The sequence below is a fragment of the Lynx canadensis genome, chromosome C2, assembly GCF_007474595.2.
Source record: "Lynx canadensis isolate LIC74 chromosome C2, mLynCan4.pri.v2, whole genome shotgun sequence".
Lineage (NCBI taxonomy): Eukaryota > Metazoa > Chordata > Mammalia > Carnivora > Felidae > Lynx > Lynx canadensis.
Window position 1 is genome coordinate 93,202,521 of NC_044311.2, and position 141,360 is coordinate 93,343,880.

General features: G+C 39.0%; 3 protein-coding genes and 1 non-coding gene across 8 annotated transcripts in view; 2 read left to right on the forward strand and 2 right to left on the reverse strand.

Annotated features, from left to right (window-relative positions):
* Nucleotides 1–20,003: 20,003 nt before the first annotated feature.
* CFAP91 (cilia and flagella associated protein 91) lies at nucleotides 20,004–96,959 on the reverse strand. 4 transcript variants are annotated; one of them, XM_030330197.1, is made up of 18 exons: nucleotides 96,771–96,959; nucleotides 91,516–91,592; nucleotides 90,773–90,930; nucleotides 88,594–88,677; nucleotides 86,993–87,049; nucleotides 73,585–73,766; nucleotides 59,144–59,321; nucleotides 54,472–54,629; nucleotides 51,801–51,983; nucleotides 50,775–50,917; nucleotides 43,276–43,392; nucleotides 41,868–41,939; nucleotides 39,933–40,079; nucleotides 38,229–38,450; nucleotides 34,167–34,315; nucleotides 33,496–33,587; nucleotides 21,294–21,455; nucleotides 20,004–20,124 (listed from the first exon to the last, which is right to left on the reverse strand). In XM_030330197.1, the coding sequence occupies exons 1-17, from the start codon at nucleotides 96,892–96,894 to the stop codon at nucleotides 21,295–21,297; spliced, it is 2,304 nt and encodes a 767-aa protein (XP_030186057.1). In that variant the 5' UTR covers nucleotides 96,895–96,959; the 3' UTR covers nucleotides 20,004–20,124; nucleotide 21,294. The 4 variants fall into 4 exon arrangements, with proteins under 4 accessions (XP_030186057.1, XP_030186061.1, XP_030186060.1 ...); XM_030330201.1 differs by lacking the exon at nucleotides 91,516–91,592 and having other exon boundaries at nucleotides 96,771–96,862; XM_030330200.1 differs by lacking the exons at nucleotides 20,004–20,124; nucleotides 21,294–21,455 and adding an exon at nucleotides 30,827–31,537.
* On the reverse strand, nucleotides 29,376–29,505 carry LOC115524362. The gene has a single exon (XR_003972064.1). It is a non-coding gene; the product is annotated as a small nucleolar RNA SNORA70 (small nucleolar RNA).
* Nucleotides 96,960–109,617: 12,658 nt separating the features above from the next.
* On the forward strand, nucleotides 109,618–117,312 carry LOC115523671 (cytochrome c oxidase copper chaperone). Its single transcript, XM_030329861.1, has 3 exons — nucleotides 109,618–109,813; nucleotides 111,987–112,075; nucleotides 117,084–117,312. The coding sequence occupies exons 1-2, from the start codon at nucleotides 109,707–109,709 to the stop codon at nucleotides 112,069–112,071; spliced, it is 192 nt and encodes a 63-aa protein (XP_030185721.1). The 5' UTR covers nucleotides 109,618–109,706; the 3' UTR covers nucleotides 112,072–112,075; nucleotides 117,084–117,312.
* A 7,627-nt stretch (nucleotides 117,313–124,939) lies between these two features.
* The window catches only part of POPDC2 (popeye domain containing 2), a 19,325-nt gene continuing 2,904 nt past the window's right edge, over nucleotides 124,940–141,360 (forward strand). The window contains exons 1-3 of one of the 2 annotated variants that reach the window (XM_030330504.1): nucleotides 124,940–125,852; nucleotides 130,368–130,476; nucleotides 136,723–137,113. In XM_030330504.1, coding sequence (XP_030186364.1) covers nucleotides 125,362–125,852; nucleotides 130,368–130,476; nucleotides 136,723–137,113 — 991 coding nt within the window. In that variant the 5' untranslated portion in view covers nucleotides 124,940–125,361. Of the gene's footprint in view, nucleotides 125,853–130,367; nucleotides 130,477–136,722; nucleotides 137,255–141,360 lie in introns of both variants that reach the window. The other variant, XM_030330503.1, reaches the window with a different exon arrangement.

A 141,360-nucleotide genomic window follows, 5' to 3' on the forward strand; every position in this document is an offset into this window, starting at 1 on the left:
TGTTTTCTTTTTTAAACTAGTTTTGCTAGAAATTAGTTTTATTAATCTTTTTAAAGAACTAAACTTTGGCTTTGTTATCTCTACTGTTTGTAAGTTTTGTTTCATTGATTTGTTCTTACCTTAAAGTATCTACCTTACTACTACTTACTTTGGGTTTATTTTTTCTTTTTGTATCTTTCCTATGTGGGAACTTAATTGGTTTTAAACCTCTTTTCTAATAGGAGTATATAAAATTATATATTTCTCTCTAACCTCTGCTTTAGTTGTATCCCATAAATTTCAAAGTTCTATTTTTTCAATCTAAATAACCTTTGATTCAAAGGTTATTTTTCTAACTTTTCTTTTCTTTTCTTTTTCTTTCTTTTTTTTTTTGTTTTTGCTCTGATTTCCAATGTAATTATTTCTGTGGCTAGAGAATATATTTCATAAGATATCAATTCTTTGAAATTTTTTGAGACTTTTTTTATGGCACAGGATATGGCCTATCTCAGCAAATATTCTATGTACACTTGAAAATAATATATATATCCTGTAGCAGTTGGGTGTAGTGTTCTAATTAGCATTAGGTCACGGCTGTGAGTAGTGTTCAAATCATCTAAAACTGTACTGAGTTCTTGTTTAATTGTTCTATCAACTACTGAGAAGAATGTGCTACCTTTACCATGTAACATCACAAGATTTCTCCCCTTTTCCCCACCCTAAATCAAGGCTTTCTCTGGCTGATAGGTTGGAAGACTGCCATTCATGCTGACTGAGCTGGGTGGGAGTTGCTGTTCTTATCAGAATCTTCAGCAGGTTTTAAATTTGTTGACCATCTCTGATGGATATCTAGTGCCCTAAAATGGGCGTTTTTGACAATTTTGTCTAGGTATAGCTATCTATCTATCTATCTATCTATCTATCATCATCTATCATCAGTACAGGATATTGTGGAGAATTGCTAACCTCTTCTATCATAATTAGAAGCTGACTTTATGGTTATGTTTTAATAGGTCTTTAACTTTTATTAAAAATAGTGAGAACATTTCTGCATCTCCTCTAAAATCTGTTGGAGGTTTCTTAAGTTGTTGAATGTTGTTTGTGCAGATAAACTCCCTTCAGGATGTAGTATAGAAGGCCCCTGCTCCCTTTATGACTTACTTGGTTCGGTCTATGGCCAAAGCACCCTGACTGCCTGATCTGGTCTGATCTCAGAAGCTAAGCAGGGCCAGGCCTGCCTAGTTGGTCTCTTCCTAACATTCACCAGTTGAATCACAAAAAGTTAAAACTTTGTTTGCTGGAAATGAATATTACAAATTAAAATTTTGTTTTTGCAAACTGATTTATTTCATACCATAAAATACCAAGACATCACATCATAAAGTATTTGCTTTTACAAACATTAAGTATGTAGAATTTCATTCAGTAAATACTTAGAGATTACCATGTGCCAGAGACGGCCAGGTACCAGGAATAAAACAAATGTATTCAGGAGGCACTGCTTCTGCCCTCCCTCCCCTCAGAGCTAACCGGCCAGTTGTTAAGAGAGATGATTATGCAGGCAATTACAATCAAGTGTGATATCTACTACTGCAGAGGAAGTACAAGTGTTATGGTTGTGCCCAGTGCCTGAGTTTCCTCCCACAATTGTTTCCCCTGTTTTTGGAATTGTTGAGAGGAGTTAGAAATAAAGTATCATTAAAACTAAAGACCTGCCTCCCATGGTAAATTTCTGAATGGTAAATACTTGGGGAGGGACGGTTTCCTTGGGAAAGATTTCTCCTATTCTAAATCTTGAATGTACATTAGATCACTTGGGAAGTTTAAAAAAAAAAAAAAAAAAAAAAAAACAAACACTTGCCTGGCTCCACTTCTAAAGATTCTATCTTAAATGGTCTGGAGAGGTCTAAGAACCAATGGTTTTAAAGTACTCAATGACTTTAGCATGCAGCCATGGTTGAGGACTATTATAGCCTGTTTCCAGTTTCCTCAACATTTGACACCTATAACAAAAGAAGCCTCCTTCAATGGTTTTAGTTAAGTTTTCTGGGAAATTCTTCTTCACAATACTTATGGCTTCCCTCTACTGCTCTGATGTCTGGTAGAGAGTGAGCCCTTATTGTCAATATTCCAGGACTCTAAAGAACATGGGGGCACTCATTCCTCTCACTCTTCCCCAAGTGAGATGGAGAAATTCATCTATTTGGCTAGTGCTTGATATCCCCTGAGCCACTTTCTGCATAGCAGATGTAGTTACTTTGCTATACCCATTTCTCTTTTGCTTCTATCCTATAGTAATAACAAAAATAGCTAAATGGTACTTATTGAGTGCTTACCATATGCCAGCTGCTGTCCTAAGCCTTTTACATGAATGAATTCATCACATCCTCATACCAACCCCATGATGTACATTCTATGGTTATGCAATTTTAGCTATGAGGAAGCCAAAGCTTAATGAGATCAAGTAACTTGTCTGAGGACACGCTGTCATTGGACTGGGATTTCAATCCAGAACGCTGGGCTCTTAATCTCTATGCTACTTTACTGCTAAGAGGCTAGCCTAGCCTTTGTTCCACAACAAAGCCATTTGCTTTCAGATACTCTTGCCACTCAGCATTCTCCATTCTATTGGTGACTGGGTCTGTAAGCCTCTGCAGCTTGCTGCATAAAAGTATTTACAAGTTGTCTTAGTAGGTGCAACTCTCCTCACAAGTGGGCACCACGGTCCACAATTGAGAAGAGAGATGGGTGTTCCCTTGAACCAACATATACTCTAATTTGTCTGGGAGCTCTGTACTTAAGGATTGGGAATCTCCAACAATTTTGTGCTTAACAGTTTCTCATCCCAAGGAGATCCTTTATTCACACTACACACTTCTTCCTTGGATTTTACCTTGTCTATTCTTAAAAATGTTGAAAAGAGGCAATGCCTTTGGTAAGTGGCACAAGGATTCACTATCTGATTATGCATCCATGAGAAAAGTTTTTTACCTTAGAATTCAGTTTATGGTGATGTATATTGCTATTGATTGTAGTAATCTGGCCCCAAACCACTACATGGCTCAGTTGTTATGATCACATAGCTTTAAACATCACTCAAGGTGTTTTATTCTCAAGAGCAAAAGTTATTAAAATTCAGGTTGTTTAACTAAAGCTATTATAAGTAGAACATCGCTACTAACAGAAAAAAGTTTTCCCCTCCTGGTAAACTTCAGCTAGCTAATGAGAATTCTGTAATACCTTGTATTTTCCTTTTTGTCTAAATACAAATCTTAGTTTTAGAAGACTGCATAAAGATTGTTTTAGAAAATATTCTAAGTTGGGGCGCCTGGGTGGCTCAGTCAGTTGAGCGTCTGACTCTTGATTTTGGATCAGGTCGTGATCCCAGGGTCATGGGATCAAGCCCTGCATCAGGCTCTGTGCTGAGTGTGAAGTCTGCTTAAGATTCTCTCTCTACCTGCCTGGCTCATGCTCACAGTAAGATAAAATTAAAAAAAAAATTCTGAGTTTTATTATATCTTCTTTATTAGAAGCCACTTTAAACCCTTTTTCAAAGTACGTATTTATTTTAACTTTAGTTCTTTGCTATATAGTAGGAATGGGGAAACTATAGCTCATGGGCCAAATCTGGCTGCTGCCAGTTTTTATAAAGTTTTATTGGAACACAGGCATGTTCCCTCATTTATGTGTTATCCAATGCTGCTTTCATCTTATAATGGCAGAGTTGAGTAATTACAACAGGCACTGGCCCACAAAACCTAAAATAGTTACTATATGGCTCTTTACAGAATAAGTTTGCTATTGTCTATTGTATAGCAACCCTCCTCTTCTATTCCATCATGCCTAATGTGCTTCTTCTCATTTTGTCTTGTGTTCCTGATTTTTTTTAAAAATTTTACAGGTGAATAACTTTTACCTCATTCAGGTTAGCATTTTTAAGGAACAAAACTCAACTGCCTCCTCACTTGTGCAGTACTTTTCTGTTTGTCAGTGATCCTCAGGGAAAAAAAAACATTACCCTGATCCTGGTTTTCCCCATACAAGTAAACCTTAGCCAGTTTGTATGATCAAGTATTTTTTCAGCTCAGAAAATATTTTATTACAACTTTATTTTTATTTTGTTTTCTTTCTTCTTCAAGAATTCCTACTGCTTGTAGGACTGGTCATCCCAAGCTAACCTCTTTGTCATTTTCATCTCTTTACCCTATACTTCCCAAATCATACTGGATAACTTGACAAATTTGTCAGCAACATCACCTCTTTTATTCTCTGCTGTGTTATTTCTGTTCTTTTAACTGCATCCGAATTGTGTTTCATTGAGTTTTAATCTTTTTGTATTTTTGTTTTCATTTTAGCCAGCTTTTTCTTCTCAGCTTGCATCTGTTGGTGTCGGCTCTTATTATTCCCTGCTTCGGCTTCCTAACAGTCATTTCTTTTTGCTTCCTTAAAATCACCAAGTGGATAGTTTCTGAAGCTCTTTTTGTTTCCTATAAGTAAGATATTTTCTAAGATAGGCTTTTATTCTGTTTTCAGAGTAACATGCATATGAGGCCCATGTAGATTTTTTGTTGATGCTTTTAATTTTTTCCTATTTATCAATCTTTAAATGAGGAGGGATCCTGATGTTTGTCAACACACAGGATGGGCAGATTGCTTTTCAACAGCACTCTCTCTATGGGTGTTGCATGAATATTCTTCTTAGCTCTAAAGCTCAATGGTAAGTTGATGTGCTATTGTATGGATATACCACAGCTTATTTTTCTATGCCAATGTCGATAGATGTTTGGGTTTCCAGTTTAGGGGCTATAATGAAAAGTACTGCTATGCACATTCTTGTCATGCCTGTTGGTGTACATACTCATATATTTCTATTGAGTATATATTTCTATTGAGTATATATCTAGGAGATGAAATGTCAGGTCTTGGGGTATGCATGCTTTCCAACTTAGTAGGTAGGGCAATGCACTATGAATAGCAAGCCAAAACTATGTAAGAAATATTCAGTAACATTTCTTTGATTCGGCAAGCTAGAATATCCTCCTAGTTAACAAATGTTGAAATGACACATGAGAAAATTTTCTCTTGAAGTAGAGCATCCGGGAAACACCAAAGAGAAGAAACCTCCTTCATTTGATTATTATTACTGAAAATCATTTAAAATTATTCAAAGTTTATGGAAAATAATTATCTTTTCTCATGAATTAATTACACATTGATAAATCTGTAAGATATGCACATCTTGGGAGAAGTACAGACTATTGGAATTCTTTATGATGATTTGTACGGCTTGTTTTTTAAAAGATCATAATCTGTAAAAACAACCAAACACAAATGTTTATGATTATGCCATCTTTTTTTTTTTTAATTTTTTTTTTTTAGCGTTTGTTTATTTTTGAGACAGAGAGAGACAAAGCATGAGTGGGGGAGGGGCAGAGAGAGAGGGAGACACAGAATCTGAAACAGGCTCCAGGCTCTGAGCTGTCAGCACAGAGCCCGACGTGGGGCTCGAACTCACGGACCGCGAGATCATGACCTGGACCGAAGTCAGCCGCTTAACTGACTGAGCCACCCAGGCGCCCCGATTATGTCACCTTTTAAGAAACAATCATTATCAGACCAATATATCCAAAAAATTACTGTGATGCAATTACACAGAGCCTTGGCTCAGAAGCTAGACATCCCAAGCATATCCTAGCTCTGCCACATATGAGTTTCATGATCCAAATGTTTCTTAACTCACAGGGTCTCAGTTTTCAAATTACAGCTTAAAAACTTTACATTAATGGAGTTATAATTGAAAACTTAATATGTGTACACTGTAAAAAAAAATTCACCCTACAAAAGGATATTAATAGCAGGAAAGTATGTCTATTTCCCCCCAGTTCCCATGCCTACCAACAAATACTTACCAATTGCTTATTGATCTTTCCAGAAATATTTTGTGTATATTGAAGGCATCATGCATGTATATATATGTTTGTATATATGCAGACATATCTAGCTTTTAATTACAGAATATGATGCATATAGGAAAATAAAGAAAACCAATGTGCAGCTTAGTGAATGTCATGTTAAATACTAATCTGTGTAAATACCATACCGGTCAAAAAATCGTATATGTTCCCGCTTACTCCTTCCCAATCACAACCCTCTCCCTAAAAGTTGTCACTATTCTGAATTTTATTTGATTTTTATAGTATTCACTTCCTTGCTTTTCTTTATATCTTTGCATCCTAATTATGCATTCTTACATGCCACAGTTTAGTGCTAATTTTGAAATTTACATAAATGGACTCAGTGTAGATTTATTTTTTGTATTTGGCTTCTTTCAATTCTTATTCTATTTGTGAGATTCATCCATGTTGTATTCAGTCTGTTTGATTCATTTTAACTGCTGCATAGTAGGAATTGACAAATTTTTTCTGCAAAGGGCCTGATAATAAATATTTTAGGTTTTGTGGGCCAATAAAATCAAGGATATTATGTCAGTACTCAATGAAACAAAACAAATGTTCACAAATCTCTTACTGATAAAATTCAAAGGACAGTAATAATTGACTATAGGTTTTTTTTAATAATTTATTTTGAGAGAGAGAGTGTGCGCATGTGCACAAACAGGGGATGGGCAGAGAGCTAGGGGAGAGAGAATCCCAAGCAAGTTTTACATGGTCAGCACAGAGCCCGATGTGGGGCTTGATCTCACCAATTGTGAGATCATGATCTGAGCCAAAATCAAGTCAAATGCTAAACTGAGCCACCCAGGCGCCCCATGTAGGTTTCTTTTCTTTCTTTCTTTTTTTTTTTTTTAATACAGGTCTACTAATGAAAAAAAAATGGAAGTCTCATTTAGGGGATAACATTTTGCCTGAGATTCAGATCATCAAAACTGATTACATATCACCATTAGCAGATAAACATTTGCAATGAGGCCCTCCCGCCCCCATCTCAGCTTTGAAAATGTCTGTCACACAGATAGATGCTGGCAATACTGATATCAATCCATGAGCATAGGCTTTTATTGTGCATATTTATTGCTTGGAAGGCATTTACAGAACTCAAATAGATTCTTCTCTTGATATTTCCCTCTAAGCATGTCATTACAATGCATTTTAATCACTTTCAGTTGAAGGTTAGGTAGACATCCCTCCATTGCACAGGTAAAGAGACTGTGAAATGGGAAAATTTCCTTTGCACTTGTTTCAAAGTCCAAAAAAAATGCTCCTAGAAGTGTATATAAGTAGTACATATAAGTCAGAAATCCATAAATGGATTAAACTGTCCACAGGCACTTGCATTATCTAGGAGGAAGATAAAAGTGTTTAACATTATCTTTGATAACTCAGTGATTTAAACTCAAAACACATTCGCTGCAAATATGTGTGGGAATTACCTTCTTGTTTTAACTTTTGATAGCACAGGAAGCATATAAAGCAGCTTGCCATTACTTTGTGAGTCAATGTTAGTTGTCACTGAAAAGACTTTACCATAGTGTTAAGTTCTACATATAAACTCTGTTATGCTTTATGATTTTAGGTTGGACTCATTAAAAAATACTACCAAGTCTACAGCAAAAGCTAATTTCCAAAGCCATTCAGGATTCCATAATAGTGGATAAGGGTAGTTTTCTTAGAAAAATCTCAATCTGAGCTCAAAAACTCACACTGAAACTCACCATTGCTAAGCCATCGAGTATTAGTAGGTAGGGCAAGTCAAGACATGCAGCTATTTATGACTAAAAAAATTTTTCATGTTGCAATAATTAGCAATGGTTAAATCCATGTGACTGAGTGAGGATCACCATTGAGACAGCTGGTTAAATAACACATGATAGATTCAAACATGTTTTCATCAGTAAAAGTTTTATCCACCAAAAACCTAATGCTGATGTTCTGAGGGGAAATTTGGCCTTACATTTGGTGTTCCTCTCAATTGCAATCCATCATGATAGCCCATATGGATTTTAAGAACCTTCCTGGTTTCTGTTTCCCCTAGTAAATTAAGACCCTTCTGTCTTTGGCAAGCCTGAGCCCCAGCTTATGCCCAAACTTGGCTAATGCCCCAAGGCAAGAAAATGGCCAGTTATCTCAGATCACCTAAGAAGGACTTTTCTCTGTCCTTTTAGTTCTAGTCCCTTCAATTTCCACAGCTCTCCAATGTCTTTAAAAATGATTTTTACAATGTCTTATTTTCTCTAATTGTTGCAGCTACCTACTACATCCTACCTAGAATCAGTAAACATGTCTATTTTCTGTTTTATTAAATTCTGTTATTTTAGTGTATTCTTTCTTTCCTTTTGCTTTTTTGTATCTACTTAGCTGTTATTTTTCTAATTTCTTGAAAAGAATGCTTAGTCTTTATTTTCATCTTTTCAGATAAATGCCTTTAAGACTACAAATTTCTATGTAAGCACCACATTAACTGTGTTCCAGAAGTTTGATACGTACATTTTTGTCATTTTTCAAAATATTTTCTAGTTGTTATGACACTTTCTTTGATGAACAGATTTATATCTGTAATTTTCAAACATTAGAATTATCTTGTCATTGCATTTTTATCAAAGAATACACTTTGTATGATTTCGACTCTTTGAAAGGGTTGACACTTGGTTTATGACAGTATACAGTTTTTGTAAATGTTGTGTGTGTTCTTGAAAATAATATGCATTCTGTAGTTGTTAGATGTAATATTCTATAAATGTGCGTTAGGTCAAATTTCTTAATTATGTATTTCAAATCTTCCGTTTTTTACTTTTTTCCCCTTTATTTGCTCCATCAGTTCCCAAGAGAGATTAAAGTTTCCTAGCATTACTTTGGATTTGTCTGTTTCTCCTTGCAGTTCTATTAAAATTTCTTTACATAGGTTGAGGCCATGTTATTAGATACATTCATATTTGTGACTCATACTCTCCCAATGAATTAAAACCTTTATCTTTATGAAGTGACCCTCATTTTATCTAACAGAGCTTTATGCCTTAAAGTCTTCTTTGGAGGGAGACAGGAAGATGGCGGCGTAGGAGGACGCTGGGCTTACCGCGCGTCCTGCTGATCACTTAGATTCCACCTACACCTGCCTAAATAACCCAGAAAACCGCCAGAGGATTAGCAGAACGGAGTCACCGGACCCAAGTGCAGACGAGAGGCCCACGGAAGAGGGTAGGAAGGGCGGCGAGGCGGTGCGCGCTCCACGGACTGGCGGGAGGGAGCCGGGGCGGAGGGGCGGCTCGCCGGCCAAGCAGAGCCCCCGAGTCCGGCTTGCAAAAGCGGAGGGGCCTGACGGACTGTGTTCCGACAGCAAGCGCGACTTAGCGTCTGGGAGGTCATAGGTTAACAGCTCTGCTCGGAAAGCGGGAAGGCTGGAGGACAAAGGGAGGGTGAGCTGCGGAGCCCCCGGACGACAGAGCTCAGTTTGGCGGGGAACAAAGGCGCTCGCCAGCGCCATCTCCCCCGCCCATCCCCCAGCCAAAATCCCAAAGGGAACCGGTTCCGGCCAGGGAAATTGCTCGCTCCGCGCAAACACCCAACTCTGTGCTTCTGCGGAGCCAAACCTCCGGCAGCGGATCTGACTCCCTCCGGCTGCCACAGGGCCCCTCCTGAAGTGGATCACCTAAGGAGAAGCGAGCTAAGCCTGCCCCCCCTGCCGCCGTGCACCTTGCCTACCCACCCCAGCTAATACGCCAGATCCCCAGCACCACAAGCCTGGCAGTGTGCAAGTAGCCCAGACGGGCCACGCCACCCCACAGTGAATCCCACCCCTAGGAGAGGGGAAGAGAAGGCACACACCAGTCTGACTGTGGCCCCAGCGGTGGGCTGGGGGCAGACATCAGGACTGACTGCGGCCCCGCCCACCAACTCCAGTTATACACCACAGCACAGGGGAAGTGCCCTGCAGGTCCTCACCACACCAGGGACTATCCAAAATGACCAAGTGGAAGAATTCCCCTCAGAAGAATCTCCAGGAAATAACAACAGCTAATGAGCTGATCAAAAAGGATTTAAATAATATAACAGAAAGTGAATTTAGAATAATAGTCATAAAATTAATCACTGGGCTGGAAAACAGTATACAGGACAGCAGAGAATCTCTTGCTACAGAGATCAAGGGACTAAGGAACAGTCACCAGGAGCTGAAAAACGCTTTAAAGGAAATGCAAAACAAAATGCAAACCACCACGGCTCGGATGGAAGAGGCAGAGGAGAGAATAGGTGAACTAGAAGATAAAGTTATGGAAAAAGAGGAAGCTGAGAAAAAGATAAAAAAATCCAGGAGTGGGGCGCCTGGGTGGCGCAGTCGGTTAAGCGTCCAACTTCAGCCAGGTCACGATCTCGCGGTCCAGGAGTTTGAGCCCCGCGTCAGGCTCTGGGCTGATGGCTCAGAGCCTGGAGCCTGTTTCCGATTCTGTGTCTCCCTCTCTCTCTGCCCCTCCCCCATTCATGCTCTGTCTCTCTCTGTCCCAAAAATAAATAAACGTTGAAAAAAAAAAATTAAAAAAAAAAATCCAGGAGTATGAGGGGAAAATTAGAGAACTAAGTGATACACTAAAAAGAAATAATATACGCATAATTGGTATCCCAGAGGAGGAAGAGAGAGGGAAAGGTGCTGAAGGGGTACTTGAAGAAATAATAGCTGAGAACTTCCCTGAACTGGGGAAGGAAAAAGGCATTGAAATCCAAGAGGCACAGAGAACTCCCTTCAGACGTAACTTGAATCGATCTTCTGCACGACATATCATAGTGAAACTGGCAAAATACAAGGATAAAGAGAAAATTCTGAAAGCAGCAAGGGGTAAACGTGCCCTCACATATAAAGGGAGACCTATAAGACTCGTGACTGATCTCTCTTTTGAAACTTGGCAGGCCAGAAAGAATTGGCACGAGATTTTCAGTGTGCTAGACAGAAAAAATATGCAGCCGAGAATCCTTTATCCAGCAAGTCTGTCATTTAGAATAGAAGGAGAGATAAAGGTCTTCCCAAACAAACAAAAACTGAAGGAATTTGTCACCACTAAACCAGCCCTACAAGAGATCCTAAGGGGGACCCTGTGAGACAAAGTACCAGAGACATCACTACAAGCATAAAACATACAGACATCACAATGACTCTAAACCCGTATCTTTCTATAATAACACTGAATGTAAATGGATTAAATGCGCCAACCAAAAGACATAGGGTATCAGAATGGATAAAAAAACAAGACCCATCTATTTGCTGTCTACAAGAGACTCATTTTAGACCTGAGGACACCTTTAGATTCAGAGTGAGGGGATGGAGAACTATTTATCATGCTACTGGAAGCCAAAAGAAAGCTGGAGTAGCCATACTTATATCAGACAAACTAGACTTTAAATTAAAGGCTGTAACAAGAGATGAAGAAGGACATTATATAATAGTTACAGGGTCTATCCATCAGGAAGAGCTAACAATTATAAATGTCTATGCGCCGAATACCGGAGCCCCCAAATATATAAACAATTACTCATAAACAGAAGCAACCTTATTGATAAGAATGTGGTAATTGCTGGGGACTTTAACACCCCACTTACAGAAATGGATAGATCATCTAGACACACGGTCAATAAAGAAACAAGGGCCCTGAATGAGACATTGGATCAGATGGACTTGACAGATATATTTAGAACTCTGCATCCCAAAGCAACAGAATATACTTTCTTCTCGAGTGCACATGGAACATTCTCCAAGATAGATCATATACTGGGTCACAAAACAGCCCTTCATAAGTTTACAAGAATTGAAATTATACCATGCATACTTTCAGACCACAATGCTGTGAAGCTTGAAATCAACCACAGGAAAAAGTCTGGAAAGCCTCCAAAAGCGTGGAGGTTAAAGAACACCCTACTAACGAATGAGTGGGTCAACCAGGCAATTAGAGAAGAAATCAAAAAATATATGGAAACAAACGAAAATGAAAATACAACAATCCAAACACTTTGGGACGCAGCGAAGGCAGTCCTGAGAGGAAAATACATTGCAATCCAGGCCTATCTCAAGAAACAAGAAAAATCCCAAATACAAAATCTAACAGCACACCTAAAGGAAATAGAAGCAGAACAGCAAAGACACCCCAAACCCAGCAGAAGAAGAGAAATAATAAAGATCAGAGCAGAAATAAACAATATAGAATCTAAAAAAACTGTAGAGCAGATCAACGAAACCAAGAGTTGGTTTTTTGAAAAAATAAACAAAATTGACAAACCTCTAGCCAGGCTTCTCCAAAAGAAAAGGGAGATGACCCAAATAGATAAAATCATGAATGAAAATGGAATGATTACAACCAATCCCTCAGAGATACAAACAATTATCAGGGAATACTATGAAAAATTATATGCCAACAAATTGGACAACCTGGAAGAAATGGACAAATTCCTGAACACCCACACTCTTCCAAACTCAATCAGGAGGAAATAGAAAGCTTGAACAGACCCATAACCAGCGAAGAAATTGAATCGGTTATCAAAAATCTCCCAACAAATAAGAGTCCAGGACCAGATGGCTTCCCAGGGGAGTTCTACCAGACGTTTAAAGCAGAGATAATACCTATCCTTCTCAAGCTATTCCAAGAAATAGAAAGGGGAGGAAAACTTCCAGACTCATTCTATGAAGCCAGTATTACTTTGATTCCTAAACCAGACAGAGACCCAGTAAAAAAAGAGAACTACAGGCCAATATCCCTGATGAATATGGATGCAAAAATTCTCAATAAGATACTAGCAAATCGAATTCAACAGCATATAAAAAGAATTATTCACCATGATCAAGTGGGATTCATTCCTGGGATGCAGGGCTGGTTCAACATTCGCAAATCAATCAACGTGATACATCACATTAACAAAAAAAAAAGAGAAGAACCATATGATCCTGTCAATCGATGCAGAAAAGGCCTTTGACAAAATCCAGCACCCTTTCTTAATAAAAACCCTTGAGAAAGTCGGGATAGAAGGAACATACTTAAAGATCATAAAAGCCATTTATGAAAAGCCCACAGCTAACATCATCCTCAACGGGGAAAAACTGAGAGCTTTTTCCCTGAGATCAGGAACACGACAGGGATGCCCACTCTCACCGCTGTTGTTTAACATAGTGCTGGAAGTTCTAGCATCAGCAATCAGACAACAAAAGGAAATCAAAGGCATCAAAATTGGCAAAGATGAAGTCAAGCTTTCGCTTTTTGCAGATGACATGATATTATACATGGAAAATCCGATAGACTCCACCAAAAGTCTGCTAGAACTGATACATGAATTCAGCAAAGTTGCAGGATACAAAATCAATGTACAGAAATCAGTTGCATTCTTATACACTAACAATGAAGCAACAGAAAGACAAATAAAGAAAATGATCCCATTCACAATTGCACCAAGAAGCATAAAATACCTAGGAATAAATCTAACCAAAGATGTAAAGGATCTGTATGCTGAAAACTATAGAAAGCTTATGAAGGTAATTGAAGAAGATTTAAAGAAATGGAAAGACATTCCCTGCTCATGGATTGGAAAAATAAATATTGTCAAAATGTCAATACTACCCAAAGCTATCTACACATTCAATGCAATCCCAATCAAAATTGCACCAGCATTCTTCTCGAAACTAGAACAAGCAATCCTAAAATTCATATGGAACCACAAAAGGCCCCGAATAGCCAAAGGAATTTTGAAGAAGAAGACAAAGCAGGAGGCATCACAATCCCAGACTTTAGCCTCTACTACAAAGCTGTCATCATCAAGACAGCATGGTATTGGCACAAAAACAGACACACAGACCAATGGAATAGAATAGAAACCCCGGAACTAGACCCACAAACGTATGGCCAACTCATCTTTGACAAAGCAGGAAAGAACATCCAATGGAAAAAAGACAGCCTCTTTAACAAATGGTGCTGGGAGAACTGGACAGCAACATGCAGAAGGTTGAAACTAGACCACTTTCTCACACCATTTACAAAAATAAACTCAAAATGGATAAAGGACCTAAATGTGAGACAGGAAACCATCAGAACCTTAGAGGAGAAAGCAGGAAAAGACCTCTCTGACCTCAGCCGTAGCAATCTCTTACTAGACACATCCCCAAAGGCAAGGGAATTAAAAGCAAAAGTGAATTACTGGTACCTTATGAAGATAAAAAGCTTCTGCACAGCAAAGGAAACAACCAACAAAACTAAAAGGCAACCAACGGAATGGGAAAAGATATTTGCAAATGACATATCGGACAAAGGGCTAGTATCTAAAATCTATAAAGAGCTCACCAAACTCCACAGCCGAAAAACAAATAACCCAGTGAAGAAATGGGCAGAAAACTTGAGTAGACACTTCTCTAAAGAAGACATCCAGATGGCCAACAGGCACATGAAAAGATGTTCAGCGTCGCTCCTTATCAGGGAAATACAAATTAAAACCACACTCAGGTATCACCTCATGCCAGTCAGAGTGGCCAAAATGAACAAATCAGGAGACTATAGATGCTGGAGAGGATGTGGAGAAACGGGAACCCTCTTGCACTGTTGGTGGGAATGCAAATTGGTGCAGCCGCTCTGGAAAGCAGTGTGGAGGTTCCTCAGAAAATTAAAAATAGACCTACCCTATGACCCAGCAATAGCACTGCTAGGAATTTACCCAAGGGATACAGGAGTACTGATGCATAGGGGCACTTGTACCCCAATGTTCATAGCAGCACTCTCAACAATAGCCAAATTATGGAAAGAGCCTAAATGTCCATCAACTGATGAATGGATAAAGAAATTGTGGTATATATACACAATGGAATACTACGTGGCAATGAGAAAAAATGAAATATGGCCTTTGTAGCAACGTGGATGGAACTGGAGAGTGTGATGCTAAGTGAAATAAGCCATACAGAGAAAGACAGATACCATATGGTTTCACTCTTATGTGGATCCTGAGAAACTTAACAGGAACCCATGGGGGAGGGGAAGGAAAAAAAAAAAAAGAGGTTAGAGTGGGAGAGAGCCAAAGCATAAGAGACTGTTAAAAACTGAGAACAAACTGAGGGTTGATGGGGGGTGGGAGGGAGGGGAGGGTGGGTGATGGGTATTGAGGAGGGCACCTTTTGGGATGAGCACTGGGTGTTGTATGGAAACCAATTTGTCAATAAATTTCATATATATATAAAAAAAAACACATCACATTATCAAAAAAATAAAAATTAAAAAAAAATAAAGTCTTCTTTGCCTGATATTAATATAGTTGTATCACCTTTCCTGTGGCTGATGTTTTCATGGTATTTTTTTCTCTCCTTGTAAGGATTCTGTATTTTTATATATGCCTCTTACAAACAGCCTTTTTATTCAGTCTGAAAAATTCTGACTTTGAGCATTTATTTACATTTAATATAAATTCGTGATGAATCAGTGATAAATACCTACCATTTTATTTGGTGCTTTCTACTGGTTTTGTTTCCTTTCTCTCTCCTATCTTCCTTTTGTATTGAGTGGTGGTGGGGGGGGGTGGTTAATTCAATTTTCTCCTATTAGTTTCAATGTCCTACATCTTTTTACTATCCTTTAGGATTCACCTTAGAGGTTACAGAATGTTTCCTTGAGTTATCAAAGATAATATTAAGTAACACTTTTATCTTCCTCCTAGATAATGCAAGTGCCCTAGGACAGTTTAATCCATTTATGGATTTCTGACTTATACACTACTTATGTTGTATAACTGTATTGCTATTTTTTATTGTTTTATACAGTCAATAAATATTTATCTACATGTTCTTCATTTACCTCCAACTTTCCAAGTGGGATAAATTTTCTTCTGTTTGAAAAACACCCTTGTGTTTTTCCTGTGGCAATTTCTTCTAGTGACAAATTTTGTTTCATTTATCTGAAAATATCTTTCATTGTCATTCTCAAAGGATATATTTGCAAGGTATAGAATCCTATTTTATTGCACTATTTCAGCATTTTGACAATATCATTCCATTATTTTCTAGTTTTGCTTCTGATGAAAAGTCAACTATCAGCTTAATTATTGCTCTTCTGAAGGTAATTCAACTTTTCTTCTAAAAACTTTTAAGATATTTTTTCTTTTGTTTTCAGCAGTCATATTAAAATATATCTAGGTATAGATTTTTAATTCTTTTCTGTTTGGGGTTAAGAAGGGTTCCTAAATATTGAGTCTTTCACTGGTTTTAGAAAATTCACATTTCAGGGGCACCTGCGTGGCTAAGCTGGTTAAGCATCTGACTTCAACTCAGGTCATAATCTCATGGTTTGTGAGTTCAAACCCTGCATCAGGCTCTCTGCTGTCACTGTGGAGCCTGCTTCAGATCCTGTCCCTGTCTCTCTCTGCACCTCCTCTTCTCACTATCAAAAATAAACACTTAAAAAAAAAAAGAAAATTCACATTTCATAAGATTTCCCAACATATTTCTTCTTAGCAATCAAATATCTAAAATCAGTGGTCGATGTATGTCTACTATCTTTTTGTCTCTTCCCAAGGATTAAGTCATCCTACATCAATCCTTGCATCTCTTCTGTGGTTTCCATCTCTTTGTTCCTGTATTCTTTCCTAAGTAAGTTCTTCTCATCTATTTTCTTATTTACTGGTTTTCACTTTAGCTGTATTTATCCTGCTCTTAATTCCATGCATTGAATTTCTCATGTTGACTACAGTATTTTTAGATTCTAGAATTATTTTCTGCAAATCTGCTTTATCATTTTTATCATTTACAGTTCTCTTGAAAATTTCAATATTGATTTTTATCTCTTTACACATAATGTCTTAGTTCAGGCTGCCATAACAAAATACCATAGAATGGGTAGCTTAAACAAAGAAATTTATTTTTTTCACAGTTCTGCAGGCTAGGAGTCCAAGATGAAGATGTCAGCATGGTCGGTTTCTGGGGCCAACTTTCTTCTTGGTTTGTAGATCACTGCCTTCTTGCCATGTCCTCATATGGCACGGAAAAAAAGAAAAAAACAAAAAACAGAAAAAACAAGCTCTCTGGTGTCTCTTCTTATTAGGGCATCATTCCCATCATGGGGGACTCACCCTCATGATCTCATCTAATCATAATTATCTCCCACAGTCCTTATCTACACATGTCATCATATTGGAGGTTAGAGCTTCAACATCTGAATTTGGGAGGGACACAAGTCCATAGCACTCCACCCCAGCCCTCCCCTCCCCCAATTCATATCCTTCTCACATGCAAAATACATTCATTCCATCCCAATAGCCCCCAAAGTCTTAACTCATTAGAGCATCAACTAAATCTCATCTAAATATCCTCTAAATCACAAATCGGGTATGGGTGAGAGTCAAGGTATGATTCATCCTGAGGCAAAATCCTCTCCAGCTGTGAATAAGTCATGTACCTCTAAAATATAATGGCAGAACAAATATAGAATAGATATTCTCATTCCAAAGGGAGAAATCAGAAAGAAGAAAGAAGTAATGGGTCCCAAATAAGTCCAAAGCCTAGCTAGACAAATCCTATCAGATTCTTAAGCTTGAAATTAATCCTCTCTGCCTCAATGTCCTGCCTTCTAGGTCTGTGGGGATGGCGGCATTACTCCCATGGATCAGGAGGATGGCCCAATGCTTTGGTTCTGCTGTGTCCCATTGTCCTGGCTCTTGGTGAGGGTCCTATCATTGCACCTCTGCCTGGATCAGGTCCCACGGTGGTCCCACTCTTAGGGTTCTACATCAAGGCCATCTGACCTGTTGAAACTGTTTGAAGAATTGTGTACTTTTGCCTCATAGTAGCTCTATCGGTTCATCCTGTCAAAGCCAAGAGGTCTGACAGCCTTCCTTCATTTCATCCTGCCTCCATCTCCTTCAGTTCAAACTGGCAGTATTCCTACTCTTATAATCCTATAAGCTCTTTATCAAATAGCTGTTCAACCACACCCTTAATGTTCTTTTCAGAATACACTTTCTCATTTCTTTGAAATATGGATAGACTGAGAATTTTCCAAACCTTCAAGTTCTTATTCCTTTTTGTTTAATAATTCCTTCTTCATTTCATCTCCCTTCAATATTTTACTATATCAGCAGTCAGGAGTAACCAAGTCACTCCTTCAATACTTTGTTTAGAAGTCTTCTCAGCTAACTATCCAATTTCATAGCTCACAAGTTCTACCTCCCACAAAACACTACAACAAGGTTCAGCCAAGTTCTTTGCCACTTTATAAATGATTGTGTTCCATCTAGTTTCCAGTAACACATTCCCTATTTCTGTCTGACACCTTACCAGAATTGCCCTTAATATCCATATTTCTAGTATATACTGCACAACTCTCCTGCCTCTGGCCATTCTCTAGTTTCAAAGCTGCTTCCACATTGTTGAACTATTTGTTACAGCAGCTTTCCACTCCTGGCACCAAAATCTGTCTTAGATCAGGTTGCCATAACAACATAGACTGGGTGGCTAAAACAATAGAAATTTATTTTCTCACAATTCTGGAGGCTAGAAGTCCATAGTAGTAAGCATAGTTATTTTTAAATCTAATAATTCCAATAGTTTAGATCCCTTTAGGTTTGTTTCTATTACCTGTAATTTCTGCTACTGCTTGTTCTCATGTACCTGGATACCCTTGATCATATACTGGAAATTGTATATAAAAACCTGCTTTTGAAAAGAGGTCTAGGATGATGTCATCTTTCTACAAAGAGAATTTAAGTTTTGTTTCTGACAAGTTTTCTGAAGCAACAGGAATCAATGATCTCTTTAATTCAATTTCTGCAACTGAGATTTTTTTGGAGCATTCAGATGACTGGAAGCTAAACGGTAGTCTTTGTGAGGGACAGTTATTTCCAATTAATCCTTACTACTGGCACACAGCCTTTTAGAGTCCAACCTAAATGGAAGAGGCTTACCAGGGCCTCCAGTATGACTCCAGTTTTTGTCCCCTTAGTTTTACAAAGCTGGGGAAAGATTCACTCAGCTTTTCAGCCAAATTTTCTAGAATTTGCACATTCCCTCAGGGGAGAAAAAAAAAGTGGCTCTAAATGCCAGAACCAACTCTCTGAATTTTGCTCCTAGATATTTGCCCAGCAATTCCTCACTATTAGGTCTCCATTGTTTTCAAGCTAATTAAAAATATTTTTACTCAACAGTCCATGCCTACATCCTTAAGCATTATTAAATAATCTCACATCTGTCCTTCCCTCCTTCTGACAGAGAAGGGAGAGAGAGTAATACATACTATGGGGGCAACTAAACATCATGTTCCAAACATTGTTTTAAGTTTGTTTTTGAGAGAGAGAGAGAGGGGAAGGGAAAGAGAGAAAGAGAGACTGAGCACAAATGGAGGAGGGGCAGATAGAGAATCCCAAGTGGGCTCCTCACCGTCAGTGCCGAGCCTAATGCAGGGCTTGAAATCACGAATTGCAAGATCATGACCTGAGCCGAAATCAAGAGTCCAATACTTAACCGACTGAGCCACCACATGACCCTTTGTTCTAAACATGTAATAAAGCAGTAAAGAGATCCTTTATACTCAGAAGTAAATGCACACATATTTAATTTAAATTATGTAAATTATTAATAATATTAAATTTACATGTAAGAAAAATGACTATCCAAACATTAAGGGTAATTTTATCACAATAATAAGATAGGCAAAATGCTATGGTCCTTGAATTTATATTATATAGATGTATGGATAACATTCCATGTAAATACATGGTTTATATCTTCAGTGATTTCAGAGGTTATTTCGTTATTAATTAAAAACAAAAGGTTTTCTGCTATAATTTACAGCCATAGCTAGGTATTTAAGAGTCCTTTATCTGCTTTCTGTCTGCTTTCATTCTTTTTTTTTTTTAAATTTTTTTTTTCAACGTTTATTTATTTTGGGACAGAGAGAGACAGAGCATGAACGGGGGAGGGGCAGAGAGAGAGGGAGACACAGAATCGGAAACAGGCTCCAGGCTCTGAGCCATCAGCCCAGAGCCTGAAGCGGGGCTCGAACTCACGGACCGCGAGATCGTGACCTGGCTGAAGTCGGACGCTTAACCGACTGCGCCACCCAGGCGCCCCTGTCTGCTTTCATTCTTAACTGCCCCCTCATCTCAACATTCCTTCCATGATCCTCATTGGTTGAAACTTCAGGTCCCAATAGATTCCCCTGCAGATGGTCTGTTGGTCACGTAAGTGCAGGCAAACCTGTCGTGAAGGGAATTATTAGATAAGATTATGTTAGTGGCAGAGCTGGCCAACACTCAAACCTTCTGAACGCCAGGCTCAAATGTGCCCCTAAGCCTTGTGCCTTCCCTATCCTGACAGCATGCCCTCAGGCCAAGTAGCAGATGACATGCTTCCATCAGAGGAGGGTTGAAGAAGGTATAGGCAAAGGGTTCACTTCCTTTCTTATAAAAATTCTCATGAGAATTTTACTTTCAACTGACTCTCTAACACTTCTCCTAGTAATTCGGTAAGACAGTTTGTCTCAAATATGTTACTAAGTAACACTGCTTGACCCCTGATTGGTAACTAGCATCTAACTGGAAGGAATTATAAATGAACTATTAATACCTAATAGGAAACCACAGGTTGTGTGCTGACTTCTTTGACTAGATGAATCCATCAGGAGGACCCTAGAAACTATGCCTATGGAATCGTACAAGATATACTGGCCCCTGAGGCATGTAAAACCAGGCAGGTCCTGCACCTACCCAATGTGAATTCTTTCCTTGCACCTGAGCTTGTAAGCAGGGGACTAAAGAAAATAGCTAGTGTTCTTCTATGTGGATTTGGCAGAGCTTCCATAGGAAGAGAAATACCGGATGCTGCCCTGCTTGAAGCTGTGGTTCCTGTCTTGCATCTTTCTGGATAGATAGATACTCAAATCGTATCAAACGATTGCCTTGTGACTAGGAATGCTTAGTTGAGCCTAGACCAACTCCTGGTGGGCTAGAATGGGCAGGGCTCTGCCTAATGCTATGCTTACAACTAGCATGATAGGATAGGTAGTTTGTCTACCCATAAGGGTGTTTTTTTTTTTTGTTGTTTTTTTTTTGTTTTTTTTTTTTCACAGACACATTTACAGCTTATTTATGATGGAATACCATCATATACTATGAGGACTCAAAAAATAAAACAGAATCCTCTTTTCTGGTCACAAGAGTCCAGTTGCTATAATATCAACTCTATTCTCTAATAATTTCAATAGCAGATTCCATAACCTAGATGGAATGGGCCAATTAAAATGGGAGTGTTTCACTTTCTTAAACAGAGGACAATCTTTCCACATTACGGTTTTTAGAGTATAGCAGAGAGCTGAATGATGCTGCCTCTCCTCCTCTCTGCTTCCTTCAGATGAAAATCAAACTCACCTTAGTTGTTTTTCTCATTTTGAGTTTCTTCCTCTAGTAACTGGTCAATGTCTGAGACCTCGTCTTGCTGTTGCTCAACAAAATTCTTTTTGAGCATGGCTTCTGTGTGTCTGTGGATGATCTGATGGGCTGCAAGGATATGCTTCTGCTGTGCGTTCCTCACTGTACCAAAATGACAAAAATTTTACTCAGAAAATCTGAACACAAATCATTCCCAGAGACTTTCAAGAAGGCAGTGACAGAAATGACAATTTTGTAAACCACATATTCCCTTACTTAAGGCTGATTGGATTAAATGAAAATTAACTGCTGTTTTAGAAGTATACCTTCTATAGGTAACCTGACCCAAAGTTTATTTAAAGTTATTTATTTTGAGAGAGAGAGAGAATGAGAGAGAGAATCCCATGCAGGCTCTGCACTGACAGCACATGGAGCCTGATGCAGGGCTTGATCTCGCAAATGGCAAGATCATACATGGGCTGAAATCAAGAGTCAGAGACTCTTAACCAACTGAGCTACCCAGATGCTCCAAGATCCAAGTTTATTATTGCTGCCCCTCTGTACCCACCCTACAGTTCAGTCCTCACCATATCCCTCCCCACCAGGCTTGCCTCTATTCCCTTCCTCCTCAGCTTCGCTTATCTGGAATATCTATGCTCCAAATCCAACCCTTTCTGCAAAGCCCAACTCAGGTCCCAGCTCCTCCAGAAGTCTCCTCTGACTGCCAGCCACATTTACCATTGCCACACTTGAGTTTATACAAATCATGCAGCACTGAAGCACTTGATGTCAGTTCCATTTTGTCTTTTAACTAGATTGTAAATGACTTAGAGGTAGAGCACTTGTCTCATACTTCTCTCTGAACTTTTGTTCCTAATACGGGGGATACCCGTTGAGTGATGATGAGTTTCTAAGCCCATGGCTATATAAGGCGGTCCCAGCTCCATATCTTAGAATATTTATTAAGAATTAGTACATTAAGCATCCCATTTCCCTTAGATGCCAGGCATTGTTTTAAACAGTTGGCATATATTGATTTAAACCACCGCACAACCCTAAAAGAGAGTATTATTAATATCCCCATTTACAGATGAGGAAGCTGAGACACAGAGAGATTAGGTAATTTACCCCAAATCCTACAGCTAGTGAAGGACAGTAAGAAGTACTGTGGATTCTGTGCTATGCAGGTATCAGTGAGTTTACATAGGATAAATCACACAGCAACTTACCCTTCACAGTACTATGGTTGAAAGAATGGGTACTTTGGAGTCACACAGACCATCGTTCAAATCTGTAAGTCATATAATGTCTCTAAGCACTAATTTCTATAATTGAAAAATGAGAATACACCTACAGCTACTGTAGTGTAGAACTGAGATAAGTCACTTAAATAATTAAGCTTTTTTCCCTCAGAGCCTGGAGAAGCTAGGGGAGAGAGTCACAAACTAGTAACTATTAAACACACTATTTCCCTGCCTCTTTCAATTCCCTCAGGTAGAATTGACTTGAAGCAGGCTGACCTTTGGACCTATTAAAATAAAAAGGAGTTGCATATTTTCTTAAAAGATCTAGAAAACACATATCCCTTCTATCAGTGACACAGAAATATTACTTGTATCTGAAAATTAAATATTGTTATCATCACTATTCGACAGACGGTTGAACAGGAATATTAATTAGAACAATCTTTTTGTGGGGGGTAATTTGGTAGTATCTAGCAAAATTAAAATGCACATATCCTATTCCAGTGCGGTACGGCTAGGAATTTACTGTCAGAAGCATGACCAGGATAGTAGTGTAAAATATGTTATTATAGCACTGCTTGTATAGGAAAACACAGTGAAACAAACTAAATGTTTATCACAGAGGGTACTGGTTTAAAAATTATAGTACACTTATATAATGGGAAAATGAGATATTTTCTTGTTCTCTTCAAATGCATTAGCATTCCACCATTCCTTTATCCCAATTAGGTGGTATGAATGTTTATACCAAAACCTGTACAGAATTTTCCTACACAACACAGAAACCGTTGGAGAAGTTATTCACTTCTTTTTTTCATTTTTTTGACTGTAACATTGAGGCTTACAAAGATCATTTTACTTTTTTAAAAAAATTCCACCATAATTAATATAGTATTACATTAGTTTCACCGTGTACAATAAGTAATTCAACAATCCTATACATTACTCAGTGCTCATCACGTCATGTACTCTCAATCCCCTTCACCTATTTCACCCATTTGCTCACTAACCTCCCAACTGGTAACCATCAGTTCTCTATATTTAGAAATCCATTTACTTACTTCTTCTTTTCTTTGTTCATTTGTTCTGTTCTAATGTAACATATGGTGTTGGTCTTTCTCTGGCTGACATATATCACTTAGCATTATCCCCTCTAGACCATCCATGTTGTTGCAAAATTTCATTCTTTTTATGGCTGGGTAATATTCCATTGTGGATATACACCATATCTTCTTTATTCATCTATCGATGGACACTTGGGTTGCTTCCATAATTTGGTTATTGTAAATAAGGCTGCAATAAACATAGGGGTGCATATATCTTTTCAAATGAGTGTTTTCATATCCTTTGGGTAAATTCTCAGTAGTGGAATTACTGGATCATATGGTAATTCTATTTTTTATTTTTTTGAGGAACCTCCATACTGTCCTCTACAGTGGCTACATCAGTTTGCATTCCCATCAACAGTACAAGAGGGTTCCCTTTTCTCCACATCCTTGCAAACACTTGTTTCTTGTTTTTTGTTTTTGTTTGTTTTTTAGCCATTCTGACTGGTATGAGGGGATATTTCACCATGGTTTTAATTGCATTTCCAAGATGATTAGTGATGTGAGCATCTTCATGTGTCTATTGACCAACTGTGTATCTTCTTTGGAGAAATGTCTGTTCATGTCTTCTGCCCATTTTAAAATTGGATTGTTTTTTGGGTGTTGAGTTGTAAAAGTTCTTTAGATATTTTGGATACTAAACCTTTATCAGATATGTTATTTGCAAATATCTTCTCCCATTCAGTTGGTTGGCTTTTAGTTTTGTTGAATATTTCTTTTATGGTGCAGATTTTTTTTTTTTTGATGTAGTCCCAGTAGTTTATTTTTGCTTTTATTTTCTTTGCCTCAGGAGACATATTAGAAAAATGTTGCTTTGGAATGATGTCAGAGAAATTGCTCCCTGTGCTCTCTTCTAGATTTTTATGGGTTTAGGTCTCACATTTGGGTCCTTAATCTATTTTGAGTGTATTTTTGTATATGGTGTAAGAAAGTGATCTAGTTTCACTCTTTTGCATGTAGCTATCCAGTTTTCCCAGCACCATTTGTTGAAGAGACTTTTCTTGCCTCCTCTATAAAAATTAGTTAACCATATAATCATGGGTTTACTTCTGGCTCTCGATTCTGCTCCATTGATCTATGGGTCTGTTTTTTTGTGCCAGTACTGACAGTTTTGGGTATCCTGAAATCCGGGAATTGTGATACCTCCAGTTTTATTCTTTTCCAAGACTGCCTTGGCCATTCAGGGGTCTCTTGTGGTTCCAATACAAATTTTCAGGATTACTTGTTCTACTTATGTGAAAAATGCGATTGTATTTTGATAGGGAATTGCATCAAATATGTAGATTGGTTTTGTGTACTGTGGACATTTTAACAATATTTGTTCTCTCAACCTATGAACATGGGATGTCTTCCCATTTCTTTGTGTCTTCTTCAATTCTTTCATCAATGTTTTAAGGTGTTTAGGGTATAGGTATTTCCCTCCTTAGTTAAGTTATTGCTAGATTTTTAATTCTTTTGGGTGCAATTGTAAATGGGATTGTTTTCTTAATTTTCTTTCTGCTACTTCATTTTTAATAAATATAAAATAATATATTGGGTTTGTATCCTGCAACCTTACCAAATTCATTTATCAGATGTAGTAGGTTTTTTGTGGAGTCTTCAGGCTTTTCTTTATATATTATCATGTCACCTGCAAATAGTGAAAGTTTTTCTTTTTCTTACTAATTTGGATGCCTTTTATTTCTTTTGTTGTCTGACTGCTTGTGGCTAGGACTTCTAGTACTATGTTGAATAAAACTGGTGAAAGTGGACATCCTTGTCTTATTCCTGAATTTATGGGAAAGCTCTGTTTTTTTTTTTAATTGTTTTTTTTAACGTTTATTTATTTTTGAGACAGAGAGAGGCAGAGCATGAACGGGGGAGGGTCAGAGAGAGAGGGAGACACAGAATTGGAAGCAGGCTCCAGGCTCTGGGCCATCAGCCCAGAGCCCGACGCGGGGCTCGAACTCACGGACCGTGAGATCGTGACCTGAGCTGAAGTCGGACGCTTAACCGACTGAGCCACCCAGGCGCCCCTTAGTTTTATACCACTAAGTATGTCAGCTGTGGATTTTTCATACATGGCCTTTACTATGTTGAGGTATGTTTCTGCCCAACCTACTTAGTTGAGGGTTTTTATCATGAATGAATGCCCTACTTCATCAAATGCTTTTTCTGCATCTATTGAAATTATCATATGGCTTTTATACTTTTTCTTGTTGATGGGATGTATCACATTAATTGATTTGCAAATACCAAACCACCACCAGGAAGAAATCCCACTTGATCATGGTGAATTTTTAATGTGTCGTTGGATTTGGTTTGCTAATATTTTCTTGAGGATTTTTGCATCTATGTTCATCAGAGATATTGGCCTGTATTTCTCTTGTTTTGTAGTGTCTTTATCTGGTTTTGGTATCAGGGTACAGCTGGCCTCATAGAATACATGTGAAAACTTTCCTTCCTCTTCTATTTTTTGGAATAGTTTGAGAAAATAGGTATTAACACTTCTTTAAATGTTTGCTAGAATTCACCTGTGAAGCCATCTTGTCCTAAACTTTTGTTTGTTGTGGGCTTGTTTGTTTTTATTACTGACTCAATCTACCATGCTGGTGATTAGTCTGTTCAAATTTTTCTTCCTGATCTAGTTTGGGAAGGTTATATATTTCTCAGAATTTATCCATTTCTATGTTGTCCAGTTTGTTGCCATATAATTTTTCATAATATTCTCCTAACTCTTGGTATTTCTGTGGTTTCAGTTGTTATTTCTCTTTTCTGATTTTGAGTCCCCCTTTTTTTTAAGAGAGACAGTGTAGGGAAAGAGGAAAGAGAGAAGGGGAGACAGGAAATCTTAAGCAGACTCCATGCACAGGGCAGAGCTCAACACATGGCTAGATCTCATGACCCTGAGACCATAACCTGAACCAAAATCAAGAGTTGGATGCTTCACCAACTAAGCCATCCATGTGCACCATTCTTTCTCTCTCTCTCTCTCTTTTTTTTTTGTTGATGAGTCTGGCTAAAAGTTTATCAACTTTTTTTTTTTTTATCTTTTCAAAGAACCAGCTCCTGGTTTCCTTGATTTCTTCTTTAATCTTTATTATTTCCTTCTGTCTACTGGTTTTGAGTTTTGTTTGTTGTTATTTTTCTAGGTGTAAGGTTAGGTTGAGATTTTGTTGCTTCTTGAGGTAGGCCTGTGTTGCTATAGTCTTCCTTCTTAGAACAGCATTTCCTGAATCCCAATGATTTGGGGTCATTGTGTTTTCATTTCCATTTGTCTCCATGTAGTTTTTAATTTCTTGGCTGATCCATTCATTGTTCAGTAGCATGTTATTTAACCTCTATCTAGGTGTGTTCTTTCCAGATTTTTTCTTGTGATTGATTTCTAGTTTCATAACATTGTAGTTGGACTAGAAGTATGACTTCAAACTTTTTGAATTTTTAAAATTATTTTGTGGCTTAACATGTAATCTATTCTGGACAAGGTTCCATCTGCACTCGAACGTGTATTCCTCTGTTTTAAGATGAAAAGTTCTGAGTGTCTCTTAGATCCATTTGGCCCAATGTATCATCCAAAGCCCCCTGTTTGCTTACTGATTTTGTTTTGATGATCTATCCATTGTTGTAAGTGGGGTGTTAAAGTCCCCTACTATTATTTTATTACTATTGATTACTTCCTTTATGTGTGTTAATAGCTTCTTCACATATTTGAGTGCTCTCATGCTGGGTATAGAACTATTTACAATCGTTGTATCTTCTTCTTGGATTATCCCCTTTATGATTATGTAGTGTCTTTCTTTGTAGCTTGTTATAGTCTTTGTTTAAACATTTTTTTAACGTTTATTTTTGAGAGACACAGGGAGACAGAGCATGAGTGGGGGAAGAGCAGGGACAGAGGGAGACACAGAATCCAAAGCAGGCTCCAGGCTCTGAGCTGTCAGAACAGAGCCCAATGCAGGGCTTGAACCCATGAACTGTGAGATCATGACCTGAGCCAAAGTTGGATGCTTTGGCTGGACACCCAGGTGCCCTGGTCTTTCTTTGAAAGTGTTTTTGTCTGATACAAGTACTACTAACCTTTCTTTTTACTTCCATTTGCATGATAAATGTTTTTCCATACTTTCACTTTCAATCTGCATATATCTTTAAGTCTGAAATGAGTCTCTTGTAGGCAGCATATAGATGGGCCTTTTTTTTTTTTAAAGCTATTTGTTTATTTATGTAATCTCTATACCCAATGTGGGGCTCAATCTTGTTTCTTTATCCATTCCATCACCCTTTTGATTGGAATATTTAGTCCATTTACATTCAAAGTAATTATGGATAAGTATGTACTTATTTCCATTTGTTACTTGTTACAGTTATTTTATTCTTCTCTGTTCCTTTTTTTTTTACTCTCTTCTCTCATGGTTTGCTGATTTTCTTTAGAGATGTACTTAGATTCCTTTCTCTTTATTTTTTTGCATATTACTGTTTTTGTTATTAAAACAATTTTTTAAATGTTTATTCATTCTTGAGAGAGACAGAGCATGAATGGGGGAAGGGCAGAGAGAGAGAGAGAGAGAGACAGGATATGAAGCAGGATCCAGGCTCTGAGCCACCAGCACAGAGCCCGACATGGGGCTTAAAGTCAAAAACTGAGATCATGACCTGAGCCAAAGTCAGATGCCTAGATGACTGAGCCACCCAGGCGCCCCTCTATTACGGGTTTTGATTTGTTGTTACCATTAGGTTGATATACAACATCTATGCATATAACACTCCATATTAAATTGATGGTTGCTTAAGTTTGAACCCATTCTAAAAGCATTCTAAAAACACTCCTCCTCCCCCTACATCATAGGTATATTGTGTCATGTTTTATGTGAGTCCTTTGATTTTATAGATGTACTTAAGTACTTTTGTGCTTCCTACTTTTCTTACTCTTGCTTATGGTGTTTGCTTTCCACTCAAGGAGTCCTCTTTACAGTTTAGTGTCCAAGGAAACTCTCTCTCCTATTGTGAATAAAATCCTTGATGGATACAGTATTCTTGGTTGCAGTTTTCTTTCATTCAGCATTTTTCTTATATCATGCCTCCCTTCTGCCCTTCTTCTGCTGAAAAATTACTCATATCTCTATTTGATTCCCCTTATATGTAACTGTTTTCTTTTGCTGCTTTATCACTACTTTTTGCATTTTAATTTTTATGTGTTGACCTTCTTTGGGTTGATTTTTGGGGGGAGCTCTATGTGCCTCCTGAATTTTTGTTTCCTTCCCCAGATTCAGGAAGTTTTGAGCTATTATTTCTTCAAATAACATTTTCTTCTCCCACTCCCTTTTCTCTGACTTCTCCTTCTTGTATCTCTATAATGTGAATATTATGTTTGGTGGTATGGCTGAGTTCCCTTAACCTATATTCATTTTTATCACTCTTTTTTCTCTTTCCTGTTCGTTTGCTTGCTTTTCATTACTCTGTCCTCCAGACCACTAATCTGTTCTGCTTCCTCTAGTCCACTATTTTTCCCTTCTAGTGCACTTTTTATTTCAGTTATTGAGTTCTTCATCTCTGGTTCTTTTTTATATTTTCTCTCCTTGTTGAGGTCCTCCACTCCACTGTGTACCTTATGACCATTAATTTATTTTTGACAAGTAGTAGGATTTATTGGTGGGCATGAATAGGAGAGGGCAGTGCTGAGGTTCCTCAAGAGTGCTGAGTCTAACCATTTTCCCAGGGGCCAAAATCTGGGATGTATTTGAGGCTAAAGCCATCTGAGATGTCTTGAAGGTCCCTTAGGGCCACCCATACAATCAACAGGCTAGTAATCACACACTGCCAAGGAGGTACTCTTTGCAGCCATTGTACACTGGGCTCCCATGGGAAACGAGCACATGACCATTACTTTTTTTTTTTGAATATATGAAATATATTGTCAAATTGGTTTCCATACAACACCCAGTGCTCATGCCCAAAAGATCCCTCTTCAATGCCACTCACCTACCTTCCCCTCCCTCCCACCCCCATCAGCCCTCAGTTTGTTCTCAGTTTTTAAGAGTCTCTCATGCTTTGGCTCTCTTCCACTCTAACCTCGTTTTTTTTTTTTTTTTTTTTTTTTTTTTCCCTTCCTCTCCCCCATGGGTTTCTGTTAAGTTTCTCAGGATCCACATAAGAGGTGAAACCATATGGTATCTGTCTTTCTCTGTATGCTTATTTCACTTAACATCACCTCGCCAGTTCCGTTCCACGTGTGCTACAAAGGGCCATATTTCCCTCTTCTCATGGCCACGTGTAATACTCCATGGTGTATATAAACCCACAATTTCTTTATCCATTCATCAGTTTGGACATTAGGTCTTTTTTCCACAATTTGGCTATTGTTGAGAGTGCTGCTATGAACATTGGGGTACAAGTGCCCCTATGCATCAGTACTCCTGTATCCCTTGGGTAAATTCCTAGCAGTGCTATTGCTGGGTCATAGGGTAGGTCTATTTTTAATTTTCTGAGGAACCCCACACTGTTTTCCAGAGTGGCTGCACCAGTTTGCATTCCCACCAACAGTGCAAGAGGGTTTCCTGTTTCTCTCCACATCCTCTCCAGCATCTATAGTCTCCTGATTTGTTCATTTTGCCACTCTGACTGGTCGTGAGGTGATACCTGAGTGTGGTTTTGATTTGTATTTCCCTGATAAGGAGCGACGTTGAGCACTCTTCATGTGCCTGTTGGCCATCCAGATGTCTTTAGAGAAGTGTCCTATTCATGTTTTCTGCCCATTTTCTTCACTGGCTTATTGTGTTTTTCGGGTGTGGAGTTTGGTGAGCTCTTTATAGATTTGGATACTAGCCCTTTGTCTGATATGTCATTTGCAAATATCTTTTCCCATTCCGTTGGTTGCCTTTAGTTTTGTTGGTTGTTCCCTTTGCTGTGCAGAAGCTTTTTATCTTCATGAGGTCCCAGTAGTTCATTTTTGCTTTTAATTCCCTTGCCTTTGGGGATGTGTCGAGTAAGAAATTGCTACAGCTGAGGTCAGAGAGGTCTTTTCCTGCTTTCTCCTCTAGTGTTTTGATGGTTTCCTGTCTCACATTCAGGTCCTTTATCATTTTGAGTTTATTTTTGTGAATGGTGTGAGAAAGTGGTCTAGTTTCATTCTTCTGCATGTTGCTGTCCAGTTCTCCCAGCACCACTTGTTAAAGAGACTGTCTTTTTCCATTGGATATTCTTTCTGCTTTGTCAAAGATTAGTTGGCCATACTTTTGTGGGTCTAGTTCTGGGGTTTCTATTCTATTCCATTGGTATGACCATTACTTTTAATTGTCTATCAGTCATATTGCTTTTCACCCTTTCCTTTAGCTCACTTGCTGTGATTTGTCCTGTTCTTTCATTTGGGATATATTCCTTTTATCTCCTCATTTTGTCTAACTCTGTGTTAGGAAAGTCAGCCTGTATCTCCTGTTCTTGAAAGTAGTGGCCTTACAAAGAAGAAGCCCTATAGTGCCTGCAGTGCAAGTGTCCCATGTTCACCCAGAACCTGGTGCTTCAGGGGTATCTCCTATGTGTGTTGCATGTGCCCTACTGTTGTGCCTGAGTCATGTTTTGCCTCTAGTCCAGTCATCTTCAATGGCTCTTTTTGCTGTTGTGGGTAGGGTTTGGTCCCTCTGTTGTAATTTGGCCAGTCTGATGTTGCTTTGGGCTTGATTTGGGTCAGCTCAGATGCTTTCTGGAGCTGCAGGGTGCTCTCTCTGGGTTGACCCCTGGGGGGGTTTTGTTGGGTGGGTGAGGCCTGCAGTCAGACCACATCTGCCCATTGCTGGGTCCACAATTGAATTGGTGTGTGTGTGGTCATCTTCCCCCTCTCTGGAGTAGGAGTCAGGCGAGCAGTGCTAGCCCATTGGGGCTGCTTGTACAATGCCAGGTTTGTGGCATTACTCTCGATGGACTCCTGCTGAGTGAAACAGTTTGGAGAAGGTGAATCCACAGGAAAACACAGGGGTGGGGTATGTTGTTAGCAAGCTAAGTGAAGAGTGTGTATGCTGTCCTGGTCCTTATAGGTGTCCATTTATTGAGGAAGGGAATGATTGAGGGAGGGAAATGGCACCCGTCAGCTCTTTTGTTTTCAGATCCTAAAGATCCTTGCCCCCAGCACATGTTCTGAGATTAGTAAATAAATCTTCCCATACATTCAGACTGCTGCTTCTATGCTGTATCTCAGTGGGGCTGTATGTTATGCTGTCTCTTTAAGGGTGGAGACTATTTCCTATTGCTCTCTGGCTCTCCTAGAACTAAGCCACTGATTTTTAAAGGTGTTGAGCCCTATTGATTATAAAATGTGTGAAGTTAAGCCCCTCTGGTTTTCAAAGTCAAATGTTACAGGGATTCATTTTCCCACTGTGGGTCCCCCTTCCCTACGGCACCTGGTATGGGGTCTGCTCCTCTCCTTTCTGCACATTTGCAGTGTCTCGCCTATGGACAGTCTCATGGGTCAGTTTGGTTCCTGACCATGTCTCCACCCTTTCTACCATTTTTGATGTGGTCTCTTCTCCACATTTAGCTGTGGAGAGTCTGTTCTGTCAGTTTTCAGGTCATTTTCTGGGTTATTTACACTGATGGATGTGTTATCTAGGTGTATCTGTGGGACAGGGTGAGCTTAGGATCTTCCTACCTAGTCATCTTCCCTGTAAGTCATTTCAGATAAATACATGTCTGGTTGCACCCCTCTCTGATAAACTGGCACCAATAGTCAAAAACTCCAGAAGAGTATTCTCTTTGTAAGACAAAATTTTTTCCTCTTCCCTATTGACTACAAGCATCAATCTTCAAAACATGCCTCTTTTGACAAATAATAAGATATTTATACTTGGATACAGTCCTGGAAAAAAAGAGAAGACATCTGTAGTACAGGCAGAGCAGCAGAGTAGATTTAGGACCTTCAAGCATCCCAATTTTCCAATACCAACCTTGCGTGTGTCCCACCTGCAAATGGCTACTACAGTTTGAAAATCCCATATTGTCAGCATTTGCTTTATGTTTAAATTTATTTATTTTTTTAAATTTTTTAATGTTTTATTTTTGAGAGAGAGAGAGAGAGTATGAGCAGGGGAGGGGCAAGAGAGAAAGGGAGACGCAGGGCTCAAACTTACGGACCGTGAGATCATGACCTGAGCCAAAGTCAGACTGAGCCACCCAGGCACCCATTTTATGTTTAAATTTTATTTATTTATTTATTTATTTATTTATTTATTTATTTATTGAGAGAAAGTGCATGTAAGTTGGGGAGGGGTAGAGGGAGAGAGAGAATCTTAAGCAGGCTCCACACCCAATGTGGGGCTCGATCTCACAACCATGAGATCATGACTTGAGCTGAAATAAAGACTTGGCTGCTTAACTGACTGAGCCACCAAGGTACCCCCACATTTGCTTTATGTTTAAAAAAATAAAATCATAAAATACACCTCTTTTGGGAACTTGGGAAGTTCCTCTTAAAGGAAGGTTTGGCTTTTGATGGTCTGTCACACTAACAAGAACTGCACCCCATCTATACTAGAGATGGTTGTCTTCTGGAATCAGACAGCACGAAGAAAACTTGACAAGCTCTAAAATAAGAAAATTCAGTGATACTTATTTTAAATCTCAGGATATTGAAAATAGTTTATATCTTTAAAAAATCATAAAGTGAAGCACTTACAGTGGCTTACCTTTTTCTTAAAAAAATTTTTTAATGAGAGAGAACAAGCAGGGGAGGGGCAAGGATAGAGGGGGAGAGAGAATCCCAAGCAGGCTCCATGCTGTCAGCGCAGAGCAAGATGGGGGCTTATCTCACAAAGTGTGAGATCATGATCTGAGCCAGTATCCAGAGTTGGATGCTTAACCGACTGAGCCACCCAATCACCCCCGGCTTACCTTTTTCTTTGACAAAGTCCTTTTGGACCTCTGGGATCAGGAAACTATAAACCAACTCAGCAACAATCTCCTCTGACTGAAGCTGAGTTCGACTAAAAAATTAAAAAAAAAAAAAAAAAAGAAAAACAACAAATTATTTCCTTTGTTGCCTTACTTGAGCTACTGATTTATACTCAGTTTTTTCTTGCTTGTATAAGAAACTCCACTGTTCAAATCCCATCACTGCCTTTTCCTTGATTAAGTACTCTGAAATCTTACACTCCTGATGGGCTTGTTAACTCCATGCAAATTCAGATTTGACATTGTCCTCCATTTAGCCTGCTTGCCGGAAAGGGAATGTTAGAGATATACAAAAGCCAAAACTTTGGGGTGAAGTAATATTGCACATACTTATTCACATTGCTTTCATGCTCTGTGATATTCTGAAAGTAACTAATATGGAAGTGATCCAGGCTACAGAGGATAACTGAAAATTCTATTTCTAGCACTCCTGCCATACAAAGGTCCAGGCATGTTGACTTCTGAAGAGTTATGCAGTTAAAACAATGGACACTGAAACAGGAGTTATATACTTGTTTCTCCTTGGTGGTAAAATCATAAGCTCTTGAAGAATATGTATGAGTAACAGCAAATAGACTATCCATTCTGCCATCTGTTCTCTCGGTACAAACCGGCTCTCCATTTCGTAAGCAATGTCATTGATTTCCTCAGCCATCTTCTCAATTTCTGCCCTGGCTTGTTCTTCTGCAGTATTCTCTTCGGTATTCAGTATTATGTCTTCCAGATAGGAAGTTACAGTACTTTGGTGAACTTTAACCACCTGCAAAACCAAAAATACCCCCGTTACCGAGAACAGGAATAAGTAAATAAGATCCAAAAAATGCACGAACATTGGTTGACCTTTTTTTTTTAATTTTAGCACATCTATTTTGTTCGTTAAATCAACAGTCCCCTGGTTGATCATTCCTTTTTTTTTGTTTTGTTTTGTTTTGTTTTGTTTTTTTAACTTTCTGGTCAGTCTGTTTCTAGTCCGCCTACCTGCTCATTCTTGGCAGCCCCTATCCATCTAGCCCATTTCAGAATTATGGGTCTTACTGAGGGTGGGCAGTACAACACTGCAGAAAGATCATTGGCTTCAGTCAATAACCCCGTTTTGGATCCTGGCTTTATTCTCACCAGCAGTGTGACTTGATCAAACTGCCTGGCTGTGGCAGAGACTAAGAGGTATTTCCCAACGTCCTTTCTCTCCTTCCTCTTACATAACAGAGCCCGTGAGCCAACAAGTGTCTAGAATAAAGACTATATTTCCTAGTTCCTGTAGTTCTGGTTGAGGGAGTACATGCAGAAATAATTTGTGCACTTTCTAGGAAGGATTCTTAAAGGGAATTTGTTTTTTCTTTTCTCATTTCATGGGGATGTAATGCCGGAGAACCAGGAATCATCTTAAACTGCCATGAAGGCCATGCCTTAAGGACAGAAAAGCAGAAAGCTACAAGGATCCTGGAACTCTGATGAATTTTTGAACTATCATACCCTGGACTGCTGCTGCTTTAAGCTTTCTGAAATTGTGAAATAGAACACACATTTAGAAAAATGCACAGTGATAGATGTACGGTGTAACGAATTAAGGTAAATCCAGTACCCACGCAGCCACTGTGAGAATTCTAGGAGGCTGCTATTGGTTCTTCCTGACCACAGCCCCTTTCCACTCATGCTTTTATGGAAAACACTCCCACTTCTCTATAGTTTTGCTCCTTAAGTATGCAACTGTAAACAGTACAGTTCAGTTTTGTCTGTTTTACCGGTAGATGCACAGGAAGTATCATAAGAATCAAGTGTGCCATACTTAGTTTTATATGCATTCTGTCTCAACAGATTCTGAGCTTCTTGGGGGAAGGATCCCTTTCTATTTTGTGTCTGAATATTTCTTTGCACCTGAGATAATGCTTTGGGACTCAGTAACAACTCAGTCCCGGTTTTTCTCGAGTGGCACTGCAGCAGGACTCTGAGTATGTAATGTTCAGTGTACCTACACTTGTAAAACACCAAGTCCATAACCTTAAATCCCTAGACCTTCCCTATGGATGAGACCCAATGACCAGTTTAATACAGTATCAACCAAGCAAACAACCAACCAAAATATATTTGCTGACGGTCTTAGGTGCAGAGATCTATGCTGGTGTTGTGGAACAGGCCAAGGGATATACAGTATGCTTGCTCTCATGGAGCTCACAGTCTTCTTCAGGAAGCCAATGATACAGGTGACTCTTATAACAGTTCAGAGGTGGCAGGTTTAATGTGGCCCACCTCTAGCAGTATACGCACTTGTGTGTTTACATGTATCTTTATAAATGTGTCAGTTTCTGGACCCGTTTGTGTTTGTATGTGCTTAAATGAAAAAGGAAACATATAGGTGGCTGTATGTGCATTTACATGTGTTTCTCCATGTCTTTGTTAATACTATATACCCTGCATTGTGCTTGTCAATGTCTTTGAATATGTGTATGCAAACATGTGTCTGTGTTTCAATATGAGTCTATGACTTTCTGTATCTACATTTCTCAATATATGTTATTTTTCTGGAAATACTTAATGTATACATTTCTGGGTTTTGGTATATTTATGTGCAAGCATATTTGTCTTTAAAAGGGCCATATGAAGGGAGATTAGGAATTTAAATGATGGATGGTATTTGAATCTGAGGTCCACAAATAGATACACTGTTTACATAAATGGTCTTTAAATCAGGCTGAGAGGGTCATCTTAACCCTTCCTAGAAATGGATGACATTTCCTGGGGTCATTCCCACTTAGAACTACCTTCCTTGAAGCTCTTACCTCCTTCTTCCTTTCTGTGTTTTTGAGCATACTGGTTTCTGTACCCCTTTCCTTTTTATTCTCACCCCCAGGTTGATTCTTCTCATCCCAGCTGTTTTTTCCTTAGTGATATTAGGTAGGGGTAGTAAGTTTTGCCGATAATTTCTAAGTCTCAAAAAGCAACTCTTTTTGAAGCAAAATGTGTTAGGATGGTAGGAGGCTAGAATATGGATTATAGGCTCATACACATTATAGATGATCTGCCACTCCAGTTAAAAAGCTGCACTTGACTACATGTAACTCAAAACTTAAGTTGTATAGAAGGAGAGCAATCTGTTTGGTTTTAAAAAAAATTGAAATCCACACAGAAAATACTATTCACAAATCAATCCTAATTCTATGAGAATTGGGTAAATCCTGAAAATCTTAGATCAAATAAGATCTCAAACGGATGCATATTTTTTAACTGAGGAGCTCAAAAGTATGCACACATACAATTCAGACAGTCCTCCTGGACAAGAAATTCTTTATGTTCCAAGTTTGCTCTTTCTCTCTGTCCCATGTGTCCCACATCTAGTCCAAGGGAAACTCTCACACAGCCTTTGCCTTGACATATTCTGGGTGTGCTGGCCACCCATACAGCCTCATCTGTGTCCACCTCCAAAGCGTCTGGTTAGCCCAGCTCCCCTCCTCTCCATTCCTAGGGGGTCAGACACCCTAAATGGAAGAATACTTATAAAGCTCTCCAGTGACTACAGAAAAAGAAACCAACCTCTGGGTATATTTTGGTGTCTGTGTGTGTTGGCAGGGGGATAGCACAGCACAGTCTCTTTTAAAGAAATCTTCCTCATAAATCCCCTCCAATTTTAACACTTGAGCTTTTATATTTTTTTATGTTTTTTTTTTTTAGAGAGAGCATGAGTCGGGAGGGGCAGGGGTGGAGAGGGAGAGAGAATCTCAAATAGGCTCCATGCTCAGTGCAGAGCCCAAAGCGGGGCTCAATCCCACAACCCTGGGATCATGACCTAAGACAAAATCAATAGTGAGATGCTCAATTGACTTTATATCTTGAATTTATATCTTGCTCATTATGCACTGGTCAGAATTCTAATTTACCAACCTGGTACTCTAGTTTGTTTTTTTTTTTCTTTTAAGTTTATTTACTTTTTTTGAGAGAGAGAGAGAGAGAGAGAGAGAGAGAGAGAGAGAATGAATCCCATGCAAGCTCCCTGCTATCTGCAGGGAGACTGGCATGGGGTTCAATCTCACAAACCATGAGATTAAATCAAGAGTTGGAGGCTCAACCAATTGAGCCACCCAGATGCCCCTCTTGTTTATATCTCTAGCCAAAACCTCTTTTAAATTCCATCTCGTCTATCCACCTGCTGAAATGACACCTCCACTAGAATGTCTCGAACCTAATATAAATCAACTTCCTGTTTCCACCCCTGCCCCTAAACTAATTCCACTCGGAAATAGTACCATCATCTTCCCAGTTACTTAAGCCAGAAACTATACATCTTCCTTGACTTCCTGTTTCTCATTGGCCCAAACTACTTCAAGAGCCTCCTTCCTGATCTCCTGTTCCCACTCTGTCTTCCGTCCAAACTGTTCTCCACACAGCAAGCAGAGTAATGTTTAAAATGCGTCACTGGGCCTCATATGTTTCCTTCATGAAGCTTACTATATTTTCTAATTCTACACATAACTGCATGTTATCTAAGTATTTAAGCCCTAGAAGAAAAGGGACCATGACTGGTTTCCAACTGTGCCTAGCGTATCGCAGGAACTCAATACATATTTGTAGAATGTGATGAAAAACAAAAAACAAAAGGCATTTCATATCATGAGTTTCATTTGGTTTGACTCAGCTCCATACACACAAGCAGCTTCCAGACATCCAGCTGCCCCACTTACCTCCTTAAATATCTGGTCCTCCTCCCGCAGGCGCCTTTGCTCCACTTGGCGCCGACCACTCTCCTCAGCTTCTCGCATCCTCCGCTGCCGCTCGGCCAGCATGGCAAAAGCATGGATCCTCCTCTCTTCCTGTAGTCTCACCAGCTCTTTGGACAGGAAGTCAAACATGTCTGCCAGAACCCTTCCTTCCAGTCCAGCCAAATGGTTTTCAACCAGTGACACCTGAAAAACATTTTTAATGATACAAATTCTTCTACTCACCATGATTTGTAAGGAGGGTTGCTGGACTAGCCAGAACTCTTGGTCACTTCACTTTCAGAATGCACTCAGTGTTTATTATCACTAGGCCAGCCCCATCCCAAGTGTTCTTACTATGAAAACTTAGGATACAAACTTAGACATGAGAAAGTGGATTGCTCAGTCCGTCACTGATAGATTATAGTCCTCAAATTATGAGGAGGACTTAGCAAAACATTTCTATTAGTATCCACACAAATTGGTTTTTTTTGTCTTTCATTTTTATCCAGAAGGTAAAGTGCTTCTATCTTCCCAGACATGAAAGGAAATGTTAAGGTTTTTATTTAAAAAATTTTTTGGGAGTTCAATAAAATAGTGTCCCCTAGAAATTCACTCAGATACCTTTTAATTTTTTAATGCTCCATCCTTTGACACAAGTTTGGGGAATTTTAAGATCCTGAATAACATGAAAGTAGAAAACTGTGGTACTTTTTATTCTTTTAAATAACTTGAAAGTCATTAAGAAGAATCTTTGAAACAGAGTAGGAAAAAGCCTACGGGGCACTTTTCCTTCCAGTTCCTGGGTCTTCCAGGACATTGTGTTCCCATCTGAACAGAAGTGCATCCCAGCTCTATCATTTGCAGGGCTCTTCTTCTTTCTCTGGTCCCTCTGTTGGGTCTCACAGCCTGTGGCTTTTTTCCTCCCTCCCCCAAACTGAGACCATCCACAAGCCTGATGTCATGTAAAAGCAATAATGTACTCATTTCTAAGCTGCTTACCATTTGTGCCCGATTCCACATGGCACAAGCATTAATGTGCATTACTAAGGATGGGTCATACTAACTTCACTTTCATATAACACTATACTGTGCAAATTGATTCTTTTTCATATTGATTTATGGATTAGTGGGAGAGATAGTAAAAGTATGTCCACTCTGTAGTCAGCACCATTAAAAACTCTATATATAGACAAATGCCAGAAGAAAATAGGAAAAACATTTACAGTTGTTGGGGTAGAGCTGCAATTACCAGCTGTTGTCAGGTGACACTGATGACATCACAGAATACCATGAGATATTAACATATTTAATATGCAGTTTAACCAGCCTGAGCTATGTACAGCTCCAACACCCAAAGTGCTGATATTTTAAAATAAATCTCATGTCTTTTTTTATTGCATTTATTATTTTTTATTCTGCCAAGCTCCCACTGAAATTTGGTAGAGTCACCAAATATTTTTTAAAAGGGTTTTTTTTTCTGTTCTTTTTTTTTTTTTTTTTTGCAAATATAAGATCATGCTCAGTTCAGTGAGGGCATAGCCCATTCCATTTCTGGACTGCAGCAGCATTGTTCCAAAGTGCTGACTGTGATAGAGTGATGGGATTGGGGGGAATGTTTCTTTTTTGTCATTTCATTTACTATTATTATAATGCCACTTGTGCAATAATAAAAATCCAGGAGACAACCTTGTGCTCATGCAAGTTCCTCTGTCGCTGTAAGGCCAGGGTCACTTGCTTCTCAGCTTTCTTCAGCAGCCTGTCATCTTCTTGTAGCGCATGGCTGGTGCGCAGCTCCTGGATCAACTCCAGTCGCTTTTCCTTGCCTTCAAACATCTGTATCAAATCAAATCAAAAAGAGACTTGCAATTAACGTCCCTTGTGCAACACATCAGGACTCATCCAGGGACTGGTGAGGCACTTGTGAACAGTGGGTTCAGTCCTGCGTTCTGGGACTAAAGGGCAGGGGTGCTCCAGAGAGCTAGAGGTCAGCTCCCTTTTCTACACCTCCAGCTGCTCAGGTAGAGAAAGAGCTTAGTTATCAGTTGTTTACTCAGTTTCTTAAAATGTCTCTCGAAGACAAGGTGGTTACTACAGGAGTCATATTAAGAAACTAGAACTGGAGCGCCTAGGTGGCTCAGTTGGTTAAGTGTCCAACTCTTGATTTCGGCTCAGGTCATGATCTCACAGTTGTGAGACTGAGCCCTGAGTGAGGCCCTGCATTGGGCATGGAGTCTACTTGGTATTCTCTCTCTCTCTCTCTCTCTCTCTCTCTCTCTGACCCTCCCCAACTTGAGCATGCATTTGTGCACATGCACGCGCACACACACACACACACACACTAACATAAAAAATTAAAAAAAAAGGAAACTAGAACCTTCCCCTCATTTTCTGTGCTCCTTCCCTAAGATGCCTGAGGATGGTATTTTTCATAGCCATGTTTTCTTTTCCAAGAGATCTGCCCCTGGTTTGTAATACGGAGTCAGCTGTGACATTTTTCCGGGGAAATTTTCAAAGAGAGTAAAGAATAATGCTCAACACAAGATGCTCACCCAGCTTCCCAGACTTACTAATTATAACTGAGTCTCTTATGAGTTATAGCTGTGTGAGGAGAAAAAAATTTTTTTGCTGGTGCTTTATATTAGTCCACTTTATTTTTTTTAATTTTTTTTTCAACGTTTATTTATTTTTGGGACAGAGAGAGACAGAGCATGAATGGGGGAGGGGCAGAGAGAGAGGGAGACACAGAATCGGAAACAGGCTCCAGGCTCCGAGCCATCAGCCCAGAGCCCGACGCGGGGCTCGAACTCACGGACCGCGAGATCGTGACCTGGCTGAAGTCGGACGCTCAACCGACTGCGCCACCCAGGCGCCCCAATATATTAGTCCACTTTAAAAGTGAAGTATGTTTGTACAAATAATGTGGTGAAGGCTTTATAGTCAGGAAGACCAGAGTTGAATTTGCTAGCAGTTAACATAATCTCAGACTCAAATCACTTGCCTGTAAAATGGGGCAACTGATAGAAAAAAAGAGAGATGATATAAGTAAAGCAAAGAAAATATAATGTGAGCTTATACTATGGCTTTAAAACTGTAGTTATTATTACTTTGCTATTTATTATTCAGGTGTTGCTAGCTATATGCCAACTCAAATAATTATGACTTTGTGGAAAATTAGGGAATCCACTTGGTTTGTGATGCCTTAATAGTAAAAATTCAGGGGCACCCACTGACTTAGTTGGAAAAGCATGCAACTCTTGATCTTGGGGTCAATGAGTTCAAGCCCTATGTTGGGTGTAGAGATTAAATAAATAAACTTTTTTAAAAAGTCAAAATTTAGGTAGGAAAATGGCTGGATTTAGCAATTCTAAGGAAGATATTAATTTCACTTTGCCCTGGTTACAACTGTGACCAACAGCAAGCAGGTCCTTTCCCTCTTTGACACTGTGCCACCCACTTGGACAAACTGGAACAGAAGGGAATGGGTAGGTAACTTGAGAGTATAGAGTTCCAGAGGACAGCAGGGTGCCAGAAGGAATTCACCCCAAGGAACCAAGCACATATGCGTTCTATAAATCCATCCTCAAAGGAGAAGCACAGGACCAGTGGTTGGACCCTACACACCGTGTTCTGAACGACTCTTCCCCGGAGTAACTTTTGAAGGTAGATCACAGCCATCTCTATATCTTCTTCTTCCTAAAAGAACAAAGTGAGAACCAAGCAGCTTGAGAAGAGCAGCAGTCAGCACGAAATATTTTTTGAAGACTCAGATCAAGCAAAAGGGACTGTGCTAGATGCCAGAGACTTAAAGAGAAATAAATGAGGTCTATACTCTCATTGAACATATAGTATTTTAAATGCTACTGGATTGTTAAAATTCATTCTTTTATAATGATAAGACATCATTACAAATCATTTCAACAGCAAAAAATTCATGCTATCCCTACAATTTAAGCCATTTTCATTTTTCTATACTCCTTTCCAGCAAAATCTTTCTTGAAGCAACAAGTATTGCTTACACCATCCCTTTTGTAATAGTTTTTTCATGTTTGATCAAGAGTAGACAAGGAATAAAGCTAGTTTGTGTCAGAGTCTAGAGTAAGGTGTTTCTCACAAGAATTTAGATAAGCTGGTAAAATCAGAATGGACAAGAATAGCCATCTACAAAAATCACCTTAAATAACTGTGTCAAAAGCAGAAAGCAGAGTCTGCAAATCTAATTAAGGTGCCTCTAAATGCAAAAGAAAGCATGTCTTTCACACATGTGAAAGACAATGTGTTAACCACAGGCAGTGACTGGCATAAAGTCTAGCAAAGGGGATGTCCAGAAGCACATCCTGACAGTCCCTCCACGCAGGTGACCCATCAGAAGCCCTAATGAGATCTCCTGTCAACTCCCCTCCCTCTGACAACCTTCTCAGTACAATCTGCTTCTTGTGAGAACTGCCCTATCCTGGGAGATGATGGGTTGACCTGCTAAGAGGAATACCCCCATCTACCAGGCAGTTATCCTTCGGTCAAGCAGGACGTTTGGATTGTGGCATCTCTAGCAGTTTCTAGCTGTCTAGTCTGAGTCAGTCCTAAATCCTGACTGACTCTGGTACCTCACCCAAACAGAGTTTGGAGATCTACGAAGGTGAGGTATGACTCTGGTCAAGGTGACCTCTTTGAGCCAGTCCTACCTCAGAAGCCAACCTGTCCTCATGACATCTCTGGCACTTCACTCCTCTCTGACACCAGCTGTCATCAGCCACCTCCCCATGTGGGCAAGATGGTTATAGTAACTGATCATCATTCAATCTTCTTTTTTTATTCGACATACATGAGGATTACCTTCTGATGCCTATTTTTCTTGGAAAGATTTTGTTGTGCTTATTCGTGTGTGTTTGATGTTTGAATCATAAGAATAAATGCCATATAAGTCATATCTTGAGAAGGTAACCCTGTTAAATTAGGTTTGTTTTTAACTCAAAGTATCTAAGAACAGACAGCAATACTGAATTTAGCATTTCAAATCAAGTTTCAAACTTACATTGGAACTCATTTCCAAAGTTGGAGTTGGAAGGCGAGGTTGAGGTAGTGACTTTCTTTGAAGAAAGCGCAGAAGTTTCTTTGGTTCAAGAACTTTATTCTTCTTATCCAATATTGCCTAGAATAATAACACCAAGTAGTGTCATTCTTTACCTTTGCATTTTCTTCCACTACCAGATCTAGGCCACAGTTCTGAAGATCAATCAGAAATTATCTTCTCTATGGTTATGCTTGGACAGTTTGAGAAAGTCCAAACCCAGGTGCTTCTGTGACCCAAGGGATGTTATGATATTCCTAAAGATCAACTAACCACTGGATAAACATGGCACATATTCTAGGTTTATCCATTTTAATCAAAGATTTGGAGGACTTAAATTATTTTTTTTGAGATTTTAAAAGGTTCTCTCGTATGTATGCAAACAAAACCCCAACTCCTATTCTTTCATAAGAGCCTATTATCTGTTTAGAATAAGTGCCTGGGCAATAGAAAATTTCCCTGTGCCATAAATGATGGAAATATTTGATGTTTTGTTGTTATAGGGGAATTGAGGAGCATTCAAGGGCAACTGTCTCAAAGTGAGGAGCTTTCCTTTGGCAGTGAAGGCCTGCACATCATGATTCTTGAAAATGAACTTGTTTCCTTGTGAAACAGTGTGTGTGTTCTGATTTCAACATACGTTTTATTTGTTTTACTTTTGACCACCAAAAGTCCCCCAAATTATATGTAACATAGCATTTTGTTCACTGGTTCTATATTCAGCCACAGGAGGGGATACTTTTAACTTAAAAGTATCAAAAATTCTAATCTCCATCATTTAAAAATCATACTTTAGAATCACATTTTTCTGGGGCTCCTGGGTGGCTCAGTTGATTAAGCATCCGACTTCAGCTCAGGTCATGATCTCACAGCTTATGAGTTCAAGACCCGCGTCGGGCTCTGTGCTGACAGCTCAGAGCCTGGAGCCTGCTTCAGATTCTGTGTCTCCCTCTCGCTGCCCCTCCCCCACTCACATGCTGTCTCTGTCTCTCAAGAATAAAATAATAGAATCACATTTTCACCACATAATTTTTACATTAGTTTTCCCACAGAAAACATACAGAAGTGATAAAACAAGCACAAAGCCAAACCTTGAAATTAGTAAAAATATGCAAATTAAGTAAAATTTGAAACCATATGAAATTACTGTGGTTGTAACAGAACCTCTGAGTTTCTACAAAATAAAACTGACACAAAATATATATAACAGCTCTAATATATAACAGCTTTACAATAACCACAACTACTGAATCAATAAAAGCAACAGCAATCAAAAAAATAATAATTCTAAACACAGGCATCTCTTCAGTGATAGGCCCTAAATAGCACCACATGAAACCACTTTAAAACCAGTCATTCATAATATGTTGGTATCGATCTGGGAAAACAGGCACTCACATACACTGCAGCAATTAGTACATCATTTATGCAAGAAATTTGTCAATATACATCAAAACTATAAATGCAGGCATATTGTGGGCTAGCAATTCCATGTCTAAGAATTTTCTTCTAGATATGTTCACACATGTACCAAATTATATGCAAACAAGATTACTCAATGCAGTATTACTTTTAATACAAAAAACTTGAGACAATATAAATAACAAGAGGGGATTGGTTAAAATATGGCACATTTAAGCAATGATATATCATGCAAAAAATAATGTAACATAATTATGGGATGATCTCCAAGATATATTAAATAATAAAAGCACAGACAAAACCATGTGTATTATATACTAACATTTGTGTAAAAAAAAGTTTAAAAAGATACTTGGAACCACATAGCTGGGAGACAGGGATAGAAGGTTTACATTTAATACTCTCATAGAACTCCTGAATTTTGAACTATGTGGATATTTTTCCCAGTCAATAAATAAATTCTAAATATGAGAGAAAAGAAAGAAAAAAATCACTTGAATTTTGAAAAAAAGCATTTGGATTTTTACAATTAAAAATGTTTGGTCAAGAAGTCCAATCAAAAGTATAATAAAACTAACAAAAATATTTGAGAATTTCTTCAATCTCAGTCTTATCATTGTCTTGAAAAATAAAGTTCCCAGGGAGAGAGAAAGGAACATGAATGAATATGAGAATATCAAGGAAATGCTCTTACCAAACAATACATTTTAACCTGCTTAAAAGACAAACTGGCTAGGCAATTGAGTTTAATCCATAGTTTTCATAAATGAAAGAAAGAACTGATTGTTACACTCTTTTAACCTACTTTAAGATGTAAGTAATTTGACAAATCTTCAAAAATATATTCCAACCTAAATTACTACCAAGAATAGCCTGAAAATATTGTACTGTGGAAATTCTTTTATGCCATTCTACATATTTTTCTTCCATGATTACTGTGACATAGCCCATAAAGTATTTTTTAAACCTTATACCACCTGTACCTTCATGTTTCTATGATTCTGAATTCTCAAAATAATGTTAGCCATAAGACTAAAAGCAGATACACTGTCTGGACATAAACCTGATATTTAGTGATTCTCTTCAATTCAAACCAATATTCTAAACTAACAGACTCCATACAATGGCATCTCATCCCAAATCCAAAAGGACATATAAAAACAAGGACAATAAAATAATGTGAATCCTATGACCCCATCAGCTACAACAAACATTAAACACAGCCCAATGTCTAGCCAGATTAGAATAAATCCCACATTATGCCTATTTACTTCAGTTCCTATTGCTTGATAACAGATGTCAGGCTATCAAAAACATTAAAAGGTATTCCAAAGGAAAGGGGAAAAAAACCCCCACAAAAACACAGTCTAAAGAGAGAAAGCAATCATCAGAACCAGATTCAGATAGGACATAAATGTTGGAATTATCAGACAGAAAATTTAAGATAACAATGATCAATATTATGATAAAGGCTCTAATGGAAAAGGTAGATGACATGCAAGAATAGATGAGTAATGTAAATAGAGACAGAAACTCAAAGAATCAAAAGGAAAGGATAGAAATCAAAACACTATAACAGAAATGAAGAATGCCATCAATGGCTCATCAGTAAACTCCACATAGCTAAAAAAAAAAAAAAAAAAAAAAAAAAAAAAAAAAAAAAATCCAGGAATTTAAAGATAGGTCAATAAAAATTCCTCAACCTGAAATGCAAAGAGAAACAAACAAATAAATACAACAAAACATCCAAGAACTGTGAGACAATATCAAAAGGAGTAATGTGTGCAACTGGAATGCGAGATGGAGAAGAAAGAGAATGCAGAATAAATATTTGGAATAATAATGGCTAGAAACTTTGCTAAATTAATGACAAACACCAACCTACAGATCCAGAAAGCTTAAAAAAATGCCATGAAAGACACATACCTTAAACACACACACACACACACACACGCACACGCACACGCACACACAAACACCACAGGCATATAGTATTTAAATTAGAGAAAACCAAAGACAAAGAAAGAAATCTGAAAGAAGCCAGAGGAAAAAACACCTTGGCTACTGAAAAACTAAGATAAAAATTATAGTGGAATTCTAGTCAGAAACCATCCATGCAAGAAGAGAATGGAGTGAAATATTTGAAGTGTTGGGGGGAGGAAACCCCACCAACCTAGAATTCTATACTCAGTGAAATCATTATCCAAAAGTGAAAAGATCACAATTTTATACTTAACTGCTTCAAAGGATACTATCAAGAAAGTAAAAAGACATCCCACAGAATAGGAGGAAAATCTGCAAATCATTTATCTGATAAGGGTAGGCCTCAGAATATATACAGAACTCCTATACCTCAACAATAGACATTAAAAGTAATGTCTATAATAAACAATTAAAAGACAACCCAATTAAAAAATGAGCAAGGAATCTGAACAGACATTTCTCCAAAGAAGATATACAAATGAAAGGCACATGAAAGATGCTAAATTTCATTAATCATTAAACAAAAGCAAATTGAAACCACAGTGACATACCACCTCACACACACTAGGATGGCTATAACAAAAAGATGGGCAGTCAAGAGTGATGGCAAAGATATGGAGAAATCAGAATCCTTATACATTCCTGGTAGGGATGTAAAACAGTGCAACCACTTCTGAAACAGTCTGGCAGTTCCTCAAAAAGTAAAACATAGTTACTATGTGATCCAGTAACTCCATTCCTAGATCTAGAGCCAGGAGAACTGAAAAACTTATGTCACTCAAAAATCTGTACACAAATGTGCACAGCAGCATTGCTTAGATAAAAAGGAGAAACAACTCAAATTTCTATCAACTGATGAGCAGATAAACAAATTGTAACACATCCACACAATGGAATATCATATAGTCACAGAAAGTAATGAGGTACTGAGACCTACTACAACATGGATGAACTTTGAAAACATTATGCTAAGTTAAAGAAACCAGACACAAAAGGCCATACATTGTGTGATTTCATTTATATGAAATGTTCAGAATAGGCAAATCCATAAATTGAAAGATTAGTGGTTGCCAGGGGCTATGGGGAAGAGGGTAATTGGGAGTGACTGCTAATCGACATGGGGTTCTTTTGGGATAATAAGAATGTTCTGGAATTAGATAATGGTTATGGTTGAACAATCTTGTGAGCATACTAAAAACAATTGAATTGTGTATTTTAAAAGGGTGAATTTTGGGGCGCCTGGGTGGCGCAGTCGGTTAAGCGTCCGACTTCAGCCAGGTCACGATCTCGCGGTCCGTGAGTTCGAGCCCCGCGTCGGGCTCTGGGCTGATGGCTCAGAGCCTGGAGCCTGTTTCCGATTCTGTGTCTCCCTCTCTCTCTGCCCCTCCCCCGTTCATGCTCTGTCTCTCTCTGTCCCAAAAATAAATAAACGTTGAAAAAAAAAATTTAAAAGGGTGAATTTTATGGTATTGAATTATATCTAAAAAAAAAAAAAATCATAAAAGAGAAACGAAGACTTCTTGAGACAGACAAAAAACTGAAGGAGTTCATTGCCAGGAGACCTGTCCTGTAATAAATGGTAAAACAAGTTCTCCAGGCAGGAGAAAAATGACATTGGTTAGAAACTTGCATTTCTATAAAGAAAGGAACAGTGGCACAGAAAGAATAAATGAAGGTAAATTGAACTATTTTTTCTTATTTTTAATTGATCCAAAATATAACTGTTAAAGCAATGACAGTAAAAATGTATTGGGTGATTATAGCCTATGGATCAGTGAAATGAACGACAGCAATGCCACAGGGACTGTAGGGAGGAACTGGGAATAATCTGCTATAAGGGAAATGCTCTACATGGAAAGTGATAATATTACTTGAAGGTGGACTTAGATTATTTTATATGTAAACTCATATACTAGTTCACAAGACAAGCCTCACTAAATTTCAAAGAATAGGGATTCCTGACCATAGAGCAAATGAGTTAGAATTTACTTCAAAAACGAGTTAAAATTCCTGCATATTTGGAAATTTAAAAACTTAAATACTCACAGGAGCAAAAACCATAACAGATGTTTTTAAAAAGTTAGATACTAAATAAACACTTCATATCAAAAGTAATGAAATATACCAAAATCAGTGTTTTGAAGGAAATGTTTAGCCTTAAATACTTTATAAAACTGATGAGTGCCTGAAAATTAATGAGCTACATGCCTACTTTAAGTTAGGAAAAGAACTACAAAGCAAAAAGAAACAAGAGAGAAAGACATAATATGAATAGGAGTTAATACAATTGATAAAATATCTATAGTAAAGAAAATCAACAAATTTGGAGGTTCATTCCTTGGAAGAACAATACCAAGAAAATTAATAAGCCTCCAGTAAAGCTGAATAAGAAAAAAGAGTTAAAGCACAAATAAATAATATTATGACTGAAAAAGTAGGCACGGTTATAGATAAAACAAACGCTAAGAAGATTATAAAATAATACTATCAACATATGCCAAAAAATTTGAAAAGTTAGGTGAAATGGACCTTGTAAAGAATGTAATTTACCAAAACAATGCAGAAAGATCTGTAAGTAGTACGGAAATGAAGGAGTGGTGAAAGCTTTCCCATGAAGGTAACATCTCAGATAATAATTCTACCAAACTGAAGAAACAGATCATCTTAAGCTTAAACTCTTTTCAAAAGTAGAGAAGAAGGAATACTCTGCAGTCATTTAAGAAGACCTGTATAACTCTGACACCAATACTGTACAGAATCAAAATGAGAAAGAAAAGTAAGGCCATTTCACTCACAGATATAGAATCAAAATTCTGAAAAATAAACTAGTAAATCAAATCCAACAATGTATTAAAAGTAAGATAAAACACCTTGACCAGGTTAGTCTCATACCCAGTATGTAAGGATAGATTAATGTTTGTTTAAAAAAAAAAGCAACTATAAATGTTCCTTATTATAATAATAATTTTAAAAAGAAAAATATATAATTATCTCAATAGATACAGCTGAAACATGTGATAAAATACAACATGAACACATGATTAAAAGCTTCAGTAAATTAGGAACAGAAGAGAACTTCCACACCCTAACAAAAAGTATCTACTAACACATCTTACAGAAAGTGAGAGAATAATGAATGCAGAGTTCAAATGGGTAAATGGAGACAGGGGGATGAGGTGGGAAGAACCACATAAATACACATGAATTACTGTTAAGGTCCTAATTTTTATAGTGAGTATGGGCTCCCATGGATTCTTATTCCACTACCAAAACCAACTGAACAAACAAACATACATGGACCAGTGGGGAGATTATGTCATGGACCAGAGAGTCTCAGTGTAGTTCCTACAGATCAGCATTACCTGGAAACTTGTAACAAATGCAAATACTCCAGCCCCACTTCTGACCTACTCAATCAGAAACTTTGGGGTTGGGCCCAGCAACACGTGTTTTAACAAGCCCTCTGGGTGATTCTGATGCCTGGTAAAGACTGAGCAGCACTATCATAAACCACGAATTCTAGAGTCTATACACCTACAGTCCAATTAACAAATGGGAAGCACAGCTGGTGGCTCCTCTGTACTTGTTTCATGGGGACAACCATTGCACTTTCTCATTTAGTTGAGCTTTAAACTAGATCAGAGAGGCCTTGAATGTGACTCCCTGTTACCCTGGTAACAAATCTAAAAGGGAGAAAATGAGGCCTAGTACACTATTAAAACCAGCAGTAATTCCTAACACTAGAAACTTGCTACGCCTCAACGTAGTCTCAGATATTATGGAGATCCAAAGTCAGAACCACTTTTAGGAAGTAACATGACTTCCGCCAAGAAATTGGAGAACAACCTCCAAGAGATTTTCCTACAGTTTGAAATGAGGAAAAGAAGCATATTCATTCAGCATAGCAAAGGCAACTTCCAGAAGGGAAAAATCTAGGGAGGAGAAAAAATGTAGAGTTATCCGTTGAGAACTACTGGACATTGCAATTTTGGAGGTATAGTATTTCACTGCAAAAGTCCCACTAGAAGCATCTTGTCTATGAGTAAGGATTATTATACCTTATGAACCTCTGCCAACTCATGTTCCATTCTTGCTGCCCTCTTGAGAAAACCAGCTTTCGTGTTAGTGACTTTTGGCTTTGGAGGTCTGATTCGGGGTTGTGTCACAAAATCTGGGAGACATGACTCAAGTTCAACTAATCCTACAGGAAAGAAGTACATGTTTTTTAGTATTTGGTGATTAAATTTACCATTTTGAAAGCGTATTGTTAGTTTTAGGAGCTATTTGCCAAGTGGTTTCATTTAGAATTATTGATGAGGTAGAGCCCACATAATTGGAGTGGACCCAAAACGTAAAGCAAATTTCTGCATAATTAACTCATGTTCTCAGTGACTTAAGATTGTAAAATGAGAATCCATTCTAATACAATATTTCCCTACAAAAATGTAGTAAATTCTATGATAATAATCAAGAGAAAATTAATGGTCATATGATACATGGGATCATCATTCTAAAGTAGATGTACACAAATTTATCTTATTCTGCTCTGGAGATGATCAGCCAGAGACACAAGTTCAAGAGTGTGACCATCAACTCATGATCTTGGCCATATACATGATGCTTCAACTTGTCAACTAAAATTTAAATAATCTAAATAAGCTTCTCTTGGACTTTGTAAGAGGTACAGCTCTATGAATTTATCCCCTGGTTATCCATTTCCTTGCCCACTAGTTTTCTAGCACTTCTTAAAGGGCTAATTTCATGATATATTTCTTGTTTGCTTTGAAAATCTGATATAAAAGCTTTTTCAGTTTCATTTTTGTATAACTTTATTAGTGACACTGAACAAGTTTAAATGTTTAGTAGTTAAGCATTGATACACTGTTATATAGCATATCCATTTATTTGAGTCTTAGCAGTTTTTATTGGTTTGTATGAACTCATATTAATAATATTGAATGTGTTCATTGCTATTTCTTGAAAATATTTTTACTTGTTGTTTAGCCTTTAATCCAATACTTCTTTCTCTTCTAGTACTTTAATACTCCTCTTATACTGGACTTGTTATCATGTAAACATCTTACCTTCATAGGTGTTGAGATAGTGGTTTTTTACTACAAAGTCCTCTGAGTTGTTATCAGGGAAACGACCAAGGCGAGACAAAGGCCCATAGACCTGGGATGCATAGTCAGAATAATCCTTGATGATATTTCTTCTCTCCAACTTCCCTTCTATATTCTTTCCCTTTCCCACAAGTTTCCTGATTGCTAGAATAAAACATACCTCTGTGACTATCTCCAAAATATAGTTCTAAACAAATGCATAATAATAGGCCAGTTTTGTTTTTGTTCACAGAGAAATTACTGAACTGTGCAGTCATGAAGACCACTCACTGCAGACAGAATATAACACTGAAAACAGAGGTTAGTCCTCTGTGTGGTCCAGATCCTCATGAGACAAGCGGGAGTGACAGAAGTTGAGGCAATTAGTGTCCTCAATGGGTACTCGTCAAAAATCTTTTATAACTGGGGCACCTCGGTGGCTCAGTTGGTTGAGTGTCCGACTTTGGCTCAGGTCATGATCTCCTGGTTCGTGGGTTTGAGCCCTGCATTGGGCTCTGTTCTGATAGCTCAGAGCCTAGAACCTGCTTCGGATTCTGTGTCTTCCTCTCTCTGCCCCTTGCTCACTTGCTCTTTATCTCTCTCAAAGATAAATAAGCATTAAAAAACTTAAAAAAAATTGAATAACTGCATTCCAAGCTCTGAGGTAAGAAGGTGTATTCAGCAAAAGTCTTCCAGGCTTACAAACGAAACTCAAAGTAACTGAAAAATATATGTTCAGGGGAGATTTGGAGAATTATTTTCTCCTAGGAGAATAATTGCAAGGGAGGGAGACTACAGGTTCTTCAGTAATCTGACCATCTTGGTTAACAATAGAATAAAGCACAATATATCCCAGCTTAGAGCTCTAGAAGTGTTTGGCAGTCAGAGGGAAAAGGCTGAGCCGTGCACATTCAGAGTTCATTCATCTAAGGAGTCATGCTTGCTACCTCCACCGGCTCCTTCTCTTTCAGTCCTATCACAGAGCCAGCCGGTTTGAAGGCTCTATGCTGTGTGCTGTCAATGCATGCAAAGTCATACTGTGGGACTGCAAAGTCTTGTTGCAAGAGGCAGCTGCATGCACCACTGCTGACTTGTGGGTGTTTATGTTTGATCCTCAGTGCTTCTGTGTATAACTTGGGGTTTTAGAATTAAATAAAAATAGTTAACATTTTATTATTTACCTACAAAAGTTAGTCAACTCATCATTAGTTATACCAAGTACTGAAAAGAAAAAATGTTGACAATGTCTAACTACATACCTCGAAGCTAGTTAAAAGTTATTTTCACACACACACACACACACACACACACACACACACACACACACGGCAAGTTCAGGGGCATATAAGTGAGAGCAGATAATAGGTGCCTCACTTATGATGGGAGGGAGTGGGGTCCTTGAAGGTCTCCCTGAGGAAGTGACATTTGAGTTCTGTCTTAGCCAGGGTTCCCCCAAAGGCAGAGCATGAGACAAAAGCAGTTGTGCAAGCAGTTTATTTGGGAGGTGATCCCAAAGGGCAGGAAGAGAGGGACAGGGGGAGTAAAAAAAAAAAGCTACTCAACCCATTGTTAGTATTGTGAAGTGCTGAAAAAAAAAAAACAAAACAACTGTTGAACATGTATACCTAGCATCTAGTTAAAAGTTAAAGTTCACTAAAAATAATTTTATGGAATTAATTTTTTTTTTTTTAATATCCTTTCTTTTCAACGTTTATTTATTTTTGGGACAGAGAGAGACAGAGCATGAACGGGGGAGGGGCAGAGAGAGAGGGAGACACAGAATCGGAAACAGGCTCCAGGCTCTGAGCCATCAGCCCAGAGCCTGATGCGGGGCTCGAACTCACGGACTGCGAGATCGTGACCTGGCTGAAGTCGGACGCTTAACCAACTGCGCCACCCAGGCGCCCCTGGAATTAATTTTTATAACTGTTTTACTTTTGCTAGAAAAATAACAAATTTGATTTTTTAAGTTGTAATTACATTCTGTTATTATACATTAAATTGATAATTTGCATATATAATTGATACATTACAATTTTATAAGTAAATTATATTAAAAGTTACTAAGTAAATAAAGCTATAAAGCTAAATCCTAATAAGTTAAATTTTTTTTAATTTTAATTTAGTTTTTATATAGTCCTTAAAAATTTTTTATATAGTCATTCTTAATCATCCACTGACTACTCCTTTTATATGTACAGATATAATACATAAACAGATATACAGTATATCCATGGTCTTAAAATTTCATGGGAGGGGGCAAGCAGGAGAAAATATGTCTACATGTCTCATTTAAGGGAAATAATTTAAAAAAAGGTTGAGAAATTGGGCTCTCTGGGAACTCAACCCATGAATATGAGAAGCCCATCCCCTACTCTCCCTCTCTCTCCCTCTCTCTCTGTCTCTCACACACACACACACACGCGCGCGTGCGCGTGCCAATAATGTCAGTAACTTGACTACCTGTTAGAACATTACTACTTGGTTTTCTTAGAAATTTTCCTCCAGTCTTCTACTTTTGAAAGTAACTCTTTTCCTTTATTCATTTAATAACACTAGGACTCATAAGAATTCTATCTAAATCAGGTTTGGTCAAAGATTCAAAGCAAAGCCAACTTTCCCATTCTCTTCATTGTTCATATTGCACCTTTACCTGATACATGTCTGTGCTGAATCTGTGCCAGTTTTGCCTCCTTTGCTTCCTGCAGTTTAGACCACTGGGCATTCAAATGCTTCATGTTCACTTCATTTTGATTCTCATCACGCTTCTTCAGCAGCTCTTTTAGGACTTCCAGGCGAATCTCCTGCAGTCTTTAAATTACCAAACATAAAGAAGTATGTGGTATCTCCAACAGAATGTTCTACTAGAGAGAAAGGGAACGCCTGCCATAAACAGGATCTTCTCTTTGGGCTGGTATCATATTCACGTATTTTAAAAAGACCACTCTGGCAAAAGTGTGACAAATGGATTAGGTGCTTGGGGAGGCAACTCAACAATAAGTCTCTCTATAATAGGACTATGTCTGGGTGTAGTTCTGAAAGGCAAAGAGAAGTATGCCGGGTAAAAAAGAAAAAAAGGGGGGGCGCTCTCAAGGCAGATGAGCCTAAATGAACAACAAAATGTATGTGCACAGTTCCAGGTCGACAGATATTGGCTAGAGGGTTAAGTAATAGGAGTGACGAGAAAATGAGGCAGCATGCTATCTTAAGGAATAAATGTGAAAATGCCAGGGTCTGGCATATACAGGCACTCAGTCAATCTTTGCCTCCCTTCCCCTTGTCTTCACCTTGTTCTCCCAGAGATACCTTGCTCATGTGTATATAACCATGTATAAATGACTTCAAAATCTGTACCTCAAGCCCAGGTATTTCTAAACCAGAATTCCTGTCTACTTGAATTTCCAGCTATCCCCTGACAACCTCAAAAACGCCTGGTCATTTTGTTCCCCCAGAAATCTACTGTCTCTTATATCTTCTTCCCTCCTGTAATGATTCCTCCTCTAAAGCACTTCTCGCATCCATTCCCTAGCTCATGTTTTTGTCAACCCTCTCCTAACTTGGACTCTAGTTGCTAATCTAGTCTCTCTTCCTTCCAATCTTGCTCCACACAGCTGTCAAGATTTTCCTTCCTAAAATAGAATTTGAACATTTTACTCTTACTTAAAAATTCATAGACTAATTCATTCAGCCACTCATTTGTCAAATATTTATTAAGTGCTCACCATATGCCAGGCAGGAAACAAACAATGATGAACAAGATAAAACACCTTCTATCAAGAAGCACTGTTCTATTGGAGCAGGCGTATCAACTAGCATTTTATAAGACAAGGAGATACATACCAGACCAGAAGAATGAAAAGACTGTGGGAGAAGAAATGACAGAGCATCTATGTTTAGCACTATTCCCAGTAGATGTGGGGAAGGTTGGGAAGGCTTCCTTACAGGAGGCATTAACTCTGTAGTCTTGAAGATAAACAAGGATTGAGATTTGCCACATTGACAAGGAAAAAGCGACGCCTAAGCAGAGGAATCTGAATGTTCAAATCAAAGGGCTAGAGACAGAGCAAATAGGTCATGCTGGCAGGGCTTCTCAAAGTGAACGTAGAGGGGAGGGTGTGGAAGTAGTGACAAATGAAAATGGAGAAACAGGTATTTTTTAAAAAATAAGCCACACACCAATAGTCACCTTTCTCTCTGGAGTTAGAAATCCAAGGTTTGGTTCTCAAGTTCATCACTTACCTCAATTCCTTCAGTCATAAAATGGGTGTAATAGTATCTATCTATCCATCCCATAAGGTTGTTGTGAGTATTAAATGAATTAATGTCTATGTGGCAGAACAGTGGTTCCCAAACCTAAACATGCATCAGATTACCTGGAGCCCACGGCCTGACTCAGTAGGTCAGAAATACCTACTGAGGAGTACTGGGGAGTGGCTGAAAATCTGCATTTCTAACAAGTTCCCAGGTAATGCTAATGCTGCTGGTTTGTGCACCACACTTTGAGAACTACTGGCTTGGAACAAACATGGCTCCAGCACGTGGTAACCTCTCCACAAATGTAACATGCTCTACGAATATCATCATCATCACTAATATTATCATCTACCTGATGGCTTCTTACCCTTCAACACCCAGCTCAGAGGCTACCTTCTCTCAGTTTTCCCAAATCTCCACTCACTCCAAACAGAACTAGCCAGAAACATCTTAAAGGTTTTTAATGTCCTTCTGATAAGAATATACCTCTCTAAATTGCAGCACTAAATTTAATTTTCTACAGACAGGATTGGGTACCTGATACCTACTTTGCCCCAAAGTACTTTACATTCTATTAGCTGCAAGCTTTTACCAAAACATCACACAGTCTGGATTCAGGGTTAATAGAAAGTGTTGTAAAAAGACAAACATATTTTGAATTCAGAACCACGTTGAGTCTAACTCTCCTGGTTCTTAACTCTAAGCAGACTGTCAGGGACCATGGTAGCATTGCTTTGAGTAACAAAGTGCCTCGGCGCAGCCTGGAACAAAGAACAACCTCAATAAGTTCCCTTCCTTTCCTTTCTTGCTGGGGAGCTGGAATTTGGGGTTTTCATCATTTCTACACCTTCCAAGGACAGCCTCATTACTGAAAATACATTAGTTAAATGACTGAAAACCAGAAGTACCTTGGTATATTGTTGTTTATCCACCGTGAGTTCATTTCCTAATTGAGGAATTCCACAATTTGTCTTTTAAGTAGAAAATGCCCCTGTTAGCTGTAGCTAGAACCCAAGATGTCCTGACTGTGAATCCAGTACGAGAGGGAATAAGAGACAGTATTAGCTAGGAGGCTGATGGATATGAAGAGGGCCAAGGCCTAGGCAAAATGGCATCGGGAATGAACAGAAAGGGTCAGTTTGACTGGTGCAGTCACTCTGGAAAACAGTATGGAGGTTCCCCCCAAAAATTAAAACTAGAACTACCCTACGACCCAGCAATTGCACTACTAGGCATTTATCCAAGGGATACAGGTATGCTGTTTCAAAGGGACATATGCACCCCAATGTTTATAGCAGCACTACCAACAATAGCCAAAGTATGGAAAGAGCCCAAATGTCCATTGATGGATGAATGGATAAAGAAGATGTGGTGTACGTATATATATATATAAAATGTGTGTATATATATATACATATATATACACATATATAATGTATATAATATATAATATATATTATAATTATAAGATATAATTATAATTATAATGTATATTATAATTATATAATATTTTATATATAATTATATATAATATATATTATAATATATACTTATATAATTATAATATATGTTATAACTTCTATCTATCTACTATATTATATTATCTTACCTCTATAACTCTCTATGTTCTCTCTGTCCCTTCTCTGTTCTCTCTCTGTTCTCTCCTATCCTTCTGATTCTACTCTCCTCTCTCCTCTCCTCTCTCCTTCTCTCTTCTCTCCCTCTCCTCCTCTCTCTCCTTCTCCTCTCTCCTCTCTCCTGTCTCTCTCCGTTCTGTCTCTACCCCTATATCTGCTTTATCTATCTAACGTATATATGCTTATATCTATCTCTATATATATATATATATAATGGATTACTCGGGAATCAAAAAGAATGAAATCTTGCCATTTGCAACTACGTGGATGGAACTGGAGGGTATTATGCTAAATGAAATCAGTCAGTCAGAGAAAGACAAATATCATATGACTTCACCCATATGAGGACTTTAAGATACAAAACAGATGAACATAAGGGAAGGGAAGCAAAAATAATATAAAAACAGGGAGGGGGACAAAACGTAAGAGACTCTTAAATACGGAGAACAAACAGAGGGTTATTGGAGGGATTGTGGGAGGGGGGATGGGCTAAATGGGTAAGGGGCATTAAGGAATCTACTCCTGAAATCATTGTTGCACTATATGCTAACTAACTTGGATGTAAATTTAAAAAATAAATTAAAAAAAATAGTAAAAACTACTGGAAAATTTAAATGCTCAAAATCTCTTTTTAGTTTACTATTGTTAGAAATAATTGGAACAAATATACGCTTGAATTAAAAGAAAAAAATAAATAAAAAGGGAAAAAGAACTAATATATGGTACAAGGCAGGTATATCTTTAACACATGTGAAAATAACCAGTTACAAAAGACCATATACTTCATGATTCTATGTATATGAAATTTCCAGTAAAGACAAATACAAAGATACAGAAAGTAGGTGAATATTTGTAAAGGATGGTGGAAGGGGGAAATGGAAAGTTTCTTTAATGGATTAGAGTTTCTTTAACGTTTCTTTCTTGGAGTGAGGAAAGTGTTATAAAATTAGATAGTGATGATGGAGATACAACTCTGTGAATATAGTAAAGATGACTAAAATGTGCATTTTAAAATGGTGAACTCTAGGATAGGTGAACTGTATCTCAACAAAACTGTTAAAAAATAAAAATAAAAATAAAGAGTCAGTTTGAAAGACATTTGCAGAAAGCAGTGGGATTCTGAAATAGTCTAAATTAGATTTTTCCTAAAGAGAAAAGGGAAGAGAAGAATCACAGATGCTTTGAGGAATTGTTCAAATCTGTTAAGGGTTCCACGCTGCACTTTACACACAAAGAGGGCATTATACACTTTTATGTTATTAGAGAGAAAATTATAGAGCTATTATTCCTGAAAGAACCAGCAACCCAATTTCCTATCTCTACAGGTGGAGGGTTGTTATAAACCCACATATTTGGGAAAATTCTTTACAGATAAAAAGTATTTACGTTACTCCACCAGTGCAGGTGCAGATGTCTGGATAATCTAGAACTTACTTTTCAATCTCCTGCTCTCTGAAGGCCCATTCCTTCCTCTCCATCGCATTCATCATCCTCCTTCTCTTCTCAAACTGGGAGGTGTCACTCAGACAGGGAAGAGTGGCTTCCCAAGCACGCTTCTCCCGGGCACGTTCTATCATCTCAACTTCAGCTTGTCCTGCTGGGAGCCCTCGACCTGGATGGTAAAGCAAAGCAAGTTAGAAACACATGGACAAACTCATGTACCTTCCAGTATTTAATTTACTCCCTTTCAGTTCCTGTCCTTTTTAAATTCAAGGGTTAAGACAGGATGAAATGATATTGGGAAACATCCTCACACTGTGCTTCACAGCTTGTTATCTATCCCCTGTACTGCCTCTTGTTAGTTACTCAGCCAGAAGACATTTTAGTTACACATAACATGCTAGAGAGTATTTGAAGAATATTCTGTGACTACTGAACAATCATACCTTGGAATGCCCTATATTAGACAAATCAATGTTTTGAAATGCAAAGAAATATCAAAGTAACTTACAGCTGGTAAGTGGCAGAAATCAGGATTTGAACATAGCAATCTGACCCTTGTGGTCTTATGTACTACTCTATACTTCCTCTCTATTAGAGAAATAAAACAAAAATGAATTGTACAGACAAGTCGACAGTTAATCACACTCAACAGTGAGGTTGAAAGCTTTTCCTCCAAGATCAGGAACAAAACAAGAGCCTACTCTTATCACTCCTATTCAACATAGTACCGGAAGTCCCACCCAGAGTAATCAGGCAAAAAAGAAATAAAAGCCAACCAAATCAAAAAGGAAGTAGTAAAATGGTCTCTATTTGCAGATAACATAATCTTAGATATAGAAAACTATAAAGACTATCAAAAATGGTTAGACTGACATACGAATTCTGTAAAGTTGCAGAATACAATATCAACATACAAAAATCAGTTGTATTTTAAATACTAACAATGAACTACCTGAAAAGGAAATAAAGAACATAATCCCATTTACAAAAATAACAGGAATAAATTTAGCCAAGGAGGTAAAAGATCTATATGCTAAGAACTATAAAACACTAATGAAAGAAATTGAAGATGACAAAAATAAATGGAAAAATATCCCATGTTCATGGATTGGAAGAATTAATATTGTTAAAATAGTCATACTATGCAAGGACATCCAAAGATTTGATATAATCCCTAATGAGGATCCCAATGACATTTTTCACAGAAATAGAAAAACAATCCTAAAATTCCTATGGAGCCATAAAAGAACCCAAAGAGCCAAAGCAACCTTGAGAAAGAAAAAGGTGAAGGCATACTTTCTGGTTTCAAACTATATTACAAGACTACAGTAATCAAAACAGTATAGTACTAGCATAAAAATAAACACATAGACACAAAAAGAATCAAGAGCCCAGAAATAAACCCATACATAGTCTACTAATATTTGACAAAGAGGCCAAGAATACTCACTGGGGGAAAGATACCCTCTTCAATAAATGGTAATGGAAAACTAGGATATTCACATGCAAAAGAGTGAAACTGAACCCCTATCTTACACTAAGCACAAAAATTAACTTGAAATGGATTAAAGACTTAAATGTAAAGCTCCTAGAAGAAAACATACGAAGGAATCTTCTTGATGTTAGTCTTGGCAATGATTTTTTGGATATGACACCAAAAGTACAAGCAACAAAAGCAAAAATAAATAAATGGGACTACATCAAACTAAAAGGCTTCTACACAGCAAAAGAAATGAGCAACAAAAGGAAAAGGCAACCTATGGAATGGGAGAAAATATTTTCAAACCATATGTCTGATAAGGAGTTAATATCCTAAATACATTAGGAACTCCTACAAATCAATAGCAAAGAACAAAATAATGCAACTAAAAAATGGACAAATGACATGAATAGCCATTTTTCCAAAGAAGATATAAAAAAGGCCAGTAGGTACATGAAAGGTGCCCAACATCACTAATCATCAGGGAATTACAAAAGAAAAATATGAGATATCCTTTCACATCTGTTAGGATGGCTGTTTTCAAAAAGACAAGAGGTAACAAATGCTGACAAGGATGTGGAGAAAAGGGAACCCTAGCACACTATTGGCAGGAATGTAATTGATACAGCCGCTATGAAAAACAGTATGGAGGTTCCTGAAAAAGCTAGAAATATAGGTACCATATGATTCACTTCTGAGTATATATCTGGAGGAAATGAAATTACTATCTCAAAGAGATATCTGCACCTCCGTGTTTACTGCAGCATTTACAGATGCCAAGACATGGAAACAACTTAAGTGTCCATTAACACATGAATGTTATAAAAGATGATATATGTATAATTCCTATATAACATATTAAATATAATAAACATATATTGAATAAAATTAATATGTGATCAATTTTATATGTAATATAAAATATATAAAACTCAGCCATAAAAAAGGAAATCCTGCCATTTGCAACAACATGAATGATAATTTGAGGGCATTATGCTAAGTAAAATAAAAACAGAAATACTGTATGTACAGAAAAACACAAATACTGTATGATCTCACTTATATCTGGAATCTAACAAAACTGAAATTCCTAGAAACAGAGCATAGACTGATGGTTTCCAGGGGTGAGAGGCATGGGAGAAATGGGTGAAAATGGTCAAAGGGTACAAGCTTTCAGTTATCTGATGAATAAGTTCTGGAGATCTAATGTACAGCATGGTGACTATAGTTAACAATAATGTATTATATACTTGAAAGCTGCCAAGAGAGTAGATCTTAAATGTTTTACACACACTAAAAAAACAATGGTACTATGTGAGGTAATAGGTATGTTAACCAATCTTATTGTGGTAATCATTTTGCAAAAAATATGTATATAAAGTCATGTGGTGTGTCCTAAACTTGCACAATATGTCAATTATATCTCAGGAAAGCTGGGGGGAAAATGAATTATACATAAGTAACAATATGATAATCTTTTATTTTTATTTTTTTTTAATTTTTTTTAACATTTATTTATTTTTGAGACAGAGAGAGACAGAACATGAACGGGGGAGGGCCAGAGAGAGAGAGGGAGACACGATAATCTTTTATTTAATATTTACATCCATGATATTTTACTGTATCATTCTGCAACTTGCTTTTTTACTCAACTTTGTTTTGGGGATGCTAGTCATACACAGAGATCTAACTGCATTCTTCCACTGTAGGACTCTACCACAATTTAAACTATCTTCTCAAAAGTGATGTTTTAAGTTGCTTCTAATTTTTTGATTACACATAGTAACGCTGCAACAAACATCCTTGTACTGGTCTCATTATGCCCATATGCAAATTTCTCTATGATTCTTAGAAAGGATCTAAAGTCTAGCAGCTAGATCATAAAATATCATCATTTAAAATTTTTCTGAATATTGCCAAATTTGCCTTCCAGAAGTATAATTTTGCTCAAGCCTTCTGAGAGTCCCCTGGTGCTCTCCCACAGCCCATGCTTCCTTCCTTCCTCCCACATTGTTTCTGCCGAATCTCAGTTGCTTTTTGTAGTCCTAACAAATACTTAGTAGTAGTTCACAGATTTTTTTAAGTATCACTGAAAGTGCAATTTGTGGGAGTTGTGTTGTGCTTGTTGCTTTTGTATGATTTCTGGGAAGAAAAGAGGAAAGATGCTGATTTACATAGGCACAGCTATACTGGGATTACAGATTCAGTTTAGAATTGCTTGAAGGTATAAAATGTTTAGGGGAGAAATCCTATCTATTTAAGCATGACTCTCCCCATTTATAAACATGGTATGCCTCTCTTTTTATCAAATCTTTGTTCATGTGCTTAAGGAATAATTTACATTTTTCTCCATAATACTGTGCACATGTTTTTGTTAAATGATATTCCTAGGCGCTTTGTTATTTGTCAATATTAAGAGTATGATATTTTCAATATTTCTACTTAGATATTGTTCATATATAGGAAAGCTACTGATCTTTGCATGTTGATTCTATATTCAGCTACCTTACTGAAATCAGGTTCTTAGTTCTGGTAATTTGTTACTTCATTTGATTTTCTAAATGAGTACATTGCGCAGAAAGATAGTTTTGCTTCTTATTTCTAATCTTCATGCCTCAATTTTTTCCTCTTACTGCAGTGACTCAGTATTTCTCAACTAAAGTGATATTACTGCCTTATTGGGGAAAAAATTATTTCTTGTATGGGACTGCCAGATACAGCACAGGATGTTTAGTGTCCATGCCAGCCTACCTCCCAAAACCCATCTCGTGTGCTAAATACCAGGGGCACGTCCTAATCATCATTACATTTAAAAATGCAGAGCAAGAACTTTCAGGGAGATAGCAGAGTAGGAAGATCCTAGGCTCGCCTCATCCCACAGATACAACTAAAGACACCCCCATCAGTGTAAATAACCAGAAAAACACTAAAGACTGGCAAAACAGACTCTCTACACATATGTTGAGAAGAGGCCACATCAAGGAGGCTAGGAAGGCAAAGACTTAGTGGAACCAAATAGACCCACATAACTGTCCACAAAAGGGAAGAATGAGGTGGGTACAGAGATAAATAAGCACCCCAGGCACAGGGGCCATGCACTGGGAAGACAAATCCCCAGAACATTTAGCTTTGAAAGCCAGAGAAGCCCAGCTTTGTGAGTTCTTAAAACCAATGGGGTTTAGCACCTGGAAGTTAAAAAGTCAATGGGCTCAGCTCTGGGAGAGCCCAGGGTGAGAAGAAACGGAGTCCCTACTCTTAAAAAGACAGCATAACAAACAGTTCCACTGAGATACAGCACAGAAACAGCAATTTGAAAAACACCTGGGGTATCCAGGAGGTGGATTTGTTTACTAATCTCAGAGTTTGTACTGGAGGAGTAGGGATCTTTGGGAGACTTCTCTAGGAACAAAGAGGCTTACAGGAGCCATTTCCCATCCCCAGTGTGGATATATGGACATCTGCCAGTACCAGCACACCAGGAATAATCTCCACCAACCTTGCTAACAGCACACCCTGCCCAACAGTCTTCTGCAGATCCACCCCCTCCAACCCAGCTGGCATCAGCAGAGTTGTCCCTGGCAGCTGCAAGTCCCCTCCCTGGAGACTGACACAGACCTTGCTGACAACACTCACTCTGATCCTGTGTCTCCTGTGGAACAACCCTCTGCAGGAGTCCATCCAAGGCTGGCATTGCACAAGCAACCCAAACACGGTCTACCACCACTCCAAGTGACTCTTGCCCCAGGGAGAGGGGATGATAACAACACACACCAGTCCAAATGCAGCCCTAGCAGTGGGCTAGGGACAGATTTCTGGACTGACTGCAGGCCCTGCCCACCAACAAAAGCATCTGAGGGGACAACACAGGGAGAGAACCTTGTAGTCTGGTGGTACTGCAGCTCTAGCAAACCCCTGGTCAGACTCAACTCAAGCTCAAGGAGACCCTGACTAGCCAAATTACATCACAGGGACCAAGCCCTGCCCAAAACAGGCAAAGAGAGCCACTGCAATGGCTGGACTGAGGGCAAATATAACTCAGCCACAGCAGAGCACATGCAACACACATAGGAGACACCCCTGAAGTGCCAGGTTCTGGTAAACAGGGGACATTATACTGCAGGGCACTATAGGACCTTTTCTCCATACATCCAAGACTTTCAAGAGCAGATGTTGCTGACTTTCATAATACACAGAAAACAGACACAGAGAGTTAGACAAAATGAGGAGACAGACATATATGTCCCGGATCAAAGGACAGGACAAAGTCACAAGAAAGCTAAATGAAATGGAGATAAGCAATATGCCTGATAGAGAATTTAAAGTAATGGTCATAAACATACTCACTGAACTGGGACAAAAGTGAAGGACTCGGTGAGACCCTCAACAAAGAGACAGAAAATGTAAAAAAAAGAACCAATCTGAGATGAAGAATTCAATAACTGAAGTTAAAAATACACTAGAAGGGGAAAATAGTAGACTAGAGGAAACAGAAGAACAGATCAGTGACCTGGAGGACAGAGTAGTGGAAAGCAATCAAGCTCAACAGGAGAGAAAAAAAAAAATAATAATAAATGAAAATAGATTAAGGGAACTCAGCCACACCATCAAGTGTAATAACACTCATATTATAAGGATCCAAGAAGGATAAGATGGAGAAGAGGTGGGGAGAAAATTTTATTTGAGAAAATAACAGATGAAAACTTCCTGAATTTGGAGAAGGAAACAGAAATCCATTCAGGAGACACAGAGAGCCCCCAACAAAATCAACCCAAGGAGGGCCACACCATGGCGCATAGTAATTAAAATGGAAAAAAGTACTGATAAAGAATTTTAAAAGCGAGAAGAGAAAAAAAATTAGATACATACAAGAAAAACCGCATAAGACAACTAGCTGACTTTTCAGCAGAAACATTGCAGTCCAGGAGGGAGTGGAATGATATATTCAAAGTGCTAAAAGAAAAAACTTGCAACCAAGAATACTTTATTCAACAAAGCTATCATTCAGAATTGAAAGAGAGAGTTTGCCAGACAAACCAAAGTTAAGGAAATTCATGGCCACTAAACCAGATTTACATGAAATGTTAAAGGGGACTCTGTGAGTGTAAAGGAAAGACTGTAAGTAGGAGTAAGAAAAGTAGGAAGCACAAAAGCAGTAAAATTAAGTATATCTATAAAAATGAGTCAAATGATTCAAAACAAAAGGATATAAAATATGATACCATCTACCTAAAACATGGCAGGGGAAAGGAATAAAAATTTAGTGCTTTTAGAATGGGTTCAAACTTAAGTGACCGTCAACTTAATATAGACTGCTATATGCATAAGGTGTTACATATAGACCTAAAGGTAACCGCAAATCAAATCCTGGTAACAGATATGCAAAAAATAAAGAGAAGGGAATCCAAGTATATCAACAAAGAAAGCTAGCAAACCTTGAAAAAGGAGAACAAGAAAGGAACACAAAACTACAAAAACAACCATACAACTAACAAGATGGCAATAAGTACATACCTATCCAAAATTACTTTGAATGTAATGGGACTAAACACTCCAATCAAAAGACATAAAGTGACAGAATGGATACAAAAGCAAGGCCCATCTATATGCTGCCTATGAAAGACTCATTTCAGATTCAAAGACACATGCAGATTTGAAAGTGAAGAGATGCAAAAGCATTTATCACGCAAATGGAAGTGAAAAGAAAGCCGAGGTAGCAACACTTATATCAGACAAAATATACTTTAAAACAAAGACTGTAACAAGAGACAAACAAGGAAAGTACATAATCATGCATCCAACAAGATATAAGAATTGTATAAGGGAACCATCCAACAAGATATAGGGATTGTAAATATTTATGCACCCAACATGAAGACACCCAAATATATACAGCAGCTTAACAACAAACATAAAGGAAGTAATCAATAATAATACAATAATAGTAGGATACTTTAACACCCCACTTACATCAATGGATAGATCATCCAAAGAGTAAATGAATAGGACACAGTGCTATGAATGACACATTAGACCACATGGATCTAACAGATGTATTCCATCCTAAAACAGTGGAATACACATTCTTTTCAAGTGCACATGGAACATTCTGTAGAATAGATCACACATTAGGTCACAAACAATTCTCAACAGGTTTGAAAAGACTGAAGTCAAAAGTCTAGCACCAGACAGCTTCACAAGTAAATTCTACCACACATTTAAAAAAGACTTAATATCCATTCTTCTCAAACTATTCCAAAAAAATAGAAGAGAAAAGAAAGCTTCCAAATTCATTCTATAAGGTTAACGGTACCCTGATACCAAAACCAGATAAAGGCACTACAAAAGGAGAGAGACTCTGAGAGACTGAAAGGGGGGGTGGGGGGGTGGGCGGAGAACGAACTACAGGCCAATATCTCTAATGAACATAGATACAAAATCCTCAACCAAATATTAGCAAACCAAATCAAACAAATCATTCACCACAATCAAGTGGAATTTCTTCCTGTGATGGAGGGTGGTTCAGTATTTGAAAATCAATCAATATCAAATCAACATCACATCAACAGAAAGTATAAAAACTATATGATCATTTATCATTTCAACAGATATAATAAAAGCATTTGACAAAGTACAACATCCATTCATTATAAAAAACCCTCAACAAAGTAGGTTTAGAGGGAACATACCTCAACATAATAAAGGCCATATATGGAAAACCCATTGCTGAAATCATACTCAATGGTGAAAAACTAAGAGCTTTTCCCCCAAGATCAGGAATAAGACAAAGATGTCCACTCTCACCACTTTTACTCACCATAATACTGAAAGACCTAGTCACAGCAAAAAGAAATAAGAGGCACCCAAATTGGTAGGAAAGAAGTAAAACTTTCACTAGTTACAGTTGACAAGATATTATATAGAAAACCCTAAAGACTCCACCAAAAAACTAGAACACATAAATTAATTCAGTAAGGTCGCAAAATATAAAATCAATATATAAAAATCTGTTGCATTTCTATACACTAAATTATTAGTATAGCAGAAAGAGAAATTCAGAAAACAGCTCCATTTACAATTTCAGTAAAAAGAATAAAATATCTAGAAATAACCAACGATGTAAAAGACCTCTACTCTGAATATTATGAAACACTGATGAGGGGCACCTAGGTGGCTCAGTCAGTTGAGTGTCTGACTTTGGCTCAGGTCATGATCTCACGGTTCATGAGTTTGAGCCTCACATGGGGCTCTCTGCTGTCAGCACAGAGACCACTTTGAATCCTCTGACCCTATCTCTCTGCCCCTCCCCTACTCGTGCTCTCTCTCTCTCTCTCTCTCAAAAATAAACATTTAAAACACTGACGAGAGAAATTGAAGATGACACAAATGGAAAGACAGTCCATGCTGATGGATTGTGAGAACAAATAATTGTTAAAATGTCCATACTACACAAAGCAATCTACAGATTGCTAATGCAATTTCTATCAAAATACCAATGGCATTTTTCACAGAACTAGAACAAATAATCCTAAAATTTATATGGAACCATAAAAGACTCCAAAGAGCCAGAGCAATTTAAAGAAAAAGAACAAAACTGTCACAATCCCAGAATTCAAGATACACTGCAAAGCTGTAGTTATCAAAACAGTATGGTACTGGCACAAAAACAGACCCATAGATCAAAAGAACAGAATAGAAAGCCCAGAAATAAACTCACAGTTATATGGTAAACTAATTTTCCATAAAGGAGGCAAGACTACACACTGGGAAAAAGACAGTCTCCTCAACAAATGGTATTGGGCAAACTGAACAGCTACATTCAAAAGAATGAAACTGGACCACTTTCTTACACCATACACAAAAATACACTCAAAATGGATTAAGGACCTACATGTAAAACCATAAAAACCCTAGAAGAGAACACAAGCAGTAATTTCTCTGACAGTGGTTACAGCAACATTTTTCTAGATATGTCTCTTGAGGCAAGAAAAACAAAAGCAAAAATAAAACTACTGCGACTACATCAAAATAAGAAGCTTCTGGAGTGCCTGGGTGACTCAATTGCTTGAGCGTCTGACTTTGGCTCAGGTAATGATCTCGTGGTTTGTGAGTTGGAACCCCATGTTGGACTCTGCACTGACACAGAGCCTGCTTGGGATTCTTGCTCTCTCCTCTCTCTCTCTGCTTCTCCACCACTCACACTTTCTCTCTTTCTCAGAACACATAATCTTTAAAAAAGAAAAATAAGGGAGCACCTGGGTGGCGCAGTCGGTTAAGCGTCCGACTTCAGCCAGGTCACGATCTCGCGGTCCGTGAGTTCAAGCCCTGCGTCAGGCTCTGGGCTGATGGCTCGGAGCCTGGAGCCTGTTTCCGATTCTGTGTCTGCCTCTCTCTCTGCCCCTCCCCCGTTCATGCTCTGTCTCTCTCTGTCCCAAAAATAAATAAATAAACGTTGAAAAAAAATTTTTTTTAAAAAATAAAAAAGAAAAATAAGAAGCTTCTGCACAGCAAAGCAACTAACAGAACTTAAAGACAACCTACTGAGTGAGAGAAGGTACTTACAAATGACCTATCCAATAAAGGGTTAGGGTGTCCAAAACATATAAAGAACTTATATAAGTCAACACCAAAAACACATATAATCCAATTAAAAATGGACACAGAAGACATGAACAGACATTTCTCCAAAGAAGACATACAGATGGCCAACAGACACATGAAAAGATGCTTAGCATCACTGATCATCAGGGAAATGCAAATCAAAACCACAAGGAGATATCACTTCACACTTGTCAGAATGGCTAAAATAAACAAGAAGCAAGTGTTGGCAAAGATGTGGAGAAAAAGGAACCCTCATGCACTGTTGGTGGGAATGCAAACTTCTGCAAAAACTGTGGAAGACAGTGTGTGTTTCCTCAAATAATGAAAACTAGAATAACCATATGATACTGGGTATTTACCTGAAGAACAAAAAAGCACTAATTGCAAAAGGTATATGTGCCCCTTTGTTTACAGCAGCAATGTTTATAGTAGGCAAATTATAGAAGCAACCTAAGTGTCCATCCACAGATGAATGGATAAAGAAATGGTGTGTGTGTGTGTGTGTGTGTGTGTGTGTGTGTATAAACATACACATACACACATACAAGAAATGGTGTACACACACACACACACACACACACACACACACACACACACACACTGGAATGTTGCTCAGCCATAAAAAAGAATGAAATCTTATCATTTGCAACAACATGGATAGAGCTAGAGAGCATAATGCTAAGTGAAATAAGTCAGAGAAAGACAAATGCCATATGATTTCACTCATATGTGGAATTTAAGAACCAAAACAAACCAATAAAGAAAAGAGACAAACAAAAAAGACTCTCAACTATAGAGAACAAACTAGTGGTTACTAGCTGGGAGGTTAGTGGGGAGGATAGGTGAAACAAGTAAAGAGGATTAAGGAGTACACTTAATCATGATGAATGCTGAGTAATGTATAGAGTTATTGAATCACTATATTATACATCTGGAACTAATAGAGCACTGTTAATTATACTGGAATTGAAAAAAATTTTTAACTTTTTCCAAAAATTATAGTGCAACAGCAGGACAGTACAGATGAGTATGGCTGTTTTCTAATAAAACCTCTTTACAGTCACTGAAATTTTAATTTCTATAAATTTCACGTTACAAAATACAAAATTTTTTCATCCATTTTAAAATGTAAAAATCATCCTTAGCATCCAAGCTATATTAAAAAAAAAGCAATAGGCCAATTTGATCTGTGGACCACAGTTTGCCAATATTGACCTAGAATTTTAGTACTTGCTTCTTTTTTAAAAAATTATTTTTAGAAACTCGACATCTAAAATTTTTAATTATATATTTTTCTCTTTTTTTGTTCATCATGTTCTTAAACCCTGCTTCTTCTTTTTGAGATCATTTTTCTTCTAATTGAAGTATATCCTTTAATCTTGTTTTATTCAGACTGATAGCTAACATTTACAGATGCTTATTTATATGTGAAGCACTGGTCTAATAAGTACCTTACATAAATGAATTTGCTTCATCTATACAATATCCTATGGCATAGATCCTAGGAAATGTCCTATCCCATGAAAAGTCTTTATTTCACCTTCACTCCTGAATAATAGCTTGGCTGGTGAAAGAATTCTAGATTTGCAATTCTTTTCCCACAGCACTTTAAAAATAATACTATAAAATGTCAATCTGGTGTTTGTCCCTTTGTAGGTAATCTGACTTTTCTCTCCAATAGCTTTTTCAATGTCTTCTTTTTCCTTGATTTATAGGTATGAATTTTTAAAAATTTATCCCAGTTGGTCCTCAATAAAATTTTTCAACCGGTGGGCTTACAGCTTTCTTCAAGTCTGGGAAATTCTCAGCCATTATCTTTTCTTGCATTGCTTCTCTACCACTCTCTCTCCTTTCAATTTCTGGATCTTATAATCTAATCCCCCCAAGGCTCTTACCTTTTTTTTTCTTTTTTAAATCTTATTGTACTTTTGCATGTTGCATTCTGGAATACTTGTTCATTTAATCATTCATTTCACTAATTTGTTCTTCAGCTCTGCCTAGTTTACTACTGAGTTCATTTTATTTCAAACTTCATAGTTTTCCTTTCCAGTGATTCCAACTGATTCTTTTTTCATAGCTCACACTTTTGTTTTCATGTTCCTCCCCCTGTTTATCTCTTTGAGGATATAAAAAGTACTTCCTAAGTCCTTTTCAGATTGTTCCATTTGCTCTGTTTGCTCAAGAAATCATTCTTTCTGTTTTTTTCTTTTTTTTGATCACTACTGGCGTCTGTGTTCTTTAGATGCTTTGTGATTCTTCGGTTGAGATCATCTGTAGATTTCTCTCATGAGTACCCTGGGCAGTAGCACTTTTTGACCTGGACAGAGAGACAGCTCCCCAGCCTCATTCTTCAGAGCCCTACCCAGCATCATAGTTCAACAGACTATGCCCACCTGGAGCTACTCTACTCTTAGAGACCCTGGAATTCCTTAAACAAATGGCCCAAGCCTGCTTCCAAAATCTACATGGACCTCTTCCCAGGATTCAGACTCCTGAGGGCAGACTATATGCTGTTGTTTGTTCACCCTTAAGCCCAAGGGGTGGCCAAGTGGCAGGGATGTGTACACTGAGATTGGAAAAACCAGGTAAGTTGATCACGTGCACACATGACAGGCCCCTCGTGATGTAGAACAGCCAGAGAAAAAGGCAAGCCACAGGCAGCCTCTCCCCTTGCTGCCACCTTCCACCAAAGAATCCCAAGGAATCAAAGAATTTTAAACTTGTCCTTTCAACTTATTATAAAGATATATTTGTAAAAAATACAGAACATATTTTACTTAACAAATATTAACTTGATTTATAATTTTTAAACATCTATACATATAGTATGTAGGCCTCCATTTAAACTCCTACTCAGGGCCTCACAAATGAGGGGGCAGGCCAGACTCATAGTGGTTTTTATTGACACTTCAACCTCTGTGTTGGAAGGCACTAGGCTTCAGTACCACCTGCGGACAAGAGAAAAGTCTTGCCTCCTCTAGTCCGGGCAGGTAACTTGGATCTAGCTCCCCACCATTCCCAATCCCTGCTCACCATCATAGATTCCCAGCTATTTCTTTCTTTTAGGAAGTAATCTCCACTTCTGACGTATGGAAATTTTTTACCTTTTTTAAAAAAAGTGTGGTTATGTGCTTATTAGTGTGTGTGTATTTTAGGTATTCAGAGCAGAAGGGAAAGGTTTCAGCATATTTTTAATCTGCCATCTATGCCTGAAAGTAGAGCCCCTGCTATAAAGTATGGAAGTCAAGAATGCTTTATCTGATATCATAAGGTGAGCCAAGAAACAAGAATCAAAACTAGAGCTCAGATATGGAAGTCTTCATTGCCTATGACACAGACTTGATCACAGCAAACCATCACAGCTGGGAAACAAAAGTAATCTCATTTTAATAAAAATCATAATAGTGTACCAATTATCTCCACAACCTGGGAGGAGGTGGCCTCTCTGGTCCTCAGTTTCCCAGCTACAATCAAGTGAGTTCAATAAGCTAATGTCTAGTCATTTAAAAAAGCCCCTTTTCTTATTAATTTTTCTAATTTCACATAATATAGGCCTAGGTCAGATTTTAATACCATCAAAGAGTGACTTTCTGAGCCTGAACTATATTAGCATTTCAGAGATAATATCAAAAGAAATCATCAAGGTGCTTGGGTGGCTCAGTCAGTTAAGCGTCCAACTTCAGCTCAGTCATGACCTCACAGTTTCTAAGTTCAAGCCCCACATCGGGCTCTATGTGACAGCTCAGAGCCTGGAACCTGCTTCAGATTCTGTGTCTCCCTCTCTCTCTGCCCCTCCCCTGCTCTCTCTCTCTCCCTCTCTCCCTCTCAAAAATAAATAATAAACATTTTTTTTTTAAAAAATTTAAAAAAAGAAATCATCCAAACTATCCAATAGGGTATGTAAGAGAGCTTTGGTAAATTGCAAGATATTTTGTCAAAGTAAGATAATATTGTTACATATGGTGGAATATACATTCAGTATTATACACTCAAAAATGGTTTATGTGTAAAGGAGTAAGGACTGCTCGATGAAAAGGAACTGATTCACTAGGAAAAACTGAGAACAGGGAGGTGAGTAGTCAGCAAAGCAACCACAAAATTAAGCCAAAATAAAACTTCAGTCTTCAGGGATAAAGTATAATAAGCCTCCTTGCAATGAAAAGGGCATACCTCTCTTTGAACAAAAGTATCAGAAAAAGTATGAGTCTATGAAGTAGCTCTGTTGAGCAAGACATTTTAAATAGCAACACTTTATACCATAGTTGCTTCTAAGTACATCATTTCCAGCAACTCAATAGCATGCATGGTTATCAAGACAGGCATCTACAAATATCCAAGACAATTACCAACTCACCCCAAGTAAGAGTAGCCAGGGTCAAGAGCTCAGGGATTGACTCCTGACATACTACATATTCTGGAGAATATGGATCTGTTTGAACTTCAGCATCCCGATAATCAGTCTGAGTGCCCACAGTACACTTTGAAGGGATAGATGGGTACTTAGCAGAAGTAGTAGGAAAAGTATATGGCTCTGTCCTAAAAGGGAAAATTATTTTAAAAATTAAAACCTGATCCAATCACTTACAATACTACATAGTCAAGCAGAAATGAATCCTTAGCTTCACTAAGCCTATGCCCCCTTTAAACATGCACAAATTCATGCACCCAGTGTAACCAGGACTGTGGCCAATTATCTTGAGTGAACTGCCTTGCTATTCTCACCTCTGCCAAGAAACTGAAGGGATATAAATGCCCAGGTCTATTCATAAAAGTGCCTGTTCATCTGTATATCATTGGGCAGGGTTGAACATAGAGTTATAAAAGGTGGATCCTAGCTTGTCATACAGTTACTTCTGAACATGTTTAGAATTGCTACTTCCTAGTTTCTTTCCACTCTGCTTGTAGTTACACATCCAATTTTAGCTGTTTCCCTCTAGAAATACAGGAACAGAGAAAAAAGAGATTCTTTCTGAATTTTTAAAAGATAAGGCTCTTTCTAGATGGACAATTCAATATTAATGCTGGGATCACTTGGTTAATTATGGAATAGTTATCTCATCCCTTAGACAAAAATTAATTCCAGATATTTTAAAGCATTTAATGTAAAAACGAGACTATAAAAGTAATAGGAAACATGAGTAAATACACCATCTTTGAGTGAAAGTGTTTCTCAGCATGGCTCAAAAGCCAGAGACTATAAAAGGAAGTGATCAATAGAATTAAGGTTAAGTTGAAACTTCTACACCTCAAAATGTCATAAACAAATTTAAAATATGAATGGCACACTTAGGAATACGTTTTACAACATATAGGATAAAAGTTAAATAGCCTTTCTACACAAAAAGTCCTTATAAATCAATGACAGTCAAATATCAAAAGAAAAAATGGGTAAAGAACAATTCACAAAACAAAAAGTAAAACTTCTAACACATGAAAAATTAATGAACATAACTAGTAATCAAAGAAAAATAAAGTAAAACAGCAAGATGATATTTTATTACATCACATAAGCAAAGACTGAGAAGACTGAAAATACCTAGCATTGACAAAGTTGTGAAGAAACAGGCATTCTCATAAACTGTTGACTGAAATACAAATAGACACAACCTAACTAGAAGGTAACTTATCGATCTAACCTTTATCTGACAGGTTATCTTATCCAACCTTTAAAAATACCCTTTTGGGGGCATGTGGGTGGCTCAGTCAGTTAAGCATCTGACTCAGTTTTGGTTCAGGTTGTGATTTTGTGGTTCAGGAGTTTGAGCCCCACATGAGCTCAAGCTTGGGATTCTCTCTCTCCGTCTCTCTCTGCCCCTCACCAGCTTGTACTCTCCCTCTCTCTCTCAAAATAAATAAACTTAAAAAGAAAAAAAAAAACAACCCTTTGTCCCAGCAACTGCACTCCTAGGAATTTATTCTAGAAAATAACTGGACAAGTGTACAGAGATAAATGCAAATATGTTCATAAAGTCTCACGTGTAAGAGTAAAAAATTACAAACTCTTTTTTTAATAGCCAATTAAAAAATGGTTACAACTGATGTTATTAGGCGTCAACCTTGGATCCATTATTTTCATCTTATTTTTTTATTCTGGCTTTTTAATTTATTTTTTGGTTTAGTTATTTATTTTGAGAGACAGAGAGTGAGCACATGAGCAAGCAGAGGAGGGGCAGAGAGAGAGAATCCCAAGCAGGCTCTGTGGTGTCAGCATGGAGCTTGATGCAGGGCTCAGTCTCAGGAACTATGAGGTCATGACCTGATCTGGCTCTTTTTAAGTACAGAAAAAAATTTTTAGTTGATTCATTTAAACATATGCCTACTCTTATACATAATTTTTGTAACAAAACATATGATAGCACATATGCTTTAATGTTTTAGTGCAGTGCTTTTTTCCTTTACTTTTGAGTTAGCTTCCCTCAATATCTTTTCCTCCCTAACACCCACAGCACTACCCTCTCTGTATATCCTAGATCTAGAATATATTCTTGAATTATCCTTGAATCTTGCTGTATTTTTACCCACTCTTATTCTTCTACACTCACACAAATACACACATGTAGAGTGTTATTTTATTGTTTTGCTAACATGGAATCTTATTATGAATACCTTTTTGCATGTTGCTTTTTTAACTAAACCATACTTCATGGAAATCTTTCTAATCTATTCATGTGGGTCTTTTTCAAGAAAAATCAAACTTAAATGATCACCATGAATAGAAAAACTACTTCAAAAAATATGGCATGCTTATAATGAAATTTATGCAGCTATTAAAAGTAACAATGAAATCTGTATTTATGAACATACAAAAATGTCCATGATTCAATGTAAAATAGAAAAAAAGGACACTATGAAGCAATATGTACAACAGGAGTACATTATTTTTATTTAAAACCTGTGTTTTGTGCATAGAAAATGCCTAGATGGATATACAATAAAGTAACAATTATTTCTGGATAGTAGGATTACAGATTTTTTTCATATTTATAGTTTTCTAAATTCTCTCTTTTTTTTTTAACCTGGACATGTATTACTATTAAAATGAGCAAAAAAAACAACATAGCTATTTCCATTTAAAAGAATATGTTTTCTAGTTGGTAAAAGAATTAGTTAAATTACATAAACAAAAAACTATAACAGCAAAAAAGACGAATTTCCATTTTAAAAAACAGTCAAAGGTAATGAGAGGTGTTTATATATAAGCAAAACATATACAGCTTAGCTCTTAAAAAATGCATTTCAAATGAGCTAGAAAGAAGTACCTATTTGGAGGTTCAACCTGTAATGAAATAGTACTTTTTTTTTTAAATAGTAATTTAATTTGTTATTAATGCTGAATTCTAATGGTATGGAAATAATTTTTTTAGCAGCTGCTATGAATTTCTAAAATATGTAGATAATTTAAGTGTTTATAATTTCTTACATTTTCAGCAGAAATTATTCTACTATAAAAATTCTTGTTGAGGAAATAACTTCAGGTTTATATCATCCCAGATCTTATGCATATTTTTATATAATACCATTAGTTTGAATCAAAAGAATAAATTGTTTTCTGAATTAAAAATTAAATATTTGAGCCATCTGATCAAGTATGCTAGGATAAGACCTAATGAGGGACACCTGGGTGGCTCAGTCAGTTAAGCATCCAACTCCTGGTCTTGGCTGAGGTCATGATCTCAGGGTTTGTGAGAGCACAGAGCCAGTTTGGGGTTCTCTCTCTCCCTCTCTCTGCCCCTCCCCCACTAGCACGCATGCTCTTTCTCTCTCTCTCTCTCTCTCTCAAAATAAATAAATACACAACAACAACAACAAATAAAATTCATGAATCCTTCCGACTAAGTTTTATGGTGACTTAAGACCCTTGTAGGTGGGTCAAAGGAGAGGATGCAAAGGGGGAATGCTACTTTGACAGAAGTCCTATAATAACTTAATACAGTTTCTTTCCTAACTACCACATAGACACCAGGAGCACAGACTATCTGCCATACCTGTAGTCTTCTAGATTTTCCCTTCCAGCCCAATGAAACTAAACACAATGAGGGGTTTCACAAAGTAGCAAATCCTGTTCTGTAATTCTGTAAACTCCAATGAATGTTTGTATTTTTTTAGACTTAATTTTTTCAGGGGCACCTGGATGGTTCAGTTAGTTGCGGCTCTGACTCTTGATTTCAGCTCAGATCATGATCCCAGGGTCATGGGATTGAGCCCCATGGCAGGCTCTGCGCTGAGCATGGAGTCTGCTTGAGATTCTCTCTTTCTCCTTCTGCCCCTACCCCATTTGCATGCATGCCCTCTCTCTCCTAAAAACATTTTTTAAATAAAAAAAATAAATTTAAATAAAAAAATAAATTTTTTTAACAAAGATAATTTTTCATAGTAGTTCTAGGTTCACAACAAAATTAAGAGGAAGGTACAGAGAGTTCCCATATACACTTTGCCTCCACATATGCATATCCTGCTCCACTATCAACATCCCTCACCAGAGTGGTACGTTGGTTACAACCGAAGAAACTAAGGGGCACCTGGTTGTTCAGTCAGTTGGGCTTCTGACTTTTGCTCAGGTCATGATCTCACGGTTCATGAGTTCGAGCCCTGCATCAGGATCTGTGCTGGCAACTCAGAGCCTAGAGCCTGCCTTGGATTCTTCTCCCTCTCTCTCTGACCCTCCCCCACTCATGCTCTGCCTCCTCTCACTCGCTCTCAAAAATGAATAAACATAAAAAAAAAAAAAACCAAACTAAGGAACCTAAATTTACACATCATAATCATCCTACAGTGTACATTAGAGTTCACTCTTTGGTGTTATACATTCTATGGGTTGGACAAATCCTTATGTATATACATATACATATACATATATAACATGTATCCACCATTATAGGATCATACAGAGCATTTTCCCCACCCTAAAAATCTTCTGTGCTCCTTCTATTCATCCATGCCCCTCAACCCCCTGACAATAAATGATCCTTTTATAATCTCCATAGTTTTGCCTTTTCCAGAATGTCACACAGTTGAAATCATACAGTATATAGCCTTTCCTGATTGGCTTCTTTCACCAGTGATATGTATTTAAGATTTCTTTTTCATTTCTTTTCATGTCTTGAAAGCTCATTTCTTTTTAGTGATGAATAATATATTACATTGTCTCCAAGTACCCTAGTTTTGTTTTTTTTCCCCCTCATCTCTGTATTTTGTAAATTTTACTACGATATGTCTTGGTGTTGGCCTGCTTTTCTTGATTTTGATGGCAGTTCTCTGTGGCCTCTAGATTTGGAGGTCTGTTTCCTTCCCTAGATGAGGGATGTTTTCAGCTATAATTTCCTCAAACAGACTTTCTCCTCCTTTTTCCCTCTCTTCTTCTTCTGGGACTCTTTATGATATGAACATTATTATGCTTTATGGAGTTGCTAAGTTCCCTAAGCCTACTTTCATGATCCAATACTTTTCTTCCCCTCTTCTTTTCAGCTTTATTATTTTCCATAATATTGTCGTCTATATCACTGATTCATTCCTCTGCTTCATCCATCCTTGTTGTCAATACATCAAGTCAGTTTTGCATCTTGGTTATAGCAGTTTTTATCTTGACCTGACTACTTTTTAGGTCTTTCAACCTCTGTGGTAATAGACTCTCTGATGTCTTGTATGCTTTTCTCAAGCCCAGCTAGTATCCTTATGATTGTTGTTTTAAATTCTAGATCAGGTATATTACTTATATCTGTTTTGATTAGATCCCTGGCCATGACCTTTTCTCGTTCTTTCTTTTGGGATGAATTCTTCCATTTTGGCATTTTGTCTAAGTCTCTGTTAGGAAAGCCTGTTATATTTTCTGCTCCTGAGAGTAATGGCTTTATGAAGAAGAGGTCATATACTGTCCAGGACCTGGCACTTCAGAAAGTGTCTCTGGTGTATGCTGTGTGCTCTCTGCTTCTGTCTTTTGGCTGCTCTTTCTCTCAGGTCAGTCCTCTATAGAGTTTCTCCTTGCCTATAGTGGGAAGTATTTGGACTTTGGCCAGAGTGTGGCAAGTTTTAACTAGGTGTGCTCTGGTCTGTTAAGAGAGACCTGATGTTATTTCCACTAGTAGTGAAGCTTTGCAGCACTCTATGATCAGTAGATTTGGTGCATGTGAGGGGTTTGTGCTGGTCTTTGGGTGGGAGGGTCCTCCTGCTCTGATTCTCAAAAACATTCCCCCTAGTAAAGAAGCACCTGCAGAATGCAGCAGGGCGGGGCTTGGTATAAGTGTTTTGGGCCACCACTATTGGTGCTGTGTTGCTTACTGAAGTTAGTTTATGCTGAGGAGCAGGGAAGGGAAATGGTGCCAGCCCTCTCCCTCATCCTGGAGTGGGAGTTCACACCCACTGCTGTCTGGGAAGCCATCACAGAAGAGTGAACAATCTCCCCCTCACGTGTCTCAGGTGTCCCTCAGATCCCTGCCTTCACCCTGTCTGTCCAAGTCATCTGCCCACCCAGCAGTGCAGTGTACCTGGGTTTTATCCCAGGCAGGCCAATTGAGTTTTAAAACTCCAAACTTTAGGGACATGGCATGGCACAGACCCATGCTGGTCCTCTAGGGGTGGGTCTTGTCACACTGGGGCTGGTGCAGGTTTGTCCCTGAAGAGCAGCTGCACCAACACATAGGAACTTGGAGTTTGGAATAAAGTGCAGCAAAAAGCCAGTGTCCAGGTCAGCTGCCTGCAGCCGGTGTCCCTGCGCCTATGCTTATGGGCAGGGGAGCATAATGGCACCTGCTGGTTCTTTTGTCACCAGAGAGGCAATGCCACTTCTTCCAGATGCACTCCAAGAAGGGGGAACCATCTCTCCCAGTGTGTCTGAGGGAATCCTCAGTTCGCACAGTCTGCTTCCAGGCTCTCCTCCCTCCTTCTCCCCAGGAGCACTGCCTCACCTGCCAGATTCCATATCAGCCATGGCAGGAAACTCTAAAACTTCAGTCTTTGAACTCTACTGGTTATAAAAACTATGATAATCAGCCCTTTTCATTTCCACAGTCAATGGCTTTGCAGAAATGTTTTCCTTGTGGAATCCCTTATGCAACACTCACTCTCTTTCTCTCACTTCTCTCCATGATCAAGGCTCCCTCCCCTCCACAATCCTTTTCTCCCCCAAATCACATCTCTGCACCTGCTACCTTCCATGATGTGACTTCTTCTCTCCCTCTAGTAGTGCAGTTTGTTCTGCCAGTCCTCAGATAGATTTCTTGGGTGTTCAGAATGATTTGATATTTATCTATGTTCAAGGAAGAGTCAAGCCTAGGGTCCTCCTACTACTCTGCCATTGTAGCTCAAAAAACCAGAGGTTTTTAATTAATGAAGTCCAGATTATCCACCATTTCTTTTTTTTTAATTTTTAATGTTTATTTTTGAAAGAGAGAGAATGTGCATGCAAGTGAAGTAGGGGCAGAAAGAGAGGGAGACAGAGGATCCAAAGCAGGCTCTGCACTGACAGTAGAGAGCCTGATGTGGGGCTTGAACTCATGAACTGTGAGATCATGGCCTGAGCCAAAGTAGGACACTTAACTGACTGACCCACCTGGGCAACCCTCCATCATTTCTTAAAAGGATCGTACCTTTGGTGTTATAGCTAAAAAGTCATTGCTGTACCCAAAGTCATCTAGGATTTTTCCTATGTTATCTTCTAAAAGTTTTACAGTTTTGCATTCTACATTGAGATCTGTGATCCATTTTGAATTAATTTTTGTGAAGGGTGTAAGTTCTGTGTCTGGATTCCTTTTTGTTATTTTGGTTTTTTGCATGTGGATGTCCAGTTGTCCCAGCACCATTTGTTGAAAAGACTACCTTTACTCCATTAGATTGCCTTTGTTCTTTTTGTCAAAGATTAGTTGATTATATTTATGTGGGCTATATCTGGCTCTCTATTCTAGTTCACTGATCTTTTTGTCTATTCTTTCCCCAATACCACTCTGTCTTGATTACTATGGCTTAATAGTAGGTCTTGATGTCAGGTAGTGTCAGTCCTCCAACTTTGTTCTTCTCCTTCAATATTGTGTTGGCTATTCCAGGGCTCTTGCCTCTTCATATAAGTTCTAAAATCAGTTTGTTGAAATCCATAAAATACCTTTCAGGGATTTTGATTGAGATTACATTAAATCTATAAATCAGGTTGGGAAAACCTAACATCTTGACAATATTGAGTCTTCTCATCCATGAACATGGAATACCTCTCCATTTATTTAGTTCTTTTATTTCTTTATCGAAGTTTCAGTGCTCCCCATATAGATCTTGTATATATCTTGTTTAATTTATACCTAAATATCCCATTTTTTATAGTAGTGTAAATGGTTTTGTCTTTTTAATTTTAAATCCCACTTGTTCATTGGTGATATATAGAAAGGAATTGACTTCTGTATATGAACCTTGTATCCTACAGCCTTACTATAATCACTTATTAGTTCTAGGTTTTTTTAGCCCTTTCTTTCTGATTGTCTACATAGATGAACATGGCATCTGCTAACAAAGTCCTGCGTTAGCTAGGACTTCTATGATGTTGAAAAGGAGGGGTGAGAGGGGCCATCCCTGCCTTGTTCCTGATCTTAATGGAAAAGCTCCAAATTTCTCACCATTAAGTATGTTGTAGTTTTTTTGTACATGTTCTTTATCAAGTTGAGGATGTTTCCCTCTATTCCTAGTTTACTCAGCTTTTATCATGAATGGGCACTGGGTATTTCAAATACTTTTCCTGCCTCTATCACTTTGGTCATGTGATTTTTCTTGTTCAGCTTGTTGATATGACAGATGACACTAATTGATTTCCAAATGCTGAACCAGCTTTGCAAATCTGGACAATCTTACATGGTCATAGTGCTTGGTCATTTGCTAACATTCGGTTGAGGATATCTGTGCCTATGTTCATGAGAGATAATGGTCTGTAGCTTTCTTTTAATGTCTTTGTCTGATTTTGGCATTTGAATAATGCTGACTGCATAAAGTTAGAAAGTATTCTCTCTGCTTCTATTATCTAGAGATTACAGACAATGGTATCATTTCTTAAATGTTTGGTAGAATTCACCAGTAGATCCATCTGGTTCTGGTGCTTTATGTTTTGGAATGTTAGTACTTATTGATTCGATTTCTTTGATACAGGTCTATTTACATTGCCAATTTCCTCTTGTGTGAGTTTTGACAAGTTGTGTCTTTCAAGTGATTAGCTTTTCATCTAGGTCATCAAATTTGCAAGCATAGAGTTATTCATAGTATTCCCTTATTATCTTTTTCCATAGTAACCATCTTTATTTTCTTTTTAAAATTTTTATTTTATTTTATTATTCTCAGATTAGTTAACGTACTGTGTAGTCTTGGCTTCAGGAGTAGAACCCAGTGATTCATCTCTTACATATGACACCCAGTGCTCATCGCAAAAAGTGTCCTCCTTAATGCCCGTCACCCATTTAACCGCCCCTCCCCCATCAACCCTCAGTTTGTTCCCTGTATTTAAGAGTCTCTTATGGTTTGCCTCCCTCTTTCTTTTTGTCTTATTTTTCCTTCCCTTCCCCTATGTTCATCTGTTAAGGCCTCCCAAATTCCACATATGAGTGAAACAATATGATATTCATCTTTCTCTGACTGGTTTATTTCACTTAGCATAACATCCTCTAGTTCCATCCACATTGTTGCAAATGGCAAGATTTCATTCTTTTTCATCACCAAAAAGTATTCCATTATATATATATACCACATCTTCTTAATCCATTCATCAGTTGATAGACATTTGGGCTCTTTCCATAATTTGGCTATTGCTGATAGCACTGCTATAAACATTGGGGTCCATGTGCCCCTCTGAATCAGCATTTTTGTATTCTTTGGATAAATTCCTAGTGGTGCAATTGCTGGGTCATAGGGCAGTTCTCTTTAATTTTTTGAGGAACCTCCACACTGTTTTCCAGAGTGGCTGCACCACTGTATCAGCTCTAGCAGTTTTTTGGTAGTGTCAGATTTTCCATGTAGAGTATCATTCCCCCCAACAGTGCAAGAGGGTTCCTTTTTCTCCACATCCTCACCAGCATCTGTTGTTTCCTGATTTGTTAATTTTAGCCATTCTGACCGATGTGAGGTGGTATCTCACTGTGGTTTTGATTTGTATTTCCCTGATGATGAGCACTGTTGAGCATCTTTTCGTGTGTGTTTGCTATCTTGATTTCTTCTTTGAAAAAGTATCTATTCATGTCTTCTGCCCATTTCTTCACTGGATTGTTTTTTGGGTGTTGAGTTTATTAAGTTCTTTTTAGATTTTGGATACTAACCCTTTATCCGATATGTCATTTGCAAATATCTTCTACCATTCCATTGGTTGCCTTTTTAGTTTATAGCTTCCGTCACTATGCAGAGCCTTTTTACCTTGATGAAGTCTCATTAGTTTATTTTTGCTTTTGTTTCCCTTGCCCAGTAAGAAGGTGCTATGACCAATGTCAAAGAGCTTACTGCCTGTTTTCTCCTCTAGGATTTTGATGGTTTCCTGTCTCACATTTAGGTCTTTCATCCATTTTGAATTTATTTTTGTGTATGGTGTAAGAAAGTGGGCCAGTTTCATTCTTCTGCATGTTGCTGTCCAGTTTTCCCAGCTCCATTTGCTAAAGAGACTGTCTTTTTTCCATTGGATACTCCTTCCTGCTTTGTCAAAGATTAGTTGGCCATATACTTATGGGTCCAGTTCTGGGTTCTCTATTCTATTCCATTTATCTATGTGTCTGTTTTGGTGCCAACACCATACTGTCTTGATGATTACAGCTTTGTAATACAGGCAAAAGTCTGGGATTGTGGTACCTCCAGCTTTGGTTTTCTTTTTCAACATTACTTTGGCTATTCAGGGTCTTCTGTGGTTCCAAACACATTTTAGGATTGTTCTGGCCCTGTGAAGAATGCTGGTACAATTTTGATAGGGATTGCACTGAATGTCCAGATTGCTTTGGGTAGTATCAATGTTTTAACAATATTTGTTTTTCTAATCCATGAGCATAGAGTGTTTTTCCATTTCTTTATGTCTTCTTCAATTTCTTTATAAACTTTCTACAGTTTTTAGCATACAGGTCTTTTACATCTTTGGTTAGGTTTGTTCCTAGGTATTTTATGGTTCTTGGTGCAATTATAAATGGGATCGATTCCTTGATATCTCTTTCTGTTACTTCATTATTGGTGTATAGAAATGCAACCGATGTCTGTACATTGATTTTACATCCTGCAACTTTGCTGAGTTCATATATCAGCTCTAGCAGGTTTTTGGTCAAGTCAGGTTTTCCATGTAGAGTATCATGTCATCTGTGAAGAGTGCCAATTTGACTTCTTTACCAATTCAGATGCTTTTTATTTTGTGTTGTTGTCTGATTGCTGAGGCCAGGATTTCCAACACTACATTGAACAACAGTGGTGAGAATGGACATCTCTGTCATGTTCCTGACTTCAGGGGTAAAGCACTCAGTTTTTCCCCACTGAGGATGATATTAGCTATGGGCCCTTTGTATATGGCTTTTATGACATTAAGGTATGTTCCTTTTATCCCAACTTACTTGAGGGTTTTTATTAAGAGAGGATGCTGTGTTTTGTCAAGTGCTTTTTCTACATCTATTGACAAGATCACATGGTTCTTATCCTTTCTTCTATTAATGTGGTATGTCACATTGATTGATTTGTGAATATTGAACGAGCCCTACAGCCCAGGAATGAATCCCATTTGATCATGGTGAATAAGTCTTTTAATATACTGTTGAATTTGATTTGCTAGTATCTTGTTGAGAATTTTTGCATCCACGTTCATCAGGGATATTGGCCAATAGTTCTCCTTTTTAGTGGGGTCTTTGTCTGGTTTTGGAATCAAGGTAATGCTAGCTTCACAGAATGAGTAAGTAAAGACTCCAACAGCTAAACATGAAAAGGGTATGGCTGGAGAAGGCCAGCTGGTCCCCAGACAAGTCCATCCCTACTAACATAAGGTGGAATTATCCTCACTGCTCAGAAATTCATCACGGCCATAATTCCAGAGCTGACTTCATTCAGGGATACTGATTGATTCTTTAAAAACTTCTAAGAAGGACAGAGATTATCTAAGATGTCAACTGTCAAAGTTTGTTATAGGAAATCCCTCATGTCACAGTTAATTTAGAAAAGAAGTGAAAAGGCCCAGTGTTCATGACTGTAGACCTCAGAACTCCCCATAATTAAATGAACAACTTTTAAACCTGATGTAATTATGACCTCCAAAGTAGATGATCCAGTGAGCCTACATTTAAAGTATTATCAAAGGTATCTTTAGGGAATCTACTGGTCTCATGTCTCTCCCTTTGCTCATATAAAACATTTCACTAAAAACAAGTCTGCAGCTGTCCTTGGGTAAAATGAACCACACAAAGTTGCTCTGTCAAGGGGGAGAGCAAGAAATCTATTCTCCGTCTATGTAAGAGCCATAGGTATCCATGCAGTCTTAAAAAAATCAAAGGAGAATTGGGATCAGAACTGGCATTTATCTTAAGGATTATAGACATTTGATAACATATAGTCTATTCATAAAATGCTATATAATAAGGGGTAACCATATCCTTTAAATGCTTGTTTGAAAGGCAAGCCCTAGCTAAATTTCGATTCAGAAATCTGAGACCTTAAAAAAGGTTTCTTTTCCTGATCATTTCATTTTTTTCTCTCAGACAAACATTAAGTTATACTGACATAGGAAACAGTAATAGCAAAAACAGTATAGCCCTAAAACAAAAGACTAGGAAACTGGACATTAATCCCAGATTCGGCTCTTATCCTTTACTTCTCTCTTACCTTGGTCCAACCCTCTTTGGGACAGAAACCATGTTTTATTGATCTTTGCATATTAAACATTTTTATTTTTTATTTTTGAGAACAGAGACAGATAGAGCATGAGTAGGGAAGGGGCACAGAGAGAGGGATACACAGGATCCAAAGCAGCCTCCAGGCTCTGAGCTGTCAGCACAGAGCCCAACACGGGGCTCGAACTCGGGAACCTTGAGATCATGACCTGAGATGAAGTTGGATGCTCAACCAACTGAGCCACCCAGGCGCCCCTGATCTTTGCATATTAAAATAACTTGTATAGCTTAGATGATTATTAAATTATGAAGTTCCAGTATTCAAAGCCTATTTCATGACTGATTCATTTTCTTTTTTTAAAATTTTTTTTTCAATGTTTATTTATTTTTGGGACAGAGAGAGACAGAGCATGAATGGGGGAGGGGCAGAGTGAGAGGGAGACACAGAATCGGAAACAGGCTCCGAGCCATCAGCCCGGAGCCTGACGCGGGGCTCGAACTCACGGACCGCAAGATCGTGACCTGGCTGAAGTCGGACGCTTAACCGACTGCGCCACCCAGGCGCCCCTGATTCATTTTCTTGATAAAATGTTGAAGAACTGTTGCCAAATAAGTGTGTGTTTCAGGTAAGTAAAAAGGATATTTAAACTTTTATTTTTACCATAACTCATAATAAGAAGAAATACATTTTACATCATAACCATTACATACGAATGTATGTATGTATCTATCCAAAACAAAAGTTATAAGCAAAAAAGCAATTTACCCTGATGCTTTTGGTTATTTTCTATTCAATTTTGTTTTCTAAAATGCTGTTCATCACCCACTAAAATATTTCATGACTTTCGAATGATTTATGATCCAGAATTTGAAAAATATTGATCTAGAGAACCATCTTCTGGAAACAAGCATGGGAACAAACAGCAAATAAACTAGAAAAAAAGTATTAAAATAATGGCTACTTACTTGGTTACTGCAAAAACGACATTAAGGGGCATCTGTTGATGAAATGGAAGGAAAGGCCTGGCGGGAGAAAGAAGAACACAAACATGTGGGACTTATGCATTGTGTGCTCTCTGTGCCTTATTCCAACTCTCAGATTCGTCCCTTAAAATCAGTGAGCTTGAATATCCCATAAATCTGTAATCCACAAACCTGGGCAAACACAAAATCACTGGGCAGTGGGGAGATTTTTGTTTAAAATGCAAATTACCAGGTCTAGCCCAGGAGACTCAGTACATTTAAAGTAGAGCTAATGAATCTGCATTTTTAATAAACATTCTGATGTTTTCTCTGAAGATGGTAAAGAAGCCACACTTTCAGAAGTGATGCCTTCTACCTGGACTTCAGTTGGTCATTAGATCCCACTTCCTTGAGACATTCTGAAATTCCCAGTGATTTAGTTTTAAAAACTACCCCCAGAAAGTCTAGAAATTGAGTATACCATGTTAAAAATTTAACATTTCTCTGAAAAATCAGCATCACATAACTTCCATAAGGAGGATGCTCACAAATAACAATGCAGATTACAAATTTACTTTCTCAAGGAAGCCTATGTATGTATATCAAGATTTTTTCTTTTTTTTTCAATATATGAGGTTTATTGTCAAATTGGTTTCCATACAACACCCAGTGCTCATCCCAAAAGATGCCCTCCTCAATACCCATCACCCACCCTCCCCTCCCTCCCACCCCCCATCAACCCTCAGTTTGTTCTCAGTTTTTAACAGTCTCTTATGCTTTGGCTCTCTTCCACTCTAACCTCTTTTTTTTTTTTTCTTCCCCTCCCCCATGGGTTTCTGTTAAGTTTCTCAGGATCCACCTAAGAGTGAAACCATATGGTATCTGTCTTTCTCTGTATGGCTTATTTCACTTAGCATCACACTCTCCAGTTCCATCCACGTTGCTACAAAAGGCCATATTTCATTCTTTCTCATTGCCATGTAGTACTCCATTGTGTATATAAACCACAATTTCTTTATCCATTCATCAGCTGATGGACACAAGATTATTTTTCTAACCACATAAAACCTATAGGGAGATTCTCATTTTAATTTGACTATATGGATATCACATGAGCATTAATCACAAATGAAACAAAGTGAAACTTTCAACCATGTTGGTTTTGGCAACATTCACACAACAGATAGCAAATGTCACCTACGTGTCCACTTATAACAATTGCCCATGTACTATGACTGTCATGGTGTCTCTGCTGCATCTCACTTGATTTGATGACTTCATTTTGTTCTCAAATATACGTTCCTATTTACAGCTAATAGCTCTGAAGTCAGGCAGATTTAGCTGGAAATCCCAGATCTGCCACTTACTAACTTAAGAGACTTCAAGCAATTTACTTCTCCTGTCTTGGTCTCAGCTTCCTTACTGATAAATGGGGATAATATATCTTATCCTATATTTCTGTTGTAAAAATTGATTATATATATCAAGCACTTAAATTGGTGCCTGGCACACTGCATGCACTCAGAAGTGACAGCTGGTATCATTATCATAAAGACATTCTCTAAAAATACCAGGGCTCATTTTCATTAGTAATTACTTTTTACCTTTCAAAGTATTTATAGCGATTCTTTCCAGTTACTTCAGGATCTGCATAAACCTCTTTGGCCATCTGAAAAGATGTATCTGTTCTAAAATGAAGCAGGAGAACATTATTAAAGTCTAACATGTCATTTCCAAAATTTCTATTTCATATTTTTATGTCTATAAAGTAGGAGATACACAGGGTATCTGAGACTGAGAGCAAAGTCTTCTCTAACATGCATCTGACTGACCTACATCTCAGACTAGATAATACAGTAAAACCTTAGATTGTGAGTAACTTGTTCTGTGAGTGTTCTGTAAGACAAGCAAACATTTCTAACAAATTTTACTTGATACATGAGCAATGTCTTGCAATACAAGAGGTACCAGATGACAAATGTCACATGATCACAACTGAGCCAATGGTTCTTCTCTCTCTCTCTCTCCCACTGCGGGGCTGTGGGTGATTGTCTTCCATGCTCAGCTGTTCAGTCTCAGGCCATGGTGTTTGGCAGAAATCAGTGATTTTTCAGAATGTTGGAAGGTGCCCACAACTGACACTGGTATTTTCTTGTCACTTCAAAACACCTGTGGACAGTAGCACCTGCGTGGCTCAAGTCGGTTAAGCGTCCGACTTCAGCTCAGGTCATGATCTCACAGTTTGTGAGTTCGAGCCCCGCATCAGGCTCTGTGCTGACAGCTCAGAGCCTGGAGCCTGCTTCAGATTTTGTGTCTCCCTCTCTCTGCCCCTCTCTCACTCACGTTTTCTCTTTCAAAAATAAATAAACGTTAAAAAAAAAAGTTCAAAGCACCTATGGACAGTCCTTTGCTTTTCCATACAAGAGTAAGCCTAGGAATGCTTTGCTTCATTCTAGGTCAGGTTGCCTGCAGATAAAGACCCTTTCCTTTGCTGCCTTATTGCCAGTTACATTAAATATAGTAAATGACAAAGAGTTTATTAATACTGTACTGTAGTCAATATCCATGTGAGTGTATACAATGGTGCCCATGCAGTAAAAGATTCCACTGAGCCAAGAGACAGCAGTGATTCCATTAGTGAAAGTCATCCTACACAATAACCCTCCTCCCTCTTGTCTCCCTCACACCAGCCATGAAGGTTTTCAAAGGTAAGTGCAGGTTAATTTGTTCACTTTTCTTTATATTTTGTATTTTCCTTACGATTTTATATTATATTACAGTATTGTAATCATTTTTATATGAATATTTTTGGGTTGTGGAACTAATCGTCTGAATGTCCATTATTTCTTATGGGGAAATTCGCTTTGATATACAAGTGCTTTGGATTACAAGCGTGTTTCCAGAATGAATTATGCTCTCAAACCAAGGTTTTGCTGTAATTACTTTCCCTGAGCCAGGAAGCCAGGAACCAACAAGAGGAAGTAAGAGTAAGAAAAGAGTAGACATAGGCTATCCCACATACAAAAATGCATACTTTTAATTAATAGCACATAGGAATAACAGAGTTTTAAGAGACAATTTTTTATGTCCATGCTGAAAGGTAGCTTTTTAAAATTTACTAAGTTTGACTCAAATAATTAAAAGAATAAAGAATTCAAGAGACTTATCTCTGAAGGTGCTTTGGCTGTAAGTCTCCAAAAATATATATTTAGATACTAGCAGAAAGGTATAGTTGCAATTTCTAAGATAGATCAAAGAAACAACAAATTCAGTCCCCTCTACCTTTGCTGGCAAGTTGTTATTTAATATATATATTCACTCCAAGGTTCTGAGAATATCTACTAACCTATAAACCTATAACCATTGCCCCTAAATCAGGCTTGTTTTGGGTAGAGGGGTTAACATAATTTTTTCAATGTTTATTTACTTTTGAGAGAGAGAGAGAGAGAGAGAGAGAGACAGGGTGTGAGCGGGCAAGGGGCAGAGAGAGGCAGACACAGAATCCAAAGTAGGCTCCAGGCTCTGACCTGTCAGCACATAGTCCAAAGCGGGGCTCAAACCTATGAACTGCGAGGTCATGACCTGAGCTGAAGTCAGACACTTAACTGACTATGCCACCCAGCACCCCCACTAGGTAGAGGGGTTAAGAGAGAGAATTGGGGGTCAATCAACCTAGGTATAACATCACAATTGTACTTTCAAAAAATGAAGAATAAAAAATTTTAAGAAGAAAAATAAATTCATTAAAAACATGAGTAGCAACTGAAGCTACCTGACACTTACATGGCAAGGTGCCAGAGGGCTTCTCTGTGTTTCTCCTCATGTCTCTTCCATTCCTGACGGATGAATGGTGGGACAGGGTCTGCCTTGCTCCAATACAGAGAATATCTTGGATAATGAATCAGGTTACTGAACATGGTTCTAAACCTGGGAACTTTTCTCTAATATTAAGACAGGGAGGTAGGGAAGAAAAGGACAAAATTTTACCATCAGATTTTCTAAAGCATTTTATTTATTATTGTAAATTTTTTTTAAAGGTACAAAACAGTGAATGTGGCATAGAAAGAAGAGATATTGTATATGCACAGACTATCTCTAGAAAGATACCCAAGAAACTGATAATAGATGACTGCGAGAAGGGGCCTGAGGGTCAAAATTTACTTCACACTATATACGCTTTTGTACTACTTGAATTCTTTTAACACAGGCATACGTAACTTCGTATACGTATACGTTGCTTATCGCTTCTTGTATACGTATACGTATACGTATATGTATACGTATAACATACGTATTCCCCACTGAAATAAATTAGGTTATAATGAATCCTTTATTCACTATTAATTAATACTCACACTGAGCCACAAGTATCAAGATGCCTTGTCCCCTAGGAATCATGACAAAGTAATTTCTGCAGAATATAAAATCCACTGGAGATCTGATGACTAGTTAATCTGATCAGTGCAGTTAGTAAAACTAGATGGTTCAAGTTCATCAGGCTGCCTTAGTGAATGAATTAGACCTACCAGTCTGTTTCGAATCAGGTTAGCTTGGATATTTGCCTGTGTGTGGTCTTTCTCACTTGACACAATAAACAATGGGTCTGCAAAATAAGCAATAAGGTAGTATAAGGAATAGAACATACTCCTGGGCTGAGAATAATGGCAAAACATTGTAATTACTTAATTGGGAAACAAATTATAAAAACTAGATACTGCCTAAATCTGTAGCAACTCACAGCCCTGTTACTCTACCACCAGTGAGAGTCTATTAGATTCATCTCTTTTCAATGTATTCCAAAGTCAGTTTATAGAAATGGAAGACAAAAAGAAGGCCTAATAAGTTCTCAAGCACCAGAGCTTAAACATGCGGTCTACTCTCCTATGAACAAACCACTTTCTAGGTCTGGATAGGCCAGGAAATACTCTAAGATGAAAGACCATGTATACACTCACTACACCCATCTGCAAGTGAAAGAAATAACACATTTGGGCACTACTTCCCCTATTCAGGACAAAAGAAAGATACAAACTCTTCACAACATGGTACCTCAGAATTGGTAAATGTAGTAAATAAATGTCATTGTCTAACAAGAGATAAATAAAATCAGCTATAATTCACTCCTTGAATCTGTAAGTATGTTGATGACAGGACTAAATTTTTCTCCAAAGTTCAACAAAAGATTGCCATTATTTTAAGTATGTGCTTGTTAGATACATCTTTAAAGTGACATATTCAAGCTTTATTGTACCATCCCTTAAAATTAAACAGTATGGCATTAAATTCATAAGCAAGTCTATTCAGAAACAGACTTGATTTCCCAAGTACACATCTCTTAAGAAACAAATACCCTGACCAACTAGTCTAGATGACTTGGTAACATATTTCTTCTAATATGCTGGTATGGTGATTTATAAGTAATTTAATTTAAATTTAATTTAGATAATGTGAGTCAGTTCCTAGAGTCTAGTAATTCCTCAGTTACCCAACAAAAATGATATACTGGAAAAAGACATTTAATATTCCCCCCAAGGTTGAAAAGCTATAAGAGGCTCAAGCTCTCTTTCATTCAAGAAAGATTTATTGACTGACTACTATGTTCAAGGTGCTTGGAACACATCAACAAAAAGATAAAGATCCCTGACTTCATGAGAGAGAAAGACAATCATAACAACATAACAAATTAGCATATTATATAATACGTTAGAGTTAGAGGGTAGTATTACTAAAAAAAAAGCGGGGAAAGAACAGCTAAGGGAGATGGGGCTGCAATTTTACACATGGTAGTCAAGGCAGGCCTCACTGAGAAGGTGACATTTAAGAAGACTCGCAAGTGGGGAGTTAACTATACAGTTATCTGAAGGAAGAGAGTTTGAAGCAGAGAAAACAGCTAGAGCAAATGCCCTAGGACAGCGGCATGCCTGACATGTTTGGAGAACAGCAAAGAGACCAACATGATTGAAACACAGTGAGAGAGGGAAAAAATAATAGAGAAAAGGTCAGGGAAGTTACCCAGGGCCTACATCACAGGGAGCTTTGTGAGCCACTGAAAAGAATTTGGCTTTAATCTGAGTAAAGTGGGGAACCACTGCAAGATTTTGAGCCAAGAAGCGATAAAATCTGACTTACATTTTAAAATGTTCATTGTGGTTGCCCATGAAGAACAGACCTCACGGAAGCAATGGAAGAGGCAGGGAGACCTATTAGGAGGCTACTGCAATAAGCCTAGAGAAGAGATATGATGTTGGTTTGCACCATGGTGGTGGCAACAGAAGTGATGAAATAGGGCAGGATTCTAGATATATTTTTAAGGTGGAACAGAAGGGACTTATTAATGTGTTGGAATGGTGAGAGAGAGAGAGAGAGAGAGAGAGAGAGAGAGAGAGAGAGGAGAAACATGATGGCCTCAGCAGCTAAAGTATGGGGTTGGTATCAACTGATACAGGAAAACCTGTGGTGGAGCAAGTTTGTAGGGAGAACATTAGGAAAGCATGCTTAGGTATCTATTATGTGTCCAAGTGGAGATATAAAGTAGGCAATTTCATATACAAATCTACAGTTTGGGATAAAGTCTGGACCTGTGATACAAACTTGGGAATCATCACCTTTAGATATTATCTTCTTTAGCTTCATCACCCAAATCCACCTCTATGAGTCAAGTTGAGAAGGTGATGGAAACTGGGCTGATTTAGGAATGGCAAGGCCAAATTTTATGGCCTAAAATTACAGACTAGTGAATTTGAAGGCAGGACGAATGCACCTGTTTAAAGGGAAGAAGGCTATAGCTTCAACACGTCTAATATATTGGGAATAGCATCAGATGAAGGGAAACTTCTATTCGTATTCTTTTTTTAAGTGATTTAAAAGATGTCACTGGGCCTATGGTTCCAACTGTGTTGTTCATCTTAAGTGAATTTAGCCTGCATTTCCCCTAACTCTAAATAATAAATTATAAACCATTCTCCTCTTATTCCTATAAGGAGTATGAAGACATGATCTATAGAAACATTCCTGCCATCTATAGAAGATAATTACACAATACTATGTGATTTATGACTACACATTCTGTGACATACCCTACAATTGTGATCATAATCATTGCTCAAAGGCAATAGAAAGACCCCTGAGATGCCGAGGTAATGGCACTCACCAGGCATCACTTGCTTATTCTTACATGAGTGTTAAGTGCTTTATGTGCAATATTCCATTTAATCCTCACAAAAACCCAATGAGGTAGACACTAGGCCTCCATTTTATAGGTGAGGAAACTGAGGCTTCAAGAAGTTAGCCACTTACGGATGGAACAGTTAGAATGTGAACTCCAATTCTTCTGGCTCCCAGGCCTTACATTATCAAAAGCCCATGAATTTTACAGGGAAAAGTTTCTCATGGAAATCATGAGAAAGCCCCTCAGCCAATTTACCCATCTTGTAGAAACTGTTCTAATAAGCCTAGGAAGTTGTCACACCAAGTAATCATAAGAGGAAGTGTTCCAAACCCCAAGACATAATGATTACTTTTAGGGAAAGGCATAATAAATTGCATATTCTGGGGGAAAAGATAGCAAGAAAGAGCTTATGATAAACCTAGAAAGCATTTTAAAACATTTTTGGAAGCTAGAAAAATTAAATGGATCATATATTTAAAAGGCTTTAATTATCAGGGCAATAGTGTAGCTACTAATCCATCAACAAATTTAGATTCAGGAAAGTGATAACATATGATGGTCACTTAGACATTTGAGAGACACAAAACATTTAGCAAAAAATTGAGGAAACTGCAAAATGGTATACAAATGAGGTATGATCTATAAAAAAATGATGTTAACTCTAAAGTACTTTACAAATGTATCTGAATTAACCTTAATTGCTAGAGTGATCAGAGAAGTAAAAATTACATTTAATGAAGACACCCAAAGCTTCTTGGAGGAGCAAAAGCCTTGCAGACAATTAACTATGGTGAAAAGGCCATTGGGTTTGAGGGGTGTGGGTGGGTGAAAGGTGAAAAAACTTCGAAAGGTGCTTATGTGTGTGTATCACTGACCACAACACCTACCCACCGCAGTTCTTTCTGTCAGGATGGAAATCTGACCCAAGCCAGTCAACTCATTGGCTGGTCAAGAACATATCTCATTTCTCCAATTTTCAGCTAAGATACACAAGGACTCACAGGTGAGCTTTATTTAGGATAAGAGGCCATGTAGACTGCCACCCCAGTCCCTGTCATAGTAAAAGAAATCCATAAACAAGTGGCTTTCTGTCAGATGGAAGGACACATATATGCACAGAAAAAAGCAGGGTTAGAGTTGCCAGATAAAATACAGGATCCTCAGTTAAATTTAAATTTCACGTAAGCAATGAATAACTTTTTATATAAATAGATCCCAAATATTGCATGGGACTAAAATATTACTTGTTATTTATCTCAAATGCAAATTTAACTGCACATCCTGTATTTTTACTTGCTAAATCTGACAACCTAAACAAGGTTAAAAAAAAAAAATAGGTCCAAGAAATCAAGCAGAAGGGCACTACACCTTAGTTCTGACCTTCCCTGTCTTGGTTCTACTTTTTCCTGGCTATATTATGCTTCCTGTCCATTAATAGACATGAGATTGCCCGTCTAATTGGAAGAATCCAGACTTTATTTGGCCTATTTTGAGTGGGTTTCTGTTCCTTGCAAGGGACACGGAAACATTTAGTAACCCCCTGCAGAAAAAAAAAAGGGGAGGGGGGAGAGAGAGACTTTTAAGGATAAAAGACAGGAAACTTGATAAATTATTTGCCTGTCTTTACTAAATAAGTATATCCCATTCTCAAATTACTTTTGAAATAAACATGGTGTGTTTACAAGGGTTTACTAGATTTATTTTACAAGACGAAACCAAGAGTGAATAAAGAAAACCACAGGCCAGAATATGTAAGCAACCATTACAAAGCCCCTATACCAGGAAATGGGTAACCTATTGATTCCCAGTGAAAGAAGATCCTGGGAATCCCAGAGGAGATACCACACGGTTAAAAGCAATGCAAGGTTCAGGTGAAAAGCATGGGACTGCTGAGGGCAAAATCGGAAAAAAAAATGTACCAACACTGGAATAGGTGCTGAGAAGGCTGCAAAAATGTGTAAAACAAGAACTTAAGGTCCAGTAGAAGAGACAGAACATAAACGGGCAAGCTGGGCATTAAAATAAACTCGGGCTTTACTGATCCAAAGGAACACAGTGGACCTAGTTTATAAGCAGTGCTTTGATAAATAACAATAAGTTTCAAAAGAGAGAGAGAAAACTGAAAACAAAGGCGAGATAAACTGGTACTTCTTTATCTACAAAGCCAAATTTGGAGTTGCCCAGAGAATGGGAGAGGGAAGGTCATTTTTGTCTGGCACTTCATACAGTTAGAATGAGGGAATGTTGAGTGAATCTCCAAGTCTGCTAAATCATTGCATACATTTCTGGATAACAAAACACCCAGTACAGGTTTCAGAAAGATTGCTTAAAGCTGTGCAGACTATCTGGAAAAGACGGTGGGGACAGTAAAGCGATTGCGCTTGGTGTTCCTCCTAGACGCAGAGCGCACCTGCGGCTTCCGACGCGCGCACAGGAGCACCGCCACCTGGGGAGCTCTGCGCTGCTCTCACCCAACAAAGGATAACCGTGGTCAGGGGATCGTCCCGAGGCTGGTCTCCCGTTCACCTCGCCCCTTAGCCGGGTATCACCGACCCAAAGCCCACCTAGGCCAGGAGTCGACAACTCTGGAGGGAGGTCGGGTGCCGCCCTTACCGTACAGAAAATCATACGGTCGACTGGAGGAGACGTTGCCCCAGGTCCCCGACTTCACCCCGCACCGGGTTTGAGACACCTGCGGGTTGGCCTGGGGCTCCTCGATAGTCACTACATGGTTCATGGTGTCGACTCTTCCCTCCGGCCAGCCGGGGACCAACTAGAAAAGCCTAGCTGTTGTGCGCACGGCAGCTATGGTAACCTCCGCCAGAACGCTGAGAGAAGGGGCGGGGCGAGGAGCAGGAGAGGATGGTCCGGACGAATGCGCGGGGAGGGGCTTGGAACGGAAGGGCGGGGATTGTGTGGGAAAGGACCAGTAGGGTGAAGAAAAGGGAGGGGTGGGGCGAGACGCAGGAAGGGAAGGAAGTGGGGAAAGGAAAGCGCGGAGGAGCGTAAAAGGGTGTGTGGCGTGGGGAGAGAAGAAGGATGGAAAAGAAGGGCAGGCTTGAGGAGGGAAGGGTGCCGGGTGGGGAAGGGCGTCCTCACTTCTCACTGCACTTACAAGAGTACCGCGAGCCCTCGACCGCCCTCCTTGGGCCCTCGCCCGGAGAGCAGCCAGAGGCTGCTCTTCAAATCCAGCAGAGATTTGACCATTACAATTCTTAACTCTTTCGGAAATCCCAGGGAAATCTCAATCTTCTAGTATAGTTTAGGTTTTTCATTTCCGACATCCCCTTTCCGCAGCGCTTGTTCTGCTTTTAAAACTATTAAGCAAAATTTTAAACATAGGCAAAGGTAAATCCACTTTTAATAACCTTCACAGACTCATCACCAAGAATCAACAATTAACATTTTGCCCATCTAGTTTCATCCCCTCGCCTGCTCCGTGTTTAACTATTTTGAAACAGATCCCAGACATTTTACCCTTAAATTAATCTGCATCTCAAACTGACACGGATTTTCTTAACTTCACCACCATTATCACATATAACAAAATTAGTAATCCCTTTGTATCATCTAATACTCAATACATATTCAAATTAACTTGGCTGAATCCAAAATATCATTTAATAGTTGGGTTTTTTTTTCCCCATTAAAAGCATTAAAAAAAAGTCTTCACACTGCATTTTGGTATGTCTCTTAAGTCTTATCCTAGAACAATAGATTTCTAATACTTTGAATGATTTTATTACCTGGGATTCTTCTATAAACTTTCTCTCACCAGCTCTGGTTATCATGAAATACAGGGATCCTAGAAGAAAGGCGTGATAAATGCTGGGCTTTTTCACTTTAATTATAAAATTTCAGAGAAATTAGTTGGTCCCCTAGCAACCTCCAATGTTAACCAGTAAGGTTTTGTTTAGTTATTATTAGCAATGCATACATTTTACATATCTGATGAGTTTTAATCCATTATTATTTATGATGCTCAAATTATCCTGTTAGGCTAGTGGCACACCTTAGAGTTGACTTCTTTATCCCTTTGATGTGATCTATAGACACATAGAATAAGCCTCCTGGGCTGCTATCCCTCTTTCCACACATACTTCTGGTTTTGTTTGCTCCTAAACTTCTTGGGGCTTTTGAACCAGCCATATACTTTGTCACTCCCAAGTCTTTGCTCAAACTGATTTCTTTGCCTAAAATGCTTTTTCCTATTTATGCACCCCAACTAATTTAGGTCTCCTTGAAGACTCAGTGCTAACTTTACTACATTTATGTAGCTTCCCCAAATCCCCCAAATAGATTGAGGGTTCATTCTTTCTTCCAATGCTATAGTAGCACCAATATCATGGATCACCTTGCATTAGTAATGGTTTGCAACTCTCCTGCACACAACTGTGCGTTCATTGTGGACACAGGCCTTCACATGGTCATTTGGTATCTCTGAAGTACCTGGTAAATAAAATCTTAATAAAATGATTCCTAAATGAATAAATACATCCACTTATTAAACAAATTTACTGTCAGGGCACCTAGGTGGCTCAGTCAGTTGAGTGTCCAACTTTGGCTCAGGTCATGATCTCATAGTTTCTGGGTTTGAACCCCACATTGGGCTCTGTGCTGACAGCTTAGAGCCTGGAGCCTGCTTCAGAGTCTGTGTCTCCCTCTCTTTCTGCCCTTCCCCCACCGGTTCTCTCTCTTTCTCTCTCCCCCCCCAAAATAAATAAAAAAAAAAACAATTTACTGTCTACTATAAAATAGGTATTGAAGATTCTGAGATAATTTATACAGCTCATTGGATGGTGAAGAAAACAAACCCAGAAACAAATAAAATACAATGTTGTATGGTGTGATATTTTTCTGTCTGTGGGCATAGCTACATTTCCACTTTCTGTCCATTTTCCCCAGAATGCTCCTCACCCCTGGCCCCCCATCTTCCCGCTGCTGACTTCTCATCGTTCAAGTTCTCAGCTAAAATGTCCCCTCAGAAAGACTTACCTCACTGAATCACATAAATTAATCTTAAGTAGCCAACAACCAGCCCCCTCCATAAATACACTGGAAGACATTCACCAATAAATATGTCAAATGTGATGAGATAAGTGACTATGTGAATGTCTTACATAGACTGTACTGGCCATTTTACAGGAGTTGTTCACTCTCTCCCTTGCTGGGAGGAAGCAAGTAGCCATGTTGGGGACCCTACGTACCAAAGTACTGATCCTCTTGGAGCTGAGGGCAGCCTCCAACCCACAGCCAGCAAGAAACGAAATCCTTCAATCCTACAACTGCAGGAAACTGAATTGTGCCAACAACTTGAGTGAAATTAAAACCATATCCTTCCCAGGGCATGTGGGTGGCTCAGTGGGTTGAGCATCCATCTCTTGATTTCGGCTCAGATCATGATCTCATGGATCATGAGTTCAAGCCCAATGTTGGGCTCTGCGTGGACAGCATGAAGCCTACTTGGGATCCTCTCTCTCTCTCTCTCTCTCTCTCTCTCTGTCCCTCCCCTGCTCACACTTTCTAAATACGTACATACATACATACTTAAAAAAAAAAAGGATATCCTTCCCCATTAGAGCCTCAGATAAGACCACAGTTTCATCCAATATCTTGATTGTAGTCTTGTGAGACCCTAATCAGAGGAGCTACTTAAGCCATGTCTAGATTCCTAACTATAAAAAACTGAGACAATAAATGTGTATTCCCACTAGGTTTTTGCTAATATTGCTACACAGCAAGAATTAACATTAGTTAATTCCACTAATGTGGAATCTTTATGAAATTACATTCTGCGTCTTGTGGTTTACTTGTATAAAAGTAACTTTGATAATGTAGAGAGGCGTAAGTTAATAAAAAACCCATGTTGGGAGACAGTTCGCCGTGTTTCTGCTTGTCTTGTAAGGGGGATACTGTCTGCCTTGTTCCTTTGTGTAGGAAACAACCTTGGACAATAGAGATATTGTGTGATTCTGGAGTAAAGGGCAGGTTTGCTAACAACTTTAGAAGTCAGATGGTCTCCCTTTGAGCAAAGGGCATACATTCTTACTGCCTATTATTAAAGATTTGGGTTTCCTAATATCATTATTTTTTTCCTATAATGCAACCCAGTGTGTATGCAGATGTCATCTGGCCTTCGTTACATCACCGTGTGGGAATTGGGACTCAGAGAACTGGCACAAAAATGCTGATACATTACTGCTATGGCTGTAAGAAATAAATTATCCCTTATCTCTAACCTAACAGTTGTCTGGCTTCTATTAGCGTTCATGGGACTGTGGTAGGCAAATTGGGTAAAATTTCAAAACCTTCAGAGTTCTTGAAAAGCTACAGAGCATAATGTATTGCACATCTTTAGCTGTGAAATTTGGAAAGCTTTCCCCCATCCCCAGAGACAGAAGTGTAAATACTATACAAAATTACCTCCAAACTTATTAACTAGGGAAGTGAGAATTCAGGACCTGTAATTCTTCTGTCTCAGCATATGGTGTCACTCCTCTACCAACATCAACTACCCACCCTTGCTTGGTGAAGTCTCCATACCTGGAATTAGTTAGGCATGAAAAATAGCTAAGTACTTTCATCATGGAGGGATTTTAGTTGTTGCTTGTTACATTACTAGGGCTGTCATCCACAGAATGCTTGGTGCCATTCATAGGTGATGTTCCCATTCAGTACTTCACAATAACGTAATCACTGTACTATAAAAAAAGTCCATTACAGTCACCTTTTCAACTCTTGCTGCCTACTAATGTAGCAATTACAATAGCACTAACAAAGAGCCCCAGGGGCTTAAAATAGTAATGTATTGCTGATTATAATCATAACTGGGAAGCGAGAATGTGATATGAAATGTACTAATCAACCCAGCCTCTGAGTTGCCTCTGTAAAACAGATGGTTGAATCTAATCTCTCTCTCTCTCTTTTTTTTTTTTTTTCAATTTAAATTCAAGTTACTTAACATACAGTGTAGTCTTTAGTATTGGCTTCAGGATTCATCCCGTGATTCATCTCTTACATAAGACACCCAGTGCTCATCCCAAAAAGTGCCCTCCTTAATGCCCATCACCCATTTAACCCATCCCCCCATCCACCTCCCTTCCAGTTTGTTCTCTGTATTTAAGTCTCTTGTAAACTGTATTATAGTTTGCCTCCCTCTCTGTTTTTATCTTATTTTAGTTTCCACACGCCACCTACTCTCAATTTAATCTCTAATTACAGCTCTCTAAAATTGTGTTTTTCTGGGAGGAAGTGGGTTTTTGAGATTTTTCTTGGGGGAGAATGGGAAATACTAAATGTCATTGTTTTATACTCCTACGTTTCCTTTAATACTAAAACCATCCTGTTGCTGGGTAAACTCCAGAGACCTAGGGCCCTGGGGAACTGACCCAGCCAGACCTGAAGGAGTTGCTGAAGGTTCTTGGTCCTGTCATGAGAAGGAACTCAAGGACACACACTCAGCATAGTGGATGAGTAACAGAAGCAGGAAAGTTTATTAAATCAAAAAGTACACTTTGGAAATATGAGAGCAAGAAAGAAAGTGAGAGTGATGCATGCCCTGAGGGTTTGGGTGTCTTGTTATTGACCTTTGCTAACTAGGAGTCAGAATATTTATTACTTGGGAAACAATGCTTCATGTTTTTTCTTCCTAATTTGGTCAGAGGTTTCTCTTAACAGCATCCACAACCTTGGCCCAGTCTTGTTAGATCTAGCTTCTTGTGGAGTGCTGCCAGGACAGGCTTCTGACTTTCCCAACAACTGGCCATGACTTCCTCGGTGCTGGCCTCCAGGTATCCTGTTAGAACCTAACTAACTGCCTACTCTAACAATCCCACAAGTCTAAGACATTTAGACTAAGAAAAGTAAAGAATGACGTTAATGTAAAAACCAATCATTAACCTTAAAGCTTACCTCTTCATAAATTAAAAGGCAGAAGAAAAAGTAACCTACATGTGTAGGGTAGCTGTGCCATTCTGAAAGAAGAGGAGAGGCAAGTAGCTGGATATAAACAACTAAATATTTCACCTTGGAAAGGAATATCTTTTGGTCCTCTTTTTCATGGGCAGGAGAATACTCCATTCTGAAGAAGCAGTTGTTGGAAGGGTTTTCAGAGTCACAGTGCTCAGGGAGGAAACTAAGAGATTGTTAATATCTTGAACACAGCTCATTAAAGGAAGTGGGGGCAGGGTAAGAAGGGGCTGTTACCCAACTGCAGAGTTAATACCTATACTTCTCAAGCTGTTCCAAAAAATAAAAATGGAAGGAAAACTTCTAGACTCATTCTATGAAGCCAGCATTACCTTGATTCCTAAACCAGACAGAGACCCCATAAAAAAACAGAACTACAGGCCAATATCCCTGATGAACGTGGATGCAAAAATTCTCAACAAGATACTAGCAAATCAAATTCAACAGCATATAAAATGGATTATTCACCATGATCAAATGGGATTCATTCCTGGGCTGCAGGTCTGGTTCAATATTCACAAATCAATCAATGTGATACATCACATTAATAAAAGAAAGAATAAGAACCATATGATCCTGTCAATAGATGCAGAAAAAGCATTTGACAAAATACAGCATCTTCTCTTAATAAAAGCCCTCAAGAAAGTTGGGATAGAAGGAACATACTTAAACACCATAAAAACCATACATGAAAAGCCCACAGCTAATATCATCCTCAGTAGGGAAAAACCGAGAGCTTTCCCCCTGAGATCAGGAACATGACATAGATGTCTACTCTCACCACTGTTGTTTAACATAGTGTTGGAAGTCCTAGCCTCAGCAATCAGACAACAAAATGAAATAAAATGCATCAAAATTGGCAAAGAAGAAGTCAAACTTTCACTTTTTGCAGAAAACATGATACTCTAAATGGAAAACCAGAAAGATTCCACCAAGACTCCTAGAACTGATACATGAATTCAGCAAAGTCACACGGTACAAAATCAATATACATAAATAGATTGCATTTTTATATGCCAATAATGAAGTAACAGAAAGAGAGATAAAGAAACTGATCCCATTTACAATTGCATCAAGAACCATAAAATACCTAGGAACAAACCGAACCAAAAATGTAAAAGACCTGTATACTGAAAACTATAGAAAGCTCATGAAGGAAATTGAAGAAGACACAAAGAAATGGAGAACACTCCATGCTCATGGATTGGAAGAATAAATATTGTTAAAATGTCAATACTACCCAAAGCAATCTACACATTCAATGCAATCGCAATCAAAATTGCACTGGCATTCTTCTCAAAGCTAAAACAAACAATCCTAAAATTTGTATCAAACCACAAAAGTCCCTGAATAGCCAAAATAATATTGAAGAAGGAAACCAAAGCAGGAGACATCACAGTCCCAGACTTTAGCCTCTACTACAAAGCTATAATCATAAAGACAGTATAGTATTGGCACAAAAACAGACACATAGACCAGTGGAATAGAATAGAGAACCCAGAAATGGATCCACAAATGTATGACCGACTAATCTTCGACAAAGCAGGAAAGAGCATCCAATGGAAAAAAGTCTCTTTAGAAAATGCCGCTGGTAGAGCTGGACAGCAACATGCAGAACAATGAAACTAGACCACTTTCTTACACCACACACAAAAATAAACTCAAAATAGATGAAAGACCTAAACGTGAGACAGGAAACCACCAAAACCCTAGAGGCGAAAGCAGGCAACAACCTCTTTGACCTCAGTTGCAGCAATTTCTTACTCAACACATCTCCAAAGGCAAGGGAATTAAAAGCAAAAATGAACATTGGGACCTCATGAAGATAAAAAGCTTCTGCACTGCAAAGGAAACAATCAACAAAACTAAAAGTCAACTGATGGAATGGGCAAAGATATTTGCAAATGATATATCAGATAAAGGGCTAGTATCCAAAAATCTATACCAAACACCCCAAAAAACCCAAATAATCTAGTGAAGAAATGGTCAGAAGACATGAATAGACAATTTTCCAAAGAAGACATCCAGATGGGCAACAGACACATGAAAAGATGCTCAATGTCACTCATCATCAGGGAAATACAAATCAAAGCCTCTTGAGACACCACCTCATACCAGTCAGAGTGGGTAAAATGAACAAATCAGGAAACTACAGATGCTGGCGAGGATGGGGAGAAACAGGAACCCTCTTGCACTGTTGGTGGGAATGCAAACTGGTGCAGCCACTCTGGAAAACAGTGTGGAGTTTCCTCAAAAAATTAAAAATAGATCTATCCTATAACCCAGCAATAGCACTACTAGGAATGTACCCAAGGGATACAGGAGTGCTGATGCATAGGGTCACGTGTACCCCAATGTTTATAGTAGTGCTTTCAACAATAGCTAAATTATGGAAAGAGCCTAAATGTCCATCAACTGATGAATGGATAAAGAAGATGTGGTTTATATATATATGGGATAGTACTTAGCAATGAGAAAGAATGAAATTATGCCATTTGCAGCAACATGGATGGGACTGGAAAGTATTATGCTGAGTGAAATAAGTCAGTCAGAGAAGGACAGATATCATATGTTTTCACTCATATGTGGATCTTAAGAAACTTAACAGAAGACCATGGGGGAAGGGAGGGGGAAAAATAGTTACAAACAGAGAGGAAGGGAGGCAAACCACAAGAGACTCTTAAATACAGAAAACAAACTGAGGGTTCGTGGGGGGTAGGGAAGAGGGGAAAATGAGTGATGGGCATTGAGGAGGGCACTTTTGGGGATGAGCACTGCGTGTGGTATGTAAGCCAATTTGACAATAAATTATATTCACAAAAAAAGGAAAAAAGAATTATCAGTGCCAATATGGGGGTTATCGGATATTACTAGAGGGAAAAATCAGTTCAACATTTGTTTCTTTGCTTATTTAAGAGATCTTTTCTTTTTCACCCAATGCAGGGGCCAGCGTGAGGGCCCACACTGTGCCCAATGCCAGCCCAAACTGAAAACCCTGAGATCAAGACCTGAGCTGAGATCAAAAGTCAGACACTGAACTGACTGAGCCACCCAGACATTCCTGGATAAGAGATTTTTCTATGGGAAAAAATACTTCTAGATTCTTTGTAGTAACAGGGCAAAATAAAGCTTTCTTGGGAATAATTTGTCTAAATAAAACTTTATGCTGTGTCTACCATGTGCTAACTGCTGTTGGGGCACCAAAATGAGTATGATAAGATCAAAGTATGTCATCTGCAAATTCACAATATCTTTTTAATTTTTTTTTCAACGTTTATTTATTTTTGGGACAGAGAGAGACAGAGCATGAACGGGGGAGGGGCAGAGAGAGAGGGAGACACAGAATCGGAAACAGGCTCCAGGCTCTGAGCCATCAGCCCAGAGCCTGACGCGGGGCTCGAACTCCCGGACCGCGAGATCGTGACCTGGCTGAAGTCGGACGCTTAACCGACTGCGCCACCCAGGCGCCCCTCACAATATCTTTTTACGACAAAATCATTATTTTTTACTTAAAAGCAAGGACATGACTTAAGCTCTTCAAATAAAACTTAACTTTGTTCCATATCACCTAAAAGGGTAGTGAAAAAGGACATCAAAATTATTAAATTCATTTGCCACCCATGAAGCAGTGTTTTCCAAAGTACATTTAGTGGGATGCGACCAGTGTAGTTTTCCTTGTTTTTCAAATGTAGATAACTGACTTCTTTATCCTACTCTGTGCATGACACATTGTCATCATTGGTCCCTGCAAGGGACCCTTGCAGGGTCTTCATTTATCCCTATTCTCTTCCCCCATTCTGTCAAAAGCAAGTCTTTTTATACATACGTATTCTTGTGTGTATTTTTGGTTTTCGTACCCCTTCTTTAATTTTATGTGAATGGTATTGGGCTATGTATCCATTCTCTTTCTTACCTTTTCTCACTACCCATACGCTTTAAAAATTTTTTCCATGTTATTTTGTGTATGTTGTCAATTTCTTCCAGTATGTGCACAGTACACTCCATTTCCCTATCCACCCCCACAGTCATGAATGCCCACATTGCCTCCAGTTCTCTGCCACAGAAGTATGCTGTGACAATTATTCCCATATACGTTCCTTATGGACTTGCTGGGAAGTTCTTCTCAATACAGATCCAGAAATAGAATTGCTGAATCACAGAATATGCACCTATTCTTAAATTAACTGGATACTGACTAACTGCCCTCCAAAATGGCAAGACCATTCCACATTCCCAACAGTCACCTGGGAGGATTCCTGCATCCTTACTAGTACTTGGCATTATTCAGTTTGCTAATTTTGGTCAGTCTAATGGGTGTAAAGTGATACCTCACTGTTGTTTTATTTTCTATTTCTATGACTAGTACTCCTTTGGAATAGCTCTTTTTATGAGTGTTGGCCTCAGTTTTTCTCTTCTGTGTATTCTACATATTCTCTTGCCTTTAATAAGTAGGCAAACAAAAACAAGTTGTTTGAATATTTCTGCTTCTATATACTGTCTGTTCATATCCCTTTCGCATTTCTCTATTAGGGTTGCTGTTCTCTTATTATTACTTTCTATAAGTTCCTTAAATATTCTAGAATCAATCCCTTGTTGGATTTAGATATTTCAAATATCTTTTACCCATTCATCATTTGTTAAATTTGTCTATAGTTTCTATTAAAAGATAAACTGAGATATATTAAGATTTTTAGGAGCAAAAATTCGTTCAAAATGGGCAGCAGAGATGGTTAGGAATGCTTGCTGCACTACTGGAGCACAGAGAGACGCTTCTACAGAGAAAAGGTGGAAGAAAAGTAAGGAAATTATTGATTGGCTACAGCGAATATCCTAGTTGGCTGTGATTGGCTGTCCTTAGCCTTTTGATTTTGTAAACTTGAGGTATTTATAGGTTTAGATTTTGGTTTGCTTAGTGTAGACCACTGCAGCATTAGCGCCACATCAGTCTATTGGTTTGTTTAATTAATTTAACATGTCCTATGTAAAACCTTAAGCCTTTATTTTGATGTAAAAAAAAAAAAAATATATATATATATATATATATATATATATATATATATTTACTTATGATGAGCGAAGAACTCTCTAAAGACCTGATGGACAAGGGAAGCCATTTTAGATTTTTTTCTAAGTTAGCATGATGGTATATAAACTTTGTTCATACCAAAAGCCTGATTTATGGACTGCCACACATGCATTGTACATCTGCTTTGTGAATGAGTAGCACAAAGGAAAACCCATCCTGTTCTTGAGATATCAATCAGTGTTCTTGTTCCCTGCATTCTTTTATGATAAAATTCATGATTCCTGCTTATACGCTAATCTATCATCTTTTGAGATGTAAAGAAGTACATTCCCTGTAAAAATTGTTCATTCTCCAGAGTACTTTCATTCCTATGAAGAATGTGTTTCCTGGGCAGCTGTCCTAACTTGGGCTCAAATAAAACTCTCTTTCTTTACTTTTAGAGATTCTAAAAGTTTGTTCAATTTGTGTCGACAAAATTTGTGCTTTTGAAATGCCATCAGATGTACACCACCCCTCAGTATAAAGATAACCTCTACCAACTTTATATTAATGTATTTTGGAGCCCTAAGTAACAGAGACATGCTATTAAAGTTGGGATTTTTTTTTTAAGATTTTATTTTTAAGTGACCTTACACCCAATGGGGTGGGGTTCAAACTCACAACCCAAAGATCAAGAGTCAAACACTCCACCGAGTCAGCCAGGCACCCCTAAAGTTGGGAAGATTATTTTAAAAAAAAGAGATAAGTTCCTCCACTATCACTACCTTTCATTGATTTCTTAGTTTGACCTTTCACATGTAGACTTTTAATGCATCCAGAACCCCACCCTTTGATGTGGTGTTTAATTTTCTTCAGTTTGTTTTCTTTTCCCCATTGATTTGTTCAGCCATGTTTATTGTACATTACCTTCCAAAGTGATGTTGATGTTGCCAGTCCAAGAAGCACTGTTTCAATAGCAAGATACTAAGTAGCAGTAGCAAACACCTAGTTGAAAGAACTGATAATAGTGGATAAAGGTGAGTCTAGGAGAATATAAGGACAATATGTTGTTATTAGTAAACATATCAATCTATAATGAAGTAAAAATCATGCTTATTAAAAGTTTTTAGATGACAAAATGGGGATGTTTTAGTAACTTGGAAAATACACATAGAGAAATTACTTCCATATAGCACCAGTTCACAGGGGCACCTGGATGGCTCAGTCATTTAAGCATCCAACTCTTGATTTTGACTCAGGTCATGATCTTGCAGTTGGTTCAAGCCCTGCATCAGGCTCTGCGCTAAGTGTGGAGTCTGCTTGAGATTCTCTCCCTCTATCTCTCCTCCTACCCCACTCACGTGCTCTTTCTCTCTCTCTCTCTAAGAAAAAAAAAAAAAAAAAGGTATATAGCACCAGTTCATAGACATACATACGGATTCCCTGAGCTAAATCTCTGAAATACAGAAACAAACCTTGGTTAGGTGACACTGAAAGTTTTATTACCTAAAATATACTAGGCAGCTATTTGAACTATGCCTTGAAGTCCTGCTCTAAAAAATAAGTCCGGGGGCACCTGGGTGGCTCAGTCCGTTGCTTAACTGACTCGATTTTAGCTCAGGTCATGATGTCAGGAGTTGGTGGATAGAGGCCTGCCTCCAGCTCTGTGCTGAAATCTCAGAGCCTGCTTGGAATTCTCTCTGACCTCTCTCTCTGCCCCTCCTCCCACTTGCGCTCTCAAAATAAATAAATAAATTTAAAAAAATAATAAGGTAAAAAAGAAATAAGTTCGTTCCTTTTCCCCAACAATTTTATGCATGAAAGAAATCCACACAATTGCGAATAGTAGGTGCCAGTTTACTTATATACCTAACTGAACTCAAGAAATGCCAAGGAAAAGTCATTTTTCAATTTTATTAACTGGTATATTTGCCCTATGATTAACAATTCATACTGAAATCAAATCAGTTAGAAAGGGAGCTATAAAATAGTGTACTGGGTATGGTATGAGTATTAGAATTTTCCCCTCACATTTGTGGATTGGATTGTTCAAAGCTCTTTGCTGATCATTTTTAACTAAACCAGAACAAAAGAGATGGAGGTGGGGGTGGGGAGGGAGGAGAAGGCAGATAATAACTCGAGCATGAAATATGTGGAACTAATCTGTTACTCAAGGGAAACTGGCTTTCACTCGTGTTTCTTTTGTTTAGGGTGGACAAGTCATCTCACCTTCTAGGGCTTCAGTTTTCCATTGGTAGATTGAGAGGTTAAGAGATATGAGTTACCATCTCACTACTTTCCCCTTCTTCCAGTCTTCCCCAGTTGATTGACAAATTCTTTGCCCTTTCATCCCGCCCCTGCGCCTGCGCGAAAGAAGCGCCCTTCATTTAGCCTCTCTGCGCACGCGCCATTTTAAATCTTTTTTCTCCCCCTCCTAACTCCCCCTCCATCTGAGAGAGGCAGGACTTCCTGTCCCTGGTAGAGCCACTGCCGGAAGTGACTGAAGGCAAATCGGCGTTCGCCGAGCCTGGGAGAGTTTAGGGTGGCTGTGCTAGTTGCTGCTGTAGGCTTGCAAGATGCCAGGTCTGGCGGCCGCAAGCCCTGCCCCGGCTGAGTCACAGGAGAAGAAGCCTCTGAAGCCCTGCTGCGCCTGTCCGGAGACCAAGAAGGCGCGCGATGCTTGGTCAGTGCGCAAATGGGGAGGGAACGGCGGGCAGGCCCCATGCGCTGCCTTCCGGTACCTCCGTGCCCTGCCCGGCCTTGGGCTTTCACTGGTCCGAGCTTTGCCGTGCTGCAGTTTTGAGAGTTAGAGGACCCAGTACTCTGTCTGTTGACTGAGCCCGTAGCCCAGCCCCGAAAGATGGATGAAAGGTTAGGAGAGAGGTCAGATCGAACCGGGCTAGCTTCGCACACTCACTCATAGGGTTTTTGAGCATCTGTTTCTGTGTCAAGCACTGCCCTAGGTCTACTAAAGACGTAAAGATGCTACTTGATTTAAAGAAGCTTATAGGTAGTGGAGATACTAATGATTGCTATTACCACGTGGTATGTATGGGCTGTGATGGAAGATTTGGCAAGACAAAAGAGTAAAATTTTCTGGTAAAATTTTGGCATAGTGGGACCCGGTACATTTCTTAAAGTACTGAAGAGTTCCCCTTACCTCCCCCCTATCCCCCCACTCCCGGGTAGGTGAATGAAAAATCAGACAGTCTGACATAGGTGACAGTATTCAGGATAGCACATCTGAATTCCTGTCAACCCACAAAAGGTTTTGTTTGTTCTCATTCTATACAACCTCTGTTGTGGAACAAATCTCATTAGGGGGAATGCTCAGAAAATGTGAATTGTAAACCTCTCCCTCTTTTTTGCCCTCACATAAAATAATCATAAGTGGCATAATGGAGTTAAGAGTTATAGGAAAGCAGTCCTTTTTATTAATACTCAGTACTTTTCAAATAATACTGTGAAGGGAGAATTGAAAGACTACAATCTGATACTGAAATTGCTTTCATAGTTAACAGTAAGTGCTTATTGAATCTAAAGCTAGTAATGTGTCATGACTAAGAACTTGGAATCCAGAGTCAAGGTTTGAATCTGGTCCACCGACTTTGCGACTTTGAGTAAATTATTTAACACACCTGCCTCCTATGTCTAAAATGGGCCTAATAAAAGTGTGTCTGCCTCTAGGATTCCTGTAAGGTTTAATGATACAGGTCTTATACAGTATTGAAAAAATGATCAGGGAATACTAGCTGTTATCTTCACCAAACATTCATATTCATTGCGCAATTGAAGGATATATAGGATTTGGATCTCTAAAGAAGGAGAACCTATCCTTCAAATTGCTTTTGCATTAATTGTCTCAGACCACTATGCCAAAATATCTATAGTCAGGAGTCAATTTTTTCTTGTAATTAAATTTGACTTAACTTGATCTTTGCTAAAATTACATTTTCAGGCCCTAGAAATAAAAAGCTGTGTGATCCTAGATTTTACTTAGTGTAAAAAGTTCTTTGATCATTGTGAGGGAGGCTCATCAGGCTGCTTGCTGTTGCCTGCCAGATCTTGCCGTTTATGTTGTTGGGTGTATTATGATTAGAAGGAGATTTATTTAGGTCTATTTGAATGTAGAGCAGAATAAAAGATTTAATTCCTCTGTGATAGGCAAAAAATTCAATTCCTCTCTCTGTCCTTCATTTAACTTAAGTATTGTATTCAGGGGCGCCTGAGTGGCTCGGTTGGTTAAGCTTTGCTGTGATCTGAGGTTGGTGGGTTTGCCCCGCTTGGAGCTCTGTACTAACAGCTCAGAGCCTGGAGCCTGCTTCCAATTCTGTCTGCCTCCCTCTCTGCTCCTCTCCCGTTCATGCTCTGTCTCTCAAAAATGAATAAACATTAAAAAAATTTTTTAAAAAAAATTTTTTTAACGTTTATTTATTTTTGAGACAGAGAGAGACAGAGCATGAACAGGGGAGGGCCAGAGAGAGAGACACAGAATCTGAAACAGGCTCCAGGCTCTGAGCTGTCAGCACAGAGTCCGATGCGGGGCTCGAACTCACGGACCGTGGGATCATGACCTGAGCCGAAGTCGGCCGCTTAACCGACTGAGCCACCCAGGCGCCCCTAAAAAAATTTTTTTAACATAAGTATTGTATTCAGATGATCAATTTCATTAGAGAACTGTATTGTTCCTTTGATATGAACTAGAGGCAATATTTGATATGTATAATTATTTCTTTAACTCCAACTACATTCCATCAGATCCATGTTCTGCCTCATTCCCCGTCACTGTCATGCATATTTACTATTAATGTACTAATGCCTACTTTGTTAGATAACAAGTACATTTTGTTTTATAGCATCATTGAGAAAGGAGAAGAGCACTGTGGACACCTAATTGAGGCCCACAAGGAATGCATGAGAGCCCTAGGATTTAAGATATGAAATGGTGAGCATGATACTTTCTGATTGGGAAGATAATACATAGGGTTATTGCTTCAAATTTGTGCTTTATAGATTTAGCAGTCACCAGAGAACATTCTATTCAAAAGGTAATTCACCTGGATGCTTAAGTATACTTAAAAAATAATTTTCAGTTTCTAATGTAGGGAGTAAATGATGCTAATAAGTTGAGAATCATTCAGTGGATTTAAGGAGGGGAGAATGTATCTTTCAAAAAGGGGCTTGATAAAAGCCTTTAGAGTTATGTTAGAGTCAGAAGGAATAATGGTTTTGGAAGTTCAAAATATTCAGTTGTCTGACTTAAAGGAACTAAAAGGAAAATATTCTTCATTCCTTGTTTCTGATGTGGGTCTTTTAAATAGGGAGTAGGCAGTACATGGAAGCATTGCTTTCTGCAAAAGAAAAATAGAATTATTGCTATTTCTTTTGTACCATGCTTCTAATAATACTAAAACCTCAGACCCTTTTTTAAAAGAACTTTGAATCCAAATTTTAATGCTGAAAGGGACTTTAAGTTATGTGTATACAGCAGTACCACAGATAAATGATCTTTTGTTTGGAACTCTTTCTTCAGATAGCAACTTAACCCGTTCCTAGTTCTCTGTCCCATAGTCTCCTTATTAGAGATGCTTTCACTCAACACTCCCATCTGAAATAACATCCCTTCCCCATCACTCTGTCCCAGCACTATCCAGTAGAACTTGCTGTGATAATGAAAATATTCTGTACCTTCACTCTCCACTCTGGTAGCCACTAGCCCTGTGTGGCTACTGAGCCCTTAAAATGTGGTAGTAAAACTGAAGAACTGAATTTTTAGTTTTATTTAATTTTAATTTTAATAGCCACATAGGGCTAGTGGCTACTCTTAACATCACTGCCTGCATATTAGGTATGTATTTATTATCTGCATTGTTTTACTGCAACTACAATGTAAGCTCTGAGAAGAATTTTCTGCTTGGGGTGCCTGGGTGGCTCCGTCAGTTGAGCATCTGACTCTTGACTTTGGCTTAGGTCATGATCTCACAGTTTATGAGATGGAGCCCTGAGTCCTGCTCTATGGGGAACAACTCAGAACATGTTTGGGATTCTCTCTCTCCCTCTCTCTGCCCTTCCTCTGCTTGCTCATTCTCTCTCTGTCTCTCTCAAAATAAATCAATAAACATTTTTTAAAACATGGGTACTAAGGAGGGCATTTGTTGTCATGAGCACTGGCTATTGTATGTAAGTGATAAAGCACTGAATTCTCCTGAAACCAGTATTGCACTGTATGTTAACTAAAATTTAAATTAAAAAATAAATAAATAAAAAATTTCAGAACATACTGGTTTTCTAATAGAAAAAAAAAAAAGAATTTTCTGCTTTACTCACTGTCATATTCCCAGGACCTATAATTTTGCCTGTCACATAGTAGGTGCTCAACAGAGGAATATTAATTAAATGAATAAATAAATGAGGAACTAAGGCCTATAGATATGGAATGACTTCCAAGGTAAGTTGCAGGATCAGATCTGCAACCTCTTGTCTCCAGGCAGATTCCCTCTGCTTTTTGCCCACCCCTTCCACTGCCCAACATCCATATCACACTGCCAGTTTTAACTTAATAATAGCTCAGAGATAATGTCAAAGTCACATACTAATATAACAGTAATAGCCTGGTTTCTTTCTCTTTCACCTCTCTACTGCCTCTTTAGAATTTCATACATAGCTAGTCTTACTCATTGAGCTGTAAAAAAAGGACAGATAAGGAACCTGTTCCAAGCTGATAAGAAGTATCACTATGTAGTAGAAAATAGTCTAGGCTGAAAGTCCTGAGGCTTAATTTTGATTGTCTAGCTTAGCATGTATTTTGCTTCAGCTACATTTAACATTCATCAATACATTAAACCTCTGTGGATTTCACTTTTTTAATTTATAAAAAGACCCATAACATATTTTGTGATTTTTATATTTAGTATGGTATATCTACTCTGTGTGTACATGACATACTTAAGTGGCTTTTAGATTACATGGTTATTTAAAGAAATTCCATAGTGAATCATTTTGTAAAATAAGTAAGTTTGGGTGTGTGTGTTGGGGGGAGGGTGTGTTCTTTAAAAGTATAATTATACCTATTGATTATTTTTAAAGACCTGGAATCTCAACATTTGTACACGGTTTCCTTGTTTATATTCTTACTCTTTTCCTAAGCAGTTGTATAAAGTGTTGGTGTTAATGCCAAGCCTGTCTTGATAAAAAGGGTGATTTTTAAAAATGCTAATTTTAGGAGCATCAGAAGCATCTCTTGGACTTCATGTCTACCACAAAAGTGCTACAACTGTTGTCATAATTAGCACAAATTCACAAGGACTAGAAAATATCATAGTTCTCTTTATATTATTGGGACAAAGTGAGAGGGATACCTGTGTACTTCATTTGTGTGTAAAAGAAAATGCAAGAGCTTTGGACTTAGAAAACCTGATGTTTAACTGATTGTGTGGTCTTGGGCAAGTCCTTAACTTTCTTAACCTTAGTTTACTTCAAAGAGTCATTGTGATGATTAAATGACAAGTGTACAAATAGGATTTGTAAACTATCAAATAGAAGCCAGAACGGAATAGCCCATATGTTGGGAGTTGTGGATAGCAGACATCCAATTGAGGTCTGTTGGTTATATGACCTGATTATGTGTTTTTGAATCCCAATTATGGCAAGAACAATCTGAATCCATGTAGGGCCTCTGTTAGAATTCAGATGTCATGTTTTCATTTTCAGCATACTACTGCTTTTGGAAGAGGAACAGGTGTTTGGATCTGCTTTGGTCCCAGGTATCCTATTTCCCCAACCCCCATTGGGAAATGGACAAAAAGTGAAGTCAAAAAAAGACTTGCCCAAGTTAAGAATGGGTAGCTGGTGGAATTAAAACTAGAGTCTAGGTCTTTTATGTTCTCCAAAGCATGGATGCTTTACACTTCATTCCTTGCACTTAATGAGGTCTGGTTACCAGCCTACTCATTTTTAGGACTGCACATAGTCTTGATCTTCAATCCTAAAACTTTATTATGAATGCAAATTAGAAAGACCTGTTGCTGAAATGTGTAGGTATATATAACGCAATAACCAGGTCATTGGCTGTAAAATCCAACACTACTGTCTACATTGTTATAAGATAAACCGAACTAAAATGATATCTCTTAGACTATTAGACCACATTTTTCTGATGATAGCTTCAAAGGAAAAATATTTTTGCAAACCTAGATCTTCCCAATAATGATCATGAAAGTTCCTTACTTCAAAAACCTTTGTAGATTTTAATGTTATATCCTAAATAAGACAGGTCTTAATTGTACCTTGAATTTAGTAGATTGGGAGTTAATATAAATGTGGGCTACATTCAGCCAGAGGTGCACTTTGTAATCACCTGAGGACTGTTTTCCAAAATTCACAAGCCCTGGGCCCTGATCTCCTGTTGACTCAAACTTCTAGATAATTTTCAGGTGGACCCTTCTTAAAGAACCATTGGCTTAAGCTGAAGAAGTAGCAGGGATATTGCTAAGTATAAACTATCTAAAGATTTAATAGTAGCAAAGGCAGTGACTTGAAAACTGCTCTTAAGGAAAAATAAGTGGGTGATGGTGGTGATTCTAAACACTTTCTTTTATCTTAGGACTATTTCTTTTACTGAAAGAAAAACTAGAGGAACCTAGAACCTACTTAGAAATGTTAAAGAAGAACATTAACAGCTAGTGTCTGTTTTTCTGCCTTTAGGAGTCAGAAGGAACCTTGAGAACCCAGTTTGGGTGCTAAAATCATTGAAAGAAATGAAAGGACTAGCACCAGGCAGTGGGGATACTCAGTATTTACTATTTAACAGAACTTAATAGTTGGTTAAAGTATGCTTAAAATATGCTGATTTCATATACACACATACAACTGATTATGTATGAAAATATGGTTCCAACAAAATCCAGCAAAAGTGTCTTTCCTTGCTATTTAAACATTTATTTATTCAATAGATATTTATTGTTTAATACCTAGAAAATGCCAGCATGAGAAAGGTCTCTTCTGTCAAGGACTTTACACCCAGATATATAACCAAGAGGTTGACATCCAGAAGCTTTCAGGAGTAGCCCCTCCTGAGATATAGTTAGTGGCAAAAGAGGTAACAGTGCTGTGGACTGCTGTCTCTTACAATGTTGAGTGGCTTCATTTTTGGTTATCTTTCCTGCTCAAACCCTTCCTTAAGTGTATTCTTCCTTTTAGCCTTTTAGAAAACAGGTTAGATGTTTGTGTTGTTGATCAGGCTTATCTTTTCTAAACCACATACTGGGAATAATAATAGCTAGATGAAGGAAACACTTTCATTGGACTTGAAGAATTGGCTAGCCCAGATTACTTTTTGAAGCATTGTTCTCTCTGCCTTCTGGGATAGGGACTGGGGGTGAGGGTGGGTGAGAACTGTTTGGAGAGAAGCATGGTAGTGATTGACTTAGACCAGCAACCCTATCCTCTCCTACTCTCCCTTTCTGATTTCTAAGTGGATTCAAAACATTACCCTTATTTTGCCCTGGGGATAAAGTGAGTAACTTTCCACAGGAAGCACCTTGTATACAGAACTGACCTTTTGCCATCCACTTCGTGGATCTTTGCCAAACATACTTGAATCAGCAACGAAGGGTTTGCAAAGTCTCTTCTCTTGAATATCTGTAAAAATACACTGCTCTGGACTTTTTGGGATGATATTTTTGAGTAAATAAATAAATATGTATAGTTCTTACTTTAACAGACTTCTAAAGATGAAAAAGTGTATTGGATTGAACAGTTTCAGTGAGGCTTTTTAGGCAAAACTAGAACTTAAGACTCTGTGTCTTTTATTTCATGACTGGTTTAGAATTATTGTGGCAATTGGTTAATAGTACTTGGCTGAGGCATTCATTTCTACTTGTCTTAGTTCCCTAATTCCATAGATCTGGCATGATGTTTAAAATCTAATTTTCTAATGTAATTTTTTTTTGTAGGTGGTTTACTCTGTGAATGAATAATTCCTGAAGAATGAAGAAGATTCAATAATTTTGAGAATTTGTGGAACTTTGATAAATGGAAAAAGTATTTATAACTTATTTTTAGAAAAAGGAAATTATCTCTGGTCAGAAATCTTCAAGTGTGTCTTTTTGTGTTCCTCACGTCCTCACATGGCATTTATTTTTCTTAAAGGATATAGTATAAAAAAACATCCTGTAATATTAATTTCTTATGTTCTTGTGTCATTCTGGGAACTCTAGATTTTAGTTGTAATGAGAAAGCAGATCCTGATCTCATTCAGTGAAACCTCCAAAATGAGGTGCATAGAAGTAAGGAAATAACCCTTTACCAATTCAGAATGAGTACGGTACCCATATCATCTCATTCAACATTTTGTTTTTTATTTTTAACTTACTTAAAGGCAAGAACTGGACAAGCCTTCAATCTTAGTATTTTAGATCATTATTATTATTCTTTACTAGTCTGTCTTTTGGGAAAGTTACTTGCTTAGATTTTGGACCACATTAGGATTCCTTGGCTCAGAAGATCTCAACTGTTTGGCATAATTAATCTGTAGATGTCTAGTTACATTTTAAGATAGACTAGGGGATCATAGTTTAATGCCTACTGGCCAGACAGTTGTCTCTTATTGATTAAAAGCTCGCCCAGGTCAGAGGCTTGACTAGAACAAATAAGTCATCAGTGAAATTAGCTCAGTGCTCTGCTATAATAATGCCTGGGATAGAACATGGAGTTTGGTTTGCTTGCTATAGCAACCCTGTGGTTCTAGAAGCTGCTTATGGGCTAATGAAGAAATTGGCCATATTCTGCCTATTAGTAAGTTGAGTTTCATATTTCAACAACAAAAGATACTAAAGAACATAAGAGAATATGTAGTGTTCGTATGTCATTCTATGATGGGAAAATTGCCTCTTTTATAAAGGAGCTGAATTAAGGTATTCTTTAGGATTCCTTCTAGTTAATTAAGCATGGCTTTGAAGTATGACAGACTTAGGTTCAACAACTGGCTGTGTCATCTCAAGCAGGTCACAACCTCTTTGGATCTGTTTCTCTCATCTGAAAGAAAAAAAGGGGCGTCTGGGTGGCTCAGTCAGTTAAGCATCTTCTTGGTTTCAGCTCAGGTCACCATCTCATGGTTCGTGAGATTGAGCCTTGCGTCAGCCTCTGCACTGACATCGCAGAACCTGCTTGGGATTCCCTCTCTCCTCTCTCTCTGCCCCTCCCCCACTCATGTGCTCTTGCTCTCAAAATAAATAAACTTAAAAAAGTGTAGTAATAATGTGCAAGATTGTGAGCACTAATTAAAATGGTGTATATAAAGCATTTGGCACAGTAGCATTTAGTGTTATTAACATTCTCTCATTTTTTGATTCTCTACTCATGTTTTCACCTGACGATTTGGATATAATACTTTTAGTAAGTCCTTCATAGCTTTCAGAGCATTCTGCTAGGTGGAAAATAGAATCTTGGACTCCTAAGATAAAAATCAGCTTCCATCCAACACCAGTCCTTGGCAGATGGTCATCCAGATTCTGCTTGAATATGTCCTGAACTACAAAAAGGGAGAAAATACAGACTTACCATCCAGTGTTAATTTTTGCTGTATGCTCTTCCAGGCTTTTCCTAGGCATTTACACATTTTTTAAAATAAAAAAATTCGGTCATTTTTCTATGCTATTTACTTTTAATAAAATCATAATATTAGTTTCTTTTTCTCCTTGATAATTTTACCAGCCTGTAATATAGTCCTAAAATATGATTTGTATTGGCTATGTACGAATCCATTCTGAGTTTAGAATAATTTAACCAATTCCCTATTGTTTGTGCATTCATTTATTAAACAAATGTTTTGTAGAATGCTTGCTAAATGTCCAATAGCATTCACGAAATTGAGCATCAGTGTTGAACAGGACCTAAACCTGATGCCTAAATTATTTGTTTTGTTTGTTTTTTCTTTTGTATTTTGTTTCATTGGTTGGTTTTAATGGAAACATGTAAGGAAGAAAAGAAGAAATCACCTGAAATCCCACTAGTCTACAATAGGACTGTTTTTTAGTGACCTTGCCTTTCATCTCTTTCTGCATGTATATACTTTTACTTTTTTTTTTTTTTTTTTGGCTGCTCCATAATATCATGCATTGGAAGTTTCCATAGGGAATCCTTTACAAATCCTTAAGCAATCACTTAGCTAAGGATAGACCAGAGGCTACACGTGTTATCGTTTTGGATGAGTACTGCCTGCCCGATCTCTAGAAAGGTTATACCCATTTGCACCTTTGTATCTGAGGGTGCCCATTTCCCTAAGTTCTTAGCAAGGCTAATTTTTTCAGCTTTTGCCAGTTTGATATGCTCACACGATATGTAAAGGAACTAAAGCACTTCTTGACATCTGCCACAGTTAGAAATCCATCTCACAAGACCTTCTGCCCATCCTTCCCTAATGCTTAAGCCTTCCCAAAGATTATGCACAGCATTTTGGTACTAATAAAAGTAAGAGATGTTACCACAGTAATTTGAAAAATTAAGCACTTCACTTCCTAATAGGTGACCACAACATTCTGACATACATCTTTGCTAAGCTCCTGCTATTCACAGTAATTCCCAAACTCTTAATACAGACACAGTCACACCATTCTTTCTAATCATTTCTTTTTTTCTAACCTTAACATTTGACTGGAAGGTTGATGAGAATGGGACTATGACCCTAAGCAGGGCTTACCTTAGGATAACTATACCTTTCATTGGTGTGAGGTAAGGCTGTTGGAAAAACCACAATCCCAATTTTACAAGTGAGTGAGGTACTCAGTTTAAGGAAATTGCTGTGGTCAAACAGCTGGCGACCTGGGATGAGTCTTGGTGAGTAGAGGTCAAGCCCAATGTTCTCTCCTGTACCAACTAATACAAACCTATTCATAGTTATAAATTCATTTATTCATTCAGTACATATTTAGTGAAATTGTATTATATATAGGGAACTGCCCTAGATATTGAATACTCATGTGTGAATCAGACATACATCTTGTCCTCAAGGAGATGAGAGGCTATTTGACTCGACATTTATTGAGGACGACATAATATGCTAACTATGTGCTAAATAATGAACAAAGGTTAGTAAGACATGGTCCCCACTGTCAAAGAGTTATAATCTAGTAGATACATGTATATAAACTACAAATATATAAAGTTAAATAGTACTATGATGACTATTCCAAGAAGCTTTCCTAAAAAGAGTGCATGTGTGACTACCCAGGGTTTCTTTAGGTATCAAAAACTAGCTAGCTGGTAGTTCCATCTGTGTGCATCATGGTGATTTTGAAATCAAGTAATAGAAAATCCTCATCAAGGGAAACTCATATGACTAGAAGTCCAGAGTTAGGGCAAGCTCTAGATGAAACAATATCATAGGTTCAATGATACCATCCAAGACTCAAGTATTTTCATCTCAGAGCTTCCAGGACTGATGAAATCATGTGCGTTCTTATTCAAGTCCAGCGAAGAAAGAAGCCATTCCCAAGGCATGATTTTTTTTTTTTTTAAAGTCTGAGCCAAATTAGGTTATGTGCATTTTTATAGACTAATAATAGTTGCCAACAGAATGCCTTATGCTGATCGACTTAAACAGGATCCCTGCCCCACTCCCGCCCATGGATTCATATATAATAATTAGATATCAGCACAAAACTGGAATTCTGTAACAAGGAGGAAGTGATAAGTGGATTTTGAGTAGGCAACCAATTTTCCACTAAACCATCTTGTTCACTTAACCGAGTCATTCTGAATGGTCAAATTGAGTTTGAAGGAGCATTTCCTCTCATAGTTTACTCAAATTTTTGACAGAAAAGTATTAGTAGAACACAATAAGTTGTGTAATGTTCAGTTTTCATAGAATAAAACAATCAGCAGATGTTCAGAGAACTTTCCTGAAGAGTAGTCCTTATGGAGATCTTAAGGGAGATCTGAATCTAAAAGCATTCAACTGCAGGTACCAAAACACCTAACTAAGCGCTTAAGCAGTAAGTGCAATTTACTTCCTGTCATGAAGTCTGGAGGTTGAAAGTTCCAGATTTGAGATAGTGGCTCAGTCATACTTTTGAGAACTGGTTTATTCTATCTTTCAGCTCTTTATCCTCATCCTTAAGTATATCATATCTCATGGCTATCATATCTCATGGTAGCTCCAAGCATTACATCACTGCACAAGTATATTCAAGCCAGGATAAAAGGTAGCAGGACTTCTTACTGTCTGTCAGGAAGTATACTCTTCCCCCAGAAGCTCCCACATGCTCTTCCTTTTATATCCCATTTGTCACATGCCTACACATAAACCAGTTGCCATCAAGGGGAATGGGATATCGTCCTTGGCTTTGACCAGTCTTATTTCAAGCCCTGGCAAGTGGGGGAGAAGCCCACCTTTCTTTAACATATTGCCCAAGCAAGATCACAGTTCCATAAACTAAGGAAAAATGGGGAATGGCTATCGGATAGACAATCGGTGGTGTCTGCCCAAGGTCGTGTTGGCAGTGTGTGTCTAAAGCCTACATCATGCCTGTGTTCTGTTTTAATATATATTAGGAAAATGTTAATTTCAAGCTCAGTGTTTTTCAAACTGTATGTGGTTTAGTATTTTCCAATTAACAACCACTACTAAGGAGATGGAGGCGGGTGGGAATACACTTAAAAAACCCATACATTATGCAAGCCCAAAGTTTTTATTGAATTTAATGGCCATTTTCTCTGTCAAATTGCTATAAAAATGTCTAAATTCTCTGTTTCTGCCCTTATGTCATCATGGGACAGTAACCGTTCACACACCAGCCATGGTTCACTGCCACACTGGGAGGGACAGTTTAGCCAGCTGACTTCATAATCTGGCCCCAGCCTGCCTCTCCCACCTCGTGTCCTGCTGTTCCTTTTGATTCACCTAAAGCAGGCTATACTCTGTTACCAGAATATGCCGTGTATTTTTGTTTTACTTCTGGACTTGACTTCACATTCTGTTCTCCCTTCCCGGAATGCCCTCCCCTACTTGGGGAACACCTAGTCATCTTTTTAGACCAGCTTAAATGTCACCTTCCCTGAGATGTTTTTTCTGAATCCTTTCTCCCCAATCCTTTGGGTTTCCTTTGAACCCCAAATACACTTATTTTATTGGATTGCAGTTATTTCTGGGTCACTCTTCCTCCTCATACCAAAAGTTCCCTGAAGGTGACAATTGTCTTGCTCATCTTTATATCCCCTGTGCTTGGTGTACATACTTTGCCCTAAATAAATGCTTATGGGATTGAATCAATACCATAAATGATGTGACTTCTGTTTGTTTCCTTTCATTCTCCCCCAATATTTTCTTCTGTGCTTCTACCCGCATATTTATGGATTTCCTTATAAGAACATACCATTTTGACACAAAATGTTTTCCCTCTTCAGTCATCTGGATTTAAAAACAAACAAGACACAACTTTGCATTGTCGTATTCCCATCATAGGTTCCGTCCTTCAGGCAACAATATCACTATCGTGACAGCCTCTGGGGCTTATGTACCAGTGAGGCCACACCACCAGCAGCATGCTCAAATCCCCCATAGCATATAAATTCCCAAACGTACTTGGCAAGGTGGGACAACACAGAGAACATACAACTCAAATGACCGGCCCTGTAGTTCACATGCTAGCTCTTTGACCTTCCTTAACCTCTCGGAGTTTGTTTCTTCCATTTAAAAAAGAAAGGTGTCATGGCATGACATGAGGAAACAATGACTGCTTGATAGATGGTAGCATCCTGTGCTCAGATGAGCACGTATGTGGACTGACAAGGCAGGCTGAGAATAACAGTCAGTGGGTCCGTCTGTCTCTTTAAAGGGTCAGGGCCAGCCCATCGGTCAGGCATGCCGAGAAAGACGACCTGCTTTGAAATGTTATCTTGGGCAGGGCCCTGGTTGCTTCTTCTTTCCTGCTTCTGATTTCCTGGCTCATAGCTGGCAGGAACAGCGGCCCTGGCAGCTCTGGGTGCGTGACTAAGGTGGAGGGATGAGCAGCTGCTGCTTGCCGAAGTCAGTGGTTGGTTGGGAGGCAGGCAGGTGACATAAAAGCAGCGTATGGAAATCCCCACACTCTGCTGCTCAAATGACATCCAAGTCATCGCTAAGAGGAGGACTGGGGCAGGGCCTTTCCTTCTCCAGGCACTCTCTAGCTCTTTTCCTTTACCACTGATTTCCCCCCTCAACTTTAGAAAGAAGGGAGTAAGGTACACATTTGTTGGTCAAGCGATTTTAATTAAAAAAAAAAAAAAAGAAAAGAAAAAACGGGCTTCCTTTAACATGCCATGCATTTTCACAACTCCACGGCTCTACCTCTGCTGTTCTAACCACTAGAGATGCTCTTCTCCCTCTACCTACCTGGTTAATTCAATGCCTGTGCCTCAAACCCAGCATTAGCTCGTATGTATTCCTTCCTGTACCCAATGTTTCCTTCTAGGCAGCCACCTCTCTTTAAACTTAACTCAGTTATTGTGCCCAACACTGAATTGCCGTTGTTTTTTCAAGTGTCTTTCTCTTGATTGAGTGAAAGCTCTTAGGAATCTGATTCTCTGAGTGCTTGGCTCATAGCAGGTGCCCAGTAAATATTTGTTGAGCTAAAAAGTTCCACTCCTCAGCATATTTGACAATTTCTAATTTCTCACTAATTTTGGTTTGGTTATTATATCAGCAGTATAATAAAAGTCCCTGGGGATTGAGCACTCAAGTAGTTTTGGAAAGTTACTGGGTACCACACCCCCCCAAAGTGTCTCAAGGGCAATAGAATGATAATAAATACTAAGTAGCAGCAAGGGAAAAAATCAAGGAGTCATTTGGAAGCCAGAGGGACATGTCTTAATGTTTGCATACTCCAGATTTATTTTTTGGGGACCCAAAATAGACCCCAGGTTCATCCAGAAGTTCCTTGGAAGTCATCAGACTTCTGGCGGGTGGGGGAGGGTGCATGTGGGATTGGGAGTCATGGATCTAGTCTATTTCTACTTGCTGTGCAAACTGCTTGGCGCACAGCGCTGAGTCTGACTTGGGATCAGATCCTGGCTGGACCACTTACTGCCTATGGGAACTTGTTACTTAGGTGAGCCTCAGTTTTGTTTAGATCTAGAAGGAAGATAATATTTATTTGGAGGGGTTGTATGATGACTAAATAGTATGTATGTAAAGTACCTAATTGAGGTCCAGCACCGGGTAGGCCGTTTAATGGGTGGTAGTTATTATAATTTGCAAATAATGGGTAGGGTGATGATCTGAGCACTGTAGTACCATTGTATTAACTATGCCTAAATCCAGATATATGCAGGAGAAAGTCAGCTTAGAATTCAAAGAACTGCTTTGCGTAGCCATTTTTGTTTAATGGGTGTCAAATAAATGCCTAGAGATGTTTATAATGTGACTTAATAAAGACTTCTGAGGGGTTTTCCAGTTCTCACTGTTAGGATTTTTTCTTATAATAGTCCCCTACTTTCCTACTTGGCTATGCCCTCCCAGCTCAGGAGAGCCCCTAGCCCTCCCCACCGGAGCTCTGAGCAGTACCCGGCCTGCCTGCCGGTACTGTGGTAAATTCTCTGCTCACTTTTCCTTTGTTCTCCCCAGCCTGCCTCACTTGCCCAGAGGTCTTGTCCTCTGGGGAGATATGTTAAGTACTCTGCCAGCCTGCCTGTGTGCCTGGCCTGTTTTTTCTCACTGCCAGTACCTCTTGGATTCCAATTCCAAACATGGTATCCATCTGGGGTCACCCTTTCTTCCGGTGCCAAGAGAGACGCATTCCAAATGGAACACAAGTGTGCCTCCCGTGCTGGGCTCTCCTCATTCTGACTAGGGACAACAGAGAGCAGGATGCGGCCACTTTATCCCTCACCGCTAAAGTTTTCGATCCCATAGTCCTATCTTTACCTCGGGACAATTTAGATTTTTCTGCTAAGAGCCAAATGTGAAGTCTGCTCTAAGAAACCTAGAGCCCAGGAATCTTGCCAGAGCTCTGCAAAGAAGGCCAGAACCTTGCTGAAGGAAAACGAGAGGGAAAAAAGTTTTAAAATTCTCCATGAAGTATACTATGTTCTGCCATTTATTCCCAAGGCTACTGGAAGCATTCCTCTCAGGAAAGGCAGAGTTGGCGGTGAGAAGCCGGACCTGAGAAGACTCTGGGAGGACAGATTAGTTCATTTTTTGAATTCCCTATGTGAGGACAGTCTTCAAGCCCAGCAAGGCTTTGAGACGCCCTGAAGATGAGCGCTAATGGCAGCACAATGCGCCAGCTTCTCTGGCAGGACCCAGTGTGCAGTGGCTGGAAGCAGGATCTGGAAGGGGCTGTGTACCATCTGGCCAACTGCTTCTTGCTCCTGGGCTTCATGGGGGGCAGTGGGGTGTATGGATGCTTCTACCTCTTTGGCTTCCTGGGCACAGGCTATGTGTGCTGCGTGATGTGGGGCTGGTTTGATGCCTGCGGCCTGGACATCATCCTCTGGAGCTTCCTGCTGGCAATGGCCTGCCTGTTCCAGCTGGCACACCTGGTCTACCGCCTGCGTAAAAACACCCTCCCCGAGGAGTTCGATCTCCTCTACAAGACGCTGTGCCTACCCTTGCAGGTGCCTCTGCAGGTGTACAAGGAGATTGTTCACTGCTGTGAGGAGCAGGTCTTCACTCTGGCCACTGAGCAGACTTACGCTGTGGAGGGTGAGACACCCATCAACCGCTTGTCCCTGCTACTCTCTGGCCGGTAAGCTACTGGGTCGCTGCTCAGCATTTCCTCCCTCTGCCCATGCTTCTCATTTCCCAGTGTGTCCCTTTGCATTCTGAGGCCCCTTCCATTGAGGGAAGGATATGGCAAGTCAAACAGACCAAAACAGATGTTTCTAAGCATGGGTTTGGTTCCTCTTTCTTAGCATTTTCCAAGAGGAAACAAGATCATGAGGCATCTTCTTGGTTGGCAGGAAGGACTGTGGGTGCACTTGGTGTTGGGAGGTGTGGGGTGAGTGTTTCTTGAGCCTGGGTCTGAAATGACCACACACACACACACACACACACAGTATACACACACTGGTGGATCATGCTTAAGCTGTCACAACATCTCTATAAGCTCTGGAAAAGTGAACATTTCAATAAGGTAGATTTGTTCCTTTTGTATGTATTCAGTATTTCCTAAGTACTGACTGTATATACAGGGAACAGTGCCTGTTCCTTGCCAAGGGATCAAGGAAACAGCCCCAATTGTGTTGAGGATGTTATATATAGGCTCTGTGGTAAAGCCATTTGGTATACAACCAGATGAGGAGAGGGAATGTTCCTTGTCCACTTTTCCATTCCCATTTGTTCTACTGAGATTCTTTTACAGACCAGTGAAGTACTATAAATCTAAGGACCACACAGTGAGGGAAGAGTAGTGATGCCCACACATATCTCATTGAGGATTTGGTGGAGATACCTTGGACTCCTTTTAGGAAGGGTGACAGTAAAAAATTAGCAGAAATGATCTTTTTTTTTTTTTAGAGTTTATTTATTTATTTTGAGAGAGAGACGGAGAGAGCACGTGTGCAAGTGGGTGGGGGAGGGGCAGAGAGAGAGAGAGAGAGAGAGAGGGAGAGAGAAAATTCCAAGCAGGCTCTCTGCTGCCAGTGCAGAACCCAACGTGGGGCTCCATCTCATGAACAGTGAGATCGAGACCCGAGCTGGTATCAAGAGTCAGACAACCAACTGAGCCACCCAAGCGCCCCAGCAAAAATGATCTTAGTCAGGATCAGTGTATGGCCAATCATACCCTGTACATGTGTATTGGTCAATGGCTGATATTTTCAGAAGAAATACCATGGGGCTCTATGCTGTACATTTGGTAGGCATTTGTGGAATCTTTGAAATATTGCCCTAGAGGGACTTACTTGTGGGACTGAGCATCAAACAGGAAACTACTTAACATGGTATACTTGGGCTGCCTCAGTGGAAAGCAAGCAAAGTATTTCAAAAGCTTTGTCCTCAGTTTCCTCCCTTGCTTTTTTGAAACCAGGAGAATGTGGTAGAAAAGATAAAGATAGTAATTTTATCAGAAGGCTTTAATTCCAAGGTGGGGGTGGGGAAGAAACCAGATAAGACTGTCAACCACACAGTGAAAAAGAAAAAAGTTTGAGGATAATAATGATGGTACCACAACTACTACTGGTAGTGCTAATATGCATTTATCTACTAATGTGTAGAAACAAAAGTGTTATGTATACATGTGATTATTTTTGGACTCAAAGTCTTGGGTTGAATAAGCTATGAGGTTTCGTGGGGAGACATTTCATTTCATTCACGAGTAAAGTGAAGTGTAAGCAAGTGGCATTATTTATAAACAAATACATGTGTAAATACAAATACAATATGACTATTTGTCCCCTACAGTTCCATGCTTAAAATAAAGACAATTTAGGAAACATTCTCATTCATGATCCAGGATATTATTTGCTCCTCATGGCTCATCTGTTCAAAGGATGGAATTGAGACAGGGGGGAGAAAGGCCCTCTCCACTAGTATGATGCATGTGTATGGAAGTATATTAAGCTTATTGTATGGTTCAGCTATCTTTTATGTGATGAATTTAATATGAACTTATATAAGACCACTTCCCCGTGACAGGGAGAGGGGGACTTGCCCCCTCAGTGTGCCTTTTCCTAGTATACTTAGCATCAAAAATCCAAATCAAAAATTAAACAGTTTTGGAAGCACCTGGCTGGCTCAGATTGTAGAACATGCAACTCTTGATCTTGGGGGTGTGAGCTCGAGCCCCATGTTGGGTGTGGAAACTACTTTAAAAAAAATAAATAAATGAAATATTTTTTTAAAAAAAAATTAACAATTTTCCCCTTTGCTTTTCAAAGTTTGGAGTAAGAGTTTTATTTAAAAAAATTTTTTTTTAGATATTTATTTTTGAGAGAGACAGACAGACAGAGCATGAGCAGGGGATGGGCAGAGAGAGAGAGAGAGGGAGAGACAGAGAATCCCAAGCAGACTCCAGGCTCTGAGCTGTCAGCACATAGTCCAATGCGGGGCTTGAACCCATGAACCGTGAGATCATGACATGAACCAAAGTTGGATGTTTAACCAACTGGGCCACCCAGGTGCCCCAAGAGTCTTATTTGTTATCTTTCGTTGTCCTCCTGTCTCAAATTTGCTAAGTTAGAGCTGGGAGCCAAGGCTTCTAGTCTATGACCAGGCTCCAGTTTTAAAGGAGAATCATTGTACCTTGGGCTGGTTACAGTTAGGTACTGAACACCTTGAAGCTGTGAACAAGAACTCTATGCCAGGAAGTGGGGGCTTCTTGTACAGACCTCCCCATCTCTCATGCAGACTCTCATCTGGAGCCCTTTGCTGAAACCTCAGATGTCCTTTTTTTTTTATTTTAATATTTATAACCAGTCCCTTTTAAGACTCAGAAAAGCCAAGGGAATTCCCCAAAGTTTATCACCCTGTTAAGCTGTGCTTACTGTTGGTGAGTTTCTCTCATACAAAATTCTCTCATATGCACAGTCTCCTGAGTAGGCAACTAAGCTATTCATGTAGGAAGAAAACCTGTTGTCCAGGAGATCAAGAAGGAAGAAGAGGCTTAAATGACAAAGAGCATAATAGACCAATTGAAATGGCTTCAGGGAGCCATGCAGGCTTATTAGATGTCATAGTCTAAATAATGGCACTCCTAGTAGCTGGCTTGAGTGGCCAGAGCCCTTGCCTGAGGAGCTGGTAAGGTCTGGTGTATGCAGCAACAGGCTCATTCTCTCCTGTTGTCTTTCTTCCTGTATTTGAGAAGCCTTTCCTTGAGATGTTGGTCTGCTTTTTATGGTGACACAAGTGAGTTCATCTGTTCAATTGTTCCTTCCTTCTTTTCTTTCTCCCCCATTCCTACCTTCCCTTCTTACTTTTTCCCTTCCAAAATTATTTATGAAGAGTGCTAGAGGCTAAGGATCCAGTGTTAAAATATGAAAAATACTGTTCTTATCTCATGGAGCTATCAAGAAAATCAATAATTAATGTTTGACATAGTGATGAATAACAGACATAATATTTCCAAAGAGAAATGCAAAGTGCACTGAGAGCAGGTACCTGGTGGATCTAACTTTTCTGGGGAGGTCAGATAAAACTTCCTAGAAGAAATGTTTAAGCTGAGATCTACAGAGAAGGTAGAAATTAGGAAGAGATCCAGTTGGAGGGTACAGAATCCATGGAGACCCTGAGGTAGGAGAGCATGGCACTTCATTTTCTCTTGAATCTACTTATTATTCAGGGAAGTTCTGCCTAGCTATCTCTATATATTACCTGGTTTTGTAAGAGCAAATGTGTTTCTTCCATTGGAGACTATAGGCTAACACCACATCCTTGGCTTGGCGTGAGAGCTATATCCCCTCTGTCTTCCATCTTTAGGATGTCAGATAAAAGGCAACAGCTTATTAATTGGTGACGGTCTTTGGTAATCTATATGTAGACATATATATCTAGGCGTTCATTAGGAGCAAGATTTGGAGTGCTAATAATCCCATTTGGCCAGAATTTAATCATATGGCTGTACCTAGCTGCGTGGGAGGTAGGGAAATGCAGTCTAGTTGAGCAGCCACAAGCCCAGCTAAAATTCTAGCATTGTGGGGGAAGGGAAAAAACAGATATTGGCAAACATACAACACATTGGATCCCCAGTTCTCCATCTATTCCCATCCTGATCTGCTTTTCAACATCCTATTCATTTTTCAAAACTGAGCTCCAATGTCACCTTTTAGAAATCTGCCTCTTGAAGAGAATTAATTTCTCTCCTTCCTCTATTCTCCTGTTCCACAATAACACAGTTTGACCTACAGTCAGTTATTTATGCATCTGTGATTTCCACTAAATTGTGAAATTCTTAAAGGCAAGGATAAGATCATACCCTTCTCTGCATTTCCAGACCTCCAGGAACACAGGAGGTACTCCATGAATATTTATTTAACCAATAAAGCTCCAGAAAAAAAAAATGAAACAGTAGCTCCTTTCCAATGGACAGAATATACCTCAAAGATCTTTTTATCTTCCCCCTTTGTTTAATAGAGACACGTCCTTTCCTGGTATAACTCATGTTAGAGAGAGGTTGAAGCTGAAACTCTGAGTTTTCAGGGGGAAAGAGGAAAAAGCCCATATTGGATTCTCAACATTTTCCATTTTTAAATATGTAATGTAGACTGAAGAAGATTTGGGTAGTCACTTTCCTTTTCCCACATGGTCTCTTCTCTCCCTTTGCCAGGGTTCGTGTGAGCCAGGATGGGCAATTTCTGCACTACATCTTTCCTTACCAGTTCATGGACTCTCCTGAGTGGGAATCGCTGCAGCCCTCCGAGGAGGGGGTGTTCCAGGTAATAGGGAGGCTGTGGCAGCACCATCCCACCCCATCCCACTGTGACCCAGTGATATGCCCCCCTCCATCTTTCCCCGCTTACATCTGTTCTCTGAACCACCGCCAATGTGATGCTAGACATGGGAGCACTCTCCTTCTGTGGAAAGAGTGTGTGGGCTGCTGGCAGAGGTGGGTGGGGTGGGACAGGGAGGTCCTAACCCCTGATAGGTGGGCCATGTCACTCCTATGCCTACACTCCTTAAGACCTTTTGTGATATCCAGCCACATCTCCAGCCCCTCTCTCCTTCCCACTTTTTGCTCATACTGGTCACACTGAATGACTAGTACTTCCCTAAACACATCCAATTGTTTTGCAACAGCCATGCTTGCCCCCCTCTGTACCTTCTGCCTGAAATGCATTTCCCCCCTCTAAATGAGGCTATGGCATCTTACTTCCTCTGAAGCCTGCCCAGACTGACCTCATCAGCTTCTATCCCAAAGCTTATTGTTCCTGTCTGTGTGCCTTTCTATTCTTTTTACTTCTGCTGACTGGTGCATATATTGCTCCCTGTTCTCATGATCTGGTTTCCTTTCTGTCTTTCCTTTCCTAACTCTTTGAGTAGAAATCTGGGCTTCCCCTTCTCTCTATTCTCGGGCTCCAAAGGACAGTACCATGAACACAGTAAGTGTTCAAGAAAGCTTTTCTGAACTGGCCTGGCAGTGGGCAGTTGGTGTCTCAGAACTCTGTGAGGCATCCACAGACATGTTCCAAGGTGGGGGCTGCCAACCCTTGAGACTTTAGTTCCCTTCTTTGCAGCTCTCACTTATTGAATGGCTAGTACATGGGAGGCGCCATATGTTATATTGCCTTATTGATTCTCGCAACAACTTTCTGAGTTGGATATTATTATTACCCCACTTAACATGAGGAAATTGAGGTTCCAAAACATCAAGCAATTTGCCCAAAGTCTTCGTCTCAAAAGTGGCAAAGTCAAGTTGCCTGGCTCTGCTATTTCTGTTCTTTTTTTTTTTTTCTTCACACTTTTATTCCCCCCCAAATCTCAAACTACATGAAAACAACCTCAGGGGTAATTACAGCATAAGCAAACCATGGTTGTATTAGCAGAGCTAGGAGAAGAAAAATGAAGAGGAAATTTGCACCCTTATAAATGCTTCTTTTTTTCTCATTTCACCCATCTCCCCACCCACATCTCCTCTGTAAACCATCAGTTTGTTCTCTATAGTTAAGAGTATGTTTCTTGTTTTCTCTCATGCACTCTCTCTCTTTTCTTGCTTTTGTTTGTTTTGTTTCTTAAATTCAGCATGAGTGAAATCCTATGATATTTGTCTTCCTCTGATTGGCTTATTTCACTTAGCCTAATACCCTCTAGATCCATCCATGTTGTTGCAAACAAGATTTCATTCTTCTTTGTGGCTGAATAATATTCCATTGTACCTATACACCACATCTTCTTTATCCATTCATCTGTCAGTCAATGGACACTTGGGCTGCTTCCATGTCTTGGCTATTGTAAATGATACTGCTATAACATCAGTGTATGTGTATCCCGTTGAATTAGTGTTTTTGTATTCTTTGGGTAAATACCTAGTAGTGTGATTACTGGATCTTATGGTAGTTCTATTTTTAACTTTTGGAGGAACCTCCAAACTGTCGTGCTCCACCAGTGCATTGGCTCCACCAGTTTGCATTCCCACCAATAGTGCACGAGGGTGCCTTTTTCTCCACATCCTCACCAACGTATGATCATATAGACCTTTTTTAAAAAATTTTGTTTAAATCCAAGTTAGTTAACATATAGTGTAATAATGATTTCAGGAGTAGAATTTAGTGATTCATCACATACATCTAACATCCAGTACTCATCCCAACAAGTGCCCTCCTTAATGCCCATCACCCATTTAGCCCATTCTCCCACCCAATATTTCTTTTCTTTTTAAAAATGAGCAGGTCACTAGTACAGTGGAATGAACACACACACACACACACACACACACACACACACACACACCTTATAAGGACTCCCCTGTCCAAATAGTTTGCTAGTACTGCGTTCCATGTTACTTCTATCACTTCTATTGGGGAGTCCCCCAAGCTAGCATTTGAGCTAACTCCAGAATAGATACATGCCAGGCAGTGGCCACTTGGCTGGGCCTGCTTCTGCCCCACCCTGACTTCTGACTCTGTGAGGACAGATCCTGAGAGACAGACAATCCCCATCCCACTGCCAGGCCACCAGCCATAGACCCCCACTAATCATGTTCCTCTTCCACCACACACACCCCTACCGTCTCCAACCAGCCCAGCAGTCTCCTGTGAGAACTCCTTTAGGGCCCTAAGAACCGGTCCTGAGCCAGATAGACCAGGCTCTGTTTCTGACATTGACACTGATGAACAGGTGGTGGATAAGCTGGGTGTCCACCCTTAAGCTATGCTTGAAAGGAGGGGCTGTAACCCCAGATGGCCTCTCAGCCTGGAATGTAGCTACCGTCATATTCCTCCCATTTATATTTTTAGTGTGCACCTCCTCTGGGAGCAATAAGATCCACACGTTTGCTATTGGCTGTGTAAAGTCTCATTTCCTCTTTGTAAATGTCAGGTGTTGTCCGGAGTTATAGTTCATTCTGTCCTTGCCTTCTGCAATTATAGTCTTTGTGGACTAATAGGGCAATCTGTAGTGACTGTCTGAATCATAATTCTCATTGTGTTTACCACAAATGAATCAATGTTCCATCACACCTCTCAGCAATCCAATTAAATAAGAATTTATTGACTGTTTAGCACTGTGATCCTCTCATTCGTCACCAAGGACATAGCATAGGAGGTATCACACAGAAATCATAATTATTTCTCCAATTTACATTGTGTCTTACTAAACCCAAGTCCTCTTTACATATGTTTTTTCATTTGATTCATTTAATCAGCCTCTGAAGTGAGAACTAAAGAAAAAGATTGTTGAAACTTTGTTACAGACATATGCACATGCATGGGGGAACGAGGCAATATACAAGTTTCCTGAAGACCTCTGAGGAAGGATTTTATACAGGACGTGCAAAAGTCACATTCGGTTGTTTTGCAGCATATAAGATTTGTAGTCTTTACCTGATTCATTCAATCACTTCAGTAATGTATATGGAGCATTTATTGTATACTAGGCACTGTTAAAGGTGTTTGTGATGTATCAGTGAACAACTAAGGAGGTTCCCTGCTTTCATGCCATTTGTACTCTAGTAGGGGAGATAAAAATAAAAAAATAAGCCACAGAGATAATGAGTAACTATGTAAGATGTTAAAAGATAATGAAAAAAATAGTGAAAAAAAATAGAGTGGCTTAAGAGAGTTACAGATGCAATTTTATGTAGGGTGGTCATAGAAATCTTTGTTGAGAAGGTGACATTTAAACAAAGACCTGAGGGAGGTGACAGTGAGCTCTGGGAAGCTGAGGGCAGAGCAGAGTAGATAGAAGGAAGAGCCAGTGCAAAGGCCCTGTGGTGGGAGGGACTAGCATATTTGAACTACAGAAATGAGGCAGTGGTGGCTGGAACGGAGAGAGGAAGGGGAGAGAATAGTAGGAGAGGATCAAAGAGGGGACAAGGAACCACATCATGTGGGGCCAGAGCATGAATTTTCTAAACAGAGCCAAAAGAATTTCCTAATGCATCGCATGTAGTGTGTGTGTGAGAAGGAGGATCAAGGAAGACTCTAAGGCTTTTGGTCTGAGCAGCTGGAAAGATGGAGCTGCTATCAACTGAAATAAGGCAGGCTACAAGTAGAATTGGTTTTGGAGGAAAAGAGGAAGTTCAGTTTTGGATATATTAGATTTGTGTCATCTACGAACATTTAAATGGAGATGCCGCACAGGCAGTTGAATATTTGAGTCTAGAATTAAAGAATGAGGTCTGAGCCTGAGACACAAGTTGGGGAGTTTTGGAACACGGATGATATTCCAAGCCATTCGATTAGATGAGATCACTAAGTGAGTGAGTTTAGACAGAGAAAAGTTTAAGAATGGACCGACTCTGGGATACCCTAGTGTTTAGAAGCTGGAGAGAGAAAGGAAGTCTCAAAGGAGCGACGAGGAGGTTGTCCCAGGAGAGCGTGGCACCCTGTGAGCCGAGTAGAGAAAGCTCATTAAAGAGAAGGGACCATCAGCAAGGTTGACCAGGAAAACTGATGTCACACTGCAGCTTAGAGGCCACTGGTGACCTTACCAGGAACAGTGTGTGTGTGGACTGTGAGGGGCAAAACCTTGCTGGTTTCAGACAGAGTGAGAGGAGAGGAGCTGGAGACAGCAAACACAGACAACCATTTTCCTGGAGTTTTGCTGAGAAGGGGAGTAAACTAATGAGGCCGTAGCTAGCCAAAGAAGAGAGGCTAGGGGGAAGAAAAAGGATTTTATTTTGGTTTATTTTAAGATGGAAGAAGTAAAATCACATTCATAAGCATGCCCATTGTCTTTGTGTTTGGCATCAAGGACACCATTTATGTCCAGAGTGGCTTTTCTTCACACCTGCTTCAGGGTCAGTACTCTGATTTCTTGTTTGGGAATTATTGGTAAGTACACCTATAAAGTATGGGCCTTGGCAGATAGTGACGACTCCTTGCTGAACTGCTAGGAATGGGCAGATTGTGAGTACTTCTTCCAGAATTTTTTTCTCATGAGGCACCATGCTTGGAGAGATTAAGGAATTTGTCTGATGTCACACAGCTGGTCAAAGGGTAAAGCTGAACTTGAAGCCAGCTCCTGGCCTTGATGAAGCAATTTAGAGGCCTGACTTCAGGGTTGATGATGGGAGGGGAGGGCGGGGAGAAGCAGAGGTGAGGAAATGAGTGAAGAAAGTAGAAGAGGTCTACTGCAGGAGGAAGGAAGAGAGAAGGGTAGTGGGAGCTCTGGTCCACAATGCAGGAATTAAAATCACTATAGAAAATCTCTAATAAAGGGTGTTTGGAAGTCAACCCTACCTTTAATAAGAAAATCCACATGAAGACTTGAACACAATGCCTGGCTCACAGCCACCTCTAGGTAAATGTTCGCTGCTATCATCATCACCATTATCTCCACTGTCTCCACAATTCTTCAACGTGAGCCCTTCTGGCTGCCTCACTTTTAAAGTATCGTGGCCAATCCAATTATAAAGAATTGTGTGATTCTACACCCTATTCCTTTACTCTCCTACTTACGTTTCTAGTTTAACCCCAGTTTTAGCACTTATCATTGTTAAAACAAAGATTTATCAAGCACCTGCTACGTGCCAGGCACCTTACCAACCCTGCAGGTGTAATTTAGCTTTGCATTATGGGCCCATAGTAAGTGCTCAGAACTTCTTAGATGGCTCAATAAATGGAGAGTGGGGTGCCCTTTGACTCTGTGTTGTTAAGAGTTCCTCTTCCTCAGGGTGCCTGGGTGGCTCAGTCGGTTAAGTGTCCAACTTCAGCTCAGGTCATGATCTCATGGTTCATGAGTTCGAGACCCATGTCAGGCCCTGGGCTGACAGCTCAGAGCCTGGAGCCTGCTTCGGATTCTGTGCCTCCCTCTCTCTCTGCCCTTCCCCCATTCACAAAAATGAATAAACGTTCTCTGTGTCTCTCAAAAATGAATAAACGTTAAAAAAAAAAAAAGAGTTCCTCTCCTCTGTGCCCTTTTTCTGACTTTAGTCATCAGATCTCTTTGGTTACTTGTCATAGCCATGTCAAGAGCAGCTTCCTGGGCCTGAATTCCAGGCCAATGTTCTCCCACTGATGCAACTTGGCAGGCCTAATGAGAAGCTCTTCTCTAACTGAAATGTATTCCAACCCTTCCTTAATCCTTACTGCAATATATTATCCTTCTTTATTCTTAAAACAAACTGTCATCAGCATGCCAGCCTTTTTCAGAGCAATGAGAGGCCCCATCTCTATCTTGAGATCACAATAGACTCAGAACCTTCCACAGCCATGGGACCACAGAATATGACAGCTGAGGAAACTGGGTATGGAAACTGAGGTTCCTGGAGGGGAGGGCCCAGTGGGTGAATGGCTGAACCCAGGGCTCCTGACAAGTACACCCCTCCATGTCAATGCACACAAGTAAAAGTCATTCACTGGCCCTCCTCCAGGCAAGGCCATGGTGGGCACGGGATGGTGGGGGGCTCCCACAGTTTCTTCAACAAAAGTGCAGCCTTTTGCCACGTAATTGTATGTTTCTCTGAGCTAAGCATGGACACAGTCTAATTTAAATCCTCACTGTCTTCTCCCGACACCTTTCAGGTCACTCTGACTGCTGAGACTGCATGTAGCTACATCTCCTGGCCCCGGAAAAGTCTCCACCTTCTTTTGTCCAAAGAGCGATACATTTCCCGCCTCTTCTCAGCCCTGCTGGGCTATGACATCTCTGAGAAGCTCTACGCTCTCAACGATAAGCTCTTTGCCAAGTTTGGGCTGCGTTTCGACATCCGTCTCCCCAGCCTGTACCATGTCCTGGGTCCTGCTGCTCCAGATACAGGGCCAGAGTCTGAGAAGGATGATGAGGAAGTTCGTGAGTCAGCCATGCCCACATCTGCCCAGCAAACACCCCCTCGCTCTCCTCTTCCAGCTGCCAGTGGCCCTCCAGCACCTCCCTCCCGGGCCAGGATGTCCAGGCCGGACAGCGGCGTCCTGGGTGAGGACTCGGCCAGTCTGGTGCTGGAGGATTTTGAGGAGGTGTCGGGATCAGAATCGTTCATGGATTATAGGAGTGATGGGGAGTACATGAGGTGAGGGAGAGCTAACACGGGCACAACCACCCGGCTCAGGATCCTGTGTAAGTACTCAGAAGGCAGCTCTTTGCCTTCCCGCCAACAGTTGGCCTTAACTCAGCTTGTAAGGGCAAAAAACCATTTCATGGAGCCTGTCCTCTCACAGGACTCCCAGAAAGTGGCATTAACCCAGCCTTGCAGTAGCAACTCACTCCAGGTGCATGCAAGGTGTCGGGGGATTTTCTTTGAACTCATTTTTTATTAAGGGTGATTGCGTCTTAGAAAGTGGGCTGCTTGACGTTTTGAGCAAGCAAACAATTGCTAAATTGTTTGCAAGTTTGTGTGAATAGTTTTTTTTTTTAACGTTTATTTATTTTTGAGACAGAGAGAGACAGAGCATGAACAGGGGAGGGTCAGAGAGAGGGAGACACAGAATCTGAAACAGGCTCCAGGCTCTGAGCTGTCAGCACAGAGCCCGACACGGGGCTCGAACTCACGGACCATGAGATCATGACCTGAGCCGAAGTGGGCCGCTTAACCGACTGAGCCACCCAGGAGCTCCTGTGTGAATAGTTAAGGCCACAGATAGGGCTACCGGGGATTTTATTTATGGTATGCATTTTATTTATTTTTTATTATTATTATTTTTTTAAACAGTTTGGCTGCTTCTTTTTTTTAATTTTTTTTTTAACGTTTATTTATTTTTGAGACAGAGAGAGAAAGACAGAGCATGAACAGGGGAGGGGCAGAGAGAGAGGGAGACACAGAATCTGAAACAGGCTCCAGGCTCTGAGCTGTCAGCACAGAGCCCGACGCGGGGCTCCAACTCATGGACCGTGAGATCATGACCTGAGCCAAAGTCGGACGCTCAACCAACCAAGCCACCCAGGCGCCCCTATGGCATGCATTTTAAAGGGGAAAAAACGCTAATTCCTATCGGTTCTTATTCCTATTGGTTTTTCCTAGCATAGAGGCAGCTCTGGAAAGCAGTTGCTATTTAGCTTGGATTGGGCAGCTATGTCTGTTAAAATCACATATTTCAAAGAGGCTTGTGATATACGCTGATGACCCCGGGAGGAAAGCATCCCACCTTGCTGTTCTCTTGCCCAGTGGAGAGTGCGTTGCTTGTTCGGGCAGAGGACTGGGTGCTGCCCTGTTACTATGATCCTATGGGTGTAACAGCAGCCTGGCTTTCCCCACAAACCACACCTGGGTGAGGTGGATGGGCACAAATCTGGGAGGACCTAACAGTAAGGGCAGGATTTCCCTCACACCTCAGGAGAATGGACAAGAAAGGCTGCACTGAGTAGTTCCGGGAAATCGCTCGCGTATTCCCCCTTGTTGCTCTCACAGTGCTGTGACATTTTCCTCTGGGACTCCACCCAGCAGTGGTGGAGGCCTGGATTCTCCTAAGGAAAATCCCACGGTTCCCAGTTGGGAAAGCATTTCCAAGTGTGTGTGATGCAGGTGCCCGAGGGATCCACCATCCTTTGGGAAGCACTGACAAATTTTTCAAGGAGCTAGCTCAGTAAGGAAGGTTTCCAGGGTACACATGGTGAATGAGTGAATGTTTATATATTTTATAACACAAGTTATGTAAATGATGAAAGAGGTAGGAGAGGCAAATGATAAGAGGTTAGAGTGTTGGTGTTAGAGATAGGGAATGTATCATCTCCTGTAGTACCAGTGTCCCTAGAACCACAGTTGGGCTGATTCTGGAGAATTCCATGGATCTATCCAGGACCCAAGATTACTTGTTGACTTCCTCCATTTACAGTGACCACTCTCATCACCCCTTTCCCATTGTGCTGATACTCACCTTCCTGCTTGTCCACCCCCATCCATGCATATGGGTTATGTCCCGTGGATCCCTCTCTTTGTCCAGCATGCCCACCCACCTGGACACACTCCTAACTCATAGCAGCTCTTGGTGTTCTTGTTTCTTCCCGGTTTTCTCCTTTTTTGTAGTTCTATTTGCTCTTCTTTCTTCCCTCTTTCTGACTTCTGTTCAGTCCGTGGTTCCCTTCAGTTTGCTGCTCATAAGAAGAAAAAACAGGCCTTCTCTTCTTAATTTCTTCTCTCCTTTACATTTCCCCCATTTAATTGTTGACATATTTCTCCTCTATTACCTTCTTTTCCTTTCTTCCCCACTTCCCTGTCTTGCTCTATCTATTCTTCCTCTTAACCTGCCCTGCACCCCCATCTTGGTCTTTAATCCATACTCTTCCAAGATCAGTACCTCTCCCTCTGCCTGTAGATAAAACCATTCAGGTGAAGGGATGAAAATTCCCAGCTTTAGGTAGCTACACATATCATGCATGAGTTTTCCCAGACATTAGGAGGCAACGTGATAAACGAGAGATAGCCAGAACCGGGAGCCTGAAGTGTCCTGGCTTCTACGTCTGGGTCTGCTACGTTTTGCAAACCACACAACCTCACCGAGCCTCACTTTCTTCATTTGAGTGTGTTGGATAAGATGGACCCCAAAGGCCTTCTTGGGTTTATGTTAAGAAGGCAAAGGATGAGTTGTTCAGAAGCAAACAAGAGAAACAGTCAGCAGTGAAATGGACACAAGCCCCAGGACATCACAGTGTCTTTCAGCATATTTCACTACACTTACTCTTATGACTTGGGACTGTCCTCCTCCCTGCTGAATGGTGGGTTCTGCTTGATTAGAAGTCCCGCCACGAGGCGCGTGGGTGGCTCAGTCAGTTAAACGTCCAACTTCAGCTCAGGTCATGATTTCATGGTTCATGAGTTCGAGCCCCGCGTCAGGCTCTGGGCTGATGGCTCAGAGCCTGGAGCCTGCCTAGGATTCTGTGTCTCCCCCTCTCTCTGCCCCTCCCCTACTTTTGCTCTGTCTGTCTCTGTCAAAAATAAATAAACATTAAGAAAATTTTTTAAACCCCCCCCCAATTCTGTACCTGTGAAGACTCTATCACCTACTATGTGATGATAGTGCAGATGTTCTGTGTGAAAGGTCACCACTCAATCTCGAAGCTCCTCTGCCCTTGAGACTATCATATGAAATAGTCCTTTTCAAATCATCCTTTGGGAAGCAGCCTTTTCAGAACCTCAAGATGAGAAAGCTGCTATTATAACTCCCTTTCTAAAGTATTAGTATTGGCAATATAAAGAGAGTACATTTTTCAATGTTTCTTTGTTCAAGTAATAGAAAGGAAAAAACGTATTATTTACTTCCAAACCACAGTTTTCAGAACAACTTGAAAACCTGATCAAGTTGTATAAATTTCAGATGGCTTTCAGTTCAGTCTGTGATAATGGGATAAGTTAAACCGGAGATCCTTCTCTGGAATTGTGTTTCGGGGGCTTGGTTTGACTTATTGTCATCAAATCCCTTCTAGGGTTATTACTTTAAACAATAGTCCCTTGTGATAGGTAGCAATTTACTATTGCTTCCTTTATAATGAGGGGAACAACTCACCATCTATTCCCCGGCTCTTCCGTTACCAGAATTGTAAGCTCAGTGCTGTTCATCCTGGCACAGCACTTACATAAGAAGCATGAAGCTGGCTGAGTTCTACATCATTGAGAAAGACACAGCTTCATCACACTGACACCAGTGCTTGTCCTTCCCACCACGACCAGCTAAGAATAGCCAGCGCTTCCACTAGAGGTCTTTTTGAAAAACAGTACATCTTTTAGTCTGGGGTTGCCCGGAATTGAATGCTACTTCTTTGAATGGGCAAAACAGCCCTGCTGCATAATGCATTCATGGGGGGTCTTAGAGTCAGACCTTGCATTAAACCAGCCTTCACTAGGAGTTTGAATTCTGTGGAGGACACTCTCCACAATGTCCCATTTGGTGTCTTACTTATAGGAGCTGCTCCATGAATGCAACTCTGGAGTGAGCAGTTAAGTCAGAGAGCAAGTCTATTAGCACAAATTATCACTAATCGAAAGCTGTTTGAAATGTGGCCAATTTTGATTATGTTTTCAAGTTATTCTGTGGTTTGAAAGTAGAAACCATATGTTGTTGCCTTTCTCCCTATTATGTATTTATTTATAAATGTTTATTTATAAATGTTTATCAATGTTTATTTATTTTCAGAGAGAGAGAGAGCAGGGGAGGAGCAGAGAGAGAGAGGGAAAGAGAGAATCCCAAGCAGGCTCTGCACTGTCAGTGCAGAGCCCCATACAGGATTCTATC

Bases quoted from the DNA above. Each gene is read 5' to 3' on its own strand.
- LOC115523671 (XM_030329861.1), top strand. From the start codon at position 109,707: ATGCCAGGTCTGGCGGCCGCAAGCCCTGCCCCGGCTGAGTCACAGGAG. The intron at 109,814-111,986 runs GTCAGTGCGCAA...TTTGTTTTATAG, and splicing joins AAGAAGGCGCGCGATGCTTG to CATCATTGAGAAAGGAGAAG.
- CFAP91 (XM_030330197.1), bottom strand. From the start codon at position 96,894: ATGAACCATGTAGTGACTATCGAGGAGCCCCAGGCCAACCCGCAGGTG. The intron at 88,678-90,772 runs GTAAGTGTCAGG...GCTTCATTTTAG, and splicing joins GCCCTCTGGCACCTTGCCAT to AACAGATACATCTTTTCAGA. The intron at 40,080-41,867 runs GTGTGTAGGGTC...GATTTGATACAG, and splicing joins GAAGAGTCGTTCAGAACACG to ATGTTTGAAGGCAAGGAAAA.